At 49.0% G+C, this 115,050-nt stretch overlaps 2 protein-coding genes across 5 annotated transcripts; one reads left to right on the top strand and one right to left on the bottom strand.

Annotated features, from left to right (window-relative positions):
* Positions 1-560: 560 nt before the first annotated feature.
* TPPP3 (tubulin polymerization promoting protein family member 3) lies at positions 561-4,278 on the top strand. Its single transcript, XM_082290345.1, has 4 exons — positions 561-586; positions 1,721-1,912; positions 3,000-3,153; positions 3,413-4,278. The coding sequence occupies exons 2-4, from the start codon at positions 1,725-1,727 to the stop codon at positions 3,599-3,601; spliced, it is 531 nt and encodes a 176-aa protein (XP_082146471.1). The 5' UTR covers positions 561-586; positions 1,721-1,724; the 3' UTR covers positions 3,602-4,278.
* Positions 4,279-14,972: 10,694 nt separating this feature from the next.
* On the bottom strand, positions 14,973-101,307 carry PLEKHG4 (pleckstrin homology and RhoGEF domain containing G4). Of its 4 annotated transcripts, XM_082289926.1 has the most exons (24): positions 101,048-101,307; positions 87,128-87,325; positions 78,974-81,095; positions 73,572-73,787; positions 69,615-69,738; positions 68,414-68,507; positions 63,221-63,307; positions 61,327-61,443; positions 59,002-59,100; positions 57,865-58,013; positions 44,815-44,953; positions 42,373-42,495; positions 41,667-41,858; positions 25,421-26,364; positions 23,335-23,584; positions 22,677-22,766; positions 22,120-22,344; positions 21,036-21,206; positions 20,343-20,559; positions 19,636-19,752; positions 19,282-19,548; positions 18,663-18,859; positions 18,056-18,131; positions 14,973-16,834 (listed from the first exon to the last, which is right to left on the bottom strand). In XM_082289926.1, the coding sequence occupies exons 1-23, from the start codon at positions 101,048-101,050 to the stop codon at positions 18,090-18,092; spliced, it is 6,183 nt and encodes a 2,060-aa protein (XP_082146052.1). In that variant the 5' UTR covers positions 101,051-101,307; the 3' UTR covers positions 14,973-16,834; positions 18,056-18,089. The 4 variants fall into 4 exon arrangements, with proteins under 4 accessions (XP_082146052.1, XP_082146053.1, XP_082146050.1 ...); XM_082289927.1 differs by lacking the exon at positions 18,056-18,131; XM_082289924.1 differs by lacking the exon at positions 14,973-16,834 and having other exon boundaries at positions 17,100-18,859.
* Between the last annotated feature and the right edge of the window lie 13,743 nt (positions 101,308-115,050).

Genomic DNA, 115,050 nt, shown 5'->3' with positions numbered 1-115,050 from the left:
CTCGCCACAGTCCCTGACACACCAGAATGGTTGGCAGTGTCTCCTCAGGCGGGGCAGTGGCCTTGGTCCATGGTGTCACCCACCAAAGGAAGGTTGCTCTATGGAGGGGCACGGTGGCTGTGTGGGGCCGGGGAAGGAGCTGTAGGGCAAAGCACAGCAGCGCTGCCGGGGCCGTCTGTGCTGAGCGGGTGGTGGAGAGACCTCGCAGGTTTATGGTGGGGCCTCGGGGGGTGCTAAAGGGACCTTGTGGGACAACGCTGGGGCTTTGTAGGGTGATGGAGAGACCTTGTGAGGTGTAGGAAAGACCTGGTCAGGTGCCGGTAGGGTTTCGTGGGGAAGCAGAGAGGCTTCATGGGGTGGTGGAGGGTGTCCCAGAGGTGGTCCGGGTCCGCTGCCCGGGCTCCGTCTCCCCGCCCCGAGGGCGCTCCCGCCGTGCCGCGGCCCGGGGGAGGCGGGCGGGGGCGGCCCGGCCCCTCCCGTCGCCATGGCGGAGCCTTAAACAGGCGGCGGCGGCCGCCCCCGCCCGCCTCAGAGCGCGGCGCCGGGAGGTGAGCGAGTGACCGGGCGGTGACTGAGTGACCCGGAGGTGAGTGACCAAGGGACCGGGACCCCCCGCACTCGCGGCCCCTCCGGTGCCCGTGCCGGGGCCACTGCACGGGGAGGGGGGAGCTGGGGGGGAGGGTGAGCGGGGGTCGTCGCTGCCCCGGCATCCCCCAGGCGCCGGCAGGGACCTCCCGGCCGGGCGGGGAGAGCCCTGGCGGGCGCTGCGGGGCCGTGCGGGCCGGGGCGGCGGGAGCCGCGGGAGCGCGAGGCGGGGAGGCGACCGGCGGCATCCCCGCCCCGCCGCGCCTCCTTAGCGACGGTCGCCGGGCAACGCCCATCCTCCCTGGCGACGGACTTAGGGACCACTCCCCGGCCCTCGCCGAGGCTCCGGGGGCCCATCCCGGCCTCTCTCACCCGGGCACCCACCGGGCAAGGTACCCGCCCTGCACCTCGGGGTGCCGGAGACCCCCTTGATTACTGGAGTTCCGCCGGGTACAGCCTCACCCAGTCCTTCCTGGCCGAGATGCTGTGGGTGCTCGGCGCGTGGTGAGGGATGCTGAGCCACCAGGGCGAGGCTGGCGAGGCGACGGCAGGAGAGGAGTGGGGATGGGGCAGCAGCAACAGTGCCACCATTGGGTGCAGAGACCTGCTGGCAGCTTGCAGGGCATTGCGCTTGGCCCAGCTCTGGGGGCAGGTCACAGGGCTGAGGTGCTGCCAGCTTCACACAGAGGGATGGAGGCAGAGGAGAGGTGGGGCTGAAGGCAGGCGGTGGTGCTGGTTCTCCTGATCTGAGAGCGGGAGGAAGGCGGACGCATTGCGTCATTCCCGGAGAGTACTCCCGAGGGGACAGGCTGATGCACTCACTCCCTGCCAGCCCCGGAGCTGACAGCCTCGCTGCTGACAGCTCTCGACCAGGAGCCTCCATTCCCCAAGACACGTTCTTGGCTTTCGGCCTTGGGGCTCATCCGACGCTGCCATCAGCCCTCACCGCACGCCCGCAGGCACTGCCAACGCCCCGATCCTGCTGCAGAGCCTCCACCCTCGCCGGCCTTCCTCCTCCTCCTCCTCCTCCTCCTCCTCCTCCTGCCCTCGAAGGCCTGCGAGCAGCCTGCTGAGCTCTGCCGTGCAGCCAGCAGGAGCCTGGGTGGTGACAGGCCCATCTGCCCCTGTCCCGCAGCGCCATGGCTGGGAACGCTGAGATGGCATCCCTGGAAGAGAGCTTCCGCAAATTCGCCATCTACGGCGACACCAAAGCGACGGGGCAGGAGATGAATGGGAAGAACTGGGCTAAGCTGTGCAAAGACTGCAAAGTCACCGATGGCAAAAGCGTCACCAGCACCGATGTGGACATTGTCTTCTCCAAGGTGAAGTAAGTGACTTGGATTTTCAGAGCCTCCAGCCTCCTGGAGGGTGGGGATGCCTTTGCAGTATGGGCAGGGTGGCGGTGCCTGGGTGTGGGGGTCCCCACAGAGCTGTGCTACCCCAGCTGTGTCCGCAGGCTGTCCATCCTGTTTGTCATAGATCTGCGGGTGCTGTTTGTGGTGTCCCACCTTCAGCTGGGACATGTGGTTGCTTCTGCAAGACCTAATAATAAATTAACCCAAGGTTGGGGGTGGGAGGCTCAGATTTGGTGCAGAGATTTTGCCCCTGCTCCTACTCCAGGCATTGGGGTGGGCCTGGTTGGCTCTGCCAGGTTCCCATCGCTCAAGAAGGTGCCACAGGAAGCAGAGGGTGCTCAGGGTTGTCCCATGTGATGTGCCCCTTCCCTGAGCCTGGCCAACCAATGCCCAAGCTTGAGGAGGACTCTGGTCCATGGAGGTCACAGGGGCAGCTTGAAGGGCTAAAAGGCACCTGGAACTGCTTTTAGGGTCCCTGGGGACACAATGACACTTCATGCTCCACACGAGGTGCAGGAACAAGGATGGGTGGAGAACCTGCTTCCTACTCATGCTCTATCCAGATATTCCCTTGTTCCTGGGTTGGGGCAGGATGAGCTGAGCACCAGGAGGTTTTTGGGGTGCAGCAGGGCAGGTTGCTGTGCTGCCCCAGAGATGAGGACCAGGAGCTCAGGGGAGAGATGCTCTGTGCACGTCCTTCCAAATTTGACTGGAGGATTGATGCCTGCCAGGGGAGAGAGGGTGCTGGGCAGCCCAGGCAGGCTGGGAGCAGTGGGAATGGGTGCACTCCCCTCCTGACACCAGCACCAAGTCCTAGATCACTTCCATGCACCCTGGTTTTTGGTAACAGGGACTTCAAAAGCATGTGGCTTAAAAACTCCTGGAGCTCAGCATCAGCTGCGCCCAGCCAAACCCATTTAGCTGTAGCTGAATTTCAGAAGTGGGTGAGGGGTCTGAGGGTAGTGTACGACAAAGGCAGGGTCTCTCTGATGCAGCTCATGCCATCTGGGGGCATGACCCAAAGACATGCTGGTGGCAGCCTGAGTTTTGTGCTTGCAGAGGGAAGACAGCCCGTGTTATCAACTACGAGGAGTTCAAAAAGGCGCTGGAGGAGCTGGCCCCCAAGAGGTTTAAGGACAAGAGCAAAGAGGAGGCGTATGAAGCCATCTGCCAGCTGGTGGCAGGGAAGGAGCCCATTAACGTGGGCGTCACGGTGAGCGAGGAGCCCCTCAGCTGCTGGGAGCAGGAGTGGTGGTCAGGAGGGAGGATGGAGCTCTGCCCACAGTGTAAATGCTTTCTAGGAGACTCCATGGCCCTGGGTGGGTGGGGGGCCCTGGGGGTTGCACGGGGCACGAGGGGCACAGCAGGGTCTTCGGTGGGTGTCAGGAGCTTGTGTGGGGCAAGGGATGGAACTTGTGTGGGAAGGGGATGGAGCATCTTCTTGACTGCCGTGTCCCATCTCCCCACTGCAGAAAGCCAAGACCGTGGGAGCCGTGGAGAGGCTGACGGACACCTCCAAGTACACGGGCTCCCACAAGGAGCGCTTCGACGAGAGCGGCAAGGGCAAGGGCAAGAGCGGGCGGGAGAACATCGTGGACACCAGCGGCTACGTCAGTGCCTACAAGAACGCGGGCACCTACGATGCCAAAGTCAAAAAGTAGGGACGGGTGCCCGTGGCGCCACCGCCCCGGTCCCTGCGCGCCGGCCGTGGGCTCGGTGCACTGCCCTGGGACGTGCCCGTGTGAGGTGGGGCCCGGGAGGCTGCGCTGGGGCCAGCCCCAGGCTGGCGGGGTGTCGGCCGCCCAGCGCTGGGGGGACTGCGGGAGTCGCCGGGCCGCGGGCTCTGCCCCAGCGCTGCGTCCGTCCCACCCTGTGCTCTGATCCCCCCGCCCCTCCTGCGTCCCCCGTGCTGTCACCCCCAGCCCCACACCGTACTAACAGCGCTGCTCCTCAGGGCTGCCCCGCCCCGCCGGCACCCAGACCTTCCCTACCTCAGCCCCGGCTTTCGGGGCACCCTCCCTTGTCCCACCGGGGACCGCAGCCTGTCCTCCCCTCACCTCCCGGGGACCTGCCTTAACCCCGCACCAGCTACACCACAGCCGCCTCCTTCCTTCCCCACCGGTGCCCTCACCTCGCGGCTGCCTGCCTTCGCCGCTTGCCCCGCCCCGCGGGAGGCTCAGACCCTGCTGTTTGTGCCGGAGCTGCCGGGATGCTCCTGGCCCAGCCCCACGATGCACCCCAGGAGAGCTTGGTCTTGCCTGGCCATCGGCAAAGGTCTCCGACCTGAATCCCCGTGGCCTCCTGCTGCCTTTGTGAAGCCCAAACCAAAGGATGCTGCAGACCCACGCTGTAACCCGGCTCTGCAATAAACCCCGTCCGCACTGACGCTCCGGTCTGGTTGTGTTCATGGACCGAGCAGCCGGAGCCCCTCTGGCCGCTCGCTCGGCCGGACAGAGGGGGCTCGGCCGGCCACGCTGCCCCAGGGCAGCTGTGCCGGGGGCTTGGCCTTGGCCACCGAGGATTTTGGCAGCTCCTGGCTGGCCCCGAGTTGCCTGAGCAACCGCAGGCACACAAACACGAGCGCCTGGCTCCCACTCCTGCTCTGTTTGCAACCAAACACACGAGCTCCTGGTAACGATCCCTGGGAACAGGCTGGGCTCCAGGATGGGACGGCAGCTCCGGGATGGGATGGTCACTCCAGCGGGTGCATGAAACCGGGTGTAGGCGCTGTGACCCCGATCCCAGGCATGGGCTGAGCCTGCTGCAGCGCTGCTGAGGTGGCAGTGCCAGGATTTGCAGCTGCATATCCACCTCCAGGGTCTTCCATTCGGAGCCAGGCTCCCTAAATAACCCACAGGGATTATTTCCAGGTGCCTCAGCTGTGGCGCTGACACTGTTCAGGCTGTGAGGGATGTGCCAGGGGCACACACGTGGCTTGGACAGACTCACTCACTGCCAAGGCACAGCACTGCACGTCTGCATCCCAGACACCTGCTTTGGAGGACACAGGAGAAGGAAGAGGTTGTCTTCTTCTGGGCTGGATTGAGCCCCATCCCCAGTGAGGGTCTACCAGTGTATGCTGGAGTGAGGGCTGGTAGAAATTAGCTCTCCTTTCTCCTTTGAACAGGTCAGAGGGAGTTTGTGGCTGTCTACCCCTAAATGCTCTTTCTGAGCATCCAATGTTCCTCCAAAAAATTGTTGCTTATGAAGGGAGAAGGGGGGGGACTTTAACCCTTTGCTGACTCCATTGCCCAGCTGCGGTGCAGAATTCCCAGGGCCGGGCTGCCCTGCATGCCTCGAGGTCTGTGAAGGTGACAGCCCTGTTCTTGGAGGCTTGGCAAAGGAAAAATATTTTGGGAAGAGGTGAGCAGGTCAGGCCCCACAGGACTCATCTCCTGGCTGTGTGTGGCCTTGGTCAGGACCTGGTTGTGGAGCACAGGAGCTCCAATGTGGGGACAGCTCTGAAGGGGAGTTTCAGGTGTTGATGAGTTTTTGATATGTGGAAATTAAGACTGGGAATCATAGAATCCTGGAATTATTTGGGTTGGAAGGTACCTTAAAGACAATCTCATTGCAATCTTCATGCCGTGAGCAGGGATACCTTCCACTAGACCAGGTGGCTCCAAGCCCTGTCCAACCTGGCTGTGAATATTTCCAAGGAATGGGGTATCCACACCTTCTCTGGCCAGCCTGTGCCAGGGTCTCACCACCCTGCTGCTGAGGTGATGCCACTGCTGCTCCGGTGATGGATCATCCAAGGCAGGGACTGTGGGATCTCCCAGGACAGCCAGCTCTGCTGAGCCTCTCCATCAGCTGATCTCTCCCTGCTCTGAATCCCGAGCAGAAGCCGCTTCTTCACAACCCGTGAAGCCACAGCACAGATCAGGTAACAGCTCACAGCTCTCACAGCTCCCACCCCCCCATTAAGGTGCTCTCCACCCACTCTTCAAGTCCTTCACTGTGTTCTCCACAGCTTACATGGAATTTCTCCCCTCCAGCCTTCTTGGTTCTCAAGGAGGCATCTCCAGTGCTCCGTGTGTTCCCAGCATGGGAAAGGCATCTCAGTCCTGCCAAAGCAGCCCCAGGAGAGTTGGTGCCAGTAAAGACCGACTGGATCTGTTGGCTGCAAAATGCCCCAGGATCAGCCTAAAAAATCTCGTCCTCTGAAGTGATGGGACCAGCTTTCTGGGAAAAGCAAGATATTGATCTGAGTCTTCACCAAAAAGGGGAATCTTACTAAATACCAGTGTAGCAATATTCTGAGAGTTGTTGGCAATATTCTGAGAGTTGTGTGTGTATGTCCAAGGCTCCCCTGTTCATCCATGCAGGAGGGTCTGAATGCCCTTTAGAAACAGCATCTGCAGTACTGAGGCTGTGACCTGCAGTACAGATACATCACACGGTCAAACCCACAGGTAAGTGCAAGGAACACGGCCTTTAAACACCAGTCTTTCTGAGCAGTGTGGGCAGGAAAGCAGAGGTTCCTCGAGTAGCTGGCAGTGGAGCGCAGGACAGATGAGGAGAGGCTGAGTTGGAGTTCTCAGCCCTTGAGAAGACCAAAACCTGAAGGAACTTCCACAGGACCAGCAGCTCCAGCTCTTTCCCCAGTGAAGCTTGAAGAGGTGCCACAGGCTGCTGAGACAGCGGAGACCTGGAGGCATTGATTGCAGATCTACTCTGTGTGACGAAAAGCGACACTGCCCAAACCAGAGGGCCTGCAGCCATTTCCCTGTGCTAATGACCTTCCTCTAGCCAAGAATCTGCTCTGAGCCTGGCTCCACACCAGCCCAAGACAGACACTCTGCAGCCAGCCTGCAATTCCCTGGAAGCAGAGGAGCCAGCAGGAGGAAGGTGTGAAGGTGTCTCAGCCAGTGTTTGTGTTGTGTGCATTGATCCAAGCTCCAGACATGAAGATTTTTTTCTCCTTCCCACCTGTTCCTTCCCCTTGGCCACTCTCTGGCCACACTCCCACAGTGGAGAGACACAACAGACCTTGCCCCCTGTGGTGTCCTACCACCACAAACTGCTGCCTCCTCTGCGTTTTAGACAACCAGACTCTCTTACAAGCTGATATCCCACCTTGCCACTGAGATGTGCAGCCCAGAAGGATCAGCTGGGTGGTTGCAATAAATCCAGCTGTAAAATGTGTTTTCTGCCCCCAAGGCCCCTTCCCTAGAGAGTTTCTAAAATCATCTGGGGTCATGGTTAATGTGCTTCGTGCTTTGACAGCGAGTTGTGTGCTGGGGATGAGGGAACTGGCTCCTCTGAGAGGACATTTTTCTCTAGAATGTGCAATTTGACCAGAGATGCCGATGAGGATGGATCACTCTGGTCCCCAAGGATATAGATTTGTTCCCAGAAGAGGGAGACAGTGGGTACCAATATGGCCAGGGAGGTTTTACCCTTTCTGTTCCTGTGCAGGGTCACCAGGAAGAGCTCATATGTTGCCCAAACATCTGCTCCCCAGGGAACATCCCTCCTGGTACAGAGCAGGTCCTTGGTCTTGGGCCAGCCAAAACAGCTTCCCTGTGGAGCTGTACCTGCCCTGCTCCCTCAGTACTTTTCCATTTCACTGCTAGCCTGATGGACAGCGTTTTCCAACAGACACAGACAAGGCTGTAAATCGTGTTCAGACAAGATTCAGAGTGCAGCTTCTATCACCTAAACTTGAATTCAAATTCATCCTGTCAGTGCCCCGAGATTGGCTTGACCACGTGTGTTCCAGGCAATACTTCACTGCCAGCCACGTGCTCCAGCACTGTGCTGGAATATTGATTCAGTACCCTTTTAGATGGAATTAAATTAACTAAATTACCACCTTCCGGCATGGCATGGTTCCAGATAAAATGTTATTATCCAGGACTCAGCCCTGCATTTTGTTAACGTAATAACTGATGCAGAGTTGTAACACAGGGGGAGATGGGAGCAGGAAGATGCAGATAAAGAAAACAAAAGGCAAGGATTGCATTCACCAGATTTAAACGCAACACGAGATTTAAATGCAAGGTAAAACTGAACATGATCCATATTGAAGGTCTGGTTTGTTCCCTGTACAGGGCACGATTGCATAATTGCTCTGAACTCCAGAGCTACCCAGAGCCATGTGCTGATGCACATCTTCCTAGTGGGGATGATGGTGCATTTCTCATGACTGGTGCATTTCTCAGCTGGAAGAGGTGCTTTGGGAGCATTGTGGCTGCTCTCTTTAGTCAGCTGTGGCAGCAGGATGGTTTGTGGATAGTGAGGACCTGGGTGAGATTTTTGCAGAAAAATAATTAAATGGTAAGCAGGCATTTGGGAGAGGGCACCTGCTGCAAGGATATTTTTCCAAAAGTGATCCACTGATTTCAGCATGGAACCATAGAATGTCTGGGACTAGAAGGGACCTTAAAGATCCTTTAATTCCAGCTCCCTGCCGCGGGCAGGGACACCTTCCACTATCCCAGGTTGCTACAAGCCCCGTCCTGCTTGGCCTTGAACACTTCCAGGGATGAGGCAGCCACAGCTTCTCTGGACAACCTGTGCCAGGGCCTCACCACCCTCACAGGGAATAATTTCTTCCTAATATTTGATCTAACCCTGCCCTCTGTCAGTGTGAAGCCATTCCCCCTTATCCTGGCACTCCATGCTCTTGTCCAAAGTCCTTCTCCAGCTCTCTTGGAGTGCCTTTAGGTACTGGAAGTTGCTCTAAGGTCTCCTCCTCTCTTCTCTAGGCTGATTTCCATTTATTCAAAATCACACTTTAAAACTTTTGTACTTGGAGCTCTAAGTTTAGCCCAGAGCTCTGTATTTCAAGACCTGCAGCTACAGCCAAGATTCATGTTAAGATTTCATGCAGAGCTTGTTGACAGTCATTAATAACTGATAGAAACTGTTCCAAGAGATCAATAGCATGTGCTGAGACAGCTGGAAGCACATCAGTGGAGCTCTGTGATTGCAAAAGGCAAGTCTCCTCTCTCTTGTTTTGACCTAAGATATTTTTCTAGGAAAAAAATGGTTTCATCAGACACAGAATATTCCACCAAACCGGCATTTTCATGACTTGGCTTAGAAGTCTGTGACCAGTTCCAGCCTCATTAAGTGTATAACGTGTCAATGGTCACCAAAATAGCTCTCTGTTGTGTCCCAAATCCACCCATTTGCCAGCAGTGGGGGCATTATAAGAAGCAGACACGACTGGAGGAATTCTGCTGGGATGCAGGTACCACCTCCTGCCGTGACAGGTGAGTGGTCCCCTGTCTGTGGCCAGCCCACACTTCTGCCTGTCCTGCAGAACAGCCCTGGGCTCCTGTAGTTCTGCCAATTGTTTCAATTCCAGTCTTGGAAATCACACCTGGGAACTTGGACATTTTCCAAAACAACTCATCTGAAGGAAATGCAGGGAGAAGGGTGGGTGAACTCACAGGTGCTGCTGTTCTGAGCATCTTTCTAATGGGCTGGGCTCTTCTAAGGGACAAAAGGGACTGTGGGATCCAGCAGCTGGAGGTTACACACAGCAGAAAATCTCCAGGGCTGCCTGTGAGAGGCTGCACATTCTGTTTGTAGGAAAGCTCGTTTTGGTCCTTCAGCAGCCCAGGTATCCATCCTGTGATGCTCTGGCTTCCTTAGAGTGACCCCATTCTTGCTGTACCATGACTCCAAGCTCCTGGGAAATGCCAATAAGGCACAGCTGGCCCTGGCACCACATGCAAGTTGTTGCTCTGCATCAATTCTTGTGAACCTTATGAACCACATCAGCCCCCATTTACTCGATACCCAGTGTCTCTGAAGGCTCCCTGCATTTTTCATTACTCTGTGTGGGTGTTTGATTCCTGGAGATGCAGTAGCTGGAAGCAGCAGCCTGATCCATCTCCTGTAGCATGGAAGCTGCTACATGGCTCCCCTAAAGCCTTTCATCCAGCTACTGAATCAGATAATCCCTTTGGGATAAGACATAAGAAAACAAACCCCAGATTCCCAGAATCACAAAGGGTCATAAATGTTACAAGAAATGAATCACTTTTGTACAGTTTTCCCCATGTCTGGTAAGTCCCTTGGAGCTTTCCAATGGTGCTGCTGAGCTCTCGGAAGCGACGAATGTCCAGGAATGTATCATGGTGTGAGTTTAAGCAAACCCTTATGTCACTGCTTTGAAGTATATGTCTCAAACACACTTCTAAAGAAAAAAAAAGACATTTTCCAAGCATTTCTGCATAGGTGTGCAAAAAAAAATAACCTAAACAAGCAGTAAAATCTGAAACACACCAAGATAATCTGGAGTTTTGGCAGGAAGCTCAGGTGATGTCAGGAAACAATTCTAAACAGAAATGTTTCTATGGATTTTTTTTTTTTCCTGAGACCTAATAGGAAACAGATTTTTGCTTTGGATTTAAACACTTCCCTGCAGCATCTGCAATGTTATCCCTGCCTTATGCATGTCAGGAACAGGAGGGTATGGAGCAGAGGGGAAAAGCTCAGCATCCTCCTGTTCACATTATTGATACAGTCTTAGCCTGTCTTGGGACAGTCGTGCAACATCATTTTCTTGGCATTATTACCCAGTAGACTTCAAGGTAAATCACAAAACCCAGCGAGGCTCCTGTCCACTGAGGTCCATCCTTCCACCCTCATAAACCCAGCAAGGATTCCTTGCTCCACTGAGACGGAGCTTTGAGAAGAACAAGGAGCTCAGGCTGGTTGCTGCTGTTTTCCCGGGACTCGGGAGAGGCCGGCTGGCAGCTGAGCAGCTCCTCTGTGCGGCAGCTGCTGGGCCAGCACGGCTGGGACACGGGGGATGTCAAACACTGCTCTGGATGGAAACACAGAAACTCCACAGGCACCGTCTAAACACGGGATCTGTCCGACACCAAAGCTTGGAACTGTCAGTGGATTCACAGGGCACGGGCTGGAGAGGACAACAGTGACCAGCCATTTGTTTATGCAGTGTTTATTTATCAACGGGATAATAAAAATATTTTTATTTTACGTTTTAATTTTTTTCTGAAAACATTTCCCCCTTATCCTAAACCACCGTGTGGCTGCCCCTCTTCCATCCTCCCTATCAGATCTGCCATCTAAAAGCACCTAACAGAGCTTCTACATCGATGTATTTGCAGTCAAGTCAGTCAGCAGAGAACGTCAGAGACACCAGCGACTCCAAAATCATAAACCCGACACCAAAACCAGCCTCTGAACCACTGCCTGGAAAGCTTATTAATAAAGAAATTAAATAAATTATCTTTATGTCAGCTGAGACTTCCAGTAGCAACACACAGAGATGATAATGGGTAAACCCAAGGGAATGTTCAAGACTTGCAAACCCATCCCTGAGGTGTGACACAGCCCCAGAATTGCAGTTATTATTGTACAGATTTATTTAGATATTAATATTTAATGTATAAATTATTAACAAATATAAAATACAGATACTAACACCTGGAGTTAGCCTGTGTTCATATTGATGCTCTTTTTTTAAATGCTGACCTTATCTCCTGAGGAAGCTTAAAAATATTATTTCAAAAAATAGTTTAAATATTTAAATATTAATGTATATTAATAAAATATCAATTAAATACTGATGAGCACTGCTGTATCTCTAAAGCCCTCTTTATTTTTTTTAACTAAAAATCCCAGATGATCAGATTGATTAGTTGATTTATTAGCTGTCATATTCCAGGTTTCTTTGGTGTTTTTTATTGTTTGGGTCTTGCTCCTCACCTGTTTCCTGTTCTAAGAGAAATGACACAAACAGCATCTAATTAAAGAGATCTGTCATGTTAACACTGTGTTAATTGGCTCTTAAATAAATTGCAGCCCTGCCCCTTCCTCCAGGCCTGAGGGGGTGGGATGAGGAGGCTCAAGCCATGGCTGGGAGCAGGGTTGAGCCCCCTTTGTGCAGGGGGGAGCTGCTGGCTGGGCACTGATGCCCATCAAACGCTGCCTGAGTTCCTTCAGGAAGGTCTGGGAGTACTTTCCTTACAGCAGTGGTGCCATGAGGGTGTTTTGGTGGTGCTGTCTTTCTTCCACTGTCCCCTAAAATTGGATGAACCCCAGAAATACCAAGATTTTAGTATCTGGTTGTTTTTCTTAAAATTTTTCATCTTTCTTGCTTGAGCAGTATCAGCAATAAAAAATTGATGAGCTTATCTATGAGAAAGCCTTGTTCACCACATCATCTTTAATTATCAGTGCAGTCTGGAGCTACAAGCTGGCTCTGGAAGCTACTGAGTTTAATTCTTGCATCCATTTACAGAGGTTTTTTCCCCCCATCCTTTTCCAGACATGCAGCCTGATCCATCTCCTTTTCTAGGCCATTTGTATGAGAAAAACTTAAAAACATTCCAGACATCAGGCTGTTCTGGAATTTACAGGTTTGTTCTTGCCCCTCAATATGTTTTCTTTGTGGAGGAAGCATAGAGCATTGTGGGATCTGCAGAAGAAGAGTTAATTAATTTTAATGTCAGTGACTGGTATTTCTCAATTCCCAAAAATAAAGTCACTCTGTTTCCTGAATCTCTGTTGTGGAAAGAAGCTCCTGCACAGGGTAAGTCTGACAGTCATAAGTTATTCATGGACCAACACAGTTTCGTGTTTAGCCACCTTCATTTTCACACACAGACCTTAAAGTTACCTTTTCTTAGCTCTGTTGAATTTATTGTATGAGCATTAATTTTGCAGCTGAAGACTTTCTTGCAGGCAAAGTGGGATTTTTCTATGCGGTTTTTCTAGGCTTTTTTTCATTCTTAACTAATACTGTTTGCAGAAGGATGTCAAAGAGTTTGTGTACATAATTTTATCAAGGCTCCTGATAGGTATCCAAACAAATAATTGTCAATTCAAGTCATCTGCCCTGGTTGGTGAGCTCAGAAACTGTTCCAAATTTCATGCTTGACCTTTATGTAACAGCTCATTTAATGGTCATCACTGGGGTTTTGTTTTTAATTAAATACAGTTAAAGGAAGCAGCTGTTCTGTCTGAGGACAATTTTATACTGCCCCATCTTATTGAATACAAATGTTTTAATCTGGAAAAGGTGGTATTGCCCTTTCTGCTGCTCCCTGAGAAGGTTCAGTTGGCCTGAAAATGAATTCATCCTAATGGGACACCACTGAATTTACTGTCATGCGCAACAGGAAAGTGACAGCTCTTTCCCTACTCTGTATCTGCATAAACGAAAATATTAAATGGGAATCTCTAACAAAGATTTAATTTGTTATATAGCTACAACTATTTTTTATTTTAATTATAGTGTCATTTAGTCTTGTGCCAGTGAAGGGTGAACCTATATATCCTGGCTGGATGAAATGTCAATTTTCAAACATTAATATTTGCATTTCTTCCAAGTTTTATCTAAACTCTGAGTTTATTCTGATTTCCAATTTCTTTTTTTTTTAACAGAATTGTCTCAAAAATGTTATGCTGCTTGAGATTTCTAACACCAAATATTAACATTTTGCATTTAACATCATATTTGGTTTTTTTTCTTCTTTCTCTTTTTAGGATTGTTTAAAGATGTTCCCTCTCCAAAGGCTGGGAGAGGAAGACCAGCAAAACTCCACAGTCTATTACTGCATTAACAAACTGTGCACCATCACATTTACCATGGACCTGTTGAGGTATGGCCAGGAACACATCCCACTGAATTAGAATTCTTGCATTCCCCATCCCTGGAAGCGTTCAAGGCCAGGCTGGGCAGGGCTTGGAGCAACCTGATCTATTGTAAGGTGTCCCTGTCCATGGCAGGGGGTTGGAACAAGGTGATCTTTAAAGCCCTTTCCAACCCAAACCAGTCTGTGATTTGTGCACTGCCTGCACATCTTTAACAAAAAGGAAAAATGCTCCTCTCTTCAGATTTTTGTGGGGTTTTTTTAGGGCAGGACCAGCAAAGTTGGATTTGTCCAGCTGAAAAATATTCCATCTGCCCCCTCTGCTGGTGTCCCCGCTCTAAGGCTGAAAAATGTTTTCCAAAACTGCAGCGGTCAGGAGAACTCAGGGAGCTTAGAGGAGAGGACACCCTCCCTCTACAAGCATAGCAATCTGTTAGGTCCATAAAATTTATCAATCATCAGAAAGTGAGATGGCTTAAAACACCAGTGTCCTGTGAATATTCCACCACACTAGAATTCTTGCATTCCCCATCTCTGGAAGTGTCCAAGGCCAGGCTGGATAGGGCTTGGAGCAACTGGTCTAGTGGAAGGTGTAACTGCCCATGGCAGTGGGGTTAAATGAGATGGTCTTTAAGGTTTCTTCCAACCCAATCCATTCCAGGATTTTATAATTCTAACACCTGAATGTCCAAGCTATGCCTGGGAATTGATGGGAGTATAAACTGGGTAGGGGGAAGCACAGTGGCCCATAACTTGCTAGCAGAGAATCCTGGGAAGGATTTCCTAACAGGCCATTGAACCCATCTTTAGGGGATTCCCTATGGAAAATGCCTTGATGAGTTGTCCATGTGAGATGCCTCATGGGTGTCACTGGGCAGAGTGGGATTCCTGCTTTTCAGTAGTAGACTTTATCATCACTACCCCTGGTTAGTGAAAGCAGGGGGCGGGAGAAGAAAAGAAGGGACAGAGAATGTTACTTGTAGAAGGGCAATAGCTGGAAAAAGTATTGAAAATTCCAATTCTGACAAAGATTTCAGGGGAACACATCTGGTTTAGGAGCTTATTTATTTTGGTTGCACCCTCTCAGAAATGCATCATCTAATTTGGGATTTCTGACATGCAGCTCAGACTCTGTGGACGTCAAGGTTGGCAATGGAAAGATTTCCATTTATGCCAACAAAACCAAACTTTCTTTCTCATTGTCTGGGTGGCACATATGGAATAGGGGGAAAAAACTGTGTACTTCCCAGTGTTTAAAATGACAGGCACCATCAGCCTCACCCCAACAACCTGCTGAGTTAGGTGTGGTCAGAGAAATGTTACTGCACCCTGCCCCCAGTACTCTGAGGGGGTATTCAGACACCCCAGGGACAACTGCTCCTCTCAGCACTCCCCGTCTCCTTCTGCTGCAATCATGACACAATGCAAATAAGATTCATATAAAGAAAATAACCTTTATTAGACAAATCAATCAAACCCTGAAAAAAGAGTGTCAGGTAAACAATACTGAAGATTTTTCCAGCAATTTAGAAACCTTTGAAACTGAGAAATTCCAGAAGTTTCATGTTCCTCTTGTTGCATTAGTAAGTTCTCTCCCTCTTGTGACATGAGCTATTGCTGTCTTGACAGCTCAAAAACCTTGCATTAACCCAGCAATTATCTCAAAATAGTAACTTGTAAAATATTCCCTGTATAACTTTCCCACACAAATTTGTACAAAGGTGTCAAGCTGTATTCTCTTTGCTGTCTGAAAAAAGAACAAGGTTTAAAAACATCCAGCTTATTAAAAATAAACAAGTGTTTTATATACAGTACAGGAATTTCCAAACTTGAAGGAACACTGTCTCCAGGGTGGCTGTGGGGTGTAATGCCCCAGACTGCCAAGGGGAGAAAACTGCAGTTAAATAAATTATTACTCCATCTTCCTCCTCAGGCCAAATGTGGCACTTCTCTCACACCTGCAGGAGCCTGATTTACAGCTCTGTATAAACCAGGAGCAGGCAGGAGACTGGCAGCCAAGTAACTATTGTTTCCAAAAATGCTATTTTCATTTCCTGCAAGAACAGGGGGAAGGTGTCAGAGCCACGCAGTGACCTGGGATGTTAGTCATGAAAAAGCCACCTTGGAACACAGGGCTCGTTTGTCCTCCAGTTACGCTGTGTTACTTCAAACAACGTGCACTTAAGGTTCGGCATTATAATCAACCCATTACACTCAAAACCTGTTGGTCTCAAATGCCAGCACCATCCAAAGCTCTTCAAACAAGCCACAACAGTGGGACTGAAGTACCAGGAGAGGGGCTGAGTCAGAGTTGAAGCAAGGAGCCAGTCCCTGTCACTCCAAAACCAGGGGCACAGTCAGGACAAAGCACAATGGAGCCTGAACTAAGCCACTGGAACATGAGCCAGCGGAGAGAGACTTGCACTAGGACAGCAGCTACAGGGGGCAAGTGGCTGAAATTAGAGCCAGGGAACCTCGGTGCCTCCTGAGCTCCACCAGACAGTTCCTCTTCCTCACTCCTCCTGACATCTCTGCTGGCTGCTCCAAAGTTCCCTCTCTGTGTCAGGTTCCCCACTGGCATCAGGGGAGTCTCTGCCTGGGCATCTCCCCCTTCTCTGGTGAATGCACTGAGGATTTGCAGGCGGAGCTGGCAGTCGGTTAGAGCAGAGGTGGCACAGAGAGAGTGGCAGAGCTGACAGATGGTTATGAGAGAGATTAGCTCAGCACCAAGGCACTGGAAGAACCATCTGAAGAAACAATTCACTATAACAATGAAATTGCTTTTATTAGAATGAAAGTGTTAAGCCAAGGAAATAAATTATTGCTACAATAGACATATTTAGAACATAAGGAAGGACGTTAAATCTTGAGCTTCAGGTCAATATAACCCTGAAACAGAAAGTTATACTACTTTTTTTAAATACCTCAATTTCTCTTCATGCCCTTCCAAAAACTTTATAAAATGTGCAGCTTACACAACAAATAGTAACAGAGTCACTTGTAATAAAAATCTGTACAACTCATAGCTTTAAAAATAATACACTTTTTTTTCTCCAAACTGCTATGTTACTTATTACTTATAAATATAGGGCTAACAAGTTTTAAATGCCCAAGGTCCCATCCAACACCAAAGCTATTACATTTAGTTGACAGAAGCCTTCCTGGGACTTCCCCCCCAGGCAGAGGTCAGGTTTTAGGCTGTTTGAAAGAGTCTGATTATGGGCAAAAAATATCTTCATGGATGAAGACCGTCTCCTTCTGCTGGTCAGAGGCCTGGGGTCTTCAGTGAGTTTGAAATGGCAATCAAACCTGGAACACAGCACCGTGCAATGGGTTAGACCAGCGGCACTCCCACGATGTGGCAGGATCCCACAGGTCCCTCTGTCCTGGCCAGCAGTGACTTTGCCAAACACTTGAAATCTGCTGTTTGTCAGAGGTAAATTTTGGTGGGGATAGAATGTTTTAGTGGAAGAGCCTTGCAGGAGAAGCACAGCTTCCCCCATGTGGGGATCTGCCTCTGTGCCTCAGGACTTGCCCAAAGGCTATGTGCTGCTGTCTCTGCTGCTCCTGTGGCCACTTCAAAAGTCTCGTCTGTGACCCTCCAGAAGGGGCTCTGGATCTTAAATCTGAACCTTGGCTGGTTCTGTACAGCTGGTTCTGAATTCCTGCACCTGCAGGTCACGAGCCATGGGCCTGTGTGGTGTCACACCCCACAGTGCCAAACCTATGAGCCACTCACCACCCTGTGCCTTGACCCTTCAAGCCCCAATCCTGCCTCTCTCACACTCTCTCTGCTCCCTGCCAAAAAGGAGGCTCAGCCCTAACGACAAAGAGGAAAAGGCTGAGGCAGGAGCAGGCTGGTTTGAGTGGGCCCTGACATGACATACCAAGGGCTGCCACCCATGAGCACGAGCCCTGCTTGGCTGCAAGTCCTGTCAGGGCTCACCCTCCTTGGATCAACAGCGATTTCCTCGCAGACAAGGCATCCTCCCAAAATCACTAAGTACAGGAGCAACATCTGCCAGCTCCCTCAGGACATCTTGACCATAACCTAGCAGGTTCCTCTGCCTTTGGTGAAGCACCATTTCCTTTGGAGGTTCAAAGGAAACTGTGGGATAAATTCACCCTGGGGAGAATACCATGATTCCCCAAGGCAGTTCAGAAGAACTAAGAGCAAGATTTTGGCAAACAGCCACAAGAAACAGATTAGTAGTTAGACAGGTGGGCAGCATTCAAAGGAGGAAAACAGCTCATCTGAACACTCAGGAGGTGGTCAAGCCTCTACTATCTGAACGTGATTTTGCTTGTTTTGCTTCTGCAAGGCAGAAAGCATCAGACCAGCTGTTCAGAGTGTGGCTCCATGGGAGCTGCTCTTCTGTAACCAGATGAATCAGAGCCTCAGACACCAGTCAAGAACGCATGGGGAAAACTCAAAGAGAAGCTGAGGGTGAGGTTCCCCTGACTCAGAGCTACTGCCAAACCTGACCAGCACTCAGAGCTGCTGGAGAAACTCCTGCAGGGACTACTTACAACAACTCCACTTCCTGAGGCAGGGCCGAGGGGCTCACACTATTCTTGAGGGAGTTATGGTGACCTGGCCTGCTTTCTGCAGAAGAGAGAAGCCAGCATTAGTACAGGGTTAGAGGACAACAGCAATAGGACACGATCTAGTGGCAAGGGAAGCAGCTGAGAACTCTCAGGAACACACTGACATCTCAGAGCAACAGGCTCCCACTCCTCCATCTCATCGCTCCCCAAAAAAAGCCAAAACCTCCCAGGAAAGGAGCTTGGCAGCATCTGCAGCAGAGCTCCAGCCATTCCAGGAGGTTATATATGTACCCAGGCCACGGCAACATTATAGCTCCTGTTTGTGCAGCAACCCCTCCCTGTGCAGCCTCCAGCACTACAGGTCCTTTCCAGCTCATCTCTTCAGGGATCTTGGCCACCTGCACCAGAGGGGCTCTTGCCCACCCCAGAGGGGGCAAGTCTCTGCAAGAGGAAAATGTCACTTCCCCACAGTTACCCCGAGCCCAAAAGCAGCATCTTCGGTCCCCCTGTGAGAGGCAGTGGCTTGAAGTGGAGAGGCAGTTGCAGGAACAGGCAAAGTGAAGAGAGTGTTTTGGCTGCTTGCACTTACTGCAGAAATGTACTGGCTGTTTGTGAACCTGGGTCTGCCCTCCATGGCAGAGCTGTGTTGTGGGCCCACAGGCATGTAGGGGGGCGAGCTCATGTCTTCACAGAAGCTTTCTTGTGGGACGTTGGAGACACAGCCACTGTCGGAGCCGCTGGAGCCAGTGGCTGACATGCAGTGCGATGACTCTGAGCTCTCTGTTGCTGGGGAAAGAAAGGAAGGTCACTCTGATAACCATGACTTTGGGCTGCATTTAAGCTGTGCCACATACACTTGATAATGTACCTGTCTGCAAAGGCACTGGCCACACAAGCCCACAGGTCAGCCACAATCCTGTCTGGGCCTCTTTAAGGCCACAGACAACAAATCAACACCAGCACCAAGCCTGCCATGGGTATGGCTGCAGCTCAACAGGTACTTTTTAACCCCTGCATTTGAGCTAATTTCCCCCATGGAAGCTGAGACAAAGCTGGCATGGAAGGGCAGGGCCCTCATGCCCTGGTGTGGGTAGGAGACAGGGACTGCTGTGACCCCAGAGAGTCTGGTCTGACCAAACAGCACAGAACAAGGTGTGGGCATGAGCCCACATATCCCAGGTGCTGCAGAACAGTGGGGCCATACATACTCAGTGAGGGCTGGCTGCTGGTCTCGTGCTCCAGCTCATCTTCCTCGATGCAAGTGCCAATGTCAAAGGGGCGTCTGGGGGCCAGGACTCCTGGCAGCAGAGTCTGGTCAAGGTACATGTGGAGGTTGAGGGGCCCCAGCAGGGAGGAGGAGGAGGAAGGAGTGTAGGCAGTGGGGGTGCTGCCGGTGGAGAGCTGCATCTGTGTCCTCTTGAAGGGGTTGGAATGGTCAAACAGAGACACTGCAATTGATGCTCTGGTCCTGGCACCTGCCAGAAAGCATACAAAAAAACTCCCTGAGAACCAGTCCTGCCTCACTCTCACAGAGCAAGGGGGAAGGCACAGCTGGCACCTACCTCTGCCTTTCATGATGTAATCGATAGCACGGTCACTGATAGCTGCCTCACTGGGTTTGATATCCAGGAACGGCTTGTTACCCACACCCATGGAGACCATCTCCTGCATACGGATTTCTGGAGAAGAAGAGACCCACAGCCACATTGTGAGGTTGACCTGACCCAACCCTCCCCCACAGGCATTATTCAGCCACAGATTAGAGCACTCCTGGGCCAGGCTGTTTCTGAACTGCTGAGATTAGATCTATTCTCCCCTTGCTCCCCTCCCCAGTGCTGTGGAGTCTCCAAGAACAAGCAATCATGCCCTGTTCTGGCCAAGTAGCTCAGTGCCATGCCACCTACTAGAGTCCTGCCAAGCGGGAAGCCTGCGGGGCACAGGAGGGATTTGGCCAGCATGATTCAGTAGTGAGCGTCGGTAGTGGCCTAGATCACAGGGAGACCAACAAGTCTTTCAGGGGCACAGCCTGTGCTTGCAGGACAGGGAACCCTGAGTGTGGATCTCCTGTTTCTCTCATGGAGAACAGGTGGGTGTCTAAAGTCATACAGAGTTGCCTGGGGATGAGGGGCAGGGAAGGGACATGCCCAGCCAAGCCCAGCACATGCTCCTGAGGCTGCATGCTGGCACACAGTTGCTTGCTGCACAGAGCTGCCTGGTAACAGCATCCGAACCTACTCAGGACAGCATGAGCTGAACAGGGCTCCCGCACCTTTTGCGGCACAGAAGGAATTCCAGGAAGGAATCAGACCTTTATTGCGGGCTGCCTGCTGCCACAAGATCTTGGCAATGTCGCGGGTCCAGGCCTGCTTAGTCTCAGCTGAGCTGGCCTGGAGGATGTAGGTGTCGCTGGATTTCCGCCTTCGGAACCAGATCTCAAAGCGCAGGCCACTGTCTCCAGAGTTCTCCGTCAGACCAATGTCTGCAGTCTGTGAGGAACAGGAAAAGCAAAGCATCAACCAGACTGCATCAGGAGCAGGAGTAAACTGTTTGAACCTTGTGCTACAGCTATCCCCAGCCTGGCAGACCTAACAAGGAGGAGTCTGAGGGTCTGGACAGGAGCAGGTATGTCCTGGGCACAGCTGAGCACAAAAAGCTCAGGCAATTCCCACTGCTTCAGACAGAATTAGCACCACTTCCCTGGCACGTACACATCACGTTTCCCCCACACTCCCCAGCCCTCAGAAAATGCTGGCCCCACATCTCACAGCACAGAAAGGGCCTAGGCATTAATGTGTGAAGTATTCCCTTCTGGCTTCACTGCATGGTTTGGAGGAGGCTTAGAAGTGGTGGGAGCAGCTCTTCTGCTGAAGGTGCTCCTGCTTCCCATTTCAGAAGCACGCACCGTGGGGAAACCAGCCATGGACACCTCCCACACAAGAGGGCGCTGCAGGGCTGCCCTTACCTTGAAGGAGCGCTTGTAGATGTACACATCAAAGCCACCCTCGATCCTCTTGGGCTTGCTAAAGAGGATGAGGTCCTCAAAGAGGAAGACGTGTCGCTGGCACTTCCTCCGGCCCAGCCAGATGGTGAACTCATCCTGCCGCACCAGCTGCCCCTGCTCCTTCAGGTTTACCTGGGCACAGAGGACATCCTTGTAAAGACTTCATCAGTAGTAGACTCCATCCAGGCAGCCCTAGACCTGGACTTGGAGAACAGGGTCCCATATGGCTGTAGCCCAGGTGGTGAAGAAGTGGCAGCTACCTGACATCTTAAGAGGGCTCCTGAAGTCTGGCTGCATGGCATTGCTAGAGACCACATCAGGCTGAAACAGCTGGCTCCAAACTCAGGGGAGAGCTGGACCTTTCTCCTAGGCATAACCCATAGATGACCCTCTTCTGTCACCCTGTGCAGATGTGTGACAAACCTCTGGGGTGGCAACTGCAGGCACCAGCCAGAGCTTTCTCTCGGGGAGGAAATGAGTTCCATCCACTGCCAGGAGCCCATCTGGGTCAGAAGGCCAGATCCTCAGTTCTTCCTGACCCAGACTGATCCTACTCCACCCTGAGCCCTGAGGTTTCTCCTTCCAGTGCTCCACTTTGCATGCCTCTCCAAGTCCCACCTAGATGATTTTGCCCTACCCCTGGCATTGGCATCAGTTTGAATTCTTACAATCTGCCTGATCCTCTTTTCACCAGCTCAAAAGATGAAAGCTCCAAAGCAGCCTACAGGATGCCATCTGCAAGGGCTGCCAGGCTATCTCCCATCACTGGTAAGCATCTGGGAGCATGTTTATGACAAACAGCTCACCCAGCTAAGGTAGCAGCACCCAGGCTCTCCATCCTAGGAAATCAAGGAGACCTCCAGGCCCCACCGTTCCCTTGCCCCATGCCTCAGCAGTCCTGCTTTACTGTACTGGCAGACAGCACTCTGATCACTGGGGAAACCTGAGGGGAGGCTCACCGTACAATCCAAATACCCCAGGTCTAGAGAAGGGGGGAATAAGTGTGGCTCTGTTCCCCAGGGCAGGGGAAGACACTGGAACGTACGTCACAGTCACGGATGGCATCCATGGCCAGCAGGTCATTTCCATGCCGGAGCTGAAACTTCACCATCTCCTCAGCTGCGCGGAGATAGCCCAGCTCCTGCTCTTGTGCCTCGCTGCACTCCTTGATCAGGTCCTTCAGGAGCAGGGCGTATTTGCTCATCCGCTGGATGGGTTTCAGCAGGTAGGAGGCCAGGTCCATCTTATCCCCCAGCTGCACCTGCTTGAACTGAGAAATGCAACAAGAGTGAAGGCAGCAGCTTCACCGAGGAGCACCCTGGGCCCGCAGGCAAGCACTGACACCTCTCTTGACTGGGGTACTCAGGGAAAACGAGTATTCTTGGGGAAATGCAAGGCCACAGGACCAAAGCTTCTGTGTGCTGGGTTCCTTTCCCAAGCCCTTGCTGCACCTCTGCCCTGTCCCTTCCATACAACTGTGCAGAGTCATGCCAGGAAAGCAGAGGCAGCACTGAGCCTGCCTTAGGCAGGGAAGCTGACTTTGCTTAAACAGATCAGTGACCAAATACAGCGAGCAATCCTGATAGAGGCAGTGGAACTTACCTTGAAGAAGGTATTCCCATGGCTTGCCAGCAGCGAGTCTGACTTTGGCTTGTTCTTGCTATACAGCGCGTACATTCCAAACTGGTCTTTCTGCAGAAGAGATCCATCCTTGTGTAAGACCCATGCACCCAGGACACGGTGACAGCCATGACCCCAGTAGGTTTCTCTAGTACTTCTGCCTCTCCCAGGCTGCACCGGAGCCTCCTCTGATATCAGGAATAACTTTGCTTCAAGCTCACTAAGAGCCACGGAATGTTCTTGTCTTCCTACTCCTAGAGTAGCTAGGACTTCCTAATTCATTGTCCTGCTACCCCTAGCCCCTTCCATACCCCTATAGTCACCTGGTACCATTCACACCAGGTAGCAGCAAACATGCATGGGGCAGCTGACCTTAAGACCTATGTCCCTGTGCTTCTGCCCAGCAGCCCTTTTCACCCACAGCTGGTCTGTACCTCTCCACTCACTGAAGTCATTCCCACTCACACCACAGACAGAAAACAGGTAAGGGATGTCCCTGGAGAAGCAGATGGGCTTTAAGGAGCAGACATTTTGTTTCCCTGGCAGGGTCTCTCGGTAGCAAAGCACAACAGGAAAGGTACAGAAACCAAGCTCATGTCTGGAAGAGCCCGACCCCAGGGGCAAGGTGCTGATGCCTTACGTGTCGCAGGAAGCAGTGGCTGACCCTCAGTGGGTGGTTGCAGCAGCTCTCAAGCTCTCGCAGGAAGTATTGGCTGTGGAAGTCATAGAGTTTCTCCAGGTTTCCAAAAATGACGCTGCGCTTCCCACGCAGGTCCTGGGGGAGGTCGAGGCGCTCCATCTCAGGGAAGTAGCTGTCGATGATGTAGCAAAGCGACCGCACATATTCCCGCTCCGTGGTTACCATCTCATCGATGATGTGCCGCAGTTTGCTGCAACAGGAAACACTCAGCCTTGAAGGACCTAGGCTGCAGCTGGGCTACAGCACCCAGAGTGCCTGCAAAGCACTGGACTATCCCTACAGAAGTGCTCTCCAAAACCAGCATGGAAATGAGATTATCCCTTAGCATGGTCGAAGCTCAGATACACAACTGTCCATGATAGCTCTGACCCTGAGCACTGACAGGACTCAAGGGAACAGCATGAAGCTGCGTCAGGGGAGGTTTAGGCTGAGGCTATTAGGAATAGGTTCTTCACCCAGAGAGAGGGTGGTTAGGCACTGGAACAGGCTCCCCAGAGAAGCGGTCATAGCACCAGGCCTGTCAGAGCTCAAGAAACATTTGGACAAGGCTCCTGAGCACAGGGTGTGATTCCTGGGGTAGTCCAATGCAGAGTCAAAAGTTGGATCAATTATCCTTTTGGGTCTCCCTTCCAACTCAGGATATTCTGTGGTTCTGAGGATTCAGGAAGAGTAGCCAGCCCCTGCTCTGGACACAATGGGCTGCTCCGCAGATGGCTGCTCTCCTGAAACAACAGTGACAGCAGAAGTCACAGTAACTTCTTTGAGGAGTCAGCCTGATGACTGGAGACTGTGGGAAGCAATGTTAACCCTGGGAGAACAACAGCTCTAGACCTAGGTGCTGTTGGGCTTGTCCTAGTAAAAGTGAGAGAGAAACTGAAGCGTCGTAACACTTCATCAGTGAACAGCAGTTCCTAGCACAGGTTGCTCTCACATATCCCAAAGGATGCCTCATAGGTACTCCAGGTTTCCACTGTGAGGCAGTGTAGCACCAAACATAACTATTTCAATATGTCCTTGCCTTCCCTGCCTTTCAGCTTTCCCTCAAGTCAACTCCTCTGGCTGTTCAGAGAACACAGCAGAGGGACTGCCTCAGCACCCATGGACACGGCAGGCCTGCTGCGTTGCTCCCTTGAGAAGCAAAGTGGTCAGCCCACTATGTGCTGGTGCACATTCCCTGCCATGAACTTTTCTGGGTATCCCTAGGGTATCAGAGCCCCCTTCCAGAAGATTTCACTGTCCCCAGCCATTTCATGCGAGTAGTAATGGTGGTTCCCCAGCATCCAGTACTCTTTTCTCATCTCTGCCATTAATTTTTTACTTTTACTTTAATCTTTTCCAGTGAGAGCAATTGAAAGACCTGCCTGGAGACCCCTTGTCAAGAACAGCTCGTACCCCTGGGCTCTCCAAAGCCTAGGCACACATTGTAGTATGACAACAAAGTTGAGATTCTCAAGGACAGAGAGGGAAAACAACACCAATGCCAGCTGTTGGACACCCAGAGATTTCAGTCCCAAAGCACAAATACAAACACCCTCTTACCTGTGAGGCTTCTGTCACAAGGTGCTGGAAGTGCCTCCCTACCAGTCTGGGTACAGCACTCCCAGAAGTGTGGGGGACGATGCCCTGTGCTTCTGCTCTCCCACTGCACCTGTACCCCTGGCTTTTTTAGATCCCTGAATACTGTTTCTGCAATCCCTCATCCTCCAATGCTAGCGATGTTCAGAGACTCCCTCTCCTGTCTGGGAACCGAACTTTCCCCTCTTAGAGGAATCACATTGTGAGGGGAAGAGCCACAAATCCCATTTCTCTGTCTCCCCACCAAGGAAGGTGCCAGATTATGTGGGGACATCCCTGTGGGCTCATTTAGCACCACACACACATATGCAGGGAAGCAGGAGCTACATCTCCATCTATTCTGCCCTGTAACCAGTGCCAAAGTAACCAGCACTACAGAGCTCCACTAATCTCTGCTGGCTGCCTTTTCACCACCCTGAGAAATGGAGCACCAAATGTCATTGCCACTTACCTGCCCCAGCTCTTGGCTTCCAACCCGGAGAGGCAGCCCCTCTGTCCCTCCAGCAGGCAGTCTGCAGCCCAGCTGCTCACAGCTGGCTGCCGCAGCGCGAACGTCCTGTCCACCAGCTCAGTGCTGCTCACCTCCAGCCCCTTAATGAACACACCGGTGTTGCCATATCTGGCCGGCTCGCTCCTCTGGCAGCTTGACCACAGGCTCTCACCACAAGGCAGGTCAAAGCTCTGGGCCTTTCTGAGCACCTTCCTGGGAGGCAGCTTCCCAGGGACTGGAGTAGATGCAGAAGGCTGCTTCACCTCTGGGATTTCTAATATGCTGTCCAGGTTTGGCTTTTCTTCAGGCAGTGTTGGAGACTTACAGGCCCTGATGGCGAAAGAAATTCTGCTTGAGTGAGGACCAGGGCTGAGAGCAGCCTGGCAGGCAAATTCTTCCCCAGCATCGACATCGCCAGGGCAGCTCAGGGAGAGTGAGGGAGCTTTCTCCTTAGCCCACTCCAGAGAGCTGTTGGTTCTGTTGTAGCCATGGGATGCGCTGTGAGTCCTGTCCCAGTGGGACCTGGAGGCAGCCCCCTCAGAGTGCCTCCGGTGGGACAGAGTGCCAGTCTCGCTGCCAGCCTGGGGCTGCTCCCCGACAGCTGGGCTGCGGTCTGACAGCAGAGACTTCCTTGTTTTCAAGGCCGCTTCGAGTTTCTTTTCAAAAACCAGCTTGGTCTCCTGGCATTTAGACCATGCAAATTTCCACTGCTTGAGCCCCTTGTCACTCTTCAGCTCACAGGCCAGCTCCTTCATCTCTTGGAATCGGGCAGTACTGATGTCTGGGTGCTGCCCCTTGTAACTCTCCAGGCACTTGATCACATCTGCACAGTGCTCAGCAGAGCTGCAGTCCTCCATGCTGATACAGGCAAGGTGTCGCATCCCTTCCAAGGCCCACTCGTATGCCTGCAGACCAAGAATAAAAAGCAACAGCCAGTCAGAGGGACTCAGTGAAGAATAACCCTCATTTGGTGCCTGAAAACAAGAGAAAGCATCAGTGTCTGGCCACCACAGTTCCTTGAGTGTGGAGAGTCGGGGGGGCTGCTATTGTCAATGGGGCTTAACAATTCAGCAAAACAAACAGCCCCTTATGCAAAGGGCTTCAGCTGTGCTGGCTGCTCTGTCACAGCCCCACCTCCCTGCCAGGTCCCTTCGAGCTGGCACCCACACTGCTGGGCACATTTGTCCTCTCTGGGTAGTGGGGCCCAGGGAAAGCTGCTGCTAAGACTGTAGGAATTCACACCTCAGTGTGGCCCTGCTCAGTCTAAAACCTGGAACTCTCCCTCCTCCTTTGCCCAGCCACTTTCAGCACTGTCATGCAGGACAAGGTCAAGGGGGCACCAGTGAGCTGCAGGCAATGGGACTGCTGCTCTCTACACTGTTTTCCTGGAGCTGACAGCACACAGAAGCCTGGAGCTTCACCACAGCTGGGCTGTATGGATCACCCCAAATGCTCTGACCCACCCTTGCAGCAAGAAGGAATATGAGACCGTGCAGCCTGTGCATCTTCTGTGCCTGCTGGCAGCTTGTGCTGTGCTCTGCCTGCCTGGCTCTGCTTGCCGCTGCACTACATGCTTGTGCTGGTTAGTCAAATACTGAGCTCAGCAGTTTATTTCTAATACTCCAGGAATGCTGGAAGCAGCTTCATGGGGCTTCACTCTAGCAGTGGTGCATGTGCTGGCCTTGCTAAAACAGTTCTGCCACATCAGTCAACCAAGAGAAGTGGGACGAAACGTGGTCCAGTGACAAATACAAGGGAAGAGTGAGTGCCTTATCATCATGGAAGAAATGGAGCTCAGCACCAAGACCTGTCTGTCATCGATCAAAAGCAGAAGAAAGGCAAGCATCTGACTTAGGCTCATAAGCCACTATTTTCTCTATAAAGCAGAGATGGTAAGATTTAATGACAGCATAAATATGACCAGCGGCCATAGTCCTGGCCAGGGAACTTTACTGCTCATCAGTGAACACACAGGGTTATTTGTTGAAATCAGATGCAAAGTTGGGGAAAACACTCAGGACAGGGCTGCCTGTCATCTTCTGCCTACTGCCCAGCATCAGTCAAAGTGCAGAAACACCACTGGCTGCCCTGAAGCAAGCCAGACCATCTCTAGAACTTGACCTGTCAGGCCCTGCGTACCTGTAGAGAAACAACACTCATATTTAGCGCCAGGAACAAAGTGACCGGCTTTTCCATTTCCTGAGCAGCCTCACTGTAGCAACCTTCACTCAGAGAGCTTAAATCACTTACTTTTATGCTGCTTTAGACACCAAGAAAATCCACCCAAGCTTTATGCAAGCGGACATTACATCCCCATCAGGGATACAGTGGCCAAAGAGATCAGGTGCCAGGCTCACTCTCTGCTGGTGACAGAGACAGGCAGGGCAGAAGGTACTTCATTCTTGTAATGTTCAGTCCCTGGATGGGGAAGGGTATGACAGCCAAGCGGTGCTGTTTGTAGGAGAGCTGAATGCCAGCAGAGCCTGCAGCCTGAGCAGAGTCACTCTAGGGACAGATTCCACAAGAGCTCCCAGAGCCGTCCACATTCTCTTTTGAGCTGCAGCTGCGTGATGTGCGTGCAGCCAGCCCCATTACTCACGCGGAGCAAGGAGCTGCTTCAGAAACACCAGCGGCTGCTCAGGGAAAACACTTCTCAGCCCCACACAACTGCAGCATGGGACAACCAAAAGAGCAATAGCCCCCCTCTCCTCCCATCGCCCTGTCTAGAGCAGCAACAGGCCCCTAACCTGCCTCTCTCTTGATCCAGGCTTTATGCTCTAGACTTGCCCACCGGCTGGGGGCCAGGAGGGGTGTGCAGAGGCAGAGGCCATGTCAGATTCTGGTGAGAATCCTCATTTATTTGCGATGCAGAGGTTCTTCTATTCTCTGGAGATGGGAGCATTTCAAGGCAAGGTGAATCGCTGAGTGCAGCGGAGCCCAGCAGATCTGCACAGCAGTGACAGATGGCCTATTCTGCTGAGGGGTTTTGAGCTGCCCCCTCCAGCTGTACGCAAACCAACACCAGCCCCTTCCAGCTCTGCCCCGAGCAAGGCTTGTCCATCCGTCTCAGCTAAGAAAGGGCACATCTCACCTCTCCAGCTGTGGAGGTCAATGGGTGATCCTCACTGAAGGCTGCATGCCGGCTGCCTTTTGCTCAGTGATGGGAAAAGCTGAGCTCAAAAGGCACCCGGGGTTGTCAAAGAGGGTGCTGAGAGCAATGTGCAGGACAGAGACAGCCAGCAGGCCTGCCTGGACTTTATAGGAACCAGTCAGGAAGGCAGCTGCCCTGTGAAGGCCTTATCTAAGGTTGGGGTACTCACTTCCATGCACAGATGGGAGAGAGAGAAAACAGACTTTTTTTATTTCTTGGAAACTCTGCAGATCTGCATGACATTACTGTGAGGAGGCATCAGGGCTGCAAACCATACAGGGCAGCAGCCCCACCACCTCTCATCTTCATATAGTCTCTGTCTGTTCCTGGCAAGGACTCCAGGACTAAGCAGAAATGGCTCTCAATCTCAATGGTATTTCCTTCCATCCCCAAAGCCTGATGCAGGCCAGCAACAGCTCAACTTTGTTCCCTGCACAATGGAGCAGCCCTCCACACCCTGCAGTTTGCTTGGTAACATGCTAAGTGACCACCAAGGCTTTCTGCAGTCACATCATCTGCTTCAACTGCCCCTTTTTGCACATAAATGGCAGTCTTCTCCAGGGACCAAGTGTGCCCCCATCCTCATGCAGGCAAGGGTATTGCTGTCATCTGTCACCCCCAGTAAGGTTGCAAACAACACTCAGCAAAGCCAGGTTATGGCCCTCTGGATGAGGGGCTTTTGGGGAGTAGGCAGCTTCCCTGCAGAGCTCCAAGAGCTGCTCAGATAAAAGGAGGCACCTGTGTGCAGGGAAGCTGAAATCTTCCCAACCATGTCTGGAACCGGGCAGGAAGAAGCCTGTACCTCAGCTTTTGATCTTTACAGGCAAGTCGTTACTGAAACTCTCAATTACAGGATTAAAGACAAACATGCTTCCTGCATATGCAGGACTGGCCTATCCTGCAACAGGCATCAGCAACAGGTTGGTCCTGCCAGGCTGCCCGGGAGAGGCCTGGGCTTTCAGGGACCTGCCATGCTGTAAGGAAAAGCCAGGGACTTCACTGGATTATGGTGCAACCCTCAAGCCCATCATCCTCTGTCGGTCCCTGATCATTTCACCATGGACAAGGTTTGCAGTACATCATGGACAAGAGCTCCTGGAGTCTGTCAGGTTTTGCACCACTCAAGTACCATCTGCAAACACAGGTCCAGAGAAGTTGCTCAGCCCTGGCTCACGGCACACTGCCAGCACTGAAAGCCTTCCAGGAGTCCTGGATCCTCACCTGAGCCACCACTCAGAAATTATACCTATCCAACCCAAACCTATCACAAACCTATCAGATTCCTTGCATACTCGAGGTTAAGTGACCTCTAAGACACCTTCTGGGTAGCCAAAACAGGGAGCAGACACTGTGCATCTCAGACATATGCCAGAAGGGGCAATTTCAGGGGGGCTGCCTTTGTTCAACCTCTTTCATCCTCTCCTGTGGGGAGATGACTGTAACGATATTTTTCTTGACAAATAGGAAACAGTGTCTGAAGAGGCAGAGCTAGGCAGATCAACTTTCTGCAGAAGAAAAATGCACCTGGGTGGGTGACTAACTCTACTGTGAGAAGGTTTCATTTGGAATCTCAAGTGACTGCACAGTGCAACTGAGACGGGTGATGAAAAGTCAAGACTGGTCCTGGTGGGAGCAGCAATACAGGGAGGGATGGAATCATGGTTGTGGGTATGATGACTGAAGCACAGCAACAAGACAGACCAAGTTTCTCACTCTTCTGCAGGGATGTCCCAGGACTGCAAGCCTCCATCTCCCTTGCTCTCTACAGTTCAGAGAGGGGGAAGCAGCACAACAGCTGGCAACACTGCCAAGGACAGCAAAAAAGAAACTAACAATATCAAGCCCTGATCCAGCTTGATGCAGCTCCTGCTTCCAGGCTGTGCTCCACTCTGCTGTTTCTCAGTGAGACACAACTGACTGTAGGTCTCTGTGGCAAGAAACTGCACAGCCCCCCATTTAACCAGACCTCCTCTCAGCACTGCTGTGCTCATTTTAAGTGCCCTTAACTTCAGCTGTGAGCTTTAAGAGGAAAATGAGGTTAGCTTGCAGCAAAGGAGACAAAACTGGTGCAGCCAGGAAAGTGAAAAGCATCACAGGTACCGTTGTGAACTAAACAAAGCACTTCCCAACAGCTATGCAGGGTGTCACACAGGCTCTGAGTCCTGCAGCTGCCCTGCTCTGCCGGCCCCACCCACGGCCTTGGTACTGAAGCCTGCAGAGCTCACTGTTTGCAGCACTCCCTACTCATGAGTAAAGAGTGACAGGGACTCACCAGAGCACCATTCCAAAGTAAATGCACCTCTCTTGCAAGAGACTGCTACTGTCATTACAGATGCTCATTTGGGCTTACTCCCTCTTAAGTCCAACATGACTTTAGGTTGCTTTGAGAAGTGACTCCTGCTCACAACACTGGTATGTCCCCTGCCACAAGCTGCTGCATGCACACAGCAGGGACCGATGGCTGGAGACTGCCTTATATGCTGACAGTTCAGAAGGACCGCGATAAAAAAGCCATTTTTACAACAAAATACATCGAAAGCAAAACTGCCCAGGCTAAAACCTTACTTACCACAAGAACTTGTCAGCTGACAAATGGTGACAAGCCTGTTTCTCTGCTAACTCAGAGACCAAGCAGCTACAGCAAAAAGTGGTTGGCTCACCACTCACTTGGATCTGCTTTAGGCTTTCCTCAGGCTCCCACCTACCAATACTAACAGCACCCATGAAGAAAGGAGCAGGGAAAAAGCAAGACTTCAGGACCTGCAAGTGTGCCCTTGGCAAGTCTATGTGTGGGTTAAAAACAGACACCATCCTACCTTCCCATCTGTCCAGAGGAAGTCCATACCCTGGCTGTGCCCAGCTCTGTGCTGTACATTATCATCCCCTATGACCAGACTGAGGCAGGGCCACTGCTCCCATGTATCATCTCAGCTCTGGTTACTCACAAGCAAATGCTGCTAGCCTAAATACCAGATTGGGGGGCCCTGGTAACCAGAGACGAGGCAGAGGGGGAAGGGGCCGCGCTTCACACGAAAGCTACTGAAGTGCGCAGAGAACACTCTGACTGGGCACAAGCCAGATACCCTTTCACAGTGCAAAAAAACAGGGAGGGAAACCATCCCAACTGACCCCAAATTCAAGCAAAATGCAAAGTAAATCACTACCCAACATATAAGAGCTATGGAGGAAACACTGATGCCTCCTAGACATTGTGATGCTTTTTCCACATCTGTAAGAGCCAAAGCCCCTGCTCACTTCTACTAAGACCTGTGGCTCCGTAAGCAGGCAGCTCCACTTGGACACAAGAAATCATGTAATTTCAGAGCAAAAGCATTTCAGCAAAGCCACCAAGTTAGAAGTAATCCCTTCACTATGCAGAGGATCACTGTTACTCTCTTGCCCCTCTGTAGCACTGACTTTTCTAAACTGCATCTGCAGCCCTGCCTGCAATTCATTAGCAGCACAAACCAAACTAATCAAGACTGTGTCCTACATAGGATGTAGCTGGTAAAAGCTCAGCTTTAAAGACAAAGAAAAGGACTCACGCTCTTGAAATGAAGAGCTGAACCATTTCTGAGTTGCTGTGTAGCTCACAGAGCCTTCCCTCCTCTCCAAGGGAGAACACACCACAGAAATCGTCAGTTTGCCTAAAACTCGCTGCTAAAGAAAATAAACTTTAAATCCTGTATTTGCATTTCTGCCAGTTACCAAGTACCAGCTGCTGTAAAAACACTGTGGGAGGGCAAAGGATCATAGAGGAGCACAAACTAGAAACTCCTTGGATTTAAGCATAAGAAAGGAGAATAAGCAGATACCCACAGCTGGGCAGTAAAGAAGAACAAGGGGTCAGGGAAGCAGCACCTGTCAGGGTTGGTCTGGGCATGCCACAGTCCACGTACCATCAAAGGCTGCTCCTTAGAACAATGTGCTTGGACATCCTTTTGCAGCAGCACTCTTGAGCAGAGCTCAAAAATCCCTTCATTTGCCCTCCAGGCAGCCAGGCATGACAAATTCAGGAGAGCCTAATTACAGGAGAATATAATTGGCTAAAATAAGATTGCACATGATTTCTGCTCTCTTGACGACAGCACGAGGACCCAAAGGGCAAATGTGGCTCGTTGTACTGGAGCTGTCGTGCAGGACGAGTGCTTGCCCTTCTTTTCTCTGCTGCCACTGCCAGGCACTACCTAGGGGTGTCCATTAGAAACAGGGTGATTCACCTGGTGAATCACAAGCAGCTACAATAACCCCTGCTTCAGAGCAACTCAGAGATACCACAAGAGCAGCCTGTGCCAGTTTCACCAGGGATCTATGTACAGACACACACGTATATATGACACGCATGTATATGTTTACATGTGTATGTATAAAATTACTCCCTAGGTAGCTGGGCAGCAAGTGGCAGATTTGCCTTCCTCCAAGCTCCACAGTCTCTCATGACTGCAGCTTTGGGTAGATTCTGCACTGATTATTCTCCCCCTATTTTTCTGTCTCACCATAGGGATTTTCTCAACATCTAAAAGCTCCCAAGCCCAGAGGACCAGGGGCCAAGTTTGCTCCCAGTAAAATCAAAAACTTCAATGTTTGCCTTTGCTGCAAACTAGCCTCTTCACAACTGAGGCACTGCCCATTTTTTTCAGCAGCTTTGTGCACCCATGAGCCAAGAGCCTCATGTTACCAGCCAAGCTCAAGATCAAGCAACAGCAAGATGTGTGAGTCACCAAAGCTGGAGCTGGCAACTTGCACATCAGCAACAAATTACCCCATTCAAAGACTAATGTCACCTCCAGAGGTTTTTTTGCATGCTTTGCTTTTACATCTGTCCCGACAGTCACATCATCACGCTGTACAAATACCCCACTGTAATAGCACCCCACAGGCAAGTGTGGACAGACTGGACTGGGGTGGGTGTCTCCCCTCTGCCCTGTACCGGCTCCCTTTCAGCGAGGTTCTCCATGCTCAGTGCTCCTTGCTGGGGATTGCAAAACCTCCAGTATGCCCTTGGGCCTGCATGTGGAAACACGGGTACTTTCTCTGTAGTCTTCAATTCACATCCTTTCCCTTGTGACAAGCTGAGCCAAACTCTGCTTAACTACCACTCGATGTGTTGGGATCTCTCTGCATTGCACGGTGGGTGCTTGTGCCCCGGGAGATGTGGAGCTGAAACTGGATCCAGACACCCCAGCAGATTTGCTGGGTCCCCTTCTCCAGGGGACCTGACAGTGCTGGAAACCGCTCCCTGGTTTAAGAGCACATCAAGATGTACTTGGAGGGTGCAAGGCCCTACAGAGCAGCCAGAGGAGCCTCATCAGAGGCAGCGGGTGTTTGGGAGAACCCTGTCCATATGTCCAGGGCTTTGATATGCAGATTGAGCCATTGTGAGCTTCAGTTCCATCTGTACACTGAGGGGAGCTTCATGACCAGACTGCTTGAACAGATCTATTTAACTCCCATGACTAAAGGGAATTCCAGTCTCCAGGAGGATCCGAGCACCCAGATGGATGCCAGCACACAAAAATTCAGAAAATCTGTCACCCTGTGCAACTTCCATCCCAAGATCAGAGGGGAAAAAAGCACCCAAACTCAACACTGCACACATGCACAAGATCTCTGCTGGCATCAGATCTCACACTTCAAGCACAACAAATTCCCCTTGCACCTCAGCTGCGATACAAGCTGGGAAATCCCTAAACCTGCTGGGAGGAAATGCTCTTTCCCTGCCATGACTTACTGGCTCCCAGTGTTGTGATCCTGCAGGAGATCTGAACCCACCTGACACGGGCCCAAGTCTTTCAGACAACTGTCAATTTATGCTCATGGCAGCCAAGGACACCGAGGAACTTTTACACGGAGGTGCTCTGGCAATCAAGGCTGAAGGCGGTTTCAGCATGTCAGGCATTGCCCCCTGCACACATCCAGTGGCAGAACATGCTGGCACTCCTTAGATCAGGGGAGGCACACGAGGGGCAAATACCCTACATCCCAACATATGCTGCACACTGGCTGGCTCCCTCAGCCTCTTCTTCCTGCTGTAACTTCCACCAATGGGGAGAATATGGCCAGCACAGTAGGAAGGAGAAGGAACCCAGATGGATCAAAGCTCTGCCCTTCTGCACATGTCACAAACACATCACAGACCTTATACTGCACTAAAGCATTGCCTGAGGTGCTGGGACAGGTGCTCAAAAGCATCTGAACCCAAAAACCTCTCACCTTCAACTGCAAATTGTGCTTGGATTTAGCACATGACAAAAACCTAATTAATTCACTGCTGCTCTATAACACTGAGGGACAAATCAGTCTCACACCTATGTTGTGCAACTAGAAAGGAGCACTGAGTGCTGGTGCTAACTACTATTTAGCTTTTACCTCCTGCCACAGATCTTGCCAGGGCTACAGGCACTGCTGTGCTGCCCATTTGACAATATAGTTATTGGTGAAACATGGGAGAAAATAACTCAAGCACCAGTCAAGCCAGCAGTGATTTACTGGAGACTTCGTAAGATGGAACAGTTTCCAAATCACTAATTTTGCAAGACAGAAAAATCTGATCTGTAGCAGATCAGATTTAAGTGTTCGGGACTTCTGTTTGTGCAAGAAGACTATCTCCAAGGCAAAGCAGAAACTTTCTAATGCATGAACACACTTTGATACGAAAGTAAACACTAGACACTTTTTAACCTTACAAGAAGATTTCTCCAGCAAAAACCTGGCAGAAAGGAGAAAGGAGAGATTTCACACATTAACCTTGCATGAACTCTGCCAGAGGATCGATTTTCCAACCTCGAGGCTCACTCCCCCAGCTGCTTCAGGCTGTGCATGAAAAAGGACACCCCTGAAACAGGAGAACAAATCAGACATCAGACTAGATGTCTGTCTAGGGGCACGACTTTACAGGCATAACTGAGGACGGAGAGAGAAAGACAGATGAGACAGCTGCTGTCAGACAATGCTGAAGCCAGACAACAGTGGCTTCCTCTAAAACAGCACAGTAAATATTCCTCTCCTGTGCCTTTTGGATTTCACTTCATCATCCTGGGAACTTGCACCAGTAACCAGATGAAAACTGTTATTTGGGAATGTTGTGCAGACCATCCCCAGAAAACCAAAGCCAATCTCTGCACAGAGCTACGGAGAGAATAGTGCACGTTAAGTCACAGGGACTTTATTACAAACCACAGCAAAATCTCATTTGCTCCAAGGTGCTGGGGGGCAAAACCATGTTCTGACCTGTACAGAACTGCTGGCAGCATCATGGCACACAGACCTATGCCTCTGTTTACAGTAAGTATGCTACAGTAAGGACACATCAAATTTTTTCCACTTTTTTCCCAATTTGTTGCTAAGTTCTGCACTTCTCCAAGCACATTCCCAGAGTAGGGAATCATAGCACCCTTTCAGTAAAATTACTTCTCAAACTGTGCCAAACAGCCTGCTACAGAAAAATCACACTTTTAGGTTGCAGATACCAGGATCCTTTCCAGCTTCCCACAGACCAGCATTCAAACCCTTCTTTTTCATCGAAGGCTAAGAAAAAAGAAACATCAATAATTTATCACCTCAAAGGGACTTTTTTCCCTCAAAACTATCATCAAAATTGTATCTGGTACATAATCAGAAATGAAACACAGCAGAAAACAAGGTATCAGCAGGTCTCTGTTCTGAAACTTTTGGGGGGAAGTCAGAGATAACATTTGTAGAAGGCAACTGATTAAGCATACTCTGGATTTCTGCTGTCAAATCTAAGATCAGATCCATCTCTGGAAGCTGGGAGTGCTGTGCCAGCAGGTGTCAGTCACCTGGGGGGCAGGAACCCAGCAAACCTTGGAGCAGTCCAGGAGGGCAGCCCCATCCTGTGCTGTCCAAAACATTTGACAGAAGTCCTGGAGGCTGAGAGGTACCACCTGCCCTGCACAAACATCCAGGCAGCCCCCACAGCAACTTTTAGCTGCAGGTAAATTATGCTCACTGAAATGATCATGCAATAACTTCTAATAAAGAGGAAGAGGGACAAGCACTGCTCTACTACAGACAGCGCAACCCTGGGATTCAGAGGAACCATGCAAAGATGCCCACAGCCCACGGGGTTCTGTCTAAGCACACAAAAGCTGCACACAAAGCACACTGATTCACGCTGGATGCACACAGACACGCACAAGCAACCAAGTGAAAAGCCTTCTCTACATTGTTTCCAAACAATATCAGTACAGCTCACACGTCAGCCGGGGCGCCGCACACTTGGTACTTACAAGAGGGTTTGCTGTGTCCGTCTGCTGCCGGAGCCGGGATGGGGTGAATGCGACTTGGAGGGAAAGGTGCATGGAGATGTGCAGAGAGGCGAGAGTGATGGGAAGAACGGCCCCAGCCCCTCTTTGGGCCCCAGAGCAGCAACACTTGCTCACAGGATGGAGCGCAAAAAGGCTGGCATTCCTACAGCAGCAAGGACAATGGGGAGGGATGAGGAGGCACTGCCATAATCAAATGCAGGCCAGCTGGCCCTCCCCCAGGAAGGGCAGGCACCTCCTTCACTTGCCAAAGGCTTTGTTTTCTAAGCCAGAAAGAACAAAGTGTCGAGGAGGAGAGCAGAGGAGAACCCACTGTGGGGGCAGATCCACCCTCAAGCACAGGTAACCCATTCCTAGAGATGAAAACACAGATGGAGAGAGGTTGAACAATATTCTGCCCACTCCAAGCAGAGGTCAGAAGCAGCAGCTCCTTGTGTGCAGCAGAAAAAAAGACAACTGAGGAACAAGAATCAGCAGAGGCTGATAGTCAGGGGTCCTTTGAGGGAAACGATCCAAGGGAGGCAGACAGAGAATACCACTGAAGGAACTGCTTGTGCAACACAGACCCAAGAAATCCCACTATGGGAAACCCTACCATTTCTCAACCCGCCTTGCGCCACCAATCGTGAGCAGTGGGAACTGAAGCTGAACAGCTTCCCTCAGAAAGCAAACAGAAGGCAAGGGCTCAAGCTGCAAAAGACTCGAAAGCTATGGTAGGGCAATGACCATACTTTCCCCGAGCACCAATGAGGCACCATCTTGCGCAACATCCTGACAAGCAGGAAAAAGCCCCCGGAGCTGCCTCAGGCCCTCCTGTAATGATACAGGCAGTTCAGCTCTGGGCAGCACATCACCACACGGCCACAGGGTATGCAGGTGCTGAGCCTGCAGTGGGACGCTGCCCCTTCTGGTTGGGTCAGTGCTTTCTTCCAGAGTGACTTGTGCCAGCAAGGATCAGGCACCTTCACTCCTGACCTTCAGCAGGACTGGCTGTCATCCCAGACCTGGCAGAGACTGTGCTGTGTGCTCTGGCTCACTGGACAGGCTACTGCAAGTGAGATGCTCAGTCCTGAGGCCACACGGCTCTCACATGGGCCATTTCAAACCTGCAGTCCAGGTAACCTGCACTTCACTTATGGTAAAGTCCAGAGCATGGGATATAAGAGTGTTCTGGGAAATAATTCACCCAAAGAGAGCTTCAGGAAGGAAAAAATATGAAGGCAAATGAGATAAAAAAGGAGAGAAAGACTTGCTGTGGCTCCTCCTGGTCTTGATAGTGTACCTATGGCAGTGTTATTGTGAAGCCAGGATAGAGAGAAGGAGAAAAGGATACTGGGGACTGTCCTTGCAGGAACCCCAGAACGAAACAGACATCAATGCTGTTAGTACATCATACATACCCTTGCTTGTTCAGCTTCCCAGGTTTTCCCCAAAGCACTGTATGGTGCCAGATCCCAACGCAGTCTTGGAACTGAGTAAACAAGGGACAGCGGCCAGACCAGGCTTGAAGCCACAGGGAGATGGCAGGTCCCCGAATATGCCCACATTGACTTTGTGGTACTGAAAAACAATCCTCCAGCCCACAGTCAGAGGTGGGGAAGGAAGTTTTCTTCACGGCTCCTCCTGCCTCAGCCCAGCCATCATTCACCTCCTGTCAGGCACCAAGGGCTCCTGCCGCAAAGGAAGTGGGGACAAATGGAAACATCCAGCTTGGCACCAGTCATGGCTTTGGGGAGGGAACCCTGCCAGCCCATGTGCAAGCTCCATGTGGTCTGGCCCAGCTCAGCCTGCCTCATTGCAGGGAGCTCTGACAGGCCTTCAGGAACTGCCAAGCAGTGAAAAAACACAGTACAGCATCTTGATGGGGCACATGAGGTTATGCTGTCCTGTCCCACAGCCTGTCCAACAGCCACAGGGCAGCACCCCACAAAACACATGCCCACAACATGCAGAAGGGCCAGCACCATGGAGCTTCCCATTCCCAGAGGCAGCAAGGTATGTGAGGGGTGAACACCATGATCCCCATGGTGGGCGTTCCACTCCCCTGGCGCATGCTGAGATGTTTGGAGATCTGAGCTTGCCAGCTCATTACCATAGCGTACACTGCTTGCGCATCTTTGGGCTTCTTCCCCAAATCCTGGGGTTTGGCACTCTGCAGCCTCTTTATGAGAAGGAAAATCAAGGACATTGCACTTATTGTAGAATCCTGCTGTTGACATGCCCTCAGATATTAGAGAAGAGAGAAGGGAGTTAGGCAGGCACTGACAAAATCACTGCAGGAAAGTCAAAAGCAGCTCAGTATCGGAAGAGTGGGAAATCAGTTTAGGTAAAATCTTCTGTGTATCCCCCACCTCCCAGACCATGCTTTGGGAAGGCAGAAAGCATTCTGGAGATCAAGATCAAACTCACAGGCACTGAAAGAACTTTCATGCTACGCAGCAACTTCTGCACTCATCCTACAGCTGCAGGATGTATCCCCCTACACTCCTGGTTTCGGTTGGCCACTGGTTCACAATACACACATGGTTATATTTACACCACCAAATTGTTTACAGCTCTACTGAAACCAGTAAGATCAAAATCCTCCTCCCTCCCTGAGCCAGCTGCCTCTCCTCCACACCAAAGCAGTGTGCAAACACACTGTGCCACTATCATTTTGTTTTCACTGAGGCCATGCAGCATGAAAGGCACAACAGAGGGCTGCTGTTGCTGCCAACGACTGCATACTGCAGTTTTCATCCACCAAAAAGAAGCTGCAATACCCTCAAAAAATTAATGGGCCACTGTGGGGTCTATGTAGCATTTTTATCCCTAGAAATGACCCAGGCTCTGAAAAGGCTTTGAAGATGTGGAGGAACAGACTGCTATAGAGTCATGTCCAACTATCCTGGCAGCCCAAGAGCTACCACCACAATGTAATTTCCATGCCTCAACAGAGCATGGAGCAGCCTGGAAGCTTCGGGGAGACCTTAGAACACCCTGCAGAACACCTGAAGGGGCTCCAAGAGAGCTGGAGAGGGACTTTGGACAAGGGCATGGAGTGACAGGATAACAGGGAATGGCTTCAAACTGACAGAGGGCAGGATTAGTTGGGTATCAGGAAGAAATTCTTCCCTGTGAGGGTGGTGAGACCCTGGCACAGGTTGTCCAGAGAAGCTGTGATTGTCCCATCCCTGAAAGTGTCCAAGGCTGGGACAGGGGCTTGTAGCAACTTGGTCCAGTGGGTGGCATCCCTGCCTGTAGCAGGGAAGTTGGAACCAGATGATTCCTTTAAAATCCCTTCAAGCTCAAACCATTGTATGGTTCTATGATCATGTGCTCCAGTCCACATTTGTGCTCCAGAGACTTCCAGCTCTGGCTGGAAGGGTTCACATACGACCAATGTTTGGCTTGGCTGCAAAACTGTCAATATGCCAAGCAAGGCTTGGTGCTTTTGCGTGCCTTAATTTATCAGAAGAAACACGAGAAAACCCTTCCCGGGATCATTCCCAGGATCCCCCACGATGGCAAGGGGTGTGCAGGTACCACAGCAGCCCCTAAACATCTCTGTTCATTGAGGCAGCAGAGCACAGGTTCTTGCAATTCTCCTATGGCACAGAAGGCACTTCTCTCTCCACTGGGGTGAAAAAAACATTACACATTTCCACAGCAGGAGGGTCCCTCACCTGTGCAGCAAACTGCAGAGATGAGCCAGAGCAGACCTGCAGAGCATCACCAAACTCAATCCTCATTACCCTGACAGCAGTGTTCTGGGCTGCCTTCTCCACTTTTCTGCCACACACAGGATGCTTTTCCATGTTTTCATGTTCAGCTGAATTTCCTCCCTCCTCCCCTGAGCACTTCTGGCTGCCAAGGCAGCTCAGAGACAGCAACAAAGTGGCACCTACATCTGGTACAGCTTAACTTTTAGTGTCTATTCTTTCTGGAATTTGAGAACTTCAATACCCAATGTTTGTACAAGTGTGGAATAAATGGAGCACAGGCTCCCCAGCCTTCTGTCCTTGCCAAAGCTGTATTTTAAAATGCACTTAGAAAATCCTACTGCTTATTCATCTGCAACTTTAGAAATTAAAGAACACCAAATCCAACTGCAGATCTGCTAAATGGGTGCATTTGCACTAAACCAAACAGGTGAGTAGGTCAGGCACTCAGAGCAGTCACCACACACATCCTCTCCTTCTACTTCCCAGATCCCTGTGATGATCCAGGGATCCCTTGTTCCCTCAGCCACACTTGCCAGCTCTCCATTCTAGTGCTCCCTTTCCTCATGCAGGCCTCCACATGGGAGGAGTTTGACTGTATTTAGGACTGAAGAGCAGGGTGCTACTCCTGATGGGTCAACAGGCTGAATTTTCCAGTGTGTAAGGATATAGCAGGAAAATGCAGGCAGCCTACCCTGGTATGGTGGCCAAGACTGGACACAAGCAGCCCATCTCTTGGCCCATGCCATCAGAGCTAGCACTGCCATAATCCCTCTGTTCACTGTGGCCATGAAAGGGGTTAAAAAGCTCCAGCTCAGAGAGCAGAAAACCTCTATGCTTAACACATGTGGACATCTTCTGGAAGACACACCCACCCCCTTCTCCCACATACTGACTTGAAAAAAAATCACCGCAGACACATGAGCATGAGGGGACTGCTGCAAGTTATAGATGCAGCTCCCTGATGGAGCAAATACTACATTTCACACCTTTCATAAACAATCTAGCACTGGACTGAGTCCAAGCAGACTTTTTACACCCTCCTCTGTGCAGCAGATGCCTTGTCTTACCTTGTCAAAGAATTCATACAGCCTGACTGTTTCACAGACTCTGTGCCTGGTTTCATCCAGCTGGGTGCAGAACTCCTCCAGCTGATCTCCGTAGGTCTGCAGCTTTACCCTGTAAGAATGCACATCCACAAAGGAGAAGTCTTCCCATTGATTCATCTTCTTTAATGCTTCCTGTCCCCTTTTGCAATATTCCTGAAAACACAAAGGAATTGCTTATGAGGATAGAGACCTGGAATCAATTTTAAGTAGTCTTCAAGGCCATTACCAGCTAGGCCTAATTAGACCGGTTTTTAAGGTTCAAAACACATGATCGGGGGTGTCTTTGTTTACAGTAGAATTCTGATGCCTGATCTCTTAAAATTTACACTTGTCACACAGCACCTTGTAAAGGCCTACACAGCATGACCATGGCTCAATTAGGATCAAAAAAAGGCAGTGTTATAAGCACATCAAAGACGGAACAAAAATCCCCATCTTTCAACCCAGTAGTTATTTTCCCCAAGACTGGTAAATGCCATCTATTAAGTGTTGAGCTGGTGCCTTTGTCTGCAAAAAAAGAGCTGGGATGCTACCTAGTGAGAAGGAATGACACACACTTTGGTGATGAACACTCTTAGCATCATGTGTTTGGTTGAGCACATACAAGACAGACATGCTACCAACTCAGACACTGGAGAATATATTTTTCCAATCCAAAACCACTTACACTGGCAACAAGATCAAACTCCTTGAACTGCTTTTGTGCTTGAAGCAGCATCTCCAAAGAATCATCAAGGTTGATAGTTTCCTTTAGCCGCTTTCTGCCAACACTCTCAATCCAACTGCTGACCTAGGAGAAAAGGGATAAGCCCCGCTTATTAGTCACCCTGTGCTACTCACCAACGTAGGCCTTTATGTGGAAAGAGCAAGGAACTGCTCTCATAATGTTGGTCACCTCATTACTGGAAAGAATGTGTGTAGACTTCTACCCCCATTCTGGCATTTCAGTCTGAGCCTCCTGCTAAGAGTTTTTCCACTTCAGGTTACAGAGTAATTGAAAAGCTCTGCTATTGCTCACCAGCCTTAGGCATAAACATGGCAAGTGGCCGCCTGGGCTCTGTTTTGGGTGAGCCACAGTCTAAAGCAAGCTCTGCAACCTGCAGACTGGCCTGACACTCCTATTATTGCTACCCCAAACTGGGATCAAATCTCCTCGCTGCCAGATTTCCTACATCACTTCCCTTTTCTGACTGGCAGGACACAAACTATGTCAGTGTGAATGTACTGATGGATTCTCCCCATTTGCAATGTTTCATGGTTCTCTGGGACTCTCAGCTACTGGTTTTCTGAAGGCAGCTCTCCACAAAGCTGAGCAGCAACTGCATGTTCCTCAGTGGAACCCAGCCACTGCTGCACTTATCAGCTCATATCCTCAAAGAGGGATAGAGGACTGACTAACAAGAGCATCCTAAGAGCAAAGCAGTCATAGGAGGCCAGGCAGGATAACACAGCATCTCCATCACCAGTAGATTTTAAAAGCAGCCTGCCAAACTTGTCGGCAATGCTCCAGGCATAGGTGCACCTGAGGGAAGGGACAGACTAAGTGCTTCCTAACGCCCACACATTGTGTTTTCCTGTATCATCTGAATCCATATCCCAACTCAACCCCATAGTCAAGGACAAACTCCTAGTTTTGTGGACTGTGAGAAAGTTATAAGGAACAAGCCCACTGGCAAGAGGAAGAGATGGGGGTGGGTTCTCAGTACTTCAGAGGGGCACACTGCTGCTGCCTAGAGCTCCCAGGCAGGCGTAACAGCAGGAGCAACTGCTGGCATTATTGGGGATCTACAAGCAAAGTAAGCTGGGAGCAGTCGGTGCCATTCAACAAAAAATTAAGTTCAGCTTAAAGCAAGGACAGGTTGCAGTGCCTGCTTTTGTGCCTTTTTTCATTTCTGTTTGGTATTAGGAACCTGTGTGTTTAAGAGAGTCTCTACCAGGTTCTTGCAAGACACTTCTTGTCCTGAACACATCCTGCAGGGCGCCCAAGTGTCTACCTCCAAATGGGAGGTCATTAAAACTCCTGGATCCACCTTGGCCTGTGAAACTAGGTAGGCTACAGCCTCCTTTGCAAATCCAGTTCCCACTAGAGGAGAAGAGCCCAGAACCCCTGAAGAGCAATGGTGAAACTGATACTAATACTTATTTTTAAGGACACATAGAACTTCCCATTGTTGATGAGTTACAGCACAGGAGACCACGCAACTCCATGATCTCAAGGTTGAGTTCAGGCTTAGGGATCTGTAGCATGGAACATCTGGGATCTGCAACACTGAAAGGACTGATCAGCTCTTGAAGGATGCTGAGATCTGAGCTGTTTTATGACTTTTTGAGGTCCTCTATCAACATGGCTACAGATTTCCAAAGTTTTTCTGAAAGCCAGTGCCTGTTTGCTTCAGTTATCCCATGGCTGTCAAGAGTTTCAACAAGCACCAAACGAAGGGAAGTTGAAGGTCCCACAGAAGTGCAGGGGGTGGGAGGTTGAGTATGGCTCTTGGGCTAAGGACACGAGGCCATTCCGTGCCTGAAGCCTGTATAGAGGTCTGCACCCAAAGGCAAACCAATTGCATTTGGTGCTGTACCCAGAGGGGAAGGAGTGTGCCTGGACTTATCAGGTAGCAGGGACCTGAGAACAGCACAGGAATCTAAACAACAGAGTACAGGACAGAGATGGGCAGCCACTGTGGGGCAGGGATATTCAGCAACAGGATGTCAGCAAATGCTACAGGAGCTACAGCCCAGAGGGGACATGCAGACTTATTGTCATCACTCTGCTGCTTCTCAAGGTGAAGTCTTGCTGAGAGGGCCAAAAAAGACACCCAGACTCCCAGTGTATTGCTTACCTATACACTTCACAGATATTTATGGGGTTTGACTGATCCACACCTAGAGAGAAGCCAGGAGACTTTCACCTGGCATCAAGAGATACCAGGGAAATAAATGGTTTAATTCTCAGCACTTCTGAAACTCTATCTCACATTTTTATGTTCAGCTGTTCTTTTAAAGGATCAAGCATCACTGTACACTTCACAACGCATCAAGAGGCCCAGTACCTGCAGGGGAACACACAGTCAAAGGGCAGCAGTCACTGGAACTGATAGGCAGGCCTTACCTCCTTAAAACACTCTTCCACTTTCTCGAACTCCATCACCAGCTCCAGTTCCTGGATGCGCTTGTTTGACAGCATCACCAGTCGGTGAACGCCCTCATCAACTTGATTATAAAGCACACTGGCAGCATCAAGTGCATCTCTGCAAGGGGACACAGGTCTGGTTAAGGGTTTTGCATTAGGTCTTTCTCCCAGCACTTCATGCAAACACAACCTGGCCACCAACAGCACTCCAGTCATCCTCCCCATGGGACCCTCACTGGCTATCTCCACATGGAGAACAGAAGAGAATATTGCTGCTCCCTGCACATTACCATGATTCACCACGCTGATTCCAATGCAGATAACCTGGCAGGAAGGACAATAGCATCTCCTCCCAGCCAGGCTCCTTGCAAAATTTACTGTATTTCTCACACTTTCGGCTTTTCATAAACATAGACTGTTGCATCAGTGGATTTTCACAAAACACAGGGTCAAGCAGTTTCAGCATCTAAAACCACCATTTGAATTTAATTAAGTAAATAAGACACCACTAGTAAGCAAATCTCTCCTGAGTGACGACAACAATATTAAGTGCCTGATGCCTCACTCACTCGCAGGCTTTCCACCAGCCAAACAAAAATGCAAAGTGTACAGCAGCTCAGTGCCAAGGGAAATCAGATTCTGCAGTGTTGTGCTGAAGAGACTCATAGACAGAGCTCCCTATCTTCCACAGGCAGCTGTGCTGACCAAAGACCAGCAAGCAACACCAGAAGGCACTCTCCCTGCCAGCCTGCCCACAGCACACAGGCAAGCTTGGAGGAGTTCAGGATGGAGCCCAATGCCTTCAGATGCTGCAGCCAGGGTCTTGGTAAGATGATGAATATTAGCAAGCTCCTTTTAGATGTGTGCAACATCTCTCCAGCACAGGCTTGGGTGAATTACAGATGGGATCCAGAAGACAGAAGAGCATTCAAGCTTATTCTTCTTGTATTTCTTTTACTTCTAGTTTCCCTCTCCTACAATTATGGGCTCAAGAGACAGCTACAAGAAAACACTACAGCCTCCCTCAGCTGTGCTCTACACTGGCACATTCAACTGCCTCATCATCTTCTGTACTCACCCTAAACCAATTTTCATTTAATTGTCTTACAACCTTCTGACTTATTAGAGTGTGGCTTTTTTATCATATTATTAAAATTATCTAAAGCACTTGCAAACTAGGTAGCTAATATTGCTAATGGAATATAATTCAAAACAACTCAGCATGCATGTTTATTTCTGTCTGGGGTTACAGGCAATCTTGAACCTATGAAATGCAACTGAATATGAACATTTAGTAGCAGCCATTCTGTAGCTTTTATATAGTATTTAATTGACACGAGGTAGCGCCATAGGTCTAGACAACTAGCTCTGCATAGCAGAAATCCACACTATTTTTCCATTCAGAATTCCACCCAGTGCGCAACAGCCAACTTCTCAAACCTCAGGCTCTCAGATACTTCTGTTTTTCCTCTTTGAAATGCCATTAGACTGAATGAATTTCTCCAAAGTGCAGCCAAAAATACCCGAATAGTTTCTGGACTAAGATCAGTGCTACTGCAGTGCAGAGCAGACAGGTTCTCTACAGAGAATCTGCAGGCTTCAGTGGAAAGATCCAAGCTGTACCGCCGCTCTGGCGTTTCCCAAAACCGCCGTAAACAAACTGTGATGATATGAGCCTTCTGTTTTGTAATCCTTTCCTACAGACCGACCCAGATCCAACCCAGGAGACTCACAGCAGCAGTCATAATCATTGTCCAAGCTGAGCTCTGGAAAGTGTTTACAGAGCAGGTTGTGGAGGCCAGTTCCCGTCAGCAGCAGTGACACAGCTGGGACAGCTAACGAGAAACAGTTCAGACGATGGCTGCAAGTTAAATTTGGCAACACCATTAATGCTGTTCGGTTTTGTGCAGCAGAGCTTATCTGTCAGGTCCCATTTTCTGAGTAAGTCTCCAGCATACTGATGGCCAGACAGGCAGACACCCTTCAGTCTTACTCCCACAAGGCTGAATTCCCTGCTGGCATGAGTGCTCTCATCCACTCAGGAAAACACATGGATACAGCAAACATTTCCTCCCGCTGGCACAGATAATCAAGCACCTATAACTTCAGGCATTCCATGCTACTATATGCAAACATTTGCAATTATCCCCTCATGGGGCAAAATATTTTTCCAATCCTTCCCTGAGCTTCCATGGAAATCACTTTGGTGTTGATGCTACTTCTTTGATGGCACTCATCAGCAAGCCAGATTGACCTGCTAGACCTTTCTGTAATAGGAGTCCTTATGTCCACCCAAGCCAATGACAAAAGAGAGCATGTATGGCTTCACCACTTAACATAGTATCATCAGATGGCAACCTGATGGCACAGGAACCTGAGACAAGGGTTCCAGCTCTAGCGTTGCCTGACCTAGCACAGAGTGTGATCTGATACGGGGATGGGAGCCAGGGAGTCCCACTGTGCCCCTTTCCATACCTGACAGAGGAAACAACCCTCCCATTGTCACAAGTCTGAGTAGTTTTCCTCAACAGAAGTCAGTAGCAATCCAGGCTGCAAGGCCTAAGAAATACTACAGATTTCTCACAGAGCAGAAAGCACATTTCCCAAAGACATAAAATACAAGCTTTCCTGAAGACAACGCTACAACTATGGGGGGGGGGGGGGAAAAAATCACCCTCAAGGTAGAGGGATAGGAAGTGATTATAAAAAAAAAGCTAACAAAACCCATATTTCACATAATTTTAAAATCAGAAATAGGCATACCACAAGGTCACTGTGTAAGGAGGCTAATTCACTGTGCCACTGTGGAAAAGACCAGTCTCTTGGAGCACACTTGGGACCAGTGCTGGCCTTATGATCAGCAAACCCCTCCAGGGAAAGTCAGGTTCAAAATGGCAGCAATAAAATACTCCTGGCTGACCCACCCAGCAAGCCCTGAGGAACCCATTTCAGGAGAAGGGGCTTGAGTGATCTTCTTGGTGCCCAACTAAAGGACTGATAAAAATCCACCCCAAACAGCACTTCTGGCCCCACACATTCCTTCCACAGAAAGAGTTATCCTGCCTCTGAAGATCTCAATGCAACCAAGCCTTTACGTGCATTAGCAGAACATGGAAGGGAGCTCCAGTTTAGAAGCAAGCACTGAGCCCTTTGTCCCATTGGATGTCATCGTAAAATACCTGTCTTGGTAAATAATGTGGCAGCTACAGATGTACAGAATCTACACACCTATGCACACTCAGTCATCTTCCCTCCATCTCAGCTGATTCAGTGGTAATAGAACTGGCATCCTGTTACTGAACACACACACACACAAGATCTTTGCTTTACTGATCCACAGGCATCTCAAACTTACCTGAAGTCAGTCTAGGATGCATTTGGGAGTTTATGCTATAAGCAGGAACTAGACGGAGAATTCAGTTCAGAAAAAGGCTGGAAATTAACTCTTGTCAGTAAGTTGGGTTGTGTAGGGTTCTCTAAGCCAAAATCCCTTACTCTTGTCATTTAAGTGATTCTTTTCTCTTCGAATGCTTGCAGCAGGCTATTGATACCCTTATCAGCCACAATTCAACACTCTAAGGCTGCCCCTTCTCATGGTCCTGCCAATGGTTTCCTGAGTGACTGCAAACAACACACACAAAAAAAATGTTTCCAACAGCTCTTCTGGGCTCAGAGCCCCCAAGCAACTTCGGGTGTGGCCTTACACCATTCCTCCTCCTCCTCTGTGAGTTCCTCCAGCATCCCAGCACCTCAGCCCTTTGTTCCAAGGACCAGCCACGTTGTTTTCACACGTTCTGCCTTGCTTAGCAGGCATTCATTAAAACCTCAACGTCTAGTTGTTGGTCTTCTGTTGTATCTCCAAGGTAACTCCATTCATATGTTGTCAGCCCCTGACAGTTCACTTTTACCAGCCTGACAGGCTCTCTAACATCCATCCTTTACTGTCTTACACAGAGGAAAATATAAGCCTTTCCATGCTGTAGTATAAAGTAGGTAGGCAAACTGGGCCAAACAAAGAAATCGCTCACAGTCCATGGGAAAGTTTGTTTTTTCGATTCACTTGGGCACTTCAGCACTTACAGCCAGGATCCACTGGGCATTAAGCCTGTTCTCCCAAACCTCTGTATATCTGCTTATCTATCTACACCCCCCCCCCCATTTGCTGATCCAGATCTTGAAAACTTCCTAAATGATTTCCAGTGCACTAGTAAACTCCACGATATCCTGCAACCAGGAGTTTTATGGGGAAAATGATACTTCACAAAAATATCTATTTCTTTTTCAGCTTCAGACTCAGAAGTTTTGAATTCCTGTCCTTCCGTGCTTTCAAGGCAGCTTGGAGTAAACAAACCAAATACTGAAAATTTGGTTGAAGAAAAAGTGACTTCCATCCTGCCACACAAAAGAAACACCTGGTTGTTAAGGACTTTAAAGATATTTTAATAGTGGCCTGTGCAACTCTGAGCACAAAAGGCAGAGTTGTTTGAAGTCAGTGGAAAGTCTCATCTAAGCTCAGATTTGTGTGGATGCACTGCAATTTCCCTGCGCATGGGAGTGTGGTAATAGGAGTCTTTCACTACATTCTTCCATGGTCAAATCATCAAAAGCAATTTTGCAATAGTGAAGAGTCAATATAATTTATAGCAAAAAGGAGTAGCTTGATGTCAGTTTATGTTTCCCCAAATCCTGTTTTCATTGGGCAATTATCGTTTCAGTGGAAAAGGTTCCAAACATCTTCAGTTTTCTGGAGAAGTGCCAAGCTGTTGTATAATGATAGGGTAATTTTAAACCTATAATTTAGAAAGGCCATTTCTGTCTGAATCCATTCTTCAAAAAAAGCCAGCCTTGGAGAGTTACACTTTAGTTTTCAAAGCACAATACCTGTTTTATTTTCAAAAAATAGATGGCCACAGAAGAAGCATCCAGCAGAATCACAAAAGCAGGTGCTGCCTGAGCCATGCCTGCCAATGCCAGCAAGATGCAAACAGGAGAGCACAGGGAAGGGAGCAGCAGAACCATCACTATTCTGCACTTTCCTGTCAGCCCCTAGAAGAACTGCTCTGACAAACAGCAAGAACAACAGATCTAACAAAGGGCTGAAATCAGAGTTCATCCTCTGACCAGCCATGGTCAATTTTAAAATGGTATGGATGGAAGTAAATACAAAATTTTGGTAGAGTATTTGATGGGGTTTAGGCAAGTATAGTACAGCTAACTTGTCCTGGGAAAATCAGATATCCTTAATTGTAGTGTAATTTAGAAAAAACACAGTCAAATGTTACAACATTAGCCTCATCTAGTCTTCCACTCCTGGTGCTAAACTTCCCTTGCAGATGTCTCTACAGGTTTTAGCAGAAAATGAACAGGATCTGGCAACTAGGAGGTTTAAATGATGGATTAGTCCAAGGACATCACCCAGATCATGTGTGCTGATACCTCGGCTACAAATCACTTAAAACATCCTGAGCAATGCTTAAGGAAGAAATCCTTCCAGCTCTGCAGGGACAGTCCTGTGTGCCTGAGGGACATTTTGCAGGAAGAGAAATGTCATTCTTGGTCATTACTGCATTTTGGTAGCAACCTACATAAGTGCCATATTTATAATGATCCCATAAAAGGAGGTCAACCTCAAATGCACAGTCCTGCTCTTCAAGCTGAGAGCTTCACATGCAGCTGAGGTTAAAATTCCAACTAGCCATGGTGAAGCTAAAGCAGATACTGCTAAATAAACTAATTATTCTCTGCAGAACACAAATAGCCATGGCGGTTTTTCAATTCCCTGATAAAAGCATCTGAGGAACAGGGTACATTTTTTAGAACCCTCAAGTTTCTTACAAAGGCACAGAGGTCAAACACCAAATCTGGGGTTGCCTGTGGGATGCCTGTTCCCATTCAGGATGGGACCAGTGGATCTAGCTGAGACCACAGACCTGGCTGAATCTCTCCTCACTAGGTTACCTGACCTGGGAGCAAACCATACAATTAATACAATGCACTGGAAACCACAACTGCCAGGAGAATTCTCTTCTGGAGCACAGTTCATTTAAGTGTGTTTTTAGCAGAAATAAGCTCAGAAATCCCTTTAAAAGCCAAGGGATCAATGCACACAGTTAAACAAATGTCCAAGCACAGTCCCAAGATGTGACCTTTGGTTCGTTCTCCTGCCTGGCTTGCATTCAGTTATAATAAAACTGTGTTCAGATTCTGGTTGATTTTAAATCCCAGTAAGATCCATAAAACTAACTGGAAAAAAAACATTGTAAAAAATACCAAACTAACAAGTAGCCTGCTTACAGGGAAAGTTCCCTCTGCAGTGGAGCCTTGGACAGGATTTGGAAACACCATTCTGGGAACACTGAGTCTCCAGATGTGGTTTTCTACCAGCTGTAAACAATTTCCACCTCTAAACCTTGTCTAATGTACATTAACCTGCTTGTTTATACTTCATATCCTGGTCAAATACACCAGTCTAAGAGCTGGGTTCCTGATGCTGAGACCACCAGGCCCTCAAGATACCCTGCTCAAATATATACACACTGTCATTTAAAGCCACGTCCCTGTTTCATTGATACATTCTCCTTTTACCCACTTCCAGGGCTATGTACGATCCATATAATAGCAGGGACTGTTCTATTAACCAGCCCAGCAAGAGACGTATCTATCCCAACCTAGTTATATAAAAAATGGTGCTTGTGGGATAGCCTGGGCTGAGGCAGGAATGTCACGCAGTTCAGCTAACATCCTATACTGGAAACTTTCTGCAATTTTTTCCATAATATTTTTAAACAGATAAAACACAGTGTGTCACTAATTACCTAATGCCCTGTTGGCATGACAAGCATTGCAAACAAAGACAAGCAAAACTGGAGTCTTCGGGTAAATTCTCACTGAATCCAAGAAGATTTAGGACACAAGACAGCAGAAAATAAAAAACAGAAAGGGAGCTGAGGGGAATCATCTCATAAAAAGCCTAAGAGGACAATGAAAACTTACCTAGACAGAACTCTGCAATCTTTTAGCTCTCTGCAAATGCCACAATTGACGCCTCACAGCACTTCATGCACTCAGAATGACAACAGCCCCAACTCCACTCTCCTTTATGTGTGGAGCAGCAAGATTTGTTTAATGCGAGCTAAGTGCTTTTTACCAGGCTAAAACCACCAGGCAAACAGAGGGAACAGGTTAGACTGTAACCAAAATGAATACCAAGCAGCACAGTGTGTGTTTGGGTAGAAATGTCGCAGTGCGCTCCTCCCTCCACCTGACACAAACAAATAAGGCCAGGGAAGAGCACTGCCACCCATGCTCAACCAAAGGCTTAGTGCTCATCAGCACCTTCTGTGTCACCAGCAACAGCGCAGAGGCGTCTCGTGGCAGCCTTTGAACTCAGAATTTAAGCACGTTTTTTCATCTGGCTTCAAAGGTATATTGAGTATACATCTCATCCCAAGATGGAGGTTTTAGGATTAGGTCTACAGGAGGAACATGCACAGGACCCTACAATGAAAGGTGCCTCTCGCAGATCGTATCAGGAGTGCACACTGGCAAGTGGTAGCATGAGAGGCTCCCAGAGTTCCCAGAGAGGCAGGAAGATGAGCAGGCACTAGCTCAACTGTCATCAGTGAGAGCGACACAAGCATCACCATCTTCTGAAGCACGTACAAACACACAGAGCCGCAGCAGACACACATCTCTAACACAGAAAGGGAATGGCAGAAGACAATAATGCCTCCAGGAAGGATTTCCTAGCATAAGTTGCCTGGCTATGACCACCAGCCTATAGCAGCAGCTGCCAGTTTGATGGTGCACACACTGTACCTTACAAACCAAGAAGCCCAGCCATCTCAGTCTGCCCAAACTGAGACTTTATACACCAGACACCCATCTCCCCTCTAACCTTGCTCCCAACTTGTTCCACATTTTGGCTGATCAGCTTAGTCTCTCTGACTCTACACAAGCTTTACACGGTGCTGTGCAGTCCCTTGGCAGAGGGCTTAGAGCCTGTACATTATCCAGGCCTACTTCCACCAAAGGGAGCTCATACACCACTTTGCAGACTGGCACATGCAGGCCTTGTAACATCCCAGGAGCTGCTACTAGCAGGAGCCTTGCTGGAGACCCACAAACATGAGCTCTGAAGCACCACAGAGCTACACCCCACTGCACTGTTAAGTGACCACAGCTTCAAGTAGCCCCAGAGTCTCAGTAGTTTGTGTGAAAGCCAGAACATGAACTATGGAGGCTGTTGGCTGCAAGATCACCCTCTTTGTCACTGTAACTGAGTCAGGTCCAGCACCAGGAACCTGGCAGCTGCTGCTCAGGAAGTCTGCTCTGTACTGTCCATTACCTCTGCTCAGCTCAGATCCCCACCCAGGGCTTCCAACTACATCACCAAGCCACACTAAAAATAGCCAGCTCACAAAACCAGCTCTCGGCTCTAGCCACTCCACCCTCAAAGTACAGAGACTAACTATACTGCCTGCTGCAAACAAAGGAGAATTCACTCCTCCATCTATTTATAAGCTGCTTATTCACAGCTTGCAAGCACAGATTCTTTTCTGATGAGGAGCTTGGGGGAAGAGATGATGCTTTTTTTGGTTCCATGTTGCACAGAGTCAAGCACTCAACATGATCATTCCTTCACCATCTGAGGTTTTTCTCCTTTCAGCTCTCACCTCTAGCCTTGGGACTATCTCGCCCATCACCATGCAGAGCATGACACAATCCCACTCCCATGCCACAGTGAGAACACAGGTTCGTCGTGGAGCCAGGCAGGTGCACTCTGGTTAAACTAATACAAACCATCTCTACATTAATATAAAATGGTTATACCTTCTTTACTCTACTTGTGACTCATAACATCTGCAGGACGAAAGGCATTCACTGGGTACTTTGGCTAGGCACGTGTTCCCAGCTCTTGGCTATGCTGGAGAGCAGCAATAATGACAACAACAGTGAAAAACACCTGGCTAAAGACCAGGTTAAAAGGATCCTGGCCTTGCTGCCCAGCCCCACATCACAGCCTCACTTCAGCAAGAGCTCCCACTGCTGCTGTCTGGCTTCTGGCAGCTTCTCTGACACTTCCATCGTAAACTTTAAGTTTTTGACATCCACTACAGAAGCAGCAATACCTTAGTCCACCTTTCACAGCTGGCTCAGTGAGTTGCCTGCAAGCTACAGGTTAGTTGATCACTACACTAGACAACCAGTAGCCAAAGCTACACCTTCTAACCAACTCTATGTACCTTATTAACAAGACTGTGGTTATTAAAAATTCCTGTTTGAAAGTGCAAAAAGAAGTATTAACAGCATTGAAGTGATGGAGGTGTCTGCCATTTGGCCACACTTACCAAGAGGAACTTCAGCTAGGCTAACAGCTCTGCATTTCAATCTCCAGAAAGACTGGGCCAGCAAAACCTCTAAGGGTTCAGCTAACAGACTTGGAGAAGCACTGAACGTTCAGCACAGTGGACGGTGCGAAGGCGAATGTGCTGGCTTTAAATCCACCAACAGTGAGCAAGTGGCAATGCCACCTCCAGCAGTCCCCCTGCACCTCTGGGTGGCCAGCCCTACTATTACACCACTTAAAGAGGCGCCACAAAGATACTGGCTCATCAGTGCCACACCCACACCAACTCCAGGCCAAATTCAGCCTGGTCTTGCTGGAGGTGGGAGATCTCAGAGACCAGCTGAGCACTCCACAGCCCCTAAGCCAACTCCCTGCAATGAGCTGCCTGCAGGATGTGTATTCTGGTAACTGAGCTCCTTCTTCCTAAGCTAGGAAAAGGCAGAGTTCCAGACAGACTGCTTGGAGAAGTCAGTCTTTCCTTTTGTGGATGAGCAGCTGGATGGGCAAGGCTATCTTTTACAGTGGTACTTGGTGGAGAAAGGAGTATGAGGACTCCTGGTCAGCTCACAATGTGAGCAGAGTTACTGGTCAAAGCCACTGCTGTGGTACTACAGCATGTCAGGATGGGACCATCCAGGAAAGACTCCCGGAGGCTGTTAAATCATCTGTTAGAGAAACTAATGGATGGAGCCCAACACATCCCTCCTGCATGCCCACATCTTTGATGGGATGAGTTCAACTTCTGCAGGAAAGAACCTGTGGCACTGTCTTAGCAAAGCCTCACAAACCCCAGGTCAGACCTGAGCAGCAATGAGATCCCACTGCTCTGTGCCACAAAACACTCCAAAGGGCATCTCTGCTCTCCAGGAGGGCAGAGCGAGCAGAGAAGGTTCCACAACCAATCCCATGGGAAGAGTTTCATTACTAAAGCAAATCTTGCTTGCTGTTTGCTCTTGAAAGGTATTTGGCAGATAACATCTGATTGCCTGAGCACATGCCTGCTTCCTTGTCCGTTTTAACTTACTATCTCCAACCTGTGGTCAGGCATTTTCAGAAGGGTTCATCCATATCTATTTTTACCAGCTCCTGGTGTTCTTTTTCCACGTGAAACCACAAACTAGCAAGAAAGACATCTGTGAGAGCTACAAAAAGGTATTGCCTGAAAAAAAGGCAAGTCAATCCCTTGCTTGGTTAATCCCAAGGTGAAGGTGCAGATGGGCTTGTCATCTTTATTTAAAAAAAAAAAAAAAAAAAAAATCACAATTTTACCTTTAGTTCTCCACTTATAGTTGGCATATTGTAATTAAGTCGAGCCAAAAGTCCAGAAAACTGCTCTAAAAATTGTCTTCTCTATTTATATGTAATTCCTGCACATTTGGACAGTCACCTGTTCACAACTGGCCTCAACTTATGACTAAGAAGTCCTGGCAGTCATGACTCCGTTTTATCAGACTTTTGCACCACAATGGACAATAAAAAACTTCAACAACTGGACACGTGACAGACAAAAGAGCCAAAAAGGTGGCTTAGAAGAGTTAAAGCCATTTGACTTGCTTTCGTAAATAATTTATTTCAAGTATTGGGAGAATGGGTGTGGAATTAGGCTGTTAAGCATTAGATCAAGATTTTACAATTCAAAGTTCAGAGCAGCAGTACCACAAGCCCTGCTGAGTGCACATACAAAGCCAGTCCTGTTCCCTTTTCACACATCACCAGTTAGAAATAGAATATTGGACCTACATACATCAATAGCCACTCCATGCTAGCTTAGCTGGCCAGTTGCAATATTTTGTCCATACCCTGCTTTGACCGCATCCGTTAAAGAAGCCTTTGAAAATCATCATCTTTACAGTATTAAGCAGAGCTCAGAACCTTTAATATCTGCACATCAGATAGGAAAGAAGGAGTAAGTGCAAAGCCATGGAGGACCCAAAACCAATAGTGCCTTATACAGCGTTCTCTAGCCAAGTGATAGAGCCTTCTTCCCCATTTGAAGGGATCCTGGAACAAAGAAGAGTGGACTTCTTTAGTCCTCTGCCCTCAGTTAGATGAAAATTAAAATACTGGATGGAATTTAGTTTCTGCAACTACTCCACAGCCTAGAAGAGAATAACTTTCTCCTGCTACATTCATTTATGCTCCTTAAGTTGGAGAGAGCCACATATATTTGAGCCATGGCATACAGTCTCCTTTCACACTGGCAGGCAATGAATATAACCTGAACTAAGCAGAGAACAGCCTCGGCATGCACTCAAGCACTGCACAATCAAACAATTTGGTGTGTATCCCCCACCCCTGCCCTTGCTAAAGTAACCAAAGCAGTAAATTATCCTTAGGGGCTCTGTCAGATCAGGTTTCAAAGTTGATCATTTCCCTGCACAAAAACACAGGCTTAGCTCAAAACCAAACCAAAACATAAAACTCATGCACATTCTCCCCATTCTCCTAGGACTCTGAAGTTGCTGTGTGTTGCTTAAAATAAATAATAATAATAAAAAACCCTAAATAAAGCACAAAACCCCACATTATTTTGCTTCTCATGTCGCATGAGAATGAAAAGACTATACTGTGCTAACTCAATCCAAAATTGCATCAAGATTACTTCACCAGTTCAGCAAGAGAACTGTGTCTGCATAGCCTGCCAGAGCTCCTGACAGGAGTCACAGCAAGCAAGAAACAGGAACAGTTACATAGCCTGCCCCCATGCTCCCCTCTCTGCACCAAAATGTCAGTCCTCTTCTTCCAGTGACAGGTAGCAACTTGCACTGTCATCCATTGCTGAATTTTAAAAGAGAAACATGCTTTTCACAGTGTTGAGATACTCCATAACTACTTTGTTATCTTCTCTTCATTCCCTCCCTTCAAACCTCCCAGCTTGTGATGGCAACAGGGAGTTTAACCAGAGCAAGGCTGTGGATGCACAGAGCTATTCCACATCACCCTGCCACCCCCTGCGCCCTCATCTGCACCCACATGCCAGCGGTTATCTCACACTGGGCTGGAAGCTCTTGGGTGCAAAGGCTGCCTTTCTACCTTGTTGTTTGCACAGCACATAGCACAGAGGCCTTCTCATGCTGACAGGCTTCAGGTGTTTTAACAGCACAAACACGAGTTGTGCAATGCCCTGGAGATATCAAACAGCTGGGCTCTCTCAGTCCCCGCTTCTCATACCAACCCCACAAATGGGCAGCAAGTATTTGTTTGTGCAAACTGTACCAATGTGTGAGGAGATCAGAGCCTGCTGCAGCCAGCAAGCATTCCTCCCAGCTAAGGTCCTTGGAAATCCCCTTGCATAAGGAGTGCCTTGGGAAATCACACAGAGATAATGGCCTGCACCTAAACATTCATCACTGGTAGCATCAATTAAGGCTGGTGTTTTAATAATATCTACCCAAAATATCCAGCTCTCTCTCCACTAAAGAAGGTAAGTCTGATTTGGCTTGAAAAAGGAAGCTGAACAATCTAAGTGAATCCACCTGGACTAGTTTTTGGACTGGGGAGGAAGCAATCCGGTTAAGAGTAAAATTCATTACATTTTTCACCTTTGCTGTTTTCAACATAATTCTTTGCTACACAAAGCTGTTCTCACGCCTGCACCAACGATGGAGCACCTCAGGGAGACTCCTAGCACCTGCCTTTTGCTCATGTCCATCTCCTCTTCTCCCACTCTGGGGGCTCACCTGTAGTCCTGGGTAAGGGTGACACAAGACTCCTCCTTCCCCAGTCTGGCCAGGAGCGCTCCACCCTCCTGCTGCACCTTAACCAAACTTGCGTCTTCAAGAACATTCTTCATCAACTGCCTTGAATTCCTCAGCAGCACAGCTGCATCCTGGAGGGATCACAAGAGTGAGTTGAATTGTTACTGCAACCTACAGGCAAAAACCAGCACCTAAAACAAAACACACCCAAACCACATCTCACCTGGGCCCACTCTAGGAAAAGGGGAGGTTGGTTCCCACGGCTGTCTCTCTCCAGCCTGACAAGTCTAAAGTGATAAACAGTGCTCCTTATGCTCCTGGCACCTTCCCCACGAGGCTAAAATTGTGCCCCAATTCCCATCATTGTTGTTCCATTCATTTGCTGGGCATAGAAGAAATAAACTTTCCAGCCTCACTTCCCACTCACACCTAACTCCTAGAGTTCTGAGAGCCTGGATCTGCATGGCTCCAAGCTGTGGGACAAGATGCACATGAAGGGTTTGTGGATACACAGGTGTGTGCAGGAAGGCCACTACCATATCCTCCATCATTTACTATTGGAACCCTCAGTGCAGAGCTGGCAGCAGTTCCCTACCGTGTTAGGGGTACAGCAACTTCTCAAGAGGAGAAATAGAAAGTTTGTGACCACATAGGCTTGGTCTTTGTCCCTTCCCCTTCTTGCCCACTTCCAAACTTGTGTTCTGGAGACAGCAAAGTTGGAACCACAGCACAGAACTAAGCTGTTACCTAGTATTATTCCAGGCCATTCAAGCCAACCTGATGCGGCACAGCCCAAGGCAGCTGCTCTGTACCTGGCACACCAAAGTTTGTACCAGCTACAGAGCTCTGGAGCTGCTGAGAATGCACCCCAATGCTGGAGCAAGCACCCATCAGCAACAAGCCCAGCTGGAAAGATCTCCTGGGTGACACTGAGGAATCAGACAATCAGCTTCCAGAGCCACTGAAGCCTCTATCATTTCATCTGGATTAGTTTCTACTAGTACTGGGAATATTCTGCTACTACAGCTTGCAAATTCAAAGCTACAGCTTTTCTGCAGCTATCCAGCCTCATGTTCTCTTCTGTCTCAGGTCCACCTCTGATCTGAGGAACATGCTTACCTCAGCCTTTTCCGGTAATTTTCCAGATTCCACTTTATTAATAGCTCCCTGAAGGAAGGCACAAACACCCTGGCATCCTTGTAGCAAGTATTCCAGCTTCTACAAGAATAAAGGACCAAGGCAGAGATTATTGTCTCGCAGCTGACAGGAAAGGTCTTCTGAGCTTGCAGAAGCTTAGGAGTACAAAAATCAAGAGAGGATCAAACACATTAATCCAAGGGTTCAATTATATCATTCAGTGAAACTGTATCAGCAAAGAGAGGCCGATCAGAGGCTTCAGATGCATCACACTAGACCAAGGCCTCCATGCAGACCTTAGAAACCTGCATACTCATGGCTCGGATGGGTCATGCTTTACAAAAAAACACCCAGTCCACTTATGTCTCACATTCTTCCATTAGCATTTCTTGTAACTTTCCATGAAGATGAATCACACTGCATGAATTTCAGAGAAACAAAACATAAAACAAATACTTGGAATTTTTCTACTTTAAATAATTTCTCTTCATGTTAAAAGTAGTGTAAATTAAAGATTAGGAAACTGGAAAGCTTCCAAAATTAAGCACCACCTATGGATAAATCTGAAATCCTTCCTCTCTTCAGGGTGGGTGGAAGCAGGGAAAAAACCAAACAAACAAAGCCCAAACATTTCATAAGGGTTCATGAGGCACTGTGTTTTAGAGAAGTCAGTAATATAAAGCCTGAATACTGTCAGATGCCACTGAAAACAAGAGAAGGGAGAAACAGCTATTCCAAAATAACCATGCCCAAAACAAAACAAAAAAGCAGCTGTTTGAATCTTTACTGAATTGAACTCCCTCTTCCCTGGAGTGCTGGAACAACGCCAGCAGTGACAGATTAGCAGGCAGGATGCAGGTGAGATCACTGAGACAGGAAATAAATGCTGTTTGCCACATAGCTCCAGAGCTAAAGGAGCTGAGCACATGGGTCATTACCCCACACAGTATAAACAGGCATTCCATACAGTATGATTCTCATATTAACTCCCTTTGGCAATGTTTTACATGCTTAGAAAAGAAGTAGCCTGATATTATGGTTCTTCCTTCAAGAACTGCCCTTCTGCACACACAGAGCACCTCAGCTCTCAAGGTATTCTCCACTCTGTCCATAAAACTAATCCATAACCTCTTGCAAAGTTTCTCTGCTCCCTCACTGCCAAATAGATTTCAACTTCTCAAAGTCAATCCTAGGCACCAAGATGAAGCTTCTGTACCTCTACTGCATGAGCACAGGCTCCTACAAGTACTTTTAGATGGAAGTTTAAGAGAAATGGTTCTAAAGTAAGTTGGAAAAAGTAAGTTAACATCTAGCACATGCCAAGCCTATCTCCTGAAGCCTGCCACCAGCACCACAGTGGTGTTATCAGTGACATCTTAATCTGCTTCAAGTGCTGCACTGTGTCACAGAGCACTCTGGGAATCGAGGTTGGAGCCTAAAGACCACTGGATCCTCTGGAAGCTGAGGTGACAATTCTGTCAACCACCAGGGTGAACAAATTCAACGTGAAGGCAGCCAGCTTGTGTGCAGATTTACAGAGATTTAATCCTGTCTAGTCTCAGTGTGCCAAATAACTCAATGGAGCTTTTAAAGATTCAACAAGCATCTGGTCCGCAGCACTCAGGTTCCCTCCACAGCACAAGCACACACGGAGCTGGGTACTGGTACCATGGATGCTACCCTCTGCAGGCTTCTGGCAGTCTGCACGTACCCTGCTGCTTGAAGTAAAAGTTATTCCTAGAAGAAGAATTCTGAACTGATTATCAGGAACTTCCACGCCTTGCTCTTGCAAGGACTGCAGATTTTATTAACAAAATAATAGCTTGATCTGGGGAACTTGCTCCAAAACCAAAAAGATTTAACTCTTGTTACTTCACTCAAGTTCTTCATTGTTAGTCCAGTGGTAACATGATACTAACACCTTCTCCTGACATTAGTTTCAGATGTCTGTCCTTAATCCTCGGAGTATAACTCAAGAGCCACTGCACACCACGACAAAACCGGATTCCATTTCAGATTTGACCATATTTTGAAGGCACGAAAAAATTAATGCAGTTCAAGCAGATGAGTAAAAAACTAAAATTTTAGTTCCTGCAGTCATGCCAATAGGCCACAGTGTGTACCCATCTTATGAAGACAGTATTAGCATTTTTTTTGATAACAGAGATTCATTTGCATTCACAGCTTTGCAGGAACATTGTCTTTTAATGCTTGTAGGTTCAGCTGTTGACAGGTTCCTCTTGTTCCCATCTGTTACCATGCCATTGCTTCTCTCAGACACCAAAGCACACGAGACATCCTACTCACCCTGCGGAAGCTTAGCCAGTCCTGGTGGCAGTATGGGAAGGTCCCATCCAGCTCTACAGGCAGCTGTGAGCTGTCTATGTGCTTATGGAGGGATTTCATGGAGGTGAGAAGTTCAAACTGCACAGGAATAGAAAGGAAAAGAAAAAAGCACACTTCTGTTAGGGTGTGAGTACTGGAGGAGGAGGGGAAGGTTAACAAAAGGTAGAATCCATCATTTCTTTATCTATCTTGCACAGAAGCACAGCATGCAATGTGTACCTGCATTATCACTACAATATGAAGGGGAAAAAAAACCCAATTCAATCTTAGACCAGCTTGTTGAACAGCTCAGTGGGCGAACCCTGAAGGAATGCAGGCCACAACATGCTGTTTCACCAGGCAGAACATCTGTGATGGGAATCTGGCAGCAGCCTGCCTTCTCCAGAGCCAGTACCTCCCGGTGTAAGCATAGCAACTCCCTCGTATGTTCCCACAGTTGTGCTGCGATTTGCATCTGTTTGGAGAATCTGGGAGGTTAAATCCAGCCCCCAGCCTCCCCATCTCACTTCCTGGAAAAAGAGTCTAACAGAGCAGCCTCTGCCCTGCCCTCAACTCTCCACTCATCAAAGCAGCTATTTGCTCCAAGAGTTTCTTGGATCTTGACACAGGTAACTTGCCTTCTGCAAGTCTGTAGGACCTCAGAGCATATCTACACTCACCAGAGCAACAAGTGCTCCTGCAGGTACATGGAAGCCAGCCCAGACACAAACTCAGGTGCAGACATTTAACTCCCACACACACAATACAAAGTTTCCACCTCCTTACAAAATTGTGATGATGCTTCCAATTCCTCCCGTATGCCCTTGTCTTTACTAGCCTTTCCTGTGTTCCCTCCTACACTCTTTGTGTTTGTTCAATGTGTTTAATGTCTTCTGTAGCTCTCCCTGCATGCATATGCCTGCAGCCCCCATTCTGACTCTGAACTCTTCCACATGGGGGCAATAAGGAAATGGACTAATAGCATTTGTTATTCTTTAGCCTTTTGGGACACCACACGACACACACAGCAAACCTGATGCCTATCACATCTTCATCCACAGGAGCCAAAAAGGAGGTCCAGGCCTACTCTGTAGCCTACAGAGTTTTAGCAGGCACAGAATTTCAGTCCGCTCTTGTAGCTTTCAACAGTCTTGGAGCAGAGGGAGAGGACTAACATGAAATCTGATCCTCTTCACTCACCACAGAGTGGCTCGGAGCCCACATTTCTTATACAGCCATAGAATACCAAGACAGTTTTACTTCTAGTGGGGGAGTTCAGTGATGTTGTGGTAACTTTCCCTCCTGTTAGTCTTTCCAGACATTTTGGCTACAAAGGGAACCTCACACAAATGCCAATTTCATCTTCTTCTTGCAGAAGTCTCTCAGCCACTGGCAGCAGCAGGTACGAAGAGAGGAAACAGGAGAGATGCAAAAGCCAGGAAAGCAACAAGCACCTTCAAAGGTGGAGTTCAGGATTTAGCCTAATGTGATCTCTTCCTGACCACACATTTATTGTTAACAGGAGAACATGAAAAGCATCCCTAGCAAATTGTGCAGGGCTCCTCCATACACTTATCCATGCTCCCAACAAACCCTGTGTCTTGAGTCCCCAGCAGATTGATATAAATGTGGTGCAAATGTCACTGATGGATGGGGCAATAAACAGAGCATGACAGGGATCTGTTCAGCTCACATAAACACTACAACCCAGTAAATACCACACCCATAAGAGACCATGACCACAAAACACAGAGGACATCTACAGAGATTTCATGTGTGAATAAACATACATCAATGACAGGGAATCTGCTTCTGGAGAATTAAGTAAGAGATAGCAAGAGTGGCCCAGCAAACCCCAGATACATGGTTTCATTACCTGTCCTCCTGGTGGCTTCTCCATCCGAAAAGTCAGATCTCTTTCAACCAGAAGCAGTACTCCATGAATACAGTGAGGATTCATGTCCTACAACAGAACAGAGCACAAATCCATTACTGATCTGCCTTGGATACTACAGAGAATGTACTACCCCAGGTTCATACACAAGATTGCAATTCATCCTTCAAAGGCATCTACAAAGCCTAGAAGGCAGGCACCAGAAATTAAGGAAGGCCAGTCTACAGGGTACCAAGGTGATGTCTTTAAGGTAGTTTGCTTCAGGTCAACTAGTCCCGTAATATTTAAGAATGCAGTGGAAAAGGTGAGGTGTTGGCTGTACTAAAAAAGCTCTGCCTTCTGCACAGGGAAGTGAGTCAAGGGGAAAAAAAAACAGAAGCAAAAGAAACCCAAAACCAAAACCCATGTTCTGTGTCCAAGTTTTTTCCTGATAACTTTCCTGGTTACTTCACCTAAACGAAAGGAAGTGGCTTTCCCCCCTCCACCCCCGCCCAGTGCCAAAAACTTTGTCTTGTCTCCACTTACTGCCAATTTACAATCAAGTACTTGCATCCTGTTTCTACTGTTAAACTGACAAATTCCAAATACAAGGGATGTCTGGCAGCTGTAGTTCAAACTCAGTGATCCAGAAGCAGCTCTCCAATTATAGAAGCATTCTACAGGGAAGTGAGAAACAGGCAGAGAGAGCAACAGTAGGAAGAGGGAAACATGGCAGAAAGATTCAGACCATGGAGACAGGGCTTACTACATATGATGCCCAGACCAGGAAAGCAAGAAGAGCCATTTAAGCTGTTGTGCCTCATAGTTAAACAAGAGCCATCCCATTTCAATGTCTCCTACACAGTCTTTGTCTCTGCAAAGATCTCAGGAATTGTCAAGCAACAAATCCTTTCTGGTGTCACTCAAGCTGCAAGGAACCTGCCACACAGCAGGCCACAACAGCAAAGGAAACCTGTTTAAATAAACAGCTCCAGCAGTGTGTAGGGTTAAATATCTGCCAGGAGCAGCAGAGCCAGAGTATAGAGGCAAGTGGACTGATGCCTTAGGTTTTAACTTTCATATTTCTTAAATCCTGTACAGCCTAGTATGTAACTCTGAAATTTCATATGGCCTGTTAGCAACTGTTCTCTCATGCTGGTTAGACATAACATTCACCAGAGACTGAATGACCTAACCTGACACCGGGCCCAGTTCAGCAATTATGAAACAATGCCAACACAAGGAGCCCAAATTCTGCAAGTGAAAGCAGCAGCAGAGGTTCCAGAACAGATGAAAAAGACCTTTCCCTCACCCAGTCCTAAACCACGATCCTTTTCAACAGGCAGCAAAAAAATCCCAACTGAAACACCTTCCAAAACCATGAGAGGTTTCTAAATTGTCTCAAATTTCTCCAAAGTGAATTATTCACGCTTTCTCTGTTATTTGAACACTGATCAGAAGGCCAAAAAGGATTTATTGCATAATTAGGCTGCAAAAGATAAATACTGAAGAGAGGATGGGGAGATAACACAGCTGTATCACCAGCTCTGAATTTATCTGCTAGAAAGTACTGAAGGATGAAGACTGGACACAGCTTCAAGACTGATGATGGTACTAAACTAATTTTTTTCTTACACAATCCCTCTTCTACTCCAATAGTCACGAGATGTGCAATCTGAGTGAGGGATAAAGTAGTGATAGTGTAACAAGAGGTTACCACAACGGCCAAAACACTCATTTGTTTGTTTGTTACTACTGAAAATAGAAACTGAAAAACTATTCACAAATAAAGCTGTCAAGGGAGAAGTTCAGGGTATTCCAACTCAAGAAGAAATTGTATTTCCAAAGAAATCAAGTACTTTTCAACATATTTTTTTAATTTAATAGCTGAAGTCAGTCTCATCTAGCACTGATGGAGCAATCCAAAGACTTAAACAGTTTACCAGGAGCATCTCAGGAGATAAGCAGAGCTGGAAACAGCAGGATGCTAATTGAGGAAGGTTTCCTGCAGCTTTATGCACAATCTCTTACCACCTTTGCTAACAAAACCAACTATATGGAAGCAAAGAAACAAGAGTTCCACACATCTAAGTGAACTCCTCACCTCCCAAAATAGGTACAGCGTGGACAGCACAGAATAGAGGGGCATCAATAGGAGTTCAGAAAGCATCAAGGTAAATATAAATCTTTTTATTATTCTTCTTTTTAAAGAGAATTAGATACTTTCTTCAGTGTTTCTCAGACTGAAGTTCAAGTTTTCTGGCTTCCTGCCCCAAATGGAAACCCATGGCCAGACTTAACAACACTGGCACAGCCTGAAGCACAGGCTGCCAGGAATGTTTGCGCAGGTTTGTGTTTGACACCTCAGTCAGTCTCAAAGTGACCACCCTAATGGAGTAGCAGGAGTTCCCTGGTCTTTAGCATGAGACCAAGGTCCTCTGTACTTCTGCACTAAGTGACAATGCAAGTACACCTCTTGAACAGAGAGGTTTGCACAGAACTTCTCTGCTTTCAAATGCTAAACTGACTCTTTCCAATTCAACACACAAACACAGCCTATTACAGGATTAAGCCTTTGCACTCATATGGAAAATTCGAAAGAATCTCACTCTATTAAGACTCAGGCAGAGGGAAATCCCACAGATACCTGCTCACTGAAGGCCAGTGCACACATTCCATTGTCCATGCCCTGCCTGCTCACTGAGCAAGGGATCAGCCTAGCACTGAGGAGCAAAGTTCCTCTTAAGAGGCCCCCCAGCACACGGCTTACTGGTGACAACCTGTAACCAAACATTACAGCATTACCCCTGCAAAAATCCTTGCTCCAAAGCATCATTATGCAGTTTCCCACAGGAACAAGCATGATCTATTCCTGCAACATGCACACACTGTGCACTTCCCTTCACCTCTGCACAGAGCTGCCAGAGTTCCTCCTGCTTCTTCCTGAGTTAGCTCTGCAGCAGCTTTTTATTCTGCCCCGCTCCCTCTGCTCCGGCTGCTGTCTGGGACAGGAAGATTTTCCAGCCACGCAATATTCTAAAAAGAAGGGGGAAAAAAATTCTTGCAGAATGCAATTGCCCCTACCCTGAAGGCAGAGAGGACAAGCTCCCACCAGTTTACCAGGTTGTTCTGGACAGAGCAACTGACAAACTCCTAGTGCTGCAGGGAAAACTAATCTGCAAGCACCCAAAGTTGTCTACTACCATTTAATTCCAATCATGCATTCATTCTGGAAAGATGGAGAAAGTGGAAAAAGGATTTCCTCAGGCTGATGGATCTTGATCCAGGAACCTTTGCTCCCCAAGAGTCTCTCTAGGCTTAACAGATCCAAGCAGGAAGGGACTCTGCATTAGGGCATCCCATCTGTGCTTCCCCTCTGTGAAGCAGTGCTTCCCACTGCTGGGTTAAGAGCAAAACAGCCATTCAGAATTGAACAAGCAATACGGGACCTCAACATTTAACAGATTCCAGCACATTATCATAGTAGGCTTCACAGAAATTATGTAAATAACATCCTGGATAAGGAAAGTGCAGGACAGCAGAGAAATGAGCTCTAGAGATAAGAGACACTGAGATGTGTAAGGGATTTCAGAAAGGACCCCAAGGAGGTGATCTGCTCTGTAACCTTAAGAGGCATAACACACAGTCTGTGCCTCAGTGCAGTCACTGGCCAGGCAAACCCTGCTGCACTCTGAAACACTTAGCTTGCCTCACTGCAGTTACACTCAGTTTTCTGTATTACTCTATCCTTGCTCCAGAGCAGAGGAGAACATTGCCATAGGATCATGGAGTAAATGCTGAGGATCTCCAAATGCTCAGAGGAGCCAGGGATTAGTCAGTCCTGTGCCCTAACTAGGTGATGAGCTACCCAAACAGGTCTCCTTTACAGAGTCTTCAGAAGAGTCAGTGTAAGGATCAAAGAAACATAAGCAGAGTAATCAGCCTCTGTCAGTCACTGTTACCTGGAGCACACACTCAGATCCAGCAAACTGTCTTGCAGCACATTAAACTCTGTTAAATAACTGTAGCACCACCCTGATAACGAGGTGCTCAGAGCCAAACAGCCATCACAGCACAGCAAAAAGCTTCCCCACTCCCTCAGTTTAGAGGGGAAACTTAAGGTTAAATGGCATTATTACCATGCTTGTATGAGAACAGAGAGAGCCAGAACATGTTGCTGATTTCCAAATCAGGCCACTAAGACTGCCATGCAACTTACATGGACAGTGAAATGCTCTAAAGCTTTAGCAAGCCCACTGCCACGTGGGCACAGCATGAAAGAGAATGTATTTGCTTGTTACCTCTGCAGAACTGAGCAGGGCACCAGATTACTCCTTCACCACAGAGAATAAGCATGCTGATAGAGCTCACAGCTCCACCCAGCCCAGGAAGCAGGAGAACAGACCTCTGAGTCAGACTCAACTCTCAGATGTGGCACCGAAGCATATAAACCACAGACATCAGCTTCATTAAAACATCGCCCTGTTCCAGTTTGCAGAGTTTGAATCCTAAGAGACCTAAGCTCTGATTTAAAAGGAACACCTGCTTAAACAAGATTAGTCATCGCTACAACCCAGCATCTCCCTGGCAGCAGCAGCAGATAGTTCCTATCTGGGGGGGGGGGCAGGGGGGGCAACACAACCCACTGGCTTCCCAAGTGACTGATATGAAAGCCTTTGACCTGAAGCAATACAGAGTTACAGCACGTCCGATTCTAATCATTCACCGACAGCCACATTAACAGCTGCACGTGCTTTTCCACCTGGCATGGTAAGTAGTGTCCTTCCCTACCCATGGCAGCAGGCAGAGACCTCTCTTCCTCCCTTCCCTGGCAGGCAAAAATCCCTGCACATTTCACACAGTCCCTCAGTGCAGGGGACAACATCTCCAAGCAGGATAATTCATGACAGCATTGAGACTTGGGTATGGGCTGTTCTCAGCATTGAGATGAAAGCAAATTTGGAAGGGTGGGGAGGGGTGTTCTCCCCTAACTCAGACTTGCTTAGGTCTTTTGCTTTGTCTGCAGTCTGGCAAGTCCAGGTCATCCTCCTAAAGCAGGGTTGGGTGCGTATCTCCACCTCCCAAAGACAACTGAAAGCCAGGTGGCAGATGGACACATAAGCAGCAGATGGAGATGTAACATCCAACCACGACAGCAAGCCAGCCAGTGCTCCTCTGCCCAAGCTCGAGGCTCACCTGCAATGTGCTGAATGCCTTGAAGAGAGCAGGAACGGGTAAACAGCGACGAGCGTCCACAAGAACAGTGAGACCCAAAGCCTGACATTCTGGTCTGCAAGGACAAAGATAAAAAGGTCACCAATTGTAACCAATGAAAATTAACAAGACTATGGAAACAACCTGTAGTCATGGCAGGGTGAAAAAGCCAGTACATTATGGCTTTGTAATAACAGGAACAAACTGGCCACCTTCTCCTAAACAAGATAAATACACAGAAACCACCAACCAATTGCTCAGTTTTTACCTTTGCCGTATGATTCTGTGACTTCTACCCAATTTCCCATTTTTCCTATTCCTAGAATATGTGTCACTGATGGCAAAGGTGCTGATGCCCACTGGATAATCCACACAGGAAAACCAGTCCTTCCTAATTGTGTTCAGGGACAAGCTTGGTTTCAGCCTCACTGCTTCAGAAGAGCAGCCAGTCTGGAGTAGACCCAATGCCTATCTCACCCAGAATCAGATTTGAAGGGAGAAGCATATGAAGCAAAGCACAAATTGCAGAAACTTTCTCACGAGTTAAACCTGCTCCCCTTATAAATAGTTTAAAGGCTTCAAAAAAAAAAAAAAAAAATCAGTATCAGAGAGTTAGCTTTACCTCTTCTTATTTAATCACCTAAAAGTGATGAGCTGAGGAAGAAGAGCCTGTCATAGTGAGAGGAAGAACAGCTGCAGCAAACTCCAGCCTGCAGACTCCAAAACCAATTTTCAGCCAGTCATCAAGACAGACTCTCAACCCTTGCAGATCCTCCCTCCCTCTCAGCATGGAGGCCTGGCCCTAAAATATCATGTCACAACACTATCACAGAGCTGCTGCATGACTGCCCCATGATAGCTCCCAAATCCCATTTTCTGAACTAATGAAGGATAGCAAGAATGGCTTAGATTCATGGCAACACATGAAAACATTCAGAACACACCAAATTCTATCACACCATGCGGGCAAGGCATATACAGAACAGGTAAAGTGCTTGCTCAACACAAGCTTGTTCACCCTAGCAGAAGACTGCCACCTGTGTAATTTCAGGACTGTCTGGACCAAGTTCCTAGGCCAAGAAAGTCAACCTCTTTCCATTCCTGCCTCAATTCCCACCTCCCTGAAAGGCAGAGTAGACAGGGCAGCAGCTGTCTGCCCTGTCAGCCCAAGAGCATCACAAACCTTGGGATGCTATGCAAGTACAGAAGAAGGCGTACAAGCTCAGTGGTATTGCAGTGGGGGTTTAACCAGGCTCTGTTCCTTGTCGTTATTATGGCCACTGCACGTCCTGATTTGTCTCTTGTACCTGTAAAAAGAGAGCAGGGGTGGAAATGACACAAGTAATTCAACAGAGCCTGGTTCCAGGTGTGTATGCCTCATATTCTCCCACTAAGACCCCACCACCTTCCTGGAAATCCTCCACAGAGCTCAATATGTATGATTCTGTGTATGCCGCAGATGGTAGGAGGCTATAAACACATTTCCAAAGTACCCAAATGCTGCCCCGGAGTGAAGCAGATGAGCTCAGCTTGTCTTTCTCTCATGGTAGTGTTAAATTTGGACTGCTGTCCTTTACCCAAACACACATTCTTCATAAATATGGCTGAAGTTGTCTAATAACACAATCTTGAGAAAAGCAAGCATCTCATAAACTCAAGATACAGAATTCTCACCTTCACATTGCTGTCAGATGAGAGAACACAGACAGGTCTGCAGAACATGCACCATGTAACGAGACTGGGCACATGCTGCAGGCTGAGCCGAGAACAGAACCAGGCATCTTCTTGAAGCAAAGCCCTGGAGCAGGAGCCCAGAGCTCCTCCTCAGAGGCTGCAGAGAGGACAGCCCAGGAGCACACTCCTGCCTGCCTACAGCTCTGACAAGGGCAGAGTCAGTGCCAGGCTTTCATTACGTGCAGAGCTTGCTCAGTGCCCAGGGAATAGATAGAGCACAGTATGGGCAACCCAGTTGAGTTGCGATACACTGAAGAAGGAGAAATCCCTCTGCTTCAGTTAGCCAGGACGGACAATGCTTCTCTGCCACCCGTTTTCCAAAAGCCCAAAGTCACAGCTTACCACAGGAGGAAAAGGACCTAACAGTGCCCCATGTGGAATTATGTCCAGCCTCTTCTCCAGATGCAAAAGCAGGATAAAGAACAGGTGGACACACCACATTGGAAAGCCAGAACTGCCTCTGAGACTCCAAATCAGGCAGTGCCTGCAGTGAGCCTGCTCAAGCAACTGGGAAGGTGAGTGATTTGGAGAACAGGAGGTACAACACTGCTCTTGTGTGAAAAGTATTTCACAAGAACAGGAGCCATATCCTGTCATACAAACTGTATAAGGAAGGATGGAGGGGGGTGTGTGTGTCAGAAATCCCAAGCACAAGACAAAACCAGAGGCCTAGAGAAAGCTGTTTCTTCCTCTCCTGAACTCCTGCTACCACAGGAGATACTGTCCTGGACTACCTCTCTCCCCCATCCCAGGGACAAGCATGTGAGCTGACAGGTAAAACAGACACAGATGGACAGCCCCAAGCATGGAAATCTGCCCCAGTGTGATCTCAATCTGTCACTAGGACATGACTCGAGTAAGTGCCACAGACACAGATGGACACCATTTTGAAGCAGGGCTTTCTCCCTCCCAGGGACCAAAACTATGCACAGGCTTTCTCTTGCTAATAAAAATCTTTCATCATCAGTGTGATTCAGGATGACTTTTATTACTCCTGAAATACTGTAGCCTGGATGCTGCATAATCAAAAAGCTGGAAAGAAATTAAAAAAAGCTTGTTAATGTAATTTGTTTCATAAGCTAAGGGGACCATCACAAAATAAAATAGCAAAGCCCTCAATTACTGGAAAAATGGCTCAATAACCACACTCAGTAAAAGCTTTTTAACTCTGAAGCAACATCTTCTGTCCATCAGGCAGGATGGGTATCACCAGAATTTGATTAAACCTTGAACTTCCATATAGTAGTCCTGGAATTGCCTGACCAGGTCAAAAAAAGCAACTACAGCCACCAGGGCTAGGTCTTCAACAGCGGCATAACCTAGATCATTCAGGAGCAGAACCCAAAACTGAAACTATCCTGGCAGTTTCGTCTACCAGCTACCAGTTCATTAATTAGCTTTTATTTACCATTCATTACAAAAGTTATTCTTTCTAATGCAATTACTGTGTCATTACCACTGACTAACATAAAGCATTTAACTGAGTGGTCAGTACATTCCCTCCTCAGGTGTGAGGATTGCCCACTGAAACCCCAAAGGGGCAGAGAGGTCAATTAAATCTGATACTGCTTTTACAGGAAACACAATTCCTTCCCTAGAGAAAAACTTCCTTGGAAGCAGTACCAAACCAAATCCTTGCTTCTTCTGGCATTAGAAGGGCACATCCCTTCATCACATACTCAAATGCTTTTGCCTCATTTAACAGCGGTACATTATGATAAGAATCTGTGACAAGGGGAGTGTTAGGTAACATGGTCAGGCTCCTGCAACAGCATGGACTGTGAGCTTCTCTGAAAGACCCTCTCTAATCCTGTAATTTTTTGGGCTGTTATATACAGCATAAAAATGTCCAACCTGATCAGCAGACCAGATGATTAAAAATCCTCCTTCGGAATTTATTGTAACAATTCATCTCCTAATGCAAAGTTACACATATAAATGTACCACAACTCTGTCCTGCCCTTGGTTTTCCATTTCACCTTCTTCCAGAAACTGGGAAAGTTTAACTCCCTTCTTCCTTCCTGGCACAGTGGTGATTGCACCTCTTTCTCAATCATCCTGTGAGATAAACAACCTTCCAGTCTCTTGCCATTAGACACCCAGTTTGGTTACAAGAAAGGGCTGTCACCCTTCTCTGTACCACCTCCAATATTTACCATTTCCTTTTATACCACAGCCCAAACTATTTGAGAGGCATCACCAACAGAGGCAAAAATCAGTCTCTTAATCTGTATAGTCGTCTCCTCCCCTTTACACATGTGAGGTCAAAATGGGTCTTGCAGACCCAGCACCACCTGGGAGATGCCTGTGCTGCCTTTCTGCTCTTCTTCCCAACTCCACCACACTGCACAGGTCTGCCTGACCTCTTCTCTGAGCTTGGGCCCTCTGCCCAATTTTCAACTCATACGTGGTTCCTGAGCTGATCAAATGCAGCTCCTCCTGCCCCACACCAAAAAACCTTCTCGCTGGCTTGGGAAGGACAAGCCCACAGGGGGTCCTTACACAGAGCTGCCAAATGCTGTTTCTCACTAGACAGGTAGATCTTACTTCCTCTGCTTTACTTCATGTTTGGTTAAACACAAAGACGTCTTGTGCGGGCCCTGTACACTAAGCAATGCTGGCTGCTTGGTCCAACAGCCTCAGCTTTGTTCACTCCTCTGCCAATATTTGCCCCATGCAGAAATTTTATCTGCAGCTATTTGATACTCATTGCTCTATCAGATGCAAACACTGAATAACATTTGACCTACAACCTGATTTTGGCAGAATAATTCTGGGAAGTCCTCCCTTGATAGCTAGTTTTGTCATCTGCTGTTTGGCTACAATATCGTTCATCCTACACATTGCTCATCTGCTTCACTGGGATATTCCTTTCAACTCTCTGTGTCATGAAATCAAATGTTTTCTAAAAATCTATTATATCTAGGTAGCTACATTTAATCAACCAAACTTCTAATTACCAAGAATAAAACTGGTTTTCAAGAGTCCTGGCAAAGAGCATCTTCTACATTCCTATCCTTTAATTATCTACCAAGTGAATCAAGTTCCTATTCCTCTGACCAGGTCTGATGTCAGGCCCACCAGCCCATCATTAGCTGCACCCTCACTCTTTTCTTTTTGAACTCCTGGTATGAGCCCACAGATTTGGCATTTCTGACTCATACACGCTTGGTTAACATTTTGAGACTCCTGAGAGCAAATTAACATTACTCTAATGGCAGGGAAGTTCTACTTCCTGTCCTGCCCTTTCGGAAACTTCAGAGGATTCAAGAAGTGTAACTTCTGAAGAGGTTTGGGGTGAAAGAAATAGAATTGGAACCAGTCTCCAGTGCTGCAAAAGGAGGCTCATCTCCCTTGCCCTCCTACAAACCACATTTCCAAGACACATTCTGGCTCAGCTACTCACCAGGCAGGTAGGCAACTCCACTCCTGAGCAGTTCTGGATTCACATCCTTGACTATGGTAGGTGCAAACTGACCACCCCAGGCAGTTCCAGAAGTTGGGGATGTTGGGGGAGTAACAAGTGGTGAAGTTTCCTCCAGGGCACTGATTTTACTCACTGGTTTCAACACACCTGTGCCAGTTGCCTCTTTTCTCATCTCTGTCTCTTCTAACACGATCTCTGTAAGACAAGCAACAAACAGAAGCTCAAGCAAAGTTCCACCCAAAAGGTCCCAGGTAAGCACCAGACTGGGGAGGGACCCAGCACTCTGCAGCTCCTCCAGCCCTCATGCCAGCAGCATGCACACTCCAAAACTGGTTGTAGCATTAATACTACTGTAATTCTAAAAAAAGAAACCAATTTATTGTGAAGTTTGCAAAGTACAAAAGCTCGATTCAGATCAGGATTACTGTAGTCAAAGCCTTTTTAAAGGTAACACTTCAAGCAGTACATGTCTGCTCACAGCCTGGAAGTCTGGCATAGTGCAAGTCCCTGGCTGAGCTCCAACAATCTGAGCATGCTGAAGTGATAAACCAGCTTCTGACAGGGAGGGCTACTCCATCGGAGCAGAATTACTCCCCCAACACCACTTTCAGATTAGTTCCTGAAAACATGAAGTCAACTGGAGGCTGACAAATCAGCTGGAAATTAGCCAAAGAGACCTTGTTCTCCTTGTCCAGACTTTTTTAATTAACACAATGTGAAAGTCAAAAACCCATTTCAAAGCACTGAAGGACAGGATGATTACACCAACCAGCTCCTGCTCAAAAATTGCACAAAATGCTTCCTTTGTCTGACACTTCAGCTCTAAAGTACAAGTTATCAGAATCAGTTAATTCTAAAATTAAGTATCTTGGCTATTACGTGGAAACTAAGACTAGTTCTATCAAGATTCAATTTTCATGCAAGATTATCTGGAAAGAAAAAAAAAAGTTATCTATCCACTGTGTAAGAAGTATTATTCCCCATTTCCCAATATCATAAGAAGCTAACAGCACATCTTCAATCACACATCTTTAGCACCCTAAGTACAGAACTAGGCTATCCCGGTGTTTGCTGAAAGCTGTATTAAATAAAAGGCTATACTTCACTGCAAATCCTGATACTTCAGTATCTACCAACAAAAATATCAACCTTTCTTCAGGAGAATAAGAGTGGAATATTTATTTGCTTGCTATGAAGTCAGACATTTTAATTGCTACTTAAAATTTACTTCAACCATCCTACCTTCCTGCTGCATCAACAATGTTGACACTTGACTCAGTTTATTTACTAACAGATTCCAATACTTCATTAAAGAGCAGGACCAGGAACAAAGCAGTCCTTGAAGTGGCTTTCAATACAAGTTTTAGCAGTGAAGGAGATTTACAGGTTGAGGCTTAGCCCGAACTACTTTCAAAATTGCTAAAATGGGTGAGAGAAGTGCCCTGAGCAGCATGGCTCACTGCACCAAATTACCCAACAGTGGGGGGAAACTAGGAGGAGCTCCAGGACTCTGCACCATCGAGGTCATGACAGAATAGCTGCTCATTCCTCTTTGGTAACACCCCTGGTTGAGGAACATCCCTGGGACCCAGCTTGGCATCTGCTGCATATGGCCACATAAGCTGCTGTGATGGCTCCAGGGCTGTGCCCAGTGATGGGCCACACTAGAGCCCCACTCTGTTCCTAAGGCTACCTCAGCCTCCACTTCCCAGTGGTGCAAGAGGTCATCCACTTCGGACAACACTGCTACATCCTCCTGAAGCAGCGTTTTAGAGGGGCACTGATCTCCTGCAGAAAGGGTATCACAGAGTTATGGAAGTTGTGCCCAAAGATTTCACACTAAAAGCTAGTAGATCTTTTAGCAGAACACAGAATCACCTTATCAATGAGCTGTAAGGCCTGGCAATAAGCAGAACTACACAACTTGTAGTAAAGGGATCTGCATTAAATGACAAAAGCCTGCAAAGAGGACCAAAAGGTGAAATTTAAAGAGGATAAAAAAGGGAACATAGATAGGTGTGTTCCACATACGTTACACACCAGGGCAAGAGAAATACATAAATGTACATGACACTCCTGCCTTGGATATATCTCTTAGGAATGAGGTAGCAGTTCCCAAAAGGTAGGAGAGAAGCATTTTGCTCAGCCCACCACACACAGTTCTGATACTGGGGCTCTTCAGCCCTGAGGAAACCTCACTGGAGCTGTGCAGCCTCCAGACTATGCACATCTTGCCCCCAAACAAAACTGTTCCCTGAGCTTCTGAGGCCCAGCTCAGATCTGCAGATGCCGCCTCTCCCAAGCACACTGTTAGTTATTTGCAATCTGGGGCGGAGGAACTCACTAAAGCGGAAATTGTAGAATGCGGAGGATTACATCTAAAAGCAAATTGAGAACAGGGACATCTGAATTTGCCGTGTTTGCACGTTCCACCTTTCCCCGAGGTTAAGGAAGTGGCAGAGGAGGATTTGCTTCTGTGCATTTCAAAGAGACATTAGCATTTTTCTTGCAAACTGCCCCAGCACCAGTATCACCTATGCTAACATCAGGTAGTAACTGGGAGCAGGAATGGAACACCCTAACAGGTGCTGCTGAATATGCCCCAGTGTGGCTTTTCAGCCTATTTCTTGAATATTAAGATATTTTCCACCCACAAAATAGAGGAATTCTTTCCAGAGCTCCAAAGTTTCAAAATTCACTTTCATTTAGATGCTAGTCATTAGGAAAAAACAGCAGTCATATTATCTGTGAATGGAACCAGTGTAAATTTTAAGCCACCAACTCAAAACAGTTCACATTTGACTTCAGACTTTATTTCTATTTATATCTGAGTCTTTCTAAGTTAGACTATATTTGTGCAGAAAATAAGCTCACTGATATTGGAAGTAAAGGAAGAGAGTTAAGAGACAAGGAAAAACCTGCAGACACAGCAAACTCAGATGCCCCAGTTCTGAACATGTATTTTGACATAATCTACAATATCTGCTGGAACAAGCAAGCTCCTCCACCTCACACAGAGCAAATTGTGCCTCTGCCCACTGCTGCTGAGGTGCGAACTTCACATCTGAATTGACCCAGTAAAGCTTAAGCTTTGTTGTTATTTATAGTTTCAAAGTGGGCAAGATACCCACAGTTTCCAATCATAGTAGCAAAATGACCTCAACAAGACAGAGAGAATTTAACCTACAGAACTGCCTTGCTGGTAGAGTCCATTTGTAGGACATTTGCTTTGCTTTGTAATTTTATCTCTAAATTATCTTATATCTCTGAGGGTTTAATGGGGCTAGATAAGGGGATGGCTTGTTTGGATCTCAAAGCAATCAAATGTAATTGAATGGATTAAACTTTTTATAGTGCCAGCTATAATGTTTAAGAAATATTGCCAGTATTAAGATACTTCAGCTGCCCTTTGCCTTCAAGAGTTTATTTGGTTAGTTTGGGTAGTTTTCCTGGCGATTTAGGTTGTTTCTTTTGCTTTACAAACACTGAGATAACAAGGCTTGCTTTTTTCTTAAACAGCAATGCCCAAGTTTAACATCAGCAGACCTGAGGCACGAATGTCACTTATTTCAGTCAAATCCCCAGAATCATTTGTATTGTCTTTCATTAAAAACAAACTCCACACGTACCCAAGAGGGGTCCATCATTGCTGAAATCTCCAGCAGTGGCCAAGATTTATTCTTTGGAGCAGTGAGAACATCACGCTTATTATCTCATAACGAGCTGGACCTGGCTAATTTTAGACAGAAGAGATGGGAACACTGAACAAGCAGCCACTGGACTAATGAGCAAAGTGTCCACCCAGCACTCAACACGGACTAGGTGTTTCAAGGCCCAGTCCTGAGCAAGCATGAAATGAAGCCAGGTTCAGCTTGGCCAGGGGAATGGATACCCACAGCACAGTTACTTCCCGGCATATATCCCCCAAGGCCCACAGACAGGCAGAAGGTGATCCTCTTTTTTCTGTTCATGGTGATAGATGCTCATAGAGATGTGCACTGCAGAAATAGAAACTTTTGAGCTGACCTTTCCATTTCACAGAAGAGAAATGCTTGTCACTTCAAAAGTATTAGAAATGCCTGGCAACCCTGGGCTTGCCTGACTATGGAATTACACGAGTTTGATACAAATATTAATGAAATTTTATTTTAATCAATGGACACTAATTTAGCTCCATTAGGAGGTCGCTAAGACATCAGGTAAAATGTGACATTTGGACACTTGAGAAGCAGCTGTGTGTGCAGCCAAATGGAGTCATGCTGCAGCTCTTGGCCACATAATTTGGGACCGGGGCAAGCATTACAGTGGCAGCACGTCCCAAGACAACCAGCTCTGGATCTGTTGGCCCAGAGGGTGAAACATGCTCTAGCAACACGGGTCTGTACGCCAACCCTTTCAAGAGTCCTCACTCCAATATTTCAAGCTGGGTAATTTTCCTAGCCAGGGGTCTCAGGGAATGAGAGCTGTTGAACTGGAATGGCATGTTCCACCCGCCCCCGCCACACACCCGCTCCTCCGTGTGATCTGCATATCGAGCTGCAGCTTTCCAGACTCAGCAGAGCTGGGGAAAGCCCACACCGGGCCCCGTGCGGTTACACACCGCCTGCCTACAGTCTGGTGCAAAAGGCAGACAGCTGAACTGCCCTCCCAATTCCTTCTGAAGTAGCACAGCTCCAGCTCAGGAACCCAAGCATCAAGAAATCTGGGTAATACCTGCTTGAACATTCCATCTGAGTTGAAGTTAGATGCCTAATTTATCTGCTCTCCCACTCAAGTTAAACAGCTTCTACTTGAAACACAATCAAGCTGAAGAAAGCGTGCCGGAGGGGAAGGCAGGGAAGAGGGGTGGAATCCCTCAACTCTGCTGTTTGCTGCCTGAAATCAGTTACCAGCACATATATTTGTTGATCTTCAGGTCCCATTACATAGCTAGTATTTTACTGTGGCATCCATTGCTGCTTCCTCTTGCCACAATCATCTTCCTAAAGCCAGTTTTCAACTATGAAAGACTTGCACAGTTAGACAAGTCTCTCTGCACACATTCTGCACACCATGAATGTAGCGGGTGGAGGTCACCAGCAATCAGATTAACTGAAATTAAAAGCTTCTTACAATGGAACTTTGCTCTGTATCAATGTAAATTTGCAAAGAAATTTTAAACAAAATACCACAATAAACCCACCTCTGAAGAGAAAGCTCATTTCATGCCATAAAAAATGACAATTTAATCACTTCCCAGTATTTTGTGCTATTACCCCAAAGCCTCCCAGATGTACTTATCAAATCCTGCCTGATAAGTAGTATTCAAGCAGTACTCCTTGAGGATTTTGCTTTCAGTTCATGTTACCAAACACAACCACACAAACATCCAATGGCCATACCTTTAGGAGATGATGCCCCAGAATCTGCCTCTGGATGGGAGTGCAGAGTGGTAGGCTCTTTATGCCCCTCAACAGGTCCTGAGGACAGTGGTCCAACCTCCAATTCCTCTTCAATGGATTCCAGTGTTTTTGAGGCTGTAATCTTCCACCTTTCCCCATAAGAAAAACTTTCCTGGTTCTCCTCCTGTCCCTGCAAGTCCTGTACTGCAACACACTCTGGATTCAGCACAGAGTTCTCTTCACTTTCACAGCCATGGTTTTCCACCAGTCTTTGTGGTTCCTCAAACCTCCCTCCAGACCTCTGTGTTTTGAACTGACTTGAGTCGTCTTCTTGTGCATTGGGACCCAACAAGTCACTGTTATTTAATTGTTCTGCCATCTGATCCCCCTCTGCTGACAGGGCAGTTCGGAGCAGTATGGCTTCTTCAGCCTTTTTATGCTCTTGCTCTTCACCATCTGACAAGGCTCCATCCACTGGAGCTTTCACAGAACAGTGACTATGACTAGTCTGATTATCATTTATAGTCAACATTTCTTCAGACTCTTTCATTTCCTCTTGGCTGTCCCTTGTTCCCACCTCAAATTCATCTACATCTCCTTGGTTCTGTTCTGGAGGATTTAACGGAGAACTGGTATTTGCTTCGTTATCACTGCAGCAAGCACTTACATCTGCCACGTTCCCTGAAGGAGAGCCTCTCTCCACACCTAAATCTGAATTCTCAGGCAATGCAGTGACCTGCACTGGCTCAACACTTCCACTGACACCCTGGCAAGAGATATCAGAATCTTCCTTCAGTGTGCAACATGGTCCCAAAGGCCCTAGGACAGACACAGGAGAAGCATCCATCAGTGTCGCCTCCTTCTGACCCTCCATCAGTGGTTCTGTGCGTACTCCTCGCATCACCTCCTCTTTAGCAGCAGTAGCATCTAGAATCACTTCTGGGCTGTGCTCCAATGTTTTAACACCAGCATCTTCACTAGGTCCATCATTTTGTCCCTCCATGTTTCCAGGGACACCAGGCACTTGTGCTTTGCAGCTGATACCATCTCCAGCACACACATCGCTGTAGCTGCACAGTGCGTATCGCCAACCCAGTGAGTGCTCACTGCGAGTCTCCTGCACTGCAGATGAATCTCCTGTGCAGCAAGCAGCAGACTCAGCCACAGGAAAGTTATCACCCATGCTTCCAGGATCAACCGGGTTCAGCTGACCTTCTGGAGACAGTTCTCCATGTGCCATCATTTTGTTGCCTTCCAATGGAACGACATTTTTGAGAACTTCTGTAGAAGTGCTCAGAGCGTCCATTTGACAGTGCTCCTTCTGCATAAGTGCTGACTGAATTAAGTTCTTGGAGTAGGTGCTATCCTGTATGACAATAAACCTGTGCTTGCCTTTAGACTCATTCACTCGTGCTCTGGGCTGAGTTAGATAACTTAACGCCAGTGACTGGGTTAAAGATCCTGTTTGTGGCCCAAATCTGGGCAGTGAAACTTCTGCCAGCTCAACGTACTCCCCTTCAAGGTCACTTCTCAAGCTCTCTTGAGTCACAGGACTTGTACAGACACCATTGACCAGAGATTCACTTAACTTTGGAGCTGTGCTGCTAATGACAGGGTTGTCCTGATTTGGACTTAGTTCCTGTAGATGAGACCTCAGGTCTGGTGAACCACACTCAGTAAGGTCCGTGGGGAGGCACAAAATCGAACGTTCCTCTGTTATTTCTGGAGAGATGATACTGTTTTCAATTATTTTTGGTTTATTTATAAATTCAGGATTAACCACTTTATCCCAGGGGACACGAAATATTTTGTCATCTGTGGTTAGTAAACAATTTTCCAGTGCTATACCCATCCGCTCTCCATTGAACGTACTCAACCATTCCAGAGTAAAAATAGAGGTATATGAAACTTCTGGAATCACCACTTCTTCTACGTTATGCTTGTCTTTTGCCAAACATTTCAATACAATTCGTGGAGGCTGCTTCAGAGAGGGGACCACCTGCAGGTAGAAGTCACCAGGCTTCAAGATTCGCCAGTCAATGGAAGCTAGCTGGATTACAATCTTCTCTTGAATACACAGGGGCCAGCCTGCATGGCGAAACAGCAATCCGCAGTACGGAGCCTATGGAGACAAGAGAAAGTGTTTTCAGCACCAGGAAAAGACCTTAGCTCAAGCTTTTCAGTAAGAAAGATCAAGAAAACAGATGAACAGAGTTTTTCACACTGAGGTCTTCTCTTTAAAAAGCAGAAACAAGAAAAGCTACCAACACAAACCAGCTATGCAGAACAGGTGGGGAAAAGTTACACTGGGAGGCTGCAACCTCCCAGCGAAGGGAAGAAGATACTGCAAAGATAAAACAGGAGATAGGAAGCAGCAAATGAAGAAAACACAGCAGAGCCACAGAGAAAGAAGGCAGCAAGTCCCATCAGCAAGCTGCAAGGAACCACACTTAACATACCAGCGATTTCCTCATTCCCAAAACATAGCAGCACTCAGGCCATGCCTCAGACAAATCCCACCCAGGTAAAAGAACTGAAGTTTCATCGCTGAACTGAGTTGACTCAATTATTTACAGCTTTATCACAACTTCAAAAAATAACTTCAGTGCTTTGAACTTGATTCTGTTTGGGTAAGATTTAAATTAAGGCATGATATAAGCCATCAATTCCACAATTAATTTCATCTTTTTCTGTACGACAATTCAGATTCAACTAATTCAAGTATTTTGCCATATAGCAGAGAAACCAGAGAACTGAAAGGAACTTCCTGGATCCTCCCACACCTTGAAACAACAGGTACCGGCATAAAGCAATTTCTTTCTTATATTCATCAATCCTTACCTTCAGCCCAGCCAGATTTATAACTCTCCTTGCACCTGAAACAAAGTTGCTCACAGGTTTGGAAACCAAATCACCCTTCATAATCAGTAATTCTTCCTCCTCAACCCTGTAGCTTATTTTCTGGATGTGTTCCCATTGCCTAGACTTATTAACCCATGTCACATCACCCTTAGCATGTGTACCTTCATCATCTCATCGGTGTGCCTGAAGTATCTCCTTTGTAATGCCCTTTTCTTTTTCTCAAAACCACGTTTCTTTGTTCCATTTGTTCATTGTGCAAAGCATTGCAAAACACTATCTATAATGGCACCAGCACTTGTGCTAGAAGCATCCCTTAAAGCTAAGATCCCACACATCTTCCAGTCACACCCCTACAGTAACCCAGCCACCTACTGGTTTTTCTTTTCAAACTGATGAACTCCAGTTCACAACAGAAATTCTGCCTGACACTTTGCGGAGGCACATGCTTGCCCTCTGAGTCTACTGTTACAAAAATTTAACTACAAAGCTTTAAAACTCATCTTGTGCAATGCATTTATCACCTTCCTCTTCCAGGTTATTGTTTGTTTGTCCTAGGCTGGTTCCACCACAAACATGCCATACATACTCTTACTTTTTATGCCAAGGTCCTGGACGAGAAGCACTGTGTGTTTCATGACTCCTGCCTCCAACTCTGTTTTCCCTGCAGTACAAACACCCTCCTTTTCACCAGTTTACAGCCATCTTGCAATTCTTGCATAAACCTCAATCCCTTTGACACAGTAATTAATCTTCCATATGACTCCATAATAAATCCTTTATGGCAGAGATTAAACAATGAAACTTATCTCTCTAGAGAGAGCTGGTTTATTAAACAGGCTGGTGTGACACTACCTGCCATGGAGCAAATCACATGAAAACGTTATTCAGTTTTTCATGGGTCAGTTAATTCAGTCCTTGCTCAGTGTACTGTGTTGTAGGCTCAGCTTGTTCTCTGTATTTTGTTACTAGCCCTGACTTAACAGATTCAATAAAATCCCTGTTACCAGACATTCAGCATTATATGGTAACTTCTTCCGTATTCCAGGACGGAGATCTGCCAGTCCTATTTCTTCAAAATAGCCAAGTTCAGTTACAGCAGTTTTACTTCTGTTCACTTACTGCTACTGTCCTACTGATGTACCTTCGTGCTGTATCACTACGAAACTGAACCTTATTTTCGTTTTTGTTTACTTGAAGGATCATATTAATATTACCTTTCCACTCTAACCTCGACTCAGAGCAGACCCACCTCCCCTTCTTTCCTCTTTCTATTAAGTTAGAACCCAAAAGCCCTATAACCTAACTCATAGTTGCTTGTACTTCCCTCAAAGGCACAGCTAAGCTTTCCAGTCTGATGTTCTCAGGCTTTCTGATCTGCAAGACACAGATGCCTCTATCAGTTAAGTTCCTTTCATCCACAGCACAGTTAAACTCGGCAAACCAAGAGTCCACCTCTTGCAGCAGTTTGCACAAGCTGCTCTGGCTCCAGCAGGCCTTAGGCTAAATGTACTTCATGGACTTTTATATCAAGCTCAAGACTCACACAGCACCTCAGTCAGTAAAGCTTGTGGCTCCTACAAAGTGCCCAAGCCAAGTATTTTGTACCTAAGTTTTAAACTAGAGCCATTTGCAGTTTTCCAGAAGAGACAATACCATGGCACCCTACACCACACCAACCCCTCTTCGCCCAGTGGAGTATCTCCTAGTAGGTGTATTAAGACCAAGGGTCTGTACCAAGGGTCTTTCAGGGGAAGAAGATGCAAATAAAGAAGATCAGTTCCCAAACTATAATAGTTTATAGGACTGAAAAGTGAAAGACGCAATCAGCAGCAGCATAAACATAAAGATGAATTCCATCAGTACATACTTGACATAGAGATACGGTTAAAATTTGGATGCAGAGTAACCCACTGGAGGGCCATTCATACATTAAGAAATTCAAAAACACAGCCCCACCGCTTAGATGCTTACTTGTCTGCCTACTGACTCATAAGGAGAAAACTCAGCAATAACATCACCAAAACCAAAATGCAGAATGCACTGAAGTTCCTGAAAAACCCTACAAAGCCACAGTCTAAACTGCATCAAGAGGCAGAGTAACATCCAAGCAGGAATGCAAGTCCCACAATAGCCTAAACATTACAGAGCTTTAGAACTTTAGAAGTGGAGCATCCTCATGCTGCTCCTGCTCCAAAATGCACCTTCAAAGGGAAGTTTATGTTAAGCGGCTTATTACAGTCCTTTTAAAATTTCACTTTAAGGCTCAAGGATTTGCTTTTCTCTTGTCCAAACACTACTGAGCCAAACCAGGCTCATCATAGGAGTGCCAGAAACACCCTCTACACCCAGTGGCAGCAGCCAGGAATAAAGCTGCCTCTGAGGAAAGAGCTCAGCACCAATGCCAAAAACGGCACAAAGGTGAAATCTTCCAGAGCTACAGGGATGGTTAAGCTGGAACAGACCATTTAGGTCAGGATGTCACCTCAAGGCCAGGGCAAAACCTGTTTTTTAACTTTGTGCTAAGCAGAGGCAGACCCCCTTGGAACACCCCTTCCAGTCCCTGAGGAATCACACACAGAATGATGATTTTAACACACCCAACTGAAGCCCATGAACTTGTCTAATACTTCATGAAGCCATTTACACTTTTGTCACTGCAGGGGCTGACAAAAAATCCAGTCCTCTCAAGACTCGCTACAGTAGTCATTCAGACAGGAGTTAATTCTTTTCCCTCCAGTGCGTTTAGGAACTGCTCACACGGAGCAGCTGAACTACGAACTAAGGAGGAAGCATTGCTTTTGTTTAGACTCTCTAAAAGGCAGGCAAGACTTCCAAAAAGCAATTAGTAAGAAATATTCCTCTGTGATTTCAGACTGTAAAGAAGGGGCATACAGTGGAGGTGTGGGGAAGAGTCCAAAGCAAATTAAATAAATTTCATCAATAATAAGTAATAAATTTAAAAGATCAAACAAGCAGACATTTAAATAAAATATGGAATAGCCTGGGCCCAACTCTAAAGAGGGTACAAGGTACCTAGGGCTTCCCTCTATCTCCCTGTACTGCCACTCTGGAAGTCAAAAATCATGCGTCAAGGCCAGAAAAGGTCACAACCAAGTAAAAAAGCATTTTGCTGACAACTCTCCCAGACATTTCACACCTCACCAAAAGCCCCCAACACCTAATGCTAAACCCTGTGCAGCCCTCCCTAAAGGCGGCTGCCCCACCATCCCCACATCTTGTGACTACTGGGCAGGCCAGGGAGTGCCAGGCAGGCCTCCAAGCACAGCTCGTGCCTCTGCATCACCTCCCCAAACCGTGCTGCACAAGTAGGACAACCCCACCGTACAGGTTTCTCCCTCCCACAGGAGGCCTCGGACACCCCCACACCTCCATGTCACCTGAGCCCATGCTCCACATCAGCCGGGTGGGCCACCAGCACCCTGAGCTCCTCCAGTGCCCACTGCCCTCCTATCTCCCCCATCAGGAACCTGAGCTCCCACTGCTCTCATCTCTCCCTCCTCAGGACACCCAGCGCCCACCGGCCTCACCTCTCCCTCCTCAGGACGCCCAGTGCCCACCAGCCTCAGCTCTCCCTCCTCAGGACCCTCAGAGCCCACTGCCCTCACCCCTCTCCCTCCTCAGGACGCCCAGAGCCCACTGCCCTCACCTCTCTCCCTCCTCAGGACGCCCAGAGCCCACTGCCCTCACCTCTCTCCCTCCTCAGGACGCCCAGAGCCCACTGCCCTCACACCTCTCCCGCGTCAGGGCCGAGCACTTCAGCGCCTCGTGCTCCAACGGCCCTCCAACAGCACAACCGAAGCCACCCTGCCCGTCAAGGCGGCCCCGCGCTCCTATTGGCTGCTGCAGCCCCCGCTGTCCCCCCATTGGCTGCCGGCCGGCCAAGGCCCGCCCCGCCGCCGCACCCGTGTCCCACGCGCCGTGCCCCAAGGGCAGCGCGGGCCGCGGTGGGCGCAGGGCCGGCCCCGTGCGCTCCTCAGCCCCCAGCACCTCCCCTTTGGGACAGCAGCACTGTGGGCCCAGCTTCCTGCTGCTTCCCCTCCCCTCCCCTCCACTGCCTCACCTGCCAAAGGCACCGCTGGCTGCTCGGAAGCTGCCGGAATCTCGAGGAGTGGGGAAATTGCTACCTTGGCTTCTTTGGCGAAGGGAGGCGTTTTGGGGAAAGCCGTGAAACGTCCTGAAATAATTACCAGTTTGTACTAAAGAAACAAAAGGCTTTCCGTTTAAGGGGAAAAAACACCCGATACATCATAGAGTTGGAAGCTGCAGCTACAGATACTGATGGAATAACTTCTATTCCAGTGTTCAGAGTGGGAGAGAAAGCAAGGTTATGCACCACCTTGGATCTTCCTGGACTCACAAAAGCAGGCGGCTGGCACCAAGCTGGAGGCTGGTGACAATACGGGGTGACAAAACGCTGCACCAAAACACACACTTTCAAGATGCCCAACTCACATGGATCCATCCTGTGTGATGAGTCAGTCTCTCCCCCCAGTATTTCACTTCCTTGAAGCATATGAGTGACTATTTCAGCCTCTGTTCTGTATTTTTCCTCCTCCTAGAATTCCTTGCCCTCTACCATGAAGACTGGAATTGAAAGCCTTACCACACACCCCCTCTGCATTCAGAGACAAAAAGGTTAGAACGAACCCACATTTTAGGTTGGTTGAGTTGGTTGGGTTTTTTTCATCTTGCAGACTTCGAGCCAAGTTTTGTGATGGAGGTGTTTGACTCATTGTTTCTAACATTTTAGACTCCCAACAGTAAAGCACGTTAATCTTGGACTCGTTCTGGCAGTAAATGTAACGTGACTCCTCGGGGCTACTGAGCCTTGTGACCGTTCCAGTAACCATCAAAGGGGAGCTGGAGTTCTGGGAAAAATACCGACTGGCAGCATTTTGCCCCACACATCATCCTGCCAGTGGCGGGAGCCTGACAGCTTCATCCACAGGGCCAGGGAACAGCTGGGGTCAGAGGCCACCTGAGTCAGCCACATCTAGCAAACACTTTGCTAAACCTTTTCCTGTGAATCCCTTAAGCCCTCGGTGCTCCTGATTATGGAAAGGGAGAGCACTGCTCCACACCCGATCTCTGATCTCTGAAGGGTTAAGCTTAAACAACAATTTCTCAACTGTTTCCTAATTGTCTGCCTGCCCTCCCACCTAGGCTGCCATACCTACTCAAGCGCTTTTTGCCAGCCGTTTTGCATACGAGAGCAGAAAGAAAACTCTCCAAGAAAGACTTCACAGGCCTTAGAGAGCATGATGTACTCACACAGGCATCCTGCTGAATGCACTGCAGGATGTGCTTGGCTGGAATCAGGAAGTCTATGAGGTAGTGCAGTCCATCCCCACGGTACGTCTTCTCCACCACATCAAAAACTTGGCACAGAACAGTGGCTGCGGTAGCCTCAAATGGAGGGTAGAGTGCTGATAACGTGCTCTGAATGCAGCCGTCCAGTGATTCCGAGTCCTGCCGAGAGAAAAAGCGTTAGTGGTACCAGGGCACAATTTGCCCAACACCCAGGAGCGCAGCCATCTCCAAATGCAGGAGGAACGAAGATCAAAGGAGCCAAGTGCTGTCCTTTCTAGCTTCTTTTGGCACCAGCAATTCCAGGTAAACACAAAAAAGCTCTCCCAAAACGGGAGTGGAGTGCTCACAGAGTGCTGCGCACAGCGGCGAGAATTCCCAGCTTTTGCTTACGCAGCAAGTCTTTCTCCTGCCTGCGCGGGGTGGGGCGGCTGTTAGACCACACCGCCGCACGTGAGCGAGACAGTCATGGGGTGGGCGCATCACCAGCCCCGTATTTTGGGTACCCTCCTTGATGGGCTAAGGGCTGAAGCTCCTCAGCCTCCTGTGCTCTGGAGTTCCAGCACAGGATAAGGTGCCAGAGCTGTTTGGTCCCGTGGAAAGTCATTCACCAGTGCAACTCCTCGTTATTCAAAGCTGTTTTCCTCTCATGAAAGGTTCCACTCCAGGTGCCAGGAATTTTCTGCAGTGCGAGATGCCTCACATCAGGATTCACACACTGCGTGTGAACAGGGCTGCCTGTGGTCCCTGAGCACACCCAGTGATACCTAGGATGCCTGTTCAGGGGGATCAGAAGCAATCCCTGCATCCACCTTCATTTGGGAGAACCTGCCAGCCAGAGCCTGCCCAGAGTGTCAGGACCAATTCCAGTGCTGGAGGCCAAATTCTGAGTTATTGCATGGGTGTAAATCAAGAGAGCTTGCCAAAAAAGTAACAATAAAAAAAAAATATAAAGCTGTACATAATCTGGAGAGAGGATCAGGATCCCTCCTTTCTTTTCTATTTTGGAGGGGATCCCTTCGGCTAACTTACAGCCAGTGGGAATAAGTTTTGCTACAAAACCAAATGAAAGTTTACTTAAGTGTCTGGCCAGATCCTCATCTGATCTAAATCCACCTCCCTTCACTAGAAACAAGAAAAGCACTTCAGCTGCTGGCCCAGAAGCCCTACAGCCTCCTGTAGAACAGGAACAACTGCATGGACATGCCTGAAAACACACTTCAGTCCCACGGCAAGATTGGGAGAGGAAGTTAAACAAAGCAGTGCCACAACAGCTTATGGCACAACTCGGGAACAGTAGAACAAGGGGATCAGGAGGAAACAAACCATTTCACTGCTTCCACTTCATGGCAGCACATCACTGCAGATGCCTCCACTGGCCTGAGAAAGTTCAACAGTCTCAGAGCATGCCTGAACTGACCTGCAGCCCAGCAGAAATGATGCTCCTCACACAAGCCTTCCCATCTCTCGCAGTTTAACAATCTCCAAGTTCCTCCTTTAGAGGGTTGGGTGTTTTAAGCACAATATAAACTCCCTGCTCTGATGTAAAGCCGCCTTGTAGGACAGCCTGTGGGACTGCACGGGAGAGGGGAGGATGCCAGGTGATGCCTCCACAATCCCTGCCTGCAACGAGCTGGCAGAACTCTGGTGACAGGCAAACCACACACTGCCTGTGGGACAGTACTACTTCCTTACCTTTTCTGCTGCTTCTCCTGATGTCAGCAACAAGCAAGGCCAGATGGCAGCAGGCCCTAAAGTGTCCACATCTTTTCTGAGAGACCAGCTGCTTCCTGCAATACTCCTCAAGGCCAATGCAACCAGATAAACGGAGGTTAAGGAGCTATTTTTCATACTCATGGAATCATGGATTATCCTGAGTTGGAATTCTTAATCCAATATTCTTAACCCAAGAATTCCAAAAGCAGTAGCCCTATGTGCATACTACCAAGTGCTGAATTCTAGGGATGAGCATTTAACCCCAATTCAAAATAGGAGAAGAAGGCTGTTTTAAACAATTTACTTTCCATTCAGAAGAATAATAACCTCTGTTGACACCAACCTGCCCCAGCAAGTGCCTGTGACCTAGTCAGACAAAAGTGGCCTTCACACAGATGCTCTCCCGCTCCACCAGTCACCTGCTTGGGCACTGTCACTGTAGCATTGCTGCTGGCAGCATTTGACAACAATCTCCGTCTGACCCTCCACAGCCCGCAAGTTCAAAATATCAGTCAAAACCAGCAGGAGTTGGTTCTGTGCCATCTTCTGTCCCCATGCCCTGCTTGAGCAAAATTCTTTCAGATATCAATCCCTCCCAAAAATAAATCTGTTAAATTTACTGTTGCAAATAAAACAAAGAAGTCAAAATATTTGCACATGAGTCAGTGCATCGCTCTAAGGTTCTCACACCATTCCTGCTGCCTTAGCCTTCACAAAACAATTATTAACATTGGCACCAAATCAAAAATCTTTTATATGGTTAAAATAAACCAGGTCGTACATTATCCTTTCTTTAGTAAAATACAGAATAACCATGGCCTGTAGCCATTGCAGAGGGCAGTGCTAACTGCACTCCAGAGCACAGAGGCTTTATCTCCCTCTGGCTAGACTGTACCACAAAGCCATTATAGCTGTGTGGGTCTCTAAGGGATAGAGAGATGGTTTCAACCACGACCTTTTGGTAGAAAGAGATGTTTGCACCAATCTCTGCTAATTCTGCAGGAAAAGCCCCAAACAGGAAGTAGATTCCCACATCCCACTGTGCTACGTGGGATTGTAGCACCAGCATCCTTGGGAGGCTACAGAACAAGGACGGATGCAGCCTCTGTGTGTCGCAGAGGAACGTGGAGGTGACGCTGCTTTTCTGTACTCCCATGCAGGATGGTCACGCAGGGATAGCTCCTGTCTGGATGGAGGGTGAAACATGGCAGAAGGTAGAATATGGCAGAGCTTGGAGCCTCCAACAGCAACAGATTCTCCTTCAATAAGGGACTCGTTAACCCAGCTCACAATCCTAGGAACAGGGTTGCTTATTCGCACTAATTAACTTCTCAGATTGCAGAGAGGCTGGAGGAAAGCACCTCAGCCAGGACTGCAAGAGGCCCCAAGGTCCTGCTGTGGAATGCCAGAGCACAGATGGGCAGCCTCACCCATCTGCAGGCAGGGCCGGCTGCGATGCACATCAAGGAGACAGGGTTTGCAGGCACAGAGAACTCATATAAACCAGAGAAGGGGATAGTGCCCTGTGGTCCTGAGGCTGATAAACCTGAAGTCTAGAGCCCATCTCACCTACAAACAACATCATGGAATCATAGAATGAGAAAGGTTGGAAGGGACCACTGGAGGTCATGTAGTCTAACCTCCCTGCTCCAGGGTCCCCTAGACCATGCTAGGAGCCCCCTAGACCCCTGCAGGCTCCCCTAGAGCATGTTACTCCAGACAGCTTTTGAATATCTCTAGAGAAGGAGACTCCACAGTCTCTGGGCAACTTGTTCAGAGGTTCCATCCCTTATCTCGAACAGGCGATGTAACCTCCAGCAGGCACGAGGAGAAACTTCTGTGACCCAGGATGAGTGAACAGCATCTCGAGAGCAGGAGAATGAACTAAACCTAACAAAGATCCACAAGAGGGGGCACTCCTGCCCCAGCACCCTTCCACTACAACCACCCCACAGTGGCCCCAAAGAGTTGGCAGAGCCTGGCACAGGAGTTTCCTGAAAAAACAGCCTCCTTCAGGGACTGCAAATTTCAAGTTTCCCTGCCTCCAACACTGTTGCCACATCCCTCTCACAGGAAAGGTCCTGGACATGTGCTCCTTTTCAGCCACTGGGCACAAACACCAACAGGAACACTTTCCAAGCAAGCCAGAGAGCATCTCCCCAAGCAAAAGGAGCCTTGGGATTCAAATGATTCTTTGTCAATAGCATGGGAGGACCTATAAACTCCAGCTCACTGCCACCACACCTCCCAAAAGAGAAACATACTTTTAAAATAACTCCTCTATAAATCAAGGCGCTAAATAAAGCCCAGGTTAAGGTCACGTCCGGCCAAACTGCTGCTCAGCTGGGAGCCAGCTGCTGGTGCAGGGGCTGGAGCACAGGGAGGGAAGAGGAAAGCACCACATGGGGATGGGATGGGCTCCACGGGCTGAGCTGTGTGACAGGAACAACCTAGCATGGTCCCCCCCAGGAGGCCAGAGGAGCAGTGAGAACCCAGGAGAACTTCACAGCTGGCAGAGGGCTTGGGTCTTGTTGCGGTGACACAGCCGAACACTGGGGTGGGTGGGCTGCCCTCCCTCCCCTGCATATCACAGGAGTCACAGATGCTGTGACAAGTAGAACAATAGAGACTGCTGTGGCAAAGTTCTGCTGCTCAGCCCTTAGAGCCCCACTCCATCACAAACTGCACCAAGAACCAGGAGTCAATCAGAAATGAGGCTGCAAGTGCCTGGGCAGAAGAGGAGCCCAGCAGCTGTTGCAACCCTGCTCAGGGGACACATCTACTTCTCCTGGTGGAAGCAGACACTGCAGGATGGGAGAGGAGCCTGTCATGAGGCATCTAGAGCTTCTTGGGCTTTTCTAGGTGCACTCACTGAATTTTCTGCCTACCTTTGTGGGCATGAAGAGAGCAACATAGCAGCACCAGCCACTGGGAACTCCTGTCATTCTACATTTCTTTCTGAATCAGGACTGAACTTCTTCCTCTTTGGGACCTACTGCTTACCAATTAAGTCTGAGCCCTGGAGAACCTCCTACAAGCTTGGAGAACAAGAAGTCAGCCTGCCTGAGGAGCAGAGAGATCATCCCCAGGGCTACACACACACTTCACACAGCATCAGAATACCTGTGCTCTTCAAGCAGGAGACAGCAACCCAAGTGGCTCAGGAAAATATAAGTCAGTGCAGGGGAGGGCTGCAATGCCGCTGGACCCACCTGGGACCACAGGCCTTGGCAGCATTTTCCCTACAACTCACCCAAGCACTTTGCTCATTTTGCCTACAAAGTATTGAGTCTCGGTCAAGATGAACATGAAGAGGCACAGATCTTCCCTGCTGACAGCACAGATGCTGTCTGCAAACTACTAAAAAAGATTGTTTTGGTGAGGCCAGACTAACAGTTTGACTAACCCATGACTTATGGCAGACAACGCTCCTTTCCAGCAGGCTGGACTGGCCCATGTAGCATGCTGAGGATTCATCTTGCAACAGAAATTTAGCTAAAGAACCTACAGCTCTGCACTCAGAAACCTACACCCTCATTTGAGCTGCCAAAGAATGAAACTACATGTCCCAAAGTGCCCCAGTTAAATCCAGAGCCTGCCGTGGCTTGGCAGAGCAAGGAGCATAGCTGGGCAGTGGAGCAGAGCCCAGCGAGGCTGCGAGCGCAGCGAGTCGTGCCCGTGGTACACCCAGCTCTGAGTCATCGAGCGTCTCGGCTCCCGCTCAGCAGGGAGGCCTTGCCAGGAGCTCCCGCAACTTTGCCCTTCTTCTGCCGGCTGCCAGGAGCCTGGCCAAGTCCTGCACGCACCCACTTTCTCCCCTCTTGCCCAGGTGCCAAGACACAGTGCAAAGGCAGGACAGGAGAGACCAGAGTGTGCAAAGGTGAGGGGAAGAAATGACCCAACCCTCCCACACCCCAGACTGGAAAGTAGAAATAACAGCAAAACTGGGGAGAGGCAGAGCTCCAAGCAGCACAACACAGCGCCTGCCCATGGCTCCCAGCCAGCTTTGGGACTGGGGGGAAAAAAGGAGCTCACAGCAGGCACTGAGCAGGGCTGGGTTAGCTGGTCCTGCCGCCAGCAAAGGCTGCTGTGCTGCACCGCTTGGCTGGGGCTGCTCAGCTCTCAGCTGATGTGAGAAACCTCATTTCCAGTAAAAACAGACCTCTGGGCTTTCCATGAAGCCTTTCCACTTTCTGACACAAAGCCGAAAGACAGGCTGCTTTGCCTTTAAATAAAAGAGACATTTCTGTGTTCAGAAAGGTCTTTGGCTAAAAACAAGGCTTGTTTTTTCTGACAAAATTTGAGATTTCCCACTCCATTGCTGCAGAGAGGAGAACCCTCCCAGCCCCATTTCCTGAGCTGTTCTAATCACAGCGGCAATGAGTTCAAGAGAGAAAAATCTTCCCAGAGCAAGTGCCAGCTCCCCCCTCTGCTGCTCGCTCTGAGGCTCAGGGGGAGGCTGAGAGAGGGCGCTTGCCTTCGGCACCCTGCCTTCCTCTGGATAAAATAATGTATTATTAAGTGGTGCAGCTGTAAAGGTAGGCATTCCCACTCCTGTAATTCCACCACCTTCCTGTGAGATAACCAAGAACAGCTCTACCTGCTCTTTGGGCTATTGTTTTAGGCTTTCCAGGGAGAAAAGCACAGCACCCAGTTCCACTTGGGAGGCAAGTGTTTACAGCCTCACCCAGGCCAGCTTTGCTGAAGGGCTGTACCTCCAAAAGCAAGCTGCTTTCTGCATGCTGCCATGGCATCCCTTGCAGAGGGGGCATGGCTGTAGCCTAGCTCAGCTCCCCTGTCACTGGGGCAGGCAAGACTGCTCCACAGCCTGTGGATGAACCAGCTCCTACAGCTTTACAGGGAGTGGTGCTCTGCAGACAGAGCTGAGAGAATCATTTCCAGATGCCTCCCTCTGTTCTCCCAGCCCTACTCTGTGTTGACGCGGTTGCGGCAGCCAAAGCAGCTCCTACTGGGCAGCACACAGGATTATCATTCCAGGCACTGCAGGAAAACAAGCGCTTGGAAGCGATTAACTCATGATCTTTCATTTAATTAAACAAAGGGGAAAATGATGTATTTGCTTTTCAGCTCCGAGGTCCCTGTTCTGCGCATGCTGTAGGTCTGGGCGTGCGCAGCTTGGGGAAAGGCAGGCCCAAAGCTGGGTGCTCCCCGAGCTCAGGCTTGGTTTGTTTTCACTCAAGAGGGACGCCCCAGGTTGATTTGAAAGTGAAGCATGACCTCCTGTGAGCTTTGAGCTTTGGAGTGCACGGCTACAGCAATGCTGTCCTTACACTGGAGCAAAAGGCAGGGAATAGCAGGCAGCAGAGGCAGCCTAGTTCAGGTACATCCCTAGCTCTGCACCACACTGCAGGTGGCCCAACACAGGCATTATCATATGGAACATGACCGGTCACCTGAGCCTGCTCCCCAGCTCACAAGACCCCTATTTACTTGGGTCTAATACAGCACCTTCCCCCTAATTCACATTACTCCCCTCTACCCTTCAGGTTTTTGTACTCCAGCTTTTCTGGAAGAGAGCTTGTAACTTTCTCCTTTGTCTGTGCAACATCCAACACATCAGAAGAGCTGCTGACAACTGCTGAAGATTAAAGGGGCCAAAGTGGGAGTGACCCACAATCCAAAAAAGTTGTCTTTTAGTCAGAGAGAAGAAGAACTGGGAAATGGAGATAAGCATTTCCTCACAGGGACATGTCTTGCTCCCAAAGGAGTTCTCAATGTACTGAGCAGGAGGTAGGTCTTATCCATAGCAACACATGAGCCCTGCTCTCAAAGACCAGTTACTTTCTATTAGAAATAGATCAAGGAGATGATATAGGTGTTTAAAGGGCAGCTGAGTGAACAGGTCAAAGCCCTGTCCTTAAACAGACATCTTCCAGCTGAAGCAAGGCCCTGCAAGTGGATGAGAAGAGTTGTGTTTAAAACATCATCCTACAGCTGGACACCAGCTTAATCTGTTTTAGTTTAATCAAGGGATTAAGTCCTTAATCTGAAATAACTGTCTAAGCACAGATTTTTTTTTTTTTTTTTAAATATCACTGGCATAGCTCTAATAACGCAATTAATTAACCAGGTTGTACTCCATGTGATACAAAGCTTTGGGTACTTTTAGAACAACCTTCCCAGCAACAGACTCATGCTGGAAGAGCCTGAGCACTGGCAGCCACAGTTTGACTGCCCGTTGTTAGCCATGTGCACCTTCCCACCTCCTCGAGACTGCCTGGAGCTCGCCTCTTCGCTCCCACTGCCAGACTGCACAGGCTGCCCTGCCTTGGGCACCGACACTCTGGCCGTGGCACCATATGCCACAGTCCAGCCAAGGACCTCCACATTCCAAATGTCATTTTCCTACAACAGGCTCAGACAAGGCTTGCTAAATCCTGTTAGATATCACAGACAGAGCCAAGAATTTCACAGGCCACTTCTATACAAGTCCTGAGACATTGCAGCCAACTCCCTTTCTTTATAGGGCTCTTTCTGCAAGTGCACTAAAAACCTTTCTCTCTGCTATCCAACAAAAGAAATTGCTCGAGCTCATTCACTGTATTATTAGTGACAGCACTTGCTCTGCCCTCAACTTCAGGCATTGGCATCCATCTGGCAAACCAACCCAAGCAGCAGCATGTTGTGCCCTTTCTCATTTCTGTCTAATGGGTACCAACTAATAGGGCACTCCAGGCAGATGAGAGATTTCTTTATACCAGCCAGCTATAAAATACACTAAGTAAATTCTTCACCAAACAGGTCAGCTCATTTTAACACCTTTTAGTCAGAGGTATTAGGCCACAGCCAACCCCTTGTGTTCAGACACCCATCTGGGGGCTTCTTACAAGCAGATGGGCAGCCGCCTGTACTCAAAAAGAAAATGATAATCCTTCATCAGGCCAGCTGATGAGTGCCAAAAACGATCTTCATGGGGTCAGTATTTAGATTATTCGTTCTGTGCCAGTGTTGCATACATACATTCTGGACTCACGTTCAGATCTCACCCCTTCCCTTTGCAAGGTGCACGAGCTGCTGGACAGATTCCCATAGGGGCTGGTGGATTCTCCATGTTTTGCAACCTCCATAATTGAGGGTGGATGCCACAGAAAAACGATCCAGTTTTAGTTAAAGAGCTCCCAGACTCCATATGGGAGCTAGGTAACACTCTATGGTCCCAATATCCCATAACAGATGAGCCATAGTTCCTTTTCGCCTTAAACACACTGTGTTACCATGTGCTCATGAAATACAAGTCCTGCTGTGTCAGAGAGGGACAGAAACTGCTCTGAAGCAGAGATGCAATTCCAGGAGGGGATGGCTGAGTGCATGAGAAAACAGTAGGTGCAGAAGGACCTTCCTTGGAGGAGCACATCCCTGCACACCATTGACAGGAGAAAGCATCCAGTAGCAGTGATCAGATGCGTCTTAGGAAGAGGCTGTGAGGAAGGATGAGCCAGAAGGACAGAGCAGGCAGCTCAGAGATATCCATGGCTATGCCAGCTCAGCCATGGCCACTACAAGAAGCATCAGTCTGTGCTGAAGAAGGGAGAAATGTTCCTGGTCAGAGGGACCAAGATTTGTTCCAAGACTCTCTGAGCTCACTGGGGAACAGACACGTGTGCTCAAGTTCTCCTCCTGCCCCTAAGCAGCAAACCTGAGACAGATTCAGATGAAAACATTTCCCCTATATTTGGATACAGCACTAAATGCATGCTTCCCAGAAAGCTAAGTAAATCAGTCATAAATTCAGGGCATTTCTTTCATTAAACTCCCGAGTTAGAAAGGGGTGAACACAGGCTTTTAAAGCTACTCCCTTTATAGATTTTTTTTTCCCAAACAGAAAACAGTCTCACGTGTCCCATTATTTCCATACATATCAAAGGAGGGTGGAGATTTAACTAGCAATTTCTAAAAGATCTTTGTGCACAGAAGGGACGTATGCCAAAACGTGGGTGGTTATAAGCCCAAACACAAAGGAGAATACATCCACAGGCATTTTTCCCCTTGATCCATTAACGGGTCTGCATACCAGCCTCCTGAGCATATGAGAGGGACCTTGTTCAAAAGGTAAATGTATTCAGCAAGATGACAACAGACAGCAAATAACCCATGTCCTTTAACCATGTTCAAGGCTCAGCAACGCTGGGGTTTTGTTGGGAGGCACTGAGATTTGACAAGCAGCCTCAGGGAAGGTATCCTCCTGAAGGAACCTGCTCAGGAAGCCTCCGCCACACCTAAAACAGGCTGCAAAGCTCAAGGTGGACACCTAGCTAAGGTCACCAGAACTCCAGCAGCTTTCCTTCTCTACAGCATGCAAACCACCACCCGGCCACAGCAGTGTGCCCCATTGCAGGTGACCATAATGCCCCACAGACATTACCACATCCACCAGTGTCCAGGAGAAGCACATGCAAGTCTTCTCTTTAGCTGAGCTGTTTGATTCCATTCAAATCAGTGGCTGGTTGCACCAGCTGAGGCAAGGGTTCATCCTGGGCTTCCCAGGCAGATAGCAGGATGGCAAATCTGAGCAGACAGAAAGACTTTCAGATTTATTCTGTGCTGCTTTGATCTTGGAAGTTTCAGCTTGGTGTCCAGTGATGCAAAAAATAGGATACGTATGAAACCAGCACTTACCACAAGAAAGGCCCCCTTTTTTGGTAATATTTTAATGAAAGACTAAGCCAGCCAACAGAGATGAAGCACTTGGTGTGGCAGAGAGGTACTAGCATGGTCTAACCTTCAGAATCAACAAGGGCATGTCCACTCACTTCTCTGAGCTGCAAACCAGCTATGAGTAGTGCAAAAACCACAGAGCATCCCATGGCCAGAAGTGGGCAGCTTTACCCTGGCAAGCTCTCCTTGCTTTTTACTGCTCTTCAGTCAGCAACATACCTGGTCCCGGTGCTACTACTCACTTTTTCAGACCTTGGCTACATTGATCTCTGCAGGACTGGAACAGGGGGTTCCATCATGCATAGACAGCCAAGAACAGGAACAAAAAGTGCTCTGGTACGAGTGCCTACAGGTGGGTTCAGTTTATACTTTCTGCAGAAGACACCTTGATTGTTTCAACAGAGATTTTTTTCAACACTTGAGTGCTAAAGAAGCCTCTAGCCCCTGTGATGTGACTTCCACCCACACTCAGCACCAATGCTCAGGTTAAGGCTGTGCACAGCCTGTAGGATGTTTCAGGTTTTACACAGATTGGTTGCAGACAGGGTTACATTTGAGATGCAACTAGAAAATGAGGCTCTGTGAGCTGAGTACTGTGCCTGTGCTCTAGAATTTAGAGGCAGACATGCTGGCTATCTTGTCTGAAGTGACCAGCCACAAAATGCTGAAAAGGCTCTCATGTTATGATCTCTTCTGCTAGCAAGGTATGCCCTCAGAGCCGACTGCCCACAGGAGTAGGTGGCCAGCAGCACTGCCAGAGGGGGTTATGCTACAGGATGCTGGTTTTCAGAAAATTTGTGCTGACATTCAGCATAGAGTCCTCCTTGGACACCTGTGTTGTCTCACCGTAAGCATCTGCTGTCTTGCATTCCTATGTGGTACTAGAATACATTTGGCAATTCCTGTGTGGAGATACCTGGATGCAGCTGGCCTGTCACTTGCATTTAGCCATTATTTTTATTGTTACAATGAACAGCATGTTCACCTGCCCAGTACGTTTAAAAAGAGGCTAGGCAAAATGCAAGTTGTCAACCTTGTTACCCCAGAGGAGGTGCTTTCAAACTGCTTCCATGTGCTCAGGATTATGTCTCTGGACTTTGTCTGTGTTCCAACATCTTGCTCATGGTTTTGGCACAGAAATAAAGAAAGAAGATCCCCAATGCTTAAAGCTCTTTGTGATTCCCAGACTCATTTCCTTCCCACCCTGGAAGAAGACATAACTGGAGGATAAAAGACCCTATTTTCTGCTGAAACCCATCCTCTCTCCTACCAGCATAGAGGTGCCACCAGAGTTTCTCTGCAGGAAGCACCAGGAAAGGTGAATCCTGGGAATACCAGGGAAGGAAGATAGATCCCAAGTCACAAAAGCCATGATGGGTGAGCAAGATAGACAGAGCCCAGCCAGGCTCCTGCCTTGCTCTCACTACGGCATTTTTGCAGCTGCAGAAGTCAATTCTAGTGGAGGTGGGCTACTTTGGCCCAATGTGTCTCACCCATTTGGTGCTTTGGGCATCTCCCAGCTGCCACAACCCTACATACCCATACACACATCAGCTCTAACACTGAAACCCCATGAAGAGGAATCACTTGCCTCACACAGAGCAGGGCAGCCAGCAGTTGTGCCTTGCCAGACATCCATCAGGAGCCAAGTCTCTAAGAGTCCTGCAGACTGCTGGAGGCCATGGAAGGTCTCCTGCAAGCCAGCAGACTGACACACATTCACTGAGATCCAAATCTTTTGCCTGCAGGGTTTGCTTGATTTACCAGGACACAAAAAACTCAAGTCCGTCAGAACAGCTTGGAGCTACCATCACAACTTAGTGGTGCACAGAAATGCACCTCCCAAAATGCAGCTTGGTCTACCACAACATTGAGAACAGACACCTGCCATGGGCCAGAGGTGTCCACAATGTGGCCTGCACTCATTGCTGAGTCTGGTGCAGCTTGGCCTCTGGTTCCTATTCCTTCCAGCTGCACTCAGCACCTGAGAGGCACACAATCCCTCCTCAGCAGTGATATGTGGTCCTTGAATGCCCAACCATCTGGACTGCTCCACACAAAGGCCTCTGGCTTGACAGCTTTTGCATCACACATTAAAACAACATCAAGGAGGACCTGAACTGGGGCTGAAGCACTTGGGAATCAGAAAGACAGCTCCAACTTGAAAGAGCAGGGTAGCAGCAGCCAGTCTCTGCCTCAGGCCTCCCAGGGCAGAGTTTCACAAGCACTGCTCCAGCCCATATGGCAAAATGCAGCCCATGGGACTACAAGGGATGGCACCAACCCTGCACAACCCCAAACAGTGCCCTCCTTAAATTTCAACTTCATAATATAAACTGCATAGACCAAAAATTGCCGGGAACACACTAGGCATGGAGTGAGGGAAAGAGGTCTTCTGACTGGGGTGGAGAAGTAGAAATGAGATGCCTGTAGGCCTCCACAGAAGGATGGCAGAGGAGAGTATACCATAGCTCTGACAGGCACGTGAGGGTAAAGAGCCCCACAGGATTCTCTGCAGAGGAGCTGGAGGGTGGCAAAGGAAAAAGACATGGGTCTATAAACTTAGCTCAGCTTGCAGAAGGCAGAAGTTGGTCAATTCATCCTTCAATTAAAGCCAGGTTTCTCCAGACTCAGAAGCTGAACTGTTAAGAAAGAGCGAGTCACTGCCAGGCACAGCAGCAACGCAAGCTGTTTGTCCCCCTCATGGACTTTGTTCCCTTTGCTGTGGGGAAGTGGCCCATGACATAGCAGGACACCTCCAGGAGATTTGGGGCTGCTGGGTACATGGATCTCAGCCTGAACCTAGGAGCAAACCATCCAAAGCTGACTGGTGCTCAGTGGGATGTCACCACAGGGCCAGCAATCCCTCCAGCCGCTGACAGCCCAGGGCTGGGCACCTCTGTTTGCAGGGCAGTGCCAGTGTGGCTGGGCAGGGGATGGCCCTGCAGCCACTCCCAGGGAGTCTGGGTGCTCTGCTGCCCACTGGGCTCACCATCCTTTCCCCTCTCCAAACAAGGATCCCCACGTGCAGAACTTGACACTGAAAAGGAAGGGTCTGTGCCCAGCTCCAGGGATTCTCTGGATGCCCACCCTGGGCAGGAGAAAAGGCTCTGCAAGAGGTCAATGCCCACAGCCACAGAGCAGGATTGGCAAAGAGTGAGGGCAGGAGGAGAGCCCAGCATCCAGGCAGCACAAAAGAGAAGGCTCTGCCGGAACTGACCCATCCCAGCTTCTCGTTCCAGCGCTGTACCCCGATAGGCACCTCGCAGGGGTCAGTGCCAACAAGAAGTCCGTGTCCCTGCAACCACCGCCCAGGACTGGCACCAAGAGTGCAGTGTGCCACTCGAGTAATGGGAAATGCCAAAAGAGCTGTTTCCCACTCGCGGCATTAGCGCCGTGCGCTGGCTCCGGGCGGGCTGCCCCGATAGCAGCTTCATCCCGCACAGCCCTGCTCGTGCCCAGGGCAAGAGCCCTTCGCAGAGATTTCCTTACCATGTTCCTGGCCTCCTTTATTCCCCCTCACTTCCAAAGACAGCGTTTTTTCTCTTTTTCCTCCATGTGTGCGACGGGGCGTCTCCTCTCCCCTCCGACGTGAACCACCGAAGCACTTTGAGTTCTGGACTGTAATCCAAGCCCTCACCGCCCCCAGCACAGCTCCAACTAATCTAACTCATGACACTACCGGGGCTGAGCAGGGGACCTCGAAGGTTTCTCTGACAGCCAACTCCAGCGCTAGACGGCAGAGGGGCACAGCGAGAGCAGGGTGCCGCATCCCCCAGCCCTGCGGGGACCTTACAGACACCGGCAGAGCCAGAAGCGCTCCCGGGCTGCTCCTGACGGCATCGCTGCTGTCCGCGTCCCTCAGAGCGCCTGGCCCGCCGCACAGACCTGCTTAATGCAGACGCGTCGTGGCAGGGAGCTGCCTTCGCCCGGGAAGATCTAAAGAACTGCTAGAGGAGAATAAGGCAGGCATCCCGAGAAGGTCTCCAGCTTCCCAAAGAGGTTTCCAGCAAAATCCTCCCCCCTCGCCTCCTCTCGGCTTGTTTTTCTCTAAGTCCAGAGAAGTTTCTCAACTCCACGAGATCCTGAGGCACCGCTGCAGGTTAAGTAAAATGCCGAGAAGTACAGGGAGATCGCTCTGAAATACTGTTTTTCTGACTTCTAGAAGGAAAACAGAAAGCAGTGACCGCTTCAGGCAACAGCAACAAACTGCATTGGGATCGGGCGAGAGATGTGGAGACCTCACCCCCTCCCAAAGGAGGAAGTAATTTAACGCGGCAAGTTTCTCCACCCCTCCATTAATTGTTTAAGATGGCCAGGGGCCAAAATACTGCCCGAGCAGTGGGGAAGGTCACCAAACAGGCAGGCAGCGGCCTCCAGAAGTGACAACGGGAAAGGGCAGAGCCACAGAGGCGGAGAGAGAGGAGAGAGGCAGGTGCCGCGGGGCATCCCAGGATCTGCTGACACACAAAGGCTTTGTGTAACGGGAAGCAGGGCGGGAAGTGACACACAGGCAAAACCTTAGAGCCCTGGGCACGAGATGCAGGGCCTGGGACCAGAAACTGCCTCCTCAGCCTGAGCAGTGCAGGGTCTCAGCAGCCTCGGTTGGGACTGACCCTCCATCAAGGAGTTCACAGTGCTGGAAATTGTTTGTCCCCACTTGTGGGAGAGGTCACACAAACCAATCCATCCTAAGAGACAGGGTGACTCAGGCAGGATGTGAGGACCTACAGCAGAAGGGAAGACATCTCCTTCTCCTGCATGGACATCTCCTCTCCTCCCTGGAGCTGGGCACAGACCCTTCCTTTTCAGTGTCAAGTTCTGCAAAGGGTACTTGCCTGCTGAAGCTGGAACAACTGCTACCAACACTTCTGCTGCCTTGGCTCAAGGGGCAGAGTCCCACAGCCTTCCCAAACCCTGTTCCACAGGGCCAGCAGCAGAGGCCATGCGAACTAGTCCAGCTCAAGACCACCTTCAGATATTCCTCTCCCAGACGGGACTGCCAACAATTTGTCCTAAAACCCTATGCATATGATGGCCTCATCACAAGTTTCCAGACTTAACCAGCAGCTGGAAGTTTGAGCAGCCCCAAAGCCAACCATTCAATCCACCAGCTGCTTGGTGTGCTGCTGCATTTCCTATTGGCAGCAAGGCTGGATGACAGTCCCTGCAGGGTTGCAGTTTGCTTTCCTTAAGCCAAAGAGATGTCCTCCTAAAAGGGGCTGTGACAGTGACCAGAGCTGAGCAGCTGCCTCACTGTTCAGCACTTGCCTTGCAAACAGCCTGTGCTGTTAGAGGCTCCTCCATGACCTCAAACAGCCTGTCACCTTCTCCCCACAGCAGCACTGCCTCTGTAGGCAGTGTCCATGTCAGGTGACTGCAGTTGCTAATGCCAAACTGGGTGAAGGAGAGCATCCCTGCCACCTCAACAAGTATTAACAACCCAGCGCAGGCACAACCTAGTTGTCATCTGCAACAACTAATTTGAGATCTTATATCTTGTCTGTGGATGCAAGAGAGCCTTTCTTTCCCCCTCATGTTCATATCAGGAGGATGAGGAGCCTGGCATACTTCCCCAGCAGAGCCTCTGACCACAACTTTCAGGGTCTGCATAGGCTACATTTGCAGAGCAGCTTTGCCCTTCATCTATTCCCCCAGCACACCTCCCAGGCAATGAGCATGGCTACATTTGGCTAACCTTTGCAATATCTTCCTGCAGGTGCTGGGACTTTCCCTAGGGACTGGCCCACTCCCAGAGAGGAGGGAGCACCAAGAGCGATGTCTCTGCAGCACGCACATGACTGGCCATGACAAGCTTTGTGCTGTCAGAAGTACCAGGCTATTTCTGTTGGAGGTGTATCCCCATCACAGAATAAAAGGAGGTAGAAGAGATCCAACATGCCTCTCACATCCAAATGTTTTATTGAAATGTCCCTGCTGTTTCTACAACTGCAGTATTACATGTAGGTTTCCTTTCAAGAGGCCGTGGCTGCTCAGGGCTAACCCAAATTGTAGAATCATAGAGAAATCCCGAGCTAGGAGGGACCCACAATGATCAGATACAATTCATTGTTCTGCACAGGACAACCCCAAAAATTATACCATGTGTGATTGCCCCATCCTTGCACACAACTATTTTTATCCAGCAAACAGGTCACTGCAACTACCCTGGAGTCTGCAGAGGGACCCATCTCCAAGAAGACATCTGAAGTCTCAAAAGAGTCTGGCTATCAGCAGCCAGGGTACCAAGCCTGGGCTCTTTGGGGCTATTCCAGTTGCAGGCCAAAGCTCCTGCTCCTTCAGAGGGGCTACTACACAAGCCAAGAGCTACCTCACCTTTGAAACAGAGTCATGTACTCCCCAGGCAGCACAAAGGGCAATGCAGAGCCATTGCTGGGACATCCCCAGAGCCCATGGGGATGAAGGGGTTGGAGCAGAGAACCTGCTCCCATGCTGTTACTGAACCGGTCAAGTTTCCTACACCCAGACCTTTGGCAGCAGATCCAGGGTGAGCAGCTTTTGGCTTTCCTCAGTCCTTCAGGTGGCTTGCACAGGCCTGGGAGCACAAGGTTGTCATCTCTTTTAGTTCTGAGTTAGCAGGTAAGACACTGTCAAGCCACCTAATTCCAGCTCTTTGATAGCCAGAAAGAGAAAAGTGACACTTTTCTCACAGAAAGAGAAAAGCGGTGTAGGAGCTTGCAGCATCCCCATACACAGATGAGGAAGGCACCACATAAGTACTCAGAGCCTTGTTCCTATCCCATTTTCCATGACAAAAGAAAGCTCTCCACAAGCTCTCAAGCCAGCACCACTCAGAAAGATGCAGGGAAATCGGCGGTGCCATTTATAGAGGCTGTCAAACACAAGAGCAGCTTAGAGCCCAATCTCACACCTCCTCCCTTTTCTACGCTGCACTTAAAGCTCAGGAGCACCTTCCCCCATACGGATTTCCAGGCTGAAGAGCCTGAGTTCAGCTCACCCCCATCCCAGTCGGAGGCAGTGACGTGATTTCCTGTGCCATGGCACAGCGCTAAGGGGAACATCGCACTGCTGTTTACTCATGGCTGGATCCTAATACAGTTTCCATTTTTTTTTTAATTGCAAAGTGGCCTTTCCCTCTTCTGCATTGTAGATCCATTTCCCACACAAGCACATGGGAGACAGCTGTAGCCAGCACTTCAGTGGGTGTTAAAAAGCCCCTCTTGACTGAGGCTGACAACAATGCTGCGTTTGTTCCCAGCACAGTGTCACTCTGTCTCCTCGCAGGGGCAGCTCCTCGCTCTTGCGCGAGGCCTGCGCGTTCCTCAGGGTTGGTTTAATTGCTGAAGTCACTGCAAAAGGCTGCTGTCATCCATGCTGGCAGAGACCTAGGTGCCCCAGCTTCCCATCCAGCAGACCCAGGTCCTTTGTGTGGACTGAGGGGCAATTTTACACCAAGGGAGCTGCTTTGGTACCCACCTTCAGCAGCAGCTGACTATTGCTAAGCATAGCCTGTCCCAGAGGTGAATTATAGCAAAAGGCAGCAAACACTGAGATTAGGAAGGCTGTGGGGCCTCCCCAGAGTTGAAAGAAAAGGAGGTGGAAGAGGGGTCAGTACAACTGTTCTGAAAATTTCAGAGGTTCTAACTTTGGACCCTCATCTCTTTCCCCTCTCTTCCTTTCTCCTTTCCTGGATCTGGTTTCTGGAGTTGCAGTATTTCTCAAGTGCCTAAAGCAGTACCACAGCCTAGAGCTGGGAGAGAGCACAGACAGAGGTAGGAGGCAGGGAATGGACCTCTGCCTTTGAGCCAACACTTAGCAGAGTTCTGCTTATTTCCAGTTGTGCAAATCAGGAAATGGTCAATTCTTTTATGAATAGGATTTAGTTATGCTGGAAACAACACAAGACAGATGTTTTAGATGCCAGATAAGGACATCTCCTGACCTAGGGGAAGTTGTGCAATATGGATGTTAGCAGGATGATTACATTACTGTGGCCAGCAGCTCTTAGGGAAATACCTCCATGAGCTCCATGTTAGCTTAGAGTGATCAGTGGTGCAGTCCTTGGCACAACACAGGGAACCTCCTATGGCCACAGAGACTTCCGAGGGAACGGAAAGCCTGGGAAAGGGCTGTGTCAGAGCACTACTCCAGGATCTATGGCTCCTGCTAACCCATTGATAAGTGGATGTCTCTGAATCTACCTCCAGACATCTCATCACCAGGCTGGGGTTCTCCACCAGCTCCCATGTCCACAGATATCCAATGCAGATATCCAATGGATTAGGCTGTACCCTGAAAGGAAAGGTGTGTTACCATCCCACCGAGCTCTCCACCATGAGCCACCATAGAATATCCTAACTTGGAAGGGATCCACAAGGATCACTGAAGTCCAACTCCAACCCTATATTCCTTCCACTTAGCAGCCTACAAAACAGGGAAGCCACCAAGAAGCAGTGTTAGACCCCATCCAGAACAAGCCTTAAAACCAGTGATAGATTTTACTCAAAACAGGGTTTGTGAAAGAAAGGCAGCAAGTGCTGCAGCAAGTAGAGCTGCAAGCAGCCCTTTGTACCAACTACACTTCAGGAAAGAACTAACTTTCTCTCCTCACTAGGGAGACAAGAATGGGTTGTACACAGTTTAATAACATTTAAACCTTTATTTCAGATCACAAGTAAAGCAGGTCTCGGCTTCACAAAAGCACATCTTGGTTTAACTAATTAATTTGATAATCCGCTATTTGCAATCCTCAGGAGACATTCTGCTTCTAAAGCAAGTAATTACTGCTAAGTGGCAACCTCTTTGTGAGGCCCAGTCTGATTAGGGAAAAAAATTTCTTAAGCCAGAAATATAATCATGGTGTGATTTCCCAGAAGGACTGAAGGAGAGACTACATAACAGCTGGTCACGCTCACCATCTGAAGGAACAGAAGCAACTCAATTACTAGGTCAATTCAAGATGTTGTTCAGTGCCACGTGCAACCGTGGCCTGCAGTTAACTATCAGGAAGCCTCACAGGAGGAATTTTGTGGGGACAGAAATCAGGACTGTCCCACTTGGGGGGCTCAAATACCCATGTGTGCCTCAAGGGAAAGAAGAGAGAGGAATATATATTTTTTTTTTAATTCACATGTCAGGCTGGCTGCAGGACATATTGAGAGAGGTGATTCTCCCCCTCTACCCTCATGAGACCTGCCTTGGAGTACTGCATCCAGGTCGGGGGGGGGTCCTTAGCCTCAGGAATGACATGGACCTGTTAGAGCAGGTCCAGAGGAGGCCACAAAGATGATCCTAGGACTGGAGCACCTCTTCTATGAGGACAGGCTGAGAGAATTAGAACTGTTCAGCCTGCAGCAGAGAAGGCTTTGGAGAGATCTTAGAGCCCCTTTCCAGTACCTAAAGGAAGCTTACAAAAATAAAAGAGAGAGAAGTTTTTCTGCGGGCAGAGAGTGATAGGACAAGGAGGAGTGGTTTTAAGCTAAAAGAGAAGAGATTTAGATTAGGTATTAGGAAGAAATTCTTTACTCAAAGGATGGCGAGGCACTGGCTCAGGTTGCCCAGAAAAGCTGTGGATGCCCCATCCCTGGAAGTGTTCAAGGCCAGACTGGACAGGGCTTTGAGAAACCTGGTCTAGTGGGTAGCATTCCTGACCATGGCTGGGGGGTTGGAATTCTGAGGTCCCTTACAACCCAAACCATTCTGTGATTCTAAGTCCAAGTTCATAGTGTGCAGTCCCTCAGAGAAGCAATGCAAGGGGACTATCAGCCTTACAGCCTCTGCCCAGATATGAAGGCACGGTTTGATGACACACAGTGTCTTCCCAGACAAGCCAGCTGGACTCAATACATGCAGAGTACTTGCTGGTCAGACTAGATCCAGGCATCCCCAAGTGCCCCAGGTTCTGGCTCAGCTGCCATCAATCACTGCCAGAGTCCCCAGGACAAAGCCCTGCTTCTGCACTCACCCAAGACACCCATCTCAGTCTGAGCAGCTTTGGGCTCCTTTAAGTTTGGGCCAGGGAGGGGACACACAGAGGTGCCCCCAGGCCTTATGAAGTGGCCACACTGCATGCCACTCTTGGGTTAATGCCTCTACAACAGTCTCCAGAGACTTCTCCTTGAAGTCATGAATGCAGCCAGCACAGATGGGAGCAGAGCTTGGATGGAAACCCAGCCTGCCGAATCAGACACCATCCCAGTGCACCCACACCCTGAGGTGTTTCCCCACTGCAGTGGACTCCCCTCTTGGGTGCTGGGTCTCAGCATTCTGGTGCTTTGAGTACTAGGTAGGTGCACTGGTTGGCAGGATGTGACCATACTGGAAAAAATATCCCAACCCGCCCCCTCCAAGAGCCTGTAGGACACAGAACCAGGCAGGGACACACCTCTGTGAATGTGGAGTCAAGAGAGCTTAAATGGTTTAAGAGGAGCTACTTGTCTGTCTCCCCCAGAGTTTAGGCACTGCCTGCCTTCCCTGAGAACAAAGTGCTCTTGGCTTAGAAATCCAGCTGTGGTTTCAGGATTGTTGCTTCAAAACTCACCACAATCTCTGAACAGAAGAACAGGTCAGCTTTTTCTGAAGAGCAACCTAAAACCATCTCTGTCCAGGTCCCACGTATTTAATGGCACAGAAGAGTCATCTGTTTACCTTTTCTCCTGGCAGCGATGTTGCATGCCTTTTAGCCCCACAGCACATGTTTACTGTACTCTCTGAGACAGCACGCTCACCTCTGAGCTAGACGTGCCAGCAGGCACCCACACCCTTCCTGCCCCGGCCCCTCTCCCACAGACAAGGGAGTCGTGGAACACAGGGTCACACACCACTGCAAATTCCATCCTCAGTCACAGCTGCCAGGGCCTGCTCCTCTTTCCAGGTCTGCTTGGCAGAGTAAGTGTTGTGATGACAGACAGACACCCCCCTCCTCCATGGCTCCACACCACCAGGAGCCCCCCTCTGGTGTCCCTGCTGTGTGCCCAGCTCATGCCTGAGCAACCAGCACCCATAAGACACTTGCCCAGCCCACACCAAGAGAAGTGGGTACATCCCTTGGAGGATGCCACCGAGCACCAACCATATCAGACAAGAGCTGGGACACACTTCTGATCTGGAGACACATCCCTTCTCTCCCCAAAACCAACCTAAATCCAACTATGCCCTTCCAGGAGGCAGGGCTGGCCACTCTAACCAGGCGAGCAGGCACTCCCACTCTGACCACTGCAGTCTCTGCTCCACAGTTTGCAGAGACAGGGCCAGCTCCCAGGTCCTACCTGGGGCAAGAGTCAGGGACTCTGATCCAGAAGTTTTGACCCCCAGAACTGCTATTCCCCTGGGTGCCCACTCTGCCAAGCTCCCATCCAGCCCCTCCAACCCCCCAAACCCCACACTTACAGCCAGCATTTGCAGAGCCTCTACCCAGCAGATCCCAGCAGCTCTTGCAAACCATTCTCCCATGGCAGAATGTTTCCAGAGAGAAGGAAAGTTCTCACCTGCCTGCAGTTTAGTCCTCCAGAGCAGGCAGGCAGGCAGGCAGGTAGAGAAGCAGCTAAGTTAGCTCAGCACTCCCTGGGGCAGAGCAATAGCCCCAAGATGCATCTCCAGCTCCAGTCAGTGCCTTATAGAGCTGCATGGGCGTTCCCTGGGACCAGCTGTCATGCTACCTGTCACAGCTGGGCTGTGCTGCCCACTGAACTCAAGCAGTCCCACTGTGAGTCCTCCAGGTGCTTCTCAAAGTACCTTTAATGCGACTGGTATTTCCAATAGGGGAATGACAACCTGCTCAGGGTCTGACAGTTTCCCCAGGTACAGAAGAGACCTGCTTTGTCCCCCTCTAGCCAGGCCCAGCTGGTAGCAAAGGGGAAAGATCTCAGTCCTCCAGCAGCTCAGCAAGGTTTCAGGCTGGCGTTCAGTCACACTGCAGTGGGCAAAGAGCAGTTTGGGGTCAGGGTCTTCCCCCCAGGGGAGTCTAGAGCAAACTCTGCTGACTGCAGATCCAGAGCACTGAGAAGGCTCCTTATATGCCACTGGGAAGGGCTGGTTTGACAGGGATAGGAGCAGTCTGCCATGGAACATCCACAGCTGGCAATTAGAGGAGTGAACCTCAGGGAATGCCTACAGCAAGGATGCCAGGCGGGAGCACAGAGTAGGTGGGACACAGGGCACAGTGAGGAGGTGGTGTGTCGTGGATCATAGCTGCTGTACCAGGGACCCTTTGTTCCCAGTGTGAGCTGGAGGTAGAGGAAGCACTGGGAAGCGGCACATGACTGACATGCTGTGAGCCTGGTTCCAGCTGGGGTGGGCACCTCCCCTCCCTGGCACCAGGCCTGGAGAGCACCGGCAGGAAACAGTGTCATTCGATGCTATCAGCAGCCATAACAATGTGTCTCCTGAAGGAGATGAGCAGCTTCCCCTTCAGACGGGCAGGGTGGAGGGCTCCTGCCTCCTGTCACCAATCTGTCCTCTCTCCCTCTCACTTGCCCTTCTTCCATAATGTTGCTGCTCTCTTCCTCCTTGCAGAGAGGATCTCTGCTCCCAAACCGGGACAGGGTAAGGCCAGCTACCAAGCAGCCATGGGAAGGTTCAAGGAGGCTTAGACCCTTCTGGGGTTCATACAGGACTGTTAGACTGGGGCCATGAGCCTTTGGAGGAGCTGAGGGAGGAGGGACAAGCAGGTCAAGAGCTTCCTCCCCACCACAGAAACACACGGGTCCAAGTGTGTGTTCTTTGCTGCTTTTTTTTCTTTATGCATACAATGTTAAGAAGTTGGAATGGACATTAAAGACCATTCTGTCCTAACCCCCTTGCCATGGGCAGGGACACCTCCCAGTAGACAGAGTGCTCAAGGCTTTATCCGACCTGGCTTTGAACACTTCCAGGGCTGGGACAACTACAACCTCCCTAGGCAGCATGTTCCAGTGTCTCACCACCGTCACAGAAAAAAAAGCCTTTTTGTTTTGCAGCCCCTGCTTTAGTTTTTGGGTCATGTTTTGCAACCCCTGCCAGCGTTTGCTGCTGGGGGAGATGAAGCTGTCTGAGAAAGAACGTGAGCTGGTGACTGAACCTGCACATCACACCCGCCATCAGGAGAGCGGGAGGGAGCTGGGCAGCAGCTTGGGCTGGCACACCAAAGGAGGCCTGAAACTACCACATGTATATCGTCTTTTCCCTTAAGACTACCCCGTCACGGAACCCCCGGGTCCTTTGAGCCGCGCCCGCCCCGCCGGGGGCTCCCTGAGGGGGCGCGGCCGCCATCTTGGCGGGGGGCCGGGCCGAGGCCTCGGCGAGGGCGACACCTGCCGGCGGCGCTGGGCAGCGCTCCGCTCCTCCCGCCGCGCTCCGGGCTCGGTGCCCGCCCGCGCCGGGCCCTGCTCCGAGCCCCGCTCCGAGCCCCGCTCCGAGCCCCGCCGGAGGGAACATGCTCCCCTACACCCCCGTCCGCCACCGCTTTGGGGCCGGTTTGGTTGCCTTTGGGCAAACGACACCCCACGGGAGCTGTATTTATAGACAAATCCAAGCGCAGCGAGGTAACTGCCTGATTTTTTCCCCTCTTCACTGCACTCCTCAGTCTGTAATTTCCTGTTTGCCTCTAAAGCTATTTTTACTAAGGAAAAAAAAAAAGTTAAATATTTATAACAGTTCTATCTATTCCCTAGCAGAATAAAGCAAAGATCGGAGTGAGTCTAGCAGGGATCATGGATTAACTGTCCGGCAGCAACCTGTCCCACCTGCTTGCTCCACAGCCGTTCCATCCCAGCACATGTGGCTGGTGCTCCTGCACTGGCCGGTTCCCATCAGCCAGCCCCACACCACAATATGGGAAAACTTATTAGCTTTCATAGTTGTTTCCTTTTTATTTATTTTTCTGTCTTTCTGGGGTACATTTCTGAAGCTTTTGCCAGCTTTCTCCATAAATAGAAGAGGGTAGGGATGTCTCGTGAAAATAGGTGTACCTACACGCACATACGTGGTAGAGAAGAGAATTGGGAGGCTGGGATTTCTGAGAGAGCAGGCATGACCCAAATGTCCAGGAGAAATCTGGAAGGGGTAACTGCTGCACAAGTGATACTCACATGGTCTCAGTGCCAGCCATGCCTACAGGAGAGCTCTCGGGGCAGCTCTGAGACTGCAACTCATCCAGCTGCCTGTGAAAGCCTCAGAGACCCAAAATTGCCAGGGAGCCACACACAGCAAGGCCCCAGGTGGGTGCACAACCAGTAAGCCAGAAGCCAGCTTCTCCCCAGCCAGCCCAGTAGCCAAAGCAACACTTTAAATGGCTCTCCAACTTGAACAACGTGGGCTTAGCTGGGCTCCAGGAGGCAAAGCTTGTGTGCAGGCAGGGATTGCCCTGCATTGCTGTGACAGAGGAAAGCACAAATACAGCACAGCTGCTGCAGAGTTTGGTCACTACCCGTGCCCTGTGGCCTTTCCAGACCATCTTCCTGGGTTGCCCACAAGCTCAGGATGACCTGTGGTCTGATGTAGACCAGACCACCTCCCCAGAGTGTCCTCAGCACTCTCCCTCCCTCCCCAACTAACCCACCACACATTTCATTTACCTTCAGGACAGCATGGATGTGTGGCCACAGATGCCAGGAGAAGATGAGGTGAGAGGAGCCCAGGTGGCTTCTTCAGGGATCCTTGCCTTCCAAGTGGCTATGAGGAACAGCTGTGTCTGGCTGCAGGGAAGATCACAACTCTTGGATCTGGGGTACTCATAAAATCAAAGCCCCCACCATGTTGGTTCCACTCTGGCTGTTCTGCAGAAATCCCCAGGAGTAGCAACCTCATCACGCAGTCCTCAGGGATTCCCACACTCTCGTTTACTCCTCCAGGGAATAGCAAGAAAGTCTGAGCCACGAAGGGAGGTGTGGATCACCCCACTCGGTTCCTGCTGACCTAAAGATCCCTCTGATCTTGTCTGTCCTCCGCCAGTCCACGCTGTTCCCTTGCACAGCTGTTCTGGGGAAAGGCACCCTGCAGCCCGACGGGTGGCACAGCCGCTGGGGAGGGTCCGGAGCCCTGCGGGGAGCTCGGGGCCGCTCAGTGCCGGCAGCCGGCGGGGACGCCCGGGGGAGCCGAGGGGCTGGCTCCACGCGAGCCAGAGGGGTGCAGCGCGGAGCACAAAGACTCTCCCATCCTGGCCGCTCTGCCCTGGAACGCAGCATGGGAACCACTGCCCAGCGCGAATCTGTTCCTCATTATCCGCCCCGGCTGCCGGCTGATCCCGGCTCCGTCACCACTCGCGGCACAGCCCCGGCCCGCTCGCATCCCCTCAGCCGAGCAACTTCTGCACGGCTTCACCAGCCAGCGCAGCGGGGCACACCAGGGTCAGGGCTGGCATCCCCCTCCGGAGGTAATGCCGGAGGGAAAACGAATTGTTCCCTCCGCCAACAGGCAGAGGAGGCTTCCAGTGAATGCAGGGAGCAGGGATGGCTGCTTCAGGTGCAAAGAGCGGGAAGGCAAATGCAGAATTCAGGGGAGGTGTTCAGTCTGATCATATGTGAGATGGATGCCTGGACAGATGGACATGAGGAGGCAGGAGCAAGGAACAGACTGATGTGTCTCCAAAATATTTGTAACAGATATGATCAGACTGAACACCTCTCCTGAATTCTGCATTTGCCGTCCTGCTGTTCTCCATGAAAATATGAGCATGGCCACAGCCTCTACCATGCTTTGTGTGAGTGAGAGGTGAGGAGCTGTCTCCTATTCACTCGCTTCCCACTGCTTCTGCCTGTACAAAGCAGTGTGAAAACCTCCCAAGAGGGTGTCAGAAGTGCTCCAGAAACAGAGCAGATCAGCAACCATACACGTAAGTCAACAGCACCCTTGCTGCAGTGGAGAATATGAAGCTGGGAAGTTCAAGAAAATTATTATTTCTTGGACTTGGTACATGTGAGACACAACTGGGTGCTAGTTCCAATCTGGGGCTTCCCAAATGAATATATATATATATATACATATACATATGTAAAAATATACACATATATATGTCAGGGAGAACCAGCTATAAGAAGACAAGGCAGAGGGGAGCTACCAACAAGGTGGTGCACAGAAACCACAGCCCAACTCTTCCCAAAGACACACTTGGAAGAAGAAGAGGTAACAGGGACAACCTGCCCCAGGGGAAATATTTACTGGGCATAAGGAGAAATTAATTCTGTGCAAGACTGGTGTAGCTGTGGTGTGGCTCTGGGACAGGGACAGTTTACACCTCCATCTTCAGGGACATTCCAATTCCAGTGGGACAGGGCTCTGAGCTACCTGCTCTAGCTTTGCTACCAGCAGGGAGCTGGGGTTGGACCATGGACCTCCCAAACCCCTTTCAGTCTGAAATTTACCTGATGCTCCAGTGTGCATTGTGCAAAAGTGATGTGGCAATTTTAAGACTCACTTGTAAGATGGCCAACACCAACCCATTGCCCACAGCTCTTCCACACAGCTGATGCTAGAGCTGCCTTACATCCCCTGCTGACTTCACAAGTTTTGGTACCACAGAGGAACTGGAGGAGCTGATGGAAAAATGCATGCCTGTGGGAAAATGGTGCATGTTTAATGGCAGGCTCTAAACAGAAGCCTGAGTGCAAAATGACAGCTCTGCTCTTGGATGGGGTTGCTTACAGTAACAGTCAGAGGGCTGTATGTTCTGGGTTAGAGTCTGACAAGCAGCTCCTCTGGTTGTGCCTTACTCTGTCCTGGAGAAGCAGAGGTTTGGGCACGTGTGTTTGTGGTTTGGCCCACTCCTTGTGTTTTTCCACTGAAGCACTTTAGTATTTTTAGGCTGAAAGCGATGACTGTGCTATGCTGGAAGAATCAGAGCAGTCCAGTGCAGGCAGGACACTCTAAGGTAAAATACAGAGAGTGGAGTACAAGAATAAAAACTGACAAGGAGCCACCATCCCTGCTCACAACAAGGCTGGGGTTGAGAGTGGGAAGAAGGGGCTCCGAGCTGCTGGCATGGAGAGCCTGCACACATATTAGCTGCTAGGCTCAGATATCCAGATGAGAGAGCAGCAACCAGCCCCAGCATTTCCTGAAGCTGAGATGTCTGCTTTCCCTCCTCTGAGGACCTAAAGGCTGCAGACCCACCTCTTCCAGGAAACAACCTGGCCCACACAGCCTGGTGCACTGCCAAGGCGATTGTGTCTGCAGGCGATGCTGGCACTGAGGTCCAGCACGCAGAGCACAGCTCAGCCAGCAGCACTGCCAGTGGGATGCAAGGCAGCTGGGGAATGTCACAAGGAGCAAGAGCTTCCACAGGGGCCAGTGCAAAGCTCACAGGGCTAGGAGCTGCATTTCACCCTGCCAAAAAGGACCTGGGGGTGATAGTGGTTGCCAGGTTCAATACAAGCCAAACATCTACCTTGTGAGTCAAGTAAACTACATTTACTCTCCTTCAGGAAAAGCAGAGACCAGGAGATGAAGGGAAGAGCAAAACCAGCACACACCGATGCAAGGAGGCTCCTGTGACCCAGAATAACCTGAAACAGACTCCTTTGAAATATATTTTTGGCAAG

This window comes from Coloeus monedula (genome assembly GCF_965178545.1).
Source record: "Coloeus monedula genome assembly, chromosome: 13".
NCBI classification, from domain to species: Eukaryota; Metazoa; Chordata; class Aves; order Passeriformes; family Corvidae; genus Coloeus; species Coloeus monedula.
The sequence above is the reverse complement of the archived record's forward strand: the minus strand, read 5'-3'. Positions and strand labels throughout refer to the sequence as shown.

Excerpts from the sequence above, each read along its gene's own strand:
- PLEKHG4 (XM_082289924.1), bottom strand. Across the intron at positions 73,788-78,973 it reads TGGGGCATCATCTCCTAAAG|AGATCGTGTTAGAAGAGACA; the intron begins GTATGGCCATTG and ends CTTGTCTTACAG. Across the intron at positions 18,860-19,281 it reads CAGCAGCCAGCCCTCACTGA|CAACAGAGAGCTCAGAGTCA; the intron begins GTATGTATGGCC and ends TTCTTTCCCCAG.
- TPPP3 (XM_082290345.1), top strand. The coding sequence starts at position 1,725 with ATGGCTGGGAACGCTGAGATGGCATCCCTGGAAGAGAGCTTCCGCAAA. Across the intron at positions 1,913-2,999 it reads ATTGTCTTCTCCAAGGTGAA|AGGGAAGACAGCCCGTGTTA; the intron begins GTAAGTGACTTG and ends TTGTGCTTGCAG. Across the intron at positions 3,154-3,412 it reads CCATTAACGTGGGCGTCACG|AAAGCCAAGACCGTGGGAGC; the intron begins GTGAGCGAGGAG and ends TCCCCACTGCAG.